The sequence below is a fragment of the Sapajus apella genome, unplaced genomic scaffold (assembly GCF_009761245.1).
Source record: "Sapajus apella isolate SASKATOON/1434 unplaced genomic scaffold, GSC_monkey_1.0 scaffold1, whole genome shotgun sequence".
NCBI lineage: Eukaryota > Metazoa > Chordata > Mammalia > Primates > Cebidae > Sapajus > Sapajus apella.
The window spans coordinates 28932142-29076320 of NW_022436941.1; the positions used below are offsets into that span (position 1 = coordinate 28932142).

General features: G+C 39.5%; 1 protein-coding gene and 1 long non-coding RNA gene across 14 annotated transcripts; one reads left to right on the forward strand and one right to left on the reverse strand.

Moving 5' to 3' along the window:
* The first annotated feature begins 6854 nt into the window (after positions 1-6854).
* On the forward strand, positions 6855-35045 carry NREP (neuronal regeneration related protein). Of its 13 annotated transcripts, none has more exons than XM_032274578.1 (5): positions 6855-7114; positions 7888-7931; positions 9224-9284; positions 29004-29081; positions 33310-35045. In XM_032274578.1, the coding sequence occupies exons 3-5, from the start codon at positions 9282-9284 to the stop codon at positions 33433-33435; spliced, it is 207 nt and encodes a 68-aa protein (XP_032130469.1). In that variant the 5' UTR covers positions 6855-7114; positions 7888-7931; positions 9224-9281; the 3' UTR covers positions 33436-35045. The 13 variants fall into 13 exon arrangements, 10 of the variants coding, with proteins under 10 accessions (XP_032130469.1, XP_032130461.1, XP_032130406.1 ...); XM_032274570.1 differs by having other exon boundaries at positions 6962-7127; XR_004267741.1 differs by lacking the exon at positions 6855-7114 and adding an exon at positions 7285-7303.
* A 1182-nt stretch (positions 35046-36227) lies between these two features.
* On the reverse strand, positions 36228-96508 carry LOC116549194. The gene is made up of 3 exons (XR_004267744.1): positions 96375-96508; positions 93939-94144; positions 36228-37627 (listed from the first exon to the last, which is right to left on the reverse strand). It is a non-coding gene; the product is annotated as an uncharacterized LOC116549194 (long non-coding RNA).
* Positions 96509-144179: the final 47671 nt, after the last annotated feature.

The window sequence follows — 144179 nt, forward strand, 5'->3', positions numbered from 1 at the left end:
GCAGCGACGCCGGCGGGCACAGCCACGCTGGCCGAAACAGCCGCACTGGTGACCTGTAGAGTTCCTCCGCCTGGGAATTTCCTAGTCTGTGGGCAATAAAAATGCGCCATCCACTCACCTTCTGCGCTTTCACTGGGAGCTGCAATCCCGAGCTGTTCCTAAACGGCCATCTTGAATCTCTCAAGAGTTCCTTCTTATTTATTTTTTAAGAACTGCATTCTAAAGGCAAAGATCTTTTGCCTTTGATATGATTAAGTTGTGTCCCCACCCAAATCTCATTTTGAATTTTCATGTGTTGTGGGAGGGACCCAGTGGGAGGTAATTGAATCATAGGGGCAGGTCTTTCTCATGCTGTTCTCATGATATTGACTAAGTCTCACAAGATCTGATGGTTTTATAAAGGGGGTTTCCTTGCACAAGCTCTCTCTTTGCCTTCTGCTATCAATGTAAGATGTGACTTGCTCCCCTTTGTCTTTTGCCATGATTGTGAGGCCTCCTCAGCTACGTGGAACTATAAATCCATTAAACTTCTCTTTCTTTTGTGAATTGCCCAGTCTCAGGTATGTCTTTATCAGCAGCATGAAAACACACTAATATGACCTTCAATCAGCTCTTTCTTCTAGGGCCAAACTTCTTCTTCCCATCTGTGCCTCTGAACTGAAGCAACTTCACAACTAATGGTCAGGTGAAGAAGGTGCCTAAATGGAGCACCTGAAACCATAACCCTGCATACTGTAGGCCCTATTGAATCCTAAGATCTGAGGCTAAGGTCAATGTAATAGGATTGTATTTTGCTCAGCTGTCAAGCTTCTTGAGTTAACTTCAAAATTATATTTAGTATATATGGAATTTGTTTTAACCATGGCATCATATCAGGGGATATGTAAATCTAGAGGGTTTTTTTGTTGTTGTTAATCCACCTCTTGGTTGATAAGACAAGCACTACTTTGTCTATAATCAAATAGTATATATGTTATCAGCTTCTTAGAGCATGTTTCTGCATTTCTCCAGTGTTACAGAAAATACCCATTTACAATTGTAATCAATTGTAAAATTCAAAATTCTTCCAGGGGGAACAAACATTCTATGTTGTTAAAGCAAATTCATTAACACAGATAAGCATGCACGTGCGTGCGTGCACACACACACACGCATAAACACACAGACATACTGGGATTCTAAAATAGTTTCTTGTTTTGGAACAGGATTAACTACCAGTATTATTTTTAAAGTTTTGTACCACGATGCAGATCAGTTTTAAGACAAGCAGAAGGATAATTTTAAAATGTGTTTCATATGGTCTGTTTTGCGTGGTAGGGTAATCTGGATAAATCTTCCTTTGAGACATTCTTTCCATTTATCTCTTTGTTTCTGCAACAACCTTCTTGTTCTTCACCTCCAGGAGGACAAACTTGACTTTTCCAGGGATTTACAATTATTTCCAGATGTTGGGTAAAATACAGGATTAAGAACACCATAATTTGCAAAAGTTCCACACCTCTTACATTTGTCCTTTATCTTTTAAATGCCCTTTTCATCATCATATTGCTTTTGCATTCATATTTCACAGTTTGCTAAATTTACATCTATTTTTCCTTCTCTTATTGTCAACTACCCCAATGTCAGTGGCTCAGTACTTGATATTTTGTGTTCCTCCCTGAGACTTACTGAATTCTCTAATACGAAGACACTGATCATACTCTCAGTGTGGGTTTCTCAGTGATGAAGTGGAGAATCTCTCATCTGTGCTGCCTTTAGCAGCTGTGTAAATACAGCTGGAAACTTGAAAGTGGACAGGGTCAATTGTAAATCGGTTTCCTTTCCCTTATGTGTTTTGGAATGCTGTTCTGAGAACAAGGAGCCGTGAATTTTAGTTAAGCTCCTAACTTCATCTTTTATACACATATGTAAGCAACTTTCTGAGTTTAGATAAAGCCTTGGACATATAACTTCTTTAGCTTCATGCTCTTCCTCAGACTTTGCATTGTATAATACCCGAAACCTCATAAGTGCATATATTACAAATCCTTCTGTCTTTTGCACGTTTGCTGCAAGGGTGGTCTATTAGTTTCCCAGGATTGACACAATAAAGTACCACAGACTAGGGGGCTTAAACAACAGGCATTTATTCCTTTACAGTTCTGAAGAATAGAAGTCTGAGATCTAAGGTGTCACCAGGGTTGGTTTCCTTGGTGTTAGATGTCTTTCTTCCTGTGTTTTCACGTGGTCTTTCCTCTGTGTGTGTCTGAGTCCTAATCTCTTCTTAGAAGGACACAAGTCACTTCCGATTAGAGCCCAACCATATGATCTCATTTTACCGTAATTATCTATTTAAAGACCCTATCTCCAAATACGGTCACAATCTGAGGTACTGAGAGTTCAGATTGTAGCATGTAAATTTGGGGGTGGTGTGTGAGAGGAAGGGACACTCTTCAGCATAAAGGAGGGAAGTATGAAGAAAAGGGAGCTGGTGATAAGAAAATTACTAAAGGATAGCTACTGGAACATTATTGAATATGCGGTTTCTACACTCAACAGGTATAAAATTGAAGTCAGTGTCACCCACTTATCCTCCCATAGGCACTTTTCTTCCTGCATTTTCTGTTTTAGGAAAACCCACCATCATCCAAGCAGTCACAAAGCCAGAACCTAGAATCATCTGGACTGTTTTCTCCAGTAAATCTCCCATGCTCTGTGAGCCCATAATGAGTCCTGCAATTCTGCCTCCATAATGCAAATTGATTCCTTCCCTCTTTTTTTTTTTTCCCCAAGGCCTCTTTCTTATTTTGGGCCATTCATAATTATGTGAATTACTCGAACGTTCTCCTAAACTGAACTCATTTCCTCAGTTCTGCCCCTTCTTCATATTCAAATCCATTCTTCAAATTACTCTCAGAATACTTTTCCCAGGAAAAAAAAAAATCTTGTGATGTCACTTTCAGATTACATTTTCCCAACAGTTTTGTTAATTTAAAGAATAGCATTCACATTTCTTAATTATAAAATATAATTCTTTCCCTTCAGTCTGATTGGTTGAACTTAAGTCACCCATTTGTTAACCCATTATCAGATCCAAGTAACTCAATACACTGATTGGCTAAGATAATTAAAATCTACTCCTTGGGTCACCTTCCCTGGAACTAGCAGGCTGTATGCGCAGGGACGGAGACCAGGACAAAATTTAAGATTTTGTTAAGGAGGAGAAAAGGAATAATGAATGTTACATATGCGATCAACAATGTATACTGCAGTTTGTTCCTTCACAGAATTTATAGTCTAGTGGTGAAGACAGAAAAATACAGTCTAAGTTCAGGTGTAGAGTGATAAGGACAAGTGTAGAGTTCTGTACACGGCCCACTGTGACCCAAAGGCTCCTTTCTAAATGAGATCATCAGTTCAAAGAAAGCTTCTTAAAAAGGAGGTGACGCCTAAACTGAATTTGAGAAGAAGGAGCAGGAGTTTGCAAATTGAAGAAGTGGGAAAGAGGCCTTCGAGCAGGAGGAACAGCATGTGAAAAGGCTCAAGGGTTGTGTAACAGTGTAACTTATTTCAGAGGTGCCCATCTTACAATCTGACCAGAGAGGACAAGAGATGAGGCCAGAAGGAGAGGCAGGGTCCATCAGGAAACATTATGTAAGTTTTGTTCTATAAAGCAATCTATAATACCTATTGCTACTCTATATGTAATGTTAACTTATATGCCAGACACTGTACACAGGCTCACATAATATAGCAATTTGACACTATGGTATAAACTACAATTGAAAGATGAAGAAACTGAGACTAAAAGGTTAAATGACTTACTCAAGGGCACATAGAGCTGAGCCTAACCATTCTTCTACAGGACCTTTCACCTAGAACTCAAACTCATGGAACTGGTCACCCCAAGCAATGACAATGACCAAAAATTAACGAGCTTGCAGGAATATATAGATCTGAGATACATTTAGCTATAATGAGGAAACATTTGAGAATGAAATATCTAAGGGAGAAGAAAAATCCTGTGTCTAATGTATATCCTCTTCTACTGAGAAAATTCTCAGAGGGACTGTTCTTTGGTATACTTGCCAGGGAAAGAACCCAAGAATCAGGTTCTGACCCAGGGTTTTTATTTTCTTATACCATCTGGATGTCATCAGTCATCGGTCAAATATCTTACCTCATGATCTGCTTGCTTCTGCTTAGAATGTCCCTTTCTCCTCCTTCAACTTGCTGACTCTTGTTCATTCTTCACAAATTCAGTTTAGGTGTCACCTCCCTTAGGAAACAGTCTTCAAACCCCTGGTCTGATTTAGAAAATAGCCCTGTGTCCACAGTGAAGCCTGTGCTGAACTCTATAGTCATCCTTACCACACTGCACCTTAACTGTGGCTTTAGGCTGTCTCTCTACCCCTTCACTCCAGACTACCAATTCCATGAAGATAAGGACATTGCCTACTTCCTTTTCCTCCTCCCTAAGAAAATCCTGATTTGGTTCGGGTCTCTGTCCCTCTTCCATGCAGTGCATATGACTCAAGGGAGGCTACCTCCTTCCACCTCAGGAAATGGATGTGATTGTTTGAGCCAGTGGTTCTCACCCAAGGATGAGTCTCCCTTACCCCTTGGAACATTTGGCAGTGTCTGGAAACGCATCTGGTTGTGACAACTGGTGTCTCCTACAGGCATCTGGTGGATAGAGGCCAGAGATATTGTTAAACGTTATACTATGCACAGGACAGCTTCCCCCTCTGCCCTCACCCCATCAAAGAATTATCTGGCCCCAAATGTCAATATAACTGAAGGGGTGAGACATCTTAGCTGAAGTCAATCTTTGTGTGACTTTGCTTCCTGACTGGTAATGGCATAAGGATAATTATGTGCCCAAAATGATCAATCAGGATGAAGTCAAGGACTGATATTTTATGATTGAGAGATAGATGATAAGGTTCGGAAGTCATACTATTATCACATTGCGGCAAAACAGTGTGATTATATTTATCCCATAATGGAGCAGGGAATGCCATGATTAAAAAGAGATTTTAGAAGAGCAGGTTTACTGTACAGCCTACAAGATAGATGGAAGGAGGCAGAACATGGAAGCTAGGAGGATTATGAGATAGCTCTAGCTACAGTCTGAGTGAGGTTACTTGGCAAGAGTTTCTTGTATATACTTAAATGATTAGCACAGCCCCCTAGACCTAAAAGAGACACAAGAATGTTTCTTGGATAGTTGGATGATAACTATTTTCTGGAACACAACAGATAAAAAAGCTATGATTCTGACCCAGTGTTCTTAATACTTAAAAATCTCTCACCATTTTGTCTATGGTTTCAGTGAAGAAAAATTGGCCAAGAGAGATGGCTTGTGCCTGTTATCCCAGCTCTTTGGGAGGTCATAGTGAAGACTGCCCGAACCCAGGAGTTTGAGACCAGGCAACATGAGCAGACTCCATTTCTACAGAAAAAAAAGGGGGAGAAAGAGAGAAAGGAAGAAGAGAGAAAGAAAAAGAGAGATTAACATATACTAAATTTCATATTTCTCTGTGTTTTAAATGGTGAAACTCCATTAGTACAGGAAAGAAAGAAAGAAAGATTCACATATATTAAATTCCATATTTCTCTGTTTCACATGTTGAGACTCCATTTCTAAAGAAAACGAAAGAGAAAGAAAGTTTAACATATACTAAATCCCATATTTCTCTGTATTTTGAAAGGACATCTTAGGGGAAGCTTTACATAAACATTAAAGTCCCTGTGTGTGTATGTGTGTATGTTTCCTTGTAGAATGACCTTTTGAACAAATGTTACTGGGATAGATTTTTGATAGTCTTTGATTTGAGGATGCACTCTTGGGTGGGTTTCTCTTCCAGCCTGACCCTAAGGTGAATGTCAAAGATCTCAATGTTGAGGTGCTCTTGACGAGCGTGTTGCGGTTCCAGAGCTGCAGAGAAGCCCCCAGGCCTCTCCCCTCTCCCACCACCCAGCCTACTCCTTACACCTTCCTTCCAGCACTTCCCTGGCTGGTGAGCTGACTTGAAGAGGTCAAGGGAATTTGTTGAACTTTATGTTTCTTTCCTTCGTTCCTAGCCGTGGCTGCCAAATAATCGTCTTATTTTTGCAGGAAAGTGACTGCAGTGTTTTACATTAATTCAGAGAAGCTTTCGGTGGGCTCCTTAAACATCACACCCTGTGCAGTCTAATAGGCATTTGTTGTGGCAGAGGTGCTGTTTTAAAGGCGACCTATGGTCCCAGCAACAAGCTTACAGAGAATTCAATGCATTCTTTTAGAATTGTGAGTGTAAAGTATTGCTTTTTAAGGTTTGTTATTTCTGTACCCAGTATGTTAAATCCAAAACATAAGATATTCTGTAAACATATGTTTAAAAATTGAGTTTTGTAAATTTACCTTATTTTCTTTGTTGCAATGGAAAACATTGCGTTCACTGATTAGGGGAAAAGTGGATAGCAAATTTAGTAGCCCCCATGATCCTTTATATATTTTTTTCTTGGCAAAGCAATTAAATTAGGAAATAATCTTCTCCGCTAACATCTGACAGTTACCATAAAATGATATCCTGCTTTATTGGCAACAAAACCAGTTTGTTTGAGTTTGTTGCAACATTTTGAGCTATTACATTACTATGAAAAGATAGATTTTAAATAAGAAAGACGAGTTTACAAAAATCAGAAATGGCAAAGCGCTTTATTTTTTAAAGCAATCCTCGATTTGAAAAAGTCCAATTTCAGAGGGGCAGCGTGTTAAATCCTTCAGGGAAGGAGAAGGAAGCACCAGGGGTGTCTGTCTTGGCCCCATCACGCCAGGCCGCAGCTCTTGCTGGCTGTGCGCGTGTGACTGTGTGCACGTGTGTGTGTGCACGCGCAGCCACAGGACCTCTGGGGCCGGCCTTCGGGGACGCTCCCCGCCCCGGGCTTCCCCACCAAAGGGAGCGGGGAGACTGCGGGGTCCGACCTGGGGCAGTGTGCAAAGGCAGGCAGTGCGGGCTCTTTGTGTGTCCTTGAGTGCGGCTCCGCGCCGCCGCGGGCACCATTTTCTGCTTCGCCCAGGACAGGCACATAAAAGGAAGGCGGCTGCCGCCCGTCGCCGTCCTCTTTCCCTCAGATGCCCTCTCTGCAGGTTTATTATTACAGTACGGGCCGCGCCGCCTCTCCCCACCGCCCTGGCAGGCCGCCGGGCTGTGCAGCACCCTGGCCGCCTTCACGCCTGGCGCACCCCCAAACCGCCTCCTCCGCCTCCTTATTTGTCTGAAAAGCAACTGCACGTCGAGGCGAAGAGGCTGGCCGGGGGCGGGGAGGCAGGCCCTGGGTTTGCGCGCGCCGAGCTCCCGGGGCGGGGCCGGGGCCGAGGCCGGAGAGCTGCGGGTCGCTTTGTCTTCCCGGGTCTCCACGCAGCGCAGTGGGGGTGGCGCAGCGAGCGGGGCGCCCCGGGGCGCGGGTGCGGGGTGTCGGGGCGTGCGCGCCTCTTGGCCGCTAGCCGACGGTGCCCTGAGCCGCCGATTCCTGCCGAGTAAGCAGTCTGGCTCCTAGGCGGCTGCACAGTGGCAGCAAGGCTGGGGCGCTGGCTCCGCGCCAGCTCCATCAGAATTAGCTCATTGTTCACTAGCACACTAGCGGAAGAGAGAGGGAGAGGGAGAGAGAGAGACTCTTAGAGAAAGAGAGAGAGACACACACACACTCTAGGAGAGAGAGCGTGAGGCAGGGAGATCATCTCCTCCTTTTTCCAAGGCTGCACTTCTTGGAAGTGAAGCCGGTTTGGGTTTTGTTTCCCTTCCCCCTCCTCCCTCCTCTTCCTCCACCCCTTTCCCCTCCCCCTCCCTTCCCACAACCCCCCCTCCCCCACAAGCTGTCTTTCTAGCATGATGCCCTTTTTCATCCACATTTGTGTTTCAGGTGTAGAGAGGAGAGAGAGTGAACAGGGAGCGGGGCTTTTGTCTGTAAGTATATACCATTCCTATCCCCGGCTGGGAGCGCTGCTTTCTCTTTTGTGTCGATTCCTTGCCGTTGCTCTTAGCTGGACCCTTCAACCCTGCAGAGTTCATGCTTCTTCCCTCTAAATTTTAAAGAGCTGAAGCGTGTACCTTGGAGAAATTCTGGCATTTTGGTCGTGCCGCATTCAGGCTGGAATTTAACTTGAGCTTTTTCTAAAATGCACAAGTTTAGAGGGAGAAATGAATTCTTTTGGGAAGGGGTGGGGTTTTGTGCTTGGTGGTGTGGTTTATTTTGTTCTTCTTGCTCCTAAAGCATTGTTGGAAACTGTGGTGTTTCTTTGCATTAAATGCACTTTCGTGCATGCAAGCTTTTCCTCCCCTTTTATAAAATTTGTTTGTGTCCCTCCGTCCTTACACTTGATCACTCTTTGAATGCTGCTGCTGCCGAGGGTCGTCTTAGGCGTTCGATCTTGCAGCACTTTTTTCTGCATTTTCTTATAAAGCAGTTGAACTTTGACGGGGAGGGCCTTAAAAATAAATGACTGTTTTCTTCTTGGTGATGATAATAATCTGATTTGCATTTATGTGTATCTATAACATTATAGGAAAACATTTAGAGCTTATGATACCCTTTTTGAGAACTTTTAGTTTCTCCATTCATCTTAATTTTTGTCCTAACTGTTAACAAAAGAGCTGTCTTCTGATAACAGAAAGGTTGAGGGTAAATCACTGCAGTATGTACATTAATGTTTATTTGGTTTAGGGAGAAGGACATAATGGTATATATTCCTGACTGCCCCCTCCCCCCCCCCCGGTAGGTTTTTTTTTTTTTTTTTTTTGAACACGGAAGGTTATGTAATGCAGTGCCATTTCCAAAAATATCCACTCTGAGGCATTACACTACACGGTGGAAGGCTGATTCCTATTCTGTCGTTTTGATTGCAAATATACTGCCAGTAGTATGTCTGGGAACAAAGAGCAGCCAGAAAACAATCTATTTTTATCACTTGGTTCTACTTTTAAGTTGCTAAACCTTTTGAACTCATGCAATTTAAAGATGAACCAAACACTAAGAATAGCCCAGGACTCTGCAAAGCCAAGTACTAGGGATTCCTTTGTCCCCTATTTAAGCCTATAGGCCACTTGGAAAGCTCTTTCAGAAATCCCAGTAGTTAACAATAATTTGCATGTAACAACCACAGAAAATGGTTTTTCATATGTAACCTCCAAAGAGGCATTTTTCATTTGCTGACCTGTGGTAAGGCGCTGTGTCTACTGTATTTAAACATATTTTGCAGGTTGGTCTCCCTGGACTGAAGAGAGGGAGAATAGAAGCCCAAGACTAAGAATCTCAAAATGGTAAGATTTGGTCATCAGAGGAGATTCTCAGTACTTCTTATCAGTCTATTACATGTAAATTTCAACCATCCACCATCATCCTCCTCAACCCTTCATTATTCCTACACCCCATCTGACCGTAAAAGGTTCTGTCTCCAGCACCTGGGAGCATTGCAGTACAGCAATTTACGTGAATTGGATCTGACAAATTAGTTCTTTTGATTTGCTATTATTTTGAATAGAAAACTAAAATTCGTCTTTTGGAAGTGGAGATTTATTTAATTTGAACAACAGAAACTACTCGGTTTTTTTAGGAAGAGTGATGTGTTGTGACACGCATGGAAGTGGTGACAGCAGTAGGACTCAAACAAAGCCTTGGGTCTTAGAGCCAGCCCCAACTTATCCAAAACTGAGGAGTCTGTCCAGCCGATCAAACAGCTACTGCATGTACTAGCCTTTAGCGCAATACAGATGAAAAGCATGAATTTTTCTATTAATATACCCCATCTATTTAACATAATTACTGTCATTTTTTCTTGATTTATAGCTTCATTTATGAGAGACATCTTACTCAATTTTAGATGTCTCTAAAATTTTAGTCAAGCATGTTAACCTGTAAATAAAAGTATAACTATTTCTGACAAAGCTTATGATCCACAGAGAATGCAGTTTAATGTTTGACTGCTGACAGAAGGCATACACATTAAAAGCAGCTGAATAAGTATATTAATCATCTATGAAAAATGTCCTCTTTGGAAATAAGATTAAAAAAATAATAGAAATATAATAAAACTTTTTAGTGAAGTACAGCGTGTCCTACTGCAGATGTTTATACTCTTTAAAACACCCCTTTGTCACTTAGAATGTGTGATATCCAAATTTAGATTTAGTTTTTTTCTTTTAAACGAGGGTGGAATTTAATGAATCAAAATTTAGTCTGATATCCTTGATGTTTTCTTTGAGATCAACCCAAGTATAAGCTTCCAAAGAGAAAAATGAATCAGGCAGTTAAATGAGTTCAGTTTGACTGTTATTAACAAGTGTTTTATTTTTTATGTGTGCCTCACTTGTTATTTCAACAAGTGGTATCAAAGCAGGTCATGAAGTAGGTCTTGCTTGGATCATGTTGGAAAATGATCAAATTAAGGAACTTCAGGTAGAAAAAAAGAAGTGAACATAAAATTAAGCTAGTCAATGGATTTCATGCAAATGGTTCCTAACTTCACATTAAATTCTTAATTAGTTGTCATAGAATAATAGGATGGTAATAAAATCAGCTGCTCGAAAGTATTTGTATTTTCTTAATTATTTTTTACTGTGATTGGCCACATCAACCTTGCCTCCAAGCTCGTTATCTCAGAACCTTACCTACTTTCTGTGATCATAAATAGATCACAGAGGTTCATGTATGTTGCAATATGTGAGGTGACCAGTTTAAACATAAATATGACTACTCACCCAGCCAAAGCTAACTCTATAGATCAAGGTTAAGGAGTAAGATATCATGGTTCTGTAGTAGTAAGAGGAATGAGCTTTGTAGAAGTCAAGCATGCCTGCCAAAGCAGAGAGTGGAAGTTGGAGCCATTTGAATGCAGAAAAGCAAATGCAAATTATTATTACATGTTAATTTTTTGCAGTTGTCATTTATGTATGGTGGCAGAATGGGAAATCACAATTTGTTGCTCCTGGAAGCATTTTTACTCATGAAAATATTCTCACAACTTTTTGGTGATCCTTTCATCAAGATGTCAGTCCCTTTTGGCACAAGCCCATTGCCTGAAATGAAACCACTGACAGTTATTGTCTGTGGGTGATTCCAAGTAACTTTCTAGCAATTCTCTTTTTCCAGAACGTCTGAGATCTTAAAAGTCTTTGCACAAATTAATGTAAAAAAAAGTTTCACTTTTTTTTTTTTTTTTAAGAAGTTATATTAGAGGTGTCTTGTATCTCCTCTTTCTCCCTTTTGGCAAAATCAAGTTAATTTTCTTTCCTTGATTAAAACTGGAATTACTTTGTGGACCTCTGTAACTGGCTTACTTAAAGACTTGGCCCACATTCAATAGAAACTGCAGCTAGTGAAGCAGTAGATTGAACTCCTGGACACCTCTAGAAAATATGTAAGCCTGGTTTTCCTGTTTGCATTTCCATTTACATAATTTAAAACACTAAAGAGGATCTAATTTCAGTGTATTTAACCTATTTAGTAAAGGGCTTATTTCAAATACAAATTTATAATCAGCTCATTTTAGTGTAAGAAATTATCCAGTACATTCCAGAACTCATAACATAGTGATTCAATATCTAGACTTTTTACATACCTAAAATGATAGCGTTTTACAATAATAATGTGGAGACACATAAGGATTCTTGAATGCCTTCCATATCATCAAAAAAATATAATCAACTTGTGCAGCTCTAGGAGGTGTGTCCTGTGTATGGGGCTCCTTGAGCACAACTGCAGGAAGTGCTATTTACATAGATTACAGTTGTGCATGGTGGCATCTGGGGTTTTGCAACTCAAGAGTACTGTTCTAAGTGTCAATTTTGAGTATAGTTTGCTGGATCTTACTTGAACAGAATTTTTTTAAATAACTCATTCCCCAGCTTTTTGTTTTCTAGTAAATGTGCCTCTCCCACCCCTACTTTTTTTTTTTTTTTTTTTCAATTAGCAGGATATTGAGTCTTCAACATTTCTTTAATTTATATTTGGCTTTTTGCTAAATTTTAATTGCTATGATTGTATTTTCCGTGATTTCTTACTATTTAGGTATTCTATTTTAAAGGTACCTGCTTCAGATAGGTTGAGAAGAAAACATTTCAAAATCAGTAGATGATCCTATTAAATAGTTTGAAAAACTAAATTATTTAATTAATTGTCAAGGTTAAGTCCTGGTTTTCAACATGATTGCCTTCTACACAGTAAACTTGCCTCTAAGTGTGTGTGTGCCATGGACTGACAGTGGCATAAGCATGGGCTTATTACATTTTAACAGGGACCTAGAAATTCGAACAATATAAGTTCTCTTTAAGACTGATGCTGAGCTTTTAAAACAGATGAGTTGACTCCATTGTATCATTCACAGAGCTCTGCTTTTTGTACAGTCTGAAGTGGCATTCATGGGTTTACAAGAAGACCCTTTCAATAATCTCTCCATTAACATAAGGTTTCCTTGTTTAAAGAAAAAGACAAAGATTGGGGAGGGATGAAGTCCTATTCATAGCTTGTGCCATTGGGTTGAGAATGTAAATGTGCCAGTTGCTCAGTGACTTTTGATGGTGAAGATGCTGAAGTGTACCTAGGAGGGTAATTTTATATGGTACTGTCTTTTTCACCAGTTTCCAGTGAATGGTGAGGGGGAGAATTGGGAGTTGTTTGGGGAATTAGGACAGTAGGGATAGTCTATTTGGGTTAAGCCAGTCCAGCTTCCTCTTGAGCTATAGAGATAATTCAGGTAGGAAAAGGTATTTGAGCAGCAATCTTGGAGTAAACAGCTGTTCCGAGTATCATTCCATTTTAACCCGATACAGTTCTTTAAAATATGTAAAGCAGATCATAATCATAAATACACTGAAGAAATTCACTTTATTATAAATCCTAAGATGAATATTTCTAAAATAGGAAAATACACTTCTAAAATGTGAATACTCTGCCGAACCAAATGAGTAATACCCAAATTTATACATGGCTATTAATGAATTTTATGCTTTGAAGTATTCATTTACCTGGTCAGTTAAAGACCTGACGTAGCATTCAGATGCACTGGGCTGACTGGCGATCCTTGGTGTGAAATGCCATAGCTCCCTGGGTCCTACATATTTTTATTAGTGTTGTTCCTGGATGGAAAGCCTTTTAAGGCTATATCCTCACAGCCAAAGTGAAATGGAAGATTGAAATAATTATCTGAATAATTATGCTCAAAAAATTGATTTTGTCTGATTCATCTTGGTAATTCAAAATGTTGCTGGAGTGATGTAGGAGTGGGAAGGATTTGCCTGAATTATCCATATAATTCCTGTATTATAGAAGAAAAAACTGGGGATAAGGAAATCTTACCAGCAAATCCAATCTGAATATACCAGAGGAAAATGTATTGAATGTACTTGGACAGTGTCATCTTGGTTGATGAAGATATATTACAATCTATCAATTTTAAAGGGTTCCTCTACTTCAAACTAGATATCAGGTTAATCATAAATTCTTAGTCCACATCTGTAGAAATTATGATTGCTAAAAATATCATTTATTGGGTGTAAATTTATTTGAAATGGACATTTCTGGAATATATTTTACACCTAGGAAGAGCTTCAAGAATAGTTCATCTTAGTGATTTAAAAAATAGCAGTGATCCTGAAATTGATCTGTTAGTGCATAAGTATCAACTGCCCTAATGGTCTGGGACGTAAGCATTAACATGGCTCTCAGCTAAATTCTAAATATCAATTCAGTTATTAGTAGTAATACCATGGTATTAACCAGGGTGGCATTATTTGTTAGTTGGATCATATGCATTTCTTTTTTTGCTCAACTAAATTATAGGCTTCCAGAGGATTTATAAACTTCATATACAGTGCTTGGTAAAGTATTAAATATATGGTAGAAATTGAATAAATATTTGGCCTATGCATCCTAACATCTATTAAGTTGAATTTTTAAAATCCATTCTTAGTGACTTAATCATATTTAGTTTTGTGAACTGGAAGTAATTTGTATTTTCAACCTCTTTTTTGAAAGGTATAGGAAGCCAAAATGAATGCAATTTTAGTTTACACAACAAATTATTTTCCATTATTAAAGGGATAAAACAAAATGCAGTGAAACCATAAAGTGTGGCACTTGCCAGAAAAGCGTGACTTGTGATGGCTCACCTTTCCCAGCTTCCAGTGCTACACTCTGACAGTATGGTGTGATGCCACCTCTCTGGGTTGGATCCCGCTGTTGTATTTAAAGCTCACAGCAGCTTTTCCTGCAGTGTGGATCCAGGAGGATCTTTACTCCCAGTATTGGAACTTTATAGCCTCGGTTTATTTCCAGTAGAATCTCTTTCTGTGATTCTGTGATGTGCAGCAAACTTAACGATGTAAAACTATAGAGTGCTAAATGGTACGGGTGATGTTATTGAGGACTGGGGATTGGGGATAGTCGTGGAAAAGTTTTATTAAGAAGGTCGAAACTACGCTAGAGCCAGAAATAGCAAATATATGGCTATCTCCATCATTAACTTTTATACGTGTAGGAGACATTGCTAATCAACCTTGAAACTCATTATTATTCAGCTTGAGTATGATTTCAAAATCCTCAATATGGTGTTCCAGGATGCCATTAACAATTGATTGGAGTTGACACAAAATTTGAAACCTAGAAGTGGACTCTATGCTCCCTGAGAGTAAGTACTATGCCTTATTAAGCTTTGATTTCTAGTACTTAGTACCAGTCCTTATATTGAGTAAATGAAAAATTAAGAATATTTGGGTAGATTTAGATGAGAGAGAGGAGTATTCCAGATAAAATGAGTGCATTAGAAAGTTAGGCTTGCAAGCGTGAGCATAACACCTTTTCACTGTCATAGGGGAAATCTTCCTTCCTGTTTAGGACCTCTGTGCTGTCAAGGACAGACTTCAAAACTAGACCTAGAAGTCAAGGACTTGATGTGCTAAGCAATAGGAAGCCACTGAGCAGGCATCTTAGAGATGGCCCAGGGCTCTCACTCAGGTTACCAACCTGTCTCAGGTTCTTTGCCTTTTGATTGTGCTTAACAGGAAGGAACATACACACTCACTCACTTACACTTTCTAGTTAAAGGTACAGCTTGCTTTGCTCCCTCTCACTCCCCTTAGGCTGGGGTGGAGTGGTAGAGAGAAGAAAGGTCTCTAGCTAGAAGGAACTGGGAAGGGAAAAGGGCGCATGCTTATCTTCTTTTTCTTGAGAAAGTGGCAGCACTTTCATTGGCAAATCCCAGCAGGTTCAGCAGTGTCTGCTTGGCCAGAGAGGAGGATGCTGCTGTGCAAGCTGCCCAGTAGAAGGATCATCTTCCCTCCTGTGTGGCTGTCTGGGTGCAGGCATGCGCTCATCACTTGCACCCACATGTACCCAGCTGCTTTTCTCTTTCCATTTCTTCCCGATTAACCATATTTATTCAAAAATATAAGCCAACACTTATGTCATCATAATAAAATTGTTTACAATTTGAGGACTACAGGCTGTTATTAATTTAGTCGGTAATCTAGTGGCCAACCAAAGGGAATCTCATCACATGATACATGAAAATCAGGGAAAGCCAAGTCCAAGAGGGATTTTTTTTTCCTGCAATCTCTTATAAACAGCACAGAATCTTACCTTGGAATGCATCAGCTGCAAGATTTTCCACATGAAATGATGTGACTCGCTCTTTTAACCCCTTCAGATGAGGTGGGACTTGTCTGTAAATCTCTCAGTAAAAGTGACCTAGGTAAGCATTGCTCCTTGAATTCTTTATGCCGTCTCCACCTCATATCTTGAAGTATTTTTTTTTTAACCTGCTGTATTGAGAACTTCCTAAGTTTATTTTCTGTGGCTTGACAGGTAGGTCAGGAACTATATGAATTAATCTTCTATTTCTAGCCACAGTGGATATTTTCTTAGAGGGACCAGGCCACTTGTTATTCTAAACCTTCCCTGGGATTCCCTCCTTCTGTGCCTTTCTTACTTGGTTCAGAAGGAATGCACCTCCAACAAAATGAAGCCGTTCTTCAAGACTGAATTTGAATGACAGTTCTTCTCTGAAACTTACCATAGTATATCCAGCAGGAATCATCTTCTCTTCCTCTCTACTCTTACCACACATTTAACTTTATACTTGAAGCTGGCTTATTTATGCATGTTTTTCTACCCTCCAAGGTTGTAAACTTGAAACAAGAATATTGACCATTTAGTAAGTGAGGAACACCTTTGCCTTTTTGGTAGCAATTGAGGGAGAGAACTCTCAGGAATGAAATTGTAGAGAAATTGTTTGGTGGTCTCTTTTTACAAAGTGAAAGGAAACTCTAACCTTCATTGACATTTCCTAATGAGACTTTGGAATAGATCCCACACCATGAACCAGTCTGATCTGTGCTCCCGTACCTAACTAGGATCTGGCACATCCTCAGTGATCAACAACTGTCTGTGGAATAAAGGAATGAGTCAGTGGTCATGGATGCACGATGATCTGTTATTTCTGGGCATGACCAGGTAGCCCACTTTGGTATCTACAGTGAGTTATGGCCGGACACTGCCCTGCTGTGATAGCTCAGTTGTAAGTCAGGCAGTCCAGAAAATGAATATACACTAATAAACAAGTTACTACTGAAAAGAGCCTCTCACTGAATATTTTAGAAGGCTCAATGTTTGGGAAGTAAGGGGGAAGAGTTAAGTGAGATATACGCACACTACAAAAATAACTCCTAAATTGTGTGTTCCTTTGTTTTGCATTCCTTTAGGCAGAAGAGGTCCTGAGGGTCCAGAAAGCTAAGTTGATATGGTCTGCTGAAAGAGGATTGTCATTTTAGGGTAGTGCCACACATCTAATCCAGAACACTGGGGCGTCATTATACTTGAGAGTATTAATGGTGCTTTTCCAGTGGGCAGCACCATTTGTCTCAGTAGTCTGAGTCAATCATGACAGTAGAGCAAATCTGCCCTGGTTTCACAGGGTAATAAAAATTCTTAAAATAAAATTATGGCCCATCCTTACCTTATAATTGTTTCTAATCTAAGCTTTTTGCCTTGAAAGTGTTACAATAATCTAGCTAGATATATTTTTAAATCCCTGATTTTAGACTGGTTCAGTGTGCATCCTTACTTTCATGGAGCAAAATATCAATATAACATATTCAAGGAGGAGAAGGATAAGAGAATGTGGCATGAAAGGAAGGTCTGTTTGCCCCTTTTTGCTGAAATTTGGGAACCAGAGCCATTGATTGGAAAGGAAGGGGGAATAGCTAAGTAGTTTTTGCCAATAAAAATGTGGAGCCAAAGACTCACCAATAGGTAATTAAAACAACAGGGAGACTCATAATGTGCACAGAAGTTTTGGTGTGGCTCCCAGCTCCAACTCTTCTCTCCTCCATCCCAGCTCTTACTCAGATCACCATCACACACCATGTCCTTTGATTACTGGGGCAGGTAACAGCCTTCCTGCTGAACTGAGTTTGATACAATTCCAGCAGGGAAAAGTACTACAGTCTAGTGGCTGGACAAGGAGAAATCTACAAAAGTTGTTTTGTTTAAAATGGGTCCAGGCATTTTGAGGACACTTTTACTGGATAAAGTTGGTGTCTGATATAGAACTTATTCTTGGACAGGAAAGAGTAGAAATTAGGAGAAGATCCTGCCTCTTTGCCAGCCAACTTGCAGACTATCAAGGGAAAGCTAGTCAGTACTGATATGGATAAAACTTATGCTTATAAATATGACCCAAGTAAGGGTTTGATATTAACCATTTCCTCAATGAAGTATTGTTTCATTCCTCCCACTAAGTCATCCTAGTGAAAGCCACCCAAAGGCTCATTGGAACCATGATGTGAAAGTCTGTTCTTGTGCTCATTTGCCAGGCATTGCTGAGTCTCCATGGATCAATGTGCCATGTGGGTTAGGTAACACGTGGGTGAGCACTTAACCTAGTGCCTTCTGCATGGTAGGAATTCATTAATACTAGCTGAAAGAATGAATACTGTGCAGGGATGTACCCACTGTTTAAATGCATGCAATAGCGCAATTTCAGTTGTGTGATTAACAATTAGAATTTGAATAAATTATATTAACTAGCACACCCCTTTCCGGAATAGACTTCCCAGAATTTGGTGCCTTAGTTTGGAAAAATCCTTTAAAAAAAAAAAAAGTATTTTCTTTGCTACTTTGATATTTCCAGCCCAAACTTATCGGACTTACTCTTTGATAAGATGCTAATTGTATAGGATTAAAACTGCCTACCAAATATTCAATACCTGCAGAAAGTACTTAGTAAATATTTCTTTATTAATTGACTGGGTAATTGAGATTATATACCTAGCCAATTTAGTTAATGTAGGATCAAAAATTCTGTCCATATCTCTGAGCCCTTATTTTCAGTTTTAGTCCTTTATTATTTCGATTTAACTTTTCCAAAGCCTGGATGCTGTGGACTAGAACTGAGTCTCCATTCCTTATTGCCCTGTGGAGTCCTGGGTCTAATTATACATCATGAAATGCCCTGGTCTTGCACATTTTTCTCACTTTTGATTAATAGAATCATAAATTGTTCTGATCTTGTTATCAAGTTCTGGGAGACAAGTCTCCACATCTTTTCATTTAATCTTTATTAAATCTAATCTTTTTCCTTTTTTAAAAAAATATGAGAACCACTTCTTAAACTTTAATTTTGTTATACAAGGCTTGACTGTCTACACTGGCACAATCAATTCAATCAGAATTCAATTAAATTTGTTATTTGGCATCTTTGAAACAATTCATCTCATGATCAATGTGAATTTTTACTAAATTGATCAGCTGTTAGTTTGTTTATATGAAGTCAGCAGGTCATCACATCTTTGACTGTGATTGAATACAGTACTCTACCTGCAATTTGAGGATCAAATACAGCACACCTTATTATTTGCTGTTGGATACTTTTAGGATGTTAACAACTAACCATTAGTTTGTTGCCCCATCTCTGTCTTGCTATTTGTCCATCTTTGGAACTGTCTAGATTTCTAATACATTAATTAAAAGTTTCCAAATGGAGTTAGGTTAAATTTATTTTTCTTTCTGAATTTATCATTCTTAGTAGTTTATATACTGCCTCTCATCTAATAAGTGTTTATTCTCTTCTTCAATTGAGAGGAAGAAAAATACTTTATATTTTTATGCAATATATGGTTTGTGTGTCTGCCGATCATTGATAAAACATATTTATTTTTTAACTAAGCAGTTTTTGACAAGCAAAGTTATAGTGAACAGGATTTCAAATGCATTTGATGAAAGAGAAAGCTGAACTGAATTAGATTGTTCATTGGTAGCCATCTGAGAAGGAACTGTTTGAGAGACCATTTGGGGGTCATATTAAAACAGTTTGGTTTTTCAGCAAATGCATTTTGTTATTAGCTGCAATGATTGCTACATATTTATGTTGTGCTGGACATTTCCTTCCAGGGAACATTGAAAAAAGAAAAAAAAACTATTACCAGTATTGCTTTGGTTTAATTAGATCCAAAGTCTTAATGTAGCCAAGCCACAGCTGTTGCTCTAAGACTAGTTTTTCCTCAACTGTAGCAACATACGAACACTGGAGACCTTGGGCAGGTTCCCTGACTATTCTCCCTTAGTGTTCTCATCTGTAAAATGGTGAGGATGATGATAATGGTAGCTAACACAGATATGCTTACTTATGTGCCAGACCCTGTTGCCAGTGCTTTATATATATGGGTTTATTTCCTCCTTGCAGTAACATTGTGAAGATTAAATGAGTGCACCTGGAAAACATGCCTGAAATTAACAAAACAAAACATAATGGACTGTATTATGCATTTCTAGAGAAAACTGTGGGTTACCAAATTTACATTTTCTGTCTCTGTGGGTTCCAACTACACCTGTTTATTGCTCATAGTTCCCTTCTTTTGGAGAAGGATGGTTGTGACATTTGGTTTACAATGGAAGAAAGACTTAGGGGAAAAACATGTAGTTGAGGTCTTTTCTTGTTGGAGAATACAGTCAGAATTTGGAATGAAGGCCTGAGCTTCCACTGCTACCTTTTTCATATTAATTAAACTATCTGTGATTCTTTTTCTAGGGAACTTATGCCTCTAGACTGGCATTCTTTTTGTAGATATTTTCACAGCTCTAGAAGCATATGTTTCTTAGGTGACTACTAGGCCTGAAACACTTTATCTGTTTGGGTTGGGAGCTCCTCCCATCAGTCTTCTCGGCCTCGAATGGTACTGCCTGACTGAATCCTTCATCAGAGAGAAGCCTTCGGCTTAATCAGTCTTGGCTCCACCCAGAGGGGTTGAAAACCTAGGTGGTGTGCAGGGGCACATCCATTGTAACCCTATTCTATTCTTCTTGTACTTTTAGTTTTCTAAGTTTTCATAGAAGCCTGTTAGTGGCCTCTTTTTGTCCTGAGCATTTAAATAGCATGTAGATACAAATCTGGATATATTTCTTCTTTTTTAAAAAAGTTAGAATTCTTACCAGATAAGAAATCTGCAGCCTGTGATTTACACCAATTTTAATTATGTCCTTCTGCAATAGAAACCACTTTCCTTCTAAAGTTAGTGGTTCGTTATGATGCTGTTTGCTATTGAAGAGACATCAGTTTTTAAATGACCAGGACAGTATAAGACAAGCATTGAACTGTGAAATGACTTGAGCTAAATGCTGAAGGGCTCGCTGCTACCAGTAGAAGAGGGTCCATTGATGGAAAGAGTAATTAGTTTCTTTTGGAATGAGCACTTCAGGAGAACATGCAGACTTTCAGGAAAGGTCTGTCTTACACATGTCAACAAGAGGAATGCTTTGAAGTATCTTCAGACTCCTAAAAGCAACTGGCTATCTCATCCACCCAGACCAAGAAAAATCCAAAATCCTACGTCTAAATAAGTAATTATTATCTCACTAGCCCTTAAGTGAAGGCTTTAACAAAAGAAGTCGTATTTTTGAGTAATTATTCTTTCATGTTGTTGGGGGAAATTTTTCATAAGACTTTAATGGATAGCACAGTAATTTTTTGACAGAAGGAAAGAAAAAATAGCATTCTTGGTGACTAGACATTAAACTTCGTATAGTTACTTGAAGGTGAAACCTGGCATAGCATACTTAAAATTATTCAAACAAGCTAATAAAAGCAAGTCTAGATGTTTCCTATTAACCTTGGAATGTGCTTGGAAAAAGCCCTGCTACTCCAGATGTCTAGTATTAGAAAGCATATCAACAGCTTTTACTCTGAATTGTGGTGAATAATACCATTCTAAAATTCACAAGTGCAGTTTGGTGTGCTGGGGCATAATATAGAGTTAGTATTCACATGTTTTCTTTCTTTCCTTTTTGATTCTTAATGTACCTTAAAAGTAGAAATGTCACCAGATGTCATGTTCCTAATTTCTTGGTTACAAATGAAAACCAATTTATATAATGGAATAAGGTGGTCCAGACTTAGAACTCAGATGGTGTTAAGTAAATATTTATTCTGGTTCCACTGCAGGGAGGTAAAAAAGATTTTCTTAACATATTTCTTGAGGTCACAGGGGCAAAGAAAATCTTATACTGTGCTTAAATGCCTGTGGTGCCTTTTTGCTGCAAGCTAACAAAGGCTGATTTTTTTTTTCTTCGCCAAAGAGAGGAACTATCTTGTATTGTAGCCTTTCTTTTCTTATTGTTGACTCAAAACTGCATAATCTCAAACCAAATTTTAAAAAGGCTGCTTTTTTTCCCTTCGTTTGGAAAGACTCTTCTTACATACTGCTTGTAAGATTCATATCCGAGCTTTATTATTGCACTTTTTTTCCTTGTTTACTTTGGGCTGTTACCAGCTATTTGTACTTTCTCTTCATTGCTGAAAAGGAAAATTGCCCATTAAAAGTCAAGATTTGAAGTGCTGAACTTAATTCCTTGAGTCCAGTCCACAGTTTGGCTCTGATTACTGTACCAGGCTGACCTCCAGTCCAGGGGAGGGTGCCTTGGCAGAAATCTGAGAATTCCTCGATCAGTGACTCCCTTTTTTGGATTTATGGAGTCTTTAGGTGGATTGCTTTGTGCTAAACGTGCTCTTATTGGAAAGGAATGGGGCCGGGATAAGAGGAACGCTATGTTGCACAACATAAATGTTTGCAGCTGACCTCTGTGTTCAATTAGCTGGCTGCTGCTGCGCCTGGCCTTGAACCATGTACCATCAAAGCCTAGAAAACTCATGTAATGAATGGTTTTTAGGAGTGGTGAAAAAGAAAAGTCGGGTAATTCTGTAACCTTTTGTGGCTGGCTCCTGACTTGATTTGTTGCCCTCCTTGAAAGTATTTGCTATTATTCTTAGAAATAAAAATTTAAAAGACTCAGCAGCCAAACAGAATATTATATTGTGGAACAGAGAGACTGTGAAAGCTCTTTGTGCTGACAATTAATTTCACATGTAAACACTTTCATTTTGCTGCCAGTGAGGAGATTTCCTTTTCCTTTCTCTGCTTAGTTGAAGTCTAGAAATAAAATTCCACAGCTGTCAGGTTCCCACATATTCATCAGTGGCCTCCCAAGATGGCTTCACAGTGAGCAGAGTGAATTTACAGGATTTCACTATTAAAGTCTGAAAAGCTTGTTTCAGATACCCAACTCACAAAGTCAAGAATTGTAAATCTTTCGCCTGCCTGACATGTAATGTTGGACAGTAACGTAATCTGTGGCATAATAAACATTTCTGTGCCCGTAGTGGGACTTTGCACCCTAAGCGAAGCTAATGCCAATGGGTTTAACCAATTAGTGAGCTATCATTGTCTTCCTTATTGAGACACAGTTGCCTCCCCCAACCTCTATTTGCACATGTGAAGGACTTATCAGGCAGTGATACTCAGGGAGGGTAAGCAGGAGTCACAAAGGCCCTTTCCTTTCTAGCAGGAAGGCATTTATGACTATAGAGTGCAGTAGTTGGGTGTTCATAATGCATACTCTGTAATTACCCTTTGTTACCACAGCCAGCACCAGTGTATGTGTGTTTAAATTAGGTCGGGGCATGTTTCATTTAGCTCCCAAGCCAGAATGCCTGCCAACCTAAGCCCCAACACTTTTATTCTGCTTTCCAGAATGTGCAGAGGTTACTTACACATATTATCTGAATGGCCCAGCATCCTCAGGCTTACCTTTTGTCTTCCAGTGGCAACGTGTGTTCCCCGCAGTATGCCGCTTCTCCAAGCAGCATTCACAAGGTTAGGCAGATCTCTAAGACTACGTCTCTAGAGAGACAGCACAGTGCATCATCTTTTGGCACCATCTAATCTTTGATGTAATGTTGTTCAGAGAAAATGATCCTTGTAGCTCATTTATGGTTTCAGTTTACATTTAGCCCTCTCAAATGACCAGTAAACACCTGGGAGCAGAGTAGCTTTTGAGGGAGATTCTTTATAGCACCACTTCAAAGGGGTTTTTCAGAAAGGAAGTGTATGTATATGCACATGAATTCTCCTTGAATTACAGTTCTAGGTTTCACAGCCTCCTGGCCAATTAGGCAGAATAAAATGTGTACACATATGGACACATGCTATTTAATTAGCAGAGGGATTATGAAGAATACCCCTTTGCTGAAGAAAGAATTGATTATGTAGGCTGGACACCTGCTGCCCTAGTCCGCTTTCCTAATTGCAGGGGATAGATACCCATCAACTAATGAAGTAAGCAGCATTTATCTGTGTGGTGTATTTAGCTTCTGAACAAAAGATGCATAAAGACAGTAAATTAACAAGAAAATACAAATTTAGAAATAGGTAATAAGTAGATATGATTCGAATTCTACATGCAGTGTAGAAGTGATGGAAACATGTCAGAGAAGCTTTCGGTTGATTCTGTATGTGGACCATGCCATTGAAAAATAGCACATTTTGAAATCAAAAGCTTGAAAGCTGTCTGAAAAAGAATTTAAGCAATTATCTAGTTTGCATATTTTTTAGGAACTTGGAGGACTGGTCTCTGAATTTTCCTACATTTTTCTAATTTGGAGCACTAGTCATCGGCTATTAATAATAGTTTATATTAAGCAATAATTACTGGTAAGCTAATTACTTTATAGACTTTAAAAAAATGCAGTTGTTTTATTCTTTGGACAGTGTGTCATGAAAAATAAGCCTCGAAAGAAAGGAAGGAAAGAAGGGAGGAAGAAAGGAAAGGAAGGACAAAACCCTGAGTATTTTATTTCCAATTTGTATGCTGTGATAGAATATTGAAACTTAAGTACCCAACTATCAATATGTTTAAGAGAATCAGTAAGAAATAGCACATTTTCACTATAAGTCATATTTAAATATATAGTTGGTTTAAATATATTAATTATACTCAAAAGCATAAAATTGGTTTTTCCTAAGAATTGCTCAAGAATATCTAAATACATATGTCATGATTAGTGTATTTGAAACCAGCGTGGTTCTTGATGATGATCTGTTGTTTTTCAACCTAACTGTCAGTGAGATAAATATAACATTATAGAAAAAGATGCATCAACCAGTATATTAAATGACAAGTATAAACCCTTAAAATTTCCCAGAATTCAAACAAAACCATTGCATATTCTCCAAATTAAAGTAACAAAATTTTCCTTTCCCCTACTTTTTTTTTTAAACTGTCATTTTTGTTTTCTCAGTTATTGAAGGTATGACTTGCTTTTCGGATTTTCTAATTGATTTCTGGAAGAATAGCATTCTAGAGGGTTTCGAGGATTTTATTTGGGCAAAAAAACCCAGTTGTTTATTGTATACATGGAAAAAACAGTTTTAAAAGAAGACATACTTTTTTGTTAAGATTAATGCAAACTTTGGTTTACTTGTTTAATACAACAACAGTTTTGAGGTATTCCCATACCCAGAACACTTAAATTTTTGAGATGCAAACCACCAAAACAACAATAGAGAAAAAATTCAGTGAAAAAAGTTAATGAAAAACACAAACTTGAATTCAGACAGGGAATGAATGGAAAGCAGTATTAGCCACATGTCCGTGTTTGGAGTGTCTGTTGATGAGTACCAAGAATGGGCAGCTTTACAGGTCAGCAAGCACAGATGGACTCTAGAAAGACAGGTCAACTTATCAGTTTTCTGTTCCTCATATTATCAGCACTCAAAAGCTTCAGTTATAGCGTCATTGTCAGTTCCTAATACTCTGAACTAGTTAGAAAACTGAGGGCACAGAAACTCATGGGTTCACATTGGTCTTGTAACTGTTGCGGCCCCTGGGAGCTGCAGGAAGACCTCCTGGCTACAGGGCCACTTGCCAGCATGGGGCTTATCATGCACTTATGCCTCACCTATCTTCCTTGGCTGCATCTGACAGCCGTCAAATGCCCTCCCAGATGTGCTCACTCCCACCCCCATTTCCTTTGTTGACAGCACTACTGCAGATTATGCTAAATGTTGGTTTTGTTTGTTGTTTAGTCTGTTGATACCTGTTCCAGCAGCTGTTAAATTTGACATAACCTGTGTATTTCTTTTTTTGTTGTTGCACTCAAAAAGCACACTGTATTTAGTTTGCAAGGGCTGCCATAAGAAAGTTCCACAGACAGGGCAGCTTGAACAACAGAAATTCGAGTTTCTACAATCTGGAGTCTCGAAGTCTGAGATCAAGACGTTGGCAGAGTTGGGTTCTTCTGCGGCCTTCCTCCTTGGCTTGTAGATGGCTGTCTTATCCCTGTGTCTTCATATGGTCTTTCCTCTATGTGTCTGTGTCCTAATCTCTTCTTAGAAGGACATGGGTCACTTCAGATTGGGGCCACCCTGATGTCTTCATTTTAACTTAATTGCCTCTGTAAAGATCCTGTATCCAAATACAATCACATTCTGAGGTACTGGTGGTTAGGACTTCCCAATATGAATTTTGAGGTGATACAGATCAGCCTATGACCCACATTTTTAAAAGTGTATTTTTGTGGCTTGATCACCCCTGCTGTACCTGCCCCACCCCCAGACTTGAGCGTCTAGAAGGTGGGAACTCTATCTCTCTTGCAATCCCCAGAACCTAACAGTGTCCAGCGCATTGTAACTATTTCATGAACTCTTCCTGCATGAATGCAGAGGCTGGTAAGAAACTTGAACAGTGGCTCTGACTGCCACTTTTTGATTTGACTTCTAACTGCCAGAAGTAGAACCTGGCTAGTAGACTAGAACATGTTCTGATGAGAAGAGGCAGAGAAAATATAGTACATTTCAACTGAGACTGCTTTTGACAGAAAGGCAGCTGATTGTTACTTAGGACCACCCATTCTCCACCTCCAGCACTGGGAATGGAATGGAAGTCGAGGCCCTTGTGGAATACCAAAAGTCAGGTCTGAATCATTTGAGAGCAAAGGTAATTAATAATAATTGTCAATAGATCTTTTCTTTAAGCCCTTCACTTTAGGGTCTCAAAATACTGCAGGTGTAAGAAAGAACAATGCTGCAATGCAGATAGATACAACAATGTAATGCTTTTATTTCCAGTAATTTACAACTGTTTCTTAAAACTGTGCTTAAAAAAATAAGTTTAAATATCTCCTTTAGATACTATGTCTAGGGACATGCTGAGTTCTTAGACACCAGCCAAGCAGGTTTTAACAATGTAACTGAAACTCCTCTGTCCCTGCCATTTTTTGGCTTAAGGCTCTGATTTTGAAGGCGATTGGAAGAATACCACAAGGCCAAAGCAATGTTCATTTTTCTAAAAGTATACAATGATTACTTTATGATTCATATACTTAAATAATGTGCTATAAATGCCTAATACTAAAAAAAGAAAAATGCCTTGGTCAATGTAACATACATGAAGTGAGGGAGAAAGTTTCCTGGGTCATGTCTGTTTTGCTGTCAGATATTCATGTGCCTTTTTTTTTTTTTTTTTTTTTTTGTCAAATGGAGAGTTCTTGGAACAACAGATTGTTAGAATAGGTGTAATAATTTCTGAGAGGCAAGCTATTTTCCCCTACAAATTAGATTTGGGTGATTTTAGTATTGATGCTTAGAAGTTAAATGTTAAAGCAGTCTCATTTCGTTAAAATGGAATATCCCAGAAGAGCACAAGAACACAAGATGGCAATACTTACTTGACCTTGCTTTTCATTGCTTTCTGTGTCTACAAAGTGTTTAATGTACTTTTATCAACATTTTTGGTTTCTAACAGAGCTTAATTTCTCACTAATATTTTAAGACTGTACTTAAAATATGATTTTTAAAATGGTAATATAGAAATGTAATCACTTTATATCCATTTATATTAAGTGAATTTAACAGTAGATTCAAATTTGGGGTCCCCTAAAGTCAAGTCCAAACTGGGATTTTGTGTGCTGTGACTTTGTTATAAGTCTTGAAAAAAGCCTGTGTATTTGAGATTGTTACTGTGTTTTCTTCACTCTTTCCTGGATAAAGGAAATTTCAGAAATGGCTGCTTGTCCCAAACAAGGCAGATGGTGGAATACTTTCTGAAGGAGCTAGGCAGAGGAGAGGAAATATGTGGAAAAGTAAGGTGGTTAGGTTGTGGGGATCCACGTGGCTCAGAAAGCAGACCCAGTCCTAGGAGAATATAGTTCCAGCTCTTGCAGGATGAGCTCTCTTTAAGAACCAAAAGTGGGTGGCGGCTGTGGACTGGTGTAATTCTGAGGGAGTGGAGTGGTGGTGGGCGATTTACATTCTGGGATAATGAGAGGGCAGCAGGATAGTGGAAGTAAATGAAGTTTAGAATCTGGAAACCTACTTTGAGTTTCAGTCCTACCCTACACTGCCTGTATGACTTTGGGCAAGTCATTAACGTTTTTGAGTTTCAATTTCTTCATTTGTTTAATGATAAGATCAATATATAGGCTTATCAGGACCAATTAAATAATGTATGCAAAATTGCTTTGTAAGCTAGGATGTGCTATAAATGTCACTGGTGTAGAGCAAAGAGAGTTACTGTTCGATCATTCCAAAGAGTGAACGCAGTTAGCCATCCCCATTTCCTACCCTAGATCCCCTGACCAAATGGATTGATCGGGTTATACCAAGCATTACAGTCAACTCAATGATTAGGTTACCTCAATTAGAGCTTCCAAAAACAAACTCTAAACAGACATCTCTTAAAGAGGTGTGACCCTTAATTATTGTTTATTAAATGTGACACTTATTTACGGAATTTGGAGAACCAGATCTGGAGGGAATCTTACTTAATTTCACTCTGCTTTCAATCAGAACTATATTAAATGTGAATTCGCCCTGACAGATGGCTATTGGATTCTCTTTCTACATTTTTTAAAGAATATTTTTACAGTTTTTCTCTAATTTCTTTTAGTAATTTAACAATTCTTATGCTAAGTTCTTCCTTCTTAGAGCTGACCCAAATCTTAGTTGTAATTTTAAGGCCTTTCCCGGCTCATGCCCGTCAGTACTGAAGATAGAGAACAGCTGGTCAGCAACCTTGTGCTAATCATCCTTTGTATATTTAAAGCAGAGTTACTCAGTTCCACTCCCTCGCTCCACCCCCTCCCACCACTGAATTCATCAGCTAGTATTCTCTGAATCATTCATGGTGATGACACCTGTCTCCCACCCCTCCCTCAGACACTTGGCTGTTTCGGGCAGCTGGGCAGAATGTGTTGTCACTGGCCACATGGACTTGGAGAGAATCCGGGCTGCTTTCTTTCCTCTTTTACTCTGTTCATAATCTTTAGCCTTCTAATAAAAACCCTTAACAGTGTTTGATGGAGTTTTGCAAGGATACTTATCACAGGTTGCTTTGAAAGTTAGACCTCCCTGGTGACTTAGTGACTCAGCCAGACGTATCATTAAGCTGCTACTTGGCCTGCTAAAAATAACATTGATTGATATCTCTGGTTTATTGGACTTCATCCTGGAAGACATGGAGTTGAAAATCTCCTAAGTGGAGTGTGTGTTCAGAAGCACACTAACAGTTTGAAAGAGTTAATGGTTTCCCCAGTGCTCTAAGTTGCAGTTGGGAGTAAGTGACCACTGAGGAGAATTGAGCCCATTCAGCTTATCCCATGTGGTTTCAGAGTGGATCCTGTTTTTAATCTGAATGTGTATGCTTTTGTGTCTCTATAGGTTCATTACCCAGAGCTGTTGGTCTGGGTCAATCAAGAACCATTTCCAAACAAGGAGATGGAGGGAAGGCTTCCTAAGGTAAGATCCCTAGATGCCATTTTGTTAACACTGTTTTCAGTACAGAAACAATTGTTTAAAAGTATCAGAGCTTTTCCGTTTTCATTTTAACATCCATTATAGGCTGCTATAACAACCTATTAATCTGACACTATGATGACCTTGGAAATAACATACTTTTTAAAAATATCCTAAAGTTTTATGACTTAAAGTTCACATTATCTTGCTTTCTTGATAAATCAAAAGTAAATTTGCATTTAAAACATGGAATCAGTTTATCAAATATACACTTCACAGGTTTCAAATGTTTCATTCCTAGTTAGACAAACTCAAATACAATGATCAAACTAAAAGATATCTTAAGAGTATAAGATGGTGACATAATTGTCTGCTAATAATGTCTGAAGGTCTGATACAAGATTATCCATTAAGCAAAATGGGAGGAACAAAAAGCTGTTACATTCCTTTCTTCTAATTTTGAAGCCTAAAAAACATTTTTTTAGTAAACATGGCTTCATTGTTCTGACATCATAGGTGTGGCAGTTCTCTGCCTCAAGAACATCTGTAAAATTTATATTTTTGATTTTAGCATAATTTCTGAAACAGTAACAACTACTTACCAGTTTTTACTAGATATTGGACTTTGCCTGTTAGGGTAAATACTTGTTTGACCTCAGGCAGGAAGAGTGTACTTTTTATCAATCACTTGCTGATTTTGCAATTAATAAAGAAAAATAGAATCCACTGAAAAAATTTCTATTTGAAAGTGTAATTGACTAATGGTGAGGCCTCCCCCAGCTATTACTAGTATTTCAACATTTAAGCAATTATTTTATTTATACTAAATAGTCTCAACAATTGCCTATCTTACACAGGCAGGCAGAAACTGAAGAGGTTTATCAACTGGCAGTTTGCACTGAAAGAAAACAATCTTAAATCACTTTTAATCTTGCAGAGTATTTTTGAAGGTCAAGGTTGAAATCACTGGCAGGAAAGTAGGTGAACAAAATGGTTTGGCCCTGCCTGAACTAAACTTGCACTGATTTGTAGAGCTGGAGTGGAAGAGAGCTAAAATAGTAGCACTTTCCTTAAAACACACCCACACCTCACCAACAGCACACCAACGGCAACAGCAGTATAACTGTAGACATTCATCACTGTGCCAGATCAGGGCATAATTCTCCTAAGGCAGCTGAGGGCAAGATGTGAAAAACAAGGCAAGGTCTAGCCTTCGCATTAGTTCTTGCCTCATTCAAGCATCCAAAGGTCCTCTCTTTGATACTGATGACATAGGGGCAAGACTAGGCATAATTCCTCGATATGATCAATGGTGCCTCCGCCTACTCTTAGAAAACCAGCCCTGGGGTGCTAGGTCTTGCCCCACGCAAAGACAGACATGCTCCCCCGGGTGGGCACAGTGGATCATAGTATTCTGGTCTTCTGCTATTTTAATTTCTTCCTTCTCTAAATACATGAATAGCATTTTAAGCATAGTGTATTTGGTTTTTTTCCAGAAGTTCCCTTCTAGAAAAGCATATCTTTGCATAATTATAAGAAAAATAATCTTGACTAACTTGGTCCAAAGCACATTATTGAGTAACTGGGAATTAATTTCCTAGTAGTCATCGTCAGAAGGGCTGATCTAGCCTGAGGCACATTAACTGGCGTGACTTCCAGGACAGCAGGGCTGTGGGAGCCACTGGACACATCTGCCCCCCAACCCCTAGCCTCTTGAATTACTCAAGTCTCTCAGTTCTGCAGGCACAATTATGTGCTGGATGAGAGAGGAACTATTTTCTCCATGGATGGACTTTTTTTTGGCTTGAATTCTTATAAGGCCTGACTTCTGGAGAAAGACTTCTTTGTGTCCCATCTTCAAAATGCCTCCTCCACTTATCGCAGGAGCCTAAAATTCCTTACTGGGGGCAGAAAGCCTTTTAAAAAAAAAAAAACATAGTGGGAGGGGGAATGCATTGAAATCAATCAGGGGAAGAGGACTGAAATCTAGTAAATCCAGGACTCCACAGGGAGGATGCACAGAACTCTGTCTCCCCAGGAGCACCTGACCCCGACGGCATGTTGAGTTCTGTCCCTCGGGGTGCTTTAGTAGCGCACTTCCCTGTGGGCCTTACTACCATTGCCTCATTAGGGTCCAGTCTGTATGATTTTCTTCCACACAGCAAGTTAATGAAGGGTGAGATGGGCAGGGACTGTTTTTCTGTTTCAATCTCTAAGCTTAAAATCGAATAGAGTACTCCAGCCATAGTAGGCACTCAGAACATGAATAATGAATGAAGAAATGTGTATCTCGGACCTTGAAACAGAAAAAATAATAAGAACGGTAAATTCAAATCTGAAATAATCTTCACTTTCTTTTTTCCTGGAAGTGCCTCTTCCCAAATCCTTAGCTCTTCATTTTGTTTTATTGTGTATGTTTCATGGAGGTAGAGGATTATTAGTACTACGACTGAGATTTAAATAGAGAGATACACTAATGTTCTGTGTATTCACTTTCAAACAGAGTAAGTCTGAACTGGAGCAGTTTTAAGGCAAGGTGTGTAAAGAGTATAATTGTTGAGTTAACATTTACCAACTTTTGGTTTTCTTTCTTTTCTTGCCTGTGACAATCAACAGTCATTGAACTCTTCATTTGTCCAAAACCTAAGTTTGTCCTATCCTGAACCATGGTAACTGGTTAACTGGGAGGTGAGGTGGGGTCAGGCTGGTAGCATTACTTTAAAGACACTGGGATTATAGTAGATGTCTTTTTTTTTTTTTTAATTTTGGCATTGGGTACCAAAATTCCAACATTGAAATTATTTTCACAACTGCAAATAACTATCCAATATTATGCTTAATCTAGATCCTTAAGGGTGTATGAGTAGTGAATTATATTTGTATTTAATTTTCTGGTTTGGTCCCATTGGTATTTAATGATACGAAAACAACCTCTAAAATCACAACCTAAGATTGGAGTATTAAAGTACATCATGGTTAGATTTAATATATGTCCAAAAAATGTTGTATGCTCTCAAAGTCTGAGACAAAATCGAAGCATATCAGATGTTTAATACAGAAAATCTATACATTAACTAAGACTTTTTAAAGTTGAATTATCTGTTGCATTTAGTTCACCCCTGGCTTGCTGAAAATATTCAGTTTCAAGTTGTTTGGAAGTTACTGGCTTCTGAATTCTTAAAAAGAAATTCAGATGTGATAATTTATAGGTCACAAAGTAAGATTATCACTTTAATCCAAGTACTTACATCTAGTCAAATTGCCTTATTAAAACTGTTGTGTTAGAACATGTGACTTGAACAAAAAAAAAACATCTTTTAAACCACAAAGGATAATTTTTTCCAAAACAATATCAGTAATTAAAACTAAAAGACTATTGTCAAATCTTCACTATGTTCATACCTGAACAGGGCATACAATCCATCTGTGGCAAACTAAGACCTTCACTGTGCATCACCTGGGCAGGTGGGCTTCACCGTGCCTCTGCTTCCTAGTTGTCCTGGAGAGCTCCTCTCCACTGTTGCCGCAGCACTGTGTCCAGGGAGCCGCATGGTGGTGGATCAGCAGTCACACTGAAACTGAGTTATTCTAGTCAGAAGCAAAAAACCTTACTCATCAGGATTGTGAGGAAAGACCTAGAATAGACCCAGTCAGTCTAGATGAGCTGACTCTGTCTTCTGGCTTTGGTTTCCCACTAGTCCCCTTTCCTACAACTGCTGTCTGGGCACCCTCACATGATTTCCCTCCCAGACGCTTACCATCTTTGGTACCCATTTCTGGCATGTGCCAATGGCACGTAGAATAAGCCATACATAGATAAGATTTATGCAAGTTGATATATGTTTTTAAATATTTTTATTACTTATTAGAAAATAGATCATTACTCTTCATCACACCCACTGGACTTTATTTTTTAATTATATCAACTGACACACCTGTGAGTATCTATTGCCAGTCTAAGATTGGGCCCTATCTGATACTAGAAACTGTCCCCAGAAACCTGACTCTGGGGAATGCTGCCTCCCACATGGCTGGCACCACCATGACAGAAGCACTTCCTTCTACTGAAGCAAAGGGGGCCAGTGTTTAATTACTATTTCCTCACTGACCTAATATTTACATTCAGGTGAACCTTGTTTAATATGTAAACTCTGTTTTGCAAAATTTTTAAAAATGGTTTCAGAAGCATGACTAATTTTGTCTTTTGTGTGTGGCTCTGCCTGCTTTGCAGGGAAGACTTCCTGTCCCCAAGGAAGTGAATTGGAAGAAGGATGATGAGACAAACGCTGCCTCCCTGCCTCCACTGGGCAGCAATGAACTCCGCTCCCCAAGAATCAGTTACCTCCACTTTTTTTAATCGTAACACCTCCATTTGTATTACATATGGTGTATGGGTATTGATGAGGTCATGGTATCATATATGGGATTTTTTTCTGTGTAAATCATCAAGTATAAGAAGAAACAACTATGGGACTCTGAGCCTTGCTTTAGAGAATTTACAGTGGACAAATAGGTATCATCAAACCAGTTTTTAATCATTCTGACTCAAGTGAAAACGCTCAGAATTTCACACTGTGAATCCACGTTTACAACCCTTACAGGTGGGCCTTCAGGCCTGGTTCGCTACAACAATGTCTTCCACAACTCAAACTCCCACCGCGCTCACACAACTGGTCCACTCCTGCCTTTTCACTCACACAGCTCCCGACTGCTTCTTGCAGAGGCTGAGAGTCCCCCCCCCCTTTTTTTTTCATTTAGATGTAACAAACCTAGTAGTTTATGTTCATCAATTGTCTGTATATCTCTATATTTTATCCATGTACTCTTTTGATGTATAGAAGTAGTTTGAAACTCATTGTTTCCTTGTGGTAAGTGACCGAGATGCTGCCACAGGACCTGAGACACTGATGAATGGTGCTATTTTGGACTTTCAACATGCTCCTTGGCGAGGTAGCTCTGATGGAGTTATTTTTTATTTCCATGTTCTAAGAAGGTGTTGGTACTCTGTTTCCCTGAATGTTGTTCTCTAGACTGGATTGACTTGTTTTCCTTGTGTCTTCAGTGTGGCTTTCTCCCTCAGTGTTGTAGGTTGAGCAAATGCTACCAGAGTGTGAGAGACGATGTCTCGTTGGCTGGCACTTACAGACATGCAGTCACGGTAGCGGGAGCAATCACAAAACTGTAATTTACTTACCAAATCTCTTCCTTTCCGTAGCCTCGCCTGCCTGACTTAAAGAAAAGCAATAATTTTACAGGCATTTTGAGGTGTCTCTTTGGGTTCTTTCTGTTTGAAAGGATATTTGGGGAAACAAAGAACAAAACCTTTTTAAGTAAATTCCCCTGAAAAATCCAAAACACTGGCCTCTGAGTAGGAATATGAAAATGACATCCTCTCCAAATACTAAATTGGAAAACAATGTCTTTCCAAAATAATTGCACTTTTTTAAAAGGCAGAGCACTCCTTTTTTGGTGATTTTGATAAGCAAGGTGTAGATTTACATTTTTGTCCTTGCTCCCAATGAAATGGATAAACAAAAATAAAATACCATCTACTCATGGAATGTTGTTGTGTTAGCCAGTCTGAAAGCCCACCTTAATTTTTATATAACTGTCTTTTAGCTCTTCTTTTGACAGGGCAGGCCTTGTTCTGAACTGTTCCGCTTCTGACTGTTAAACACCGATGACGCATGCGCTGCACTTCGTTTTCTTCTCGCTCCCCCATTGGCCTGAGTTTCTTGTGCATTCCTCCTCTCCCTCCTTCATTAGAATAGGTATATCAGCTGTGTAAATAGAGCAAGAAAACGGTATTCTGCATCTGTGGCATTTATGTAGAGTTGCAGTTGTGTACTGCTGAAAATGCAGGCTTTTGTAACAATGTGATCTTTACTGATGCACTCATGACAAGTACCCAATGTATTTAGCTATTTTAGTAGTATTTGTTCAATAAATATGCAAGCTGTAAGGTAACTGTCTGATTTGGCTTATCATTGAAGAGGCCTAGTTTTGAATGCCGTCTCTGGTTCTTGCTAATTCATGTGTTCCCAGAGTCCCAGAAGTCAGGCCAGCAAACCCAAGGGCAAATATCAAAAGAGAGAGAATCAGCTCTGCCTTTCATGCGTTTTCCCTTTTGAGGATTTTATGAGATTAGGGGCTAGGCAGTGGCTCATTAAGATGGTATTTGCAGAGCTGCCTCTGGACACAAAGGAGAATTAGACCAAGATCCTTTTATTTCTACACTTTTTCTCCCTTCCAAGGCATTCCCATACACTTCAAAACTTATTCTCACTCCTTGCCATTAAGACCCACTCTGTGGTGGTATTCTTTATCCCTGCCAAAAGAGATCTGACCTCACTTCTTCATGGAATATTTGCACTTTTACTCAGACAAAAAGCTTATTAAACTTGTAAGAGGATAAAAATTTGAGACAGAATTTAAAGTCATTAAGGCTTCGTTCATGTGTGCCCAGATAACTGGAACTTACAAGATGATAAAGTGATGATTATCAGAGCCTTCTAGAGGTCTCATGTGACCCTGAAACCTGGCAATTCAGGGGATTTATGCACTCCCTGTGCATGAGAAATGTCTTCTGGTCTCTCCTTGTCCATTATGGGAGTGAAACTTTAACTTGGCTTGTAAGCACGTTGCTTACTTGACTGGCTGGGTTCAGGTATTGCAGTTTCACCTCAACAGAGACTAAGGAACAGACCTCTGAGATAGAAGCCAGAGAGAGAAAACAGGAGCTAAAGGTAACATTGCCCCTGCAACGGGAGCTCAGCCTCTGGAGAGTGGGCATCAGATGCTCTCTGAGAAATCTTGGGTCGTGTTATGTCAGGAAGAACTTTTAAATTGGGGTTTACTGAGCTGAATTTGAAATTAATGCACCTCTCAGATTTTGGTTAAGTTTTCTATTTACCCTAAAACTTTAAATCTCATTAAGAGAAAGGAACCTTGGGGCAGAACTAAATTCTAACTGCTTATCAGATCATTAAAATTTGTTCAATCTGAAGGAAAATTCTTAAAAATGACATACCACCACCTTTTTGGCTATTAACCTCTGGGTATAATAAGTCCTCCTTAAATTTAATTACCTTTTTTGAAAAAAAATTATTGAAAAAAAAAAAAAACTATCATCTAAAGACTTACCTGGGGCTAGACAATCTGCTCCCAATATAGGTTTGTCCATGGCTGTTTGCAGGATGCCTCAGTTGTTCTACTCATGAGCATCTCCCCAGTGCTGCTTCAGTGTCCCCATAACTTGTGGCTTCCTCAAGAGCAAGTAACTAAAGAGAGCTGGGAACAAGCCAAAAGCTATGACTTATTCTCAGAATAAGTTATTCTCACCATCATCTATCATATTCTATTCATTAGAAGCAAGTCACTAAGTATAGCCCATACTCAAGGATAAAGGAAATTAGTTTCTACCTCCTGAAAGGAGGAATACCACAGAATTTATGGACATATTTTAAAATTAGCACATGATCTGAAGTTAAAGAGCTCAGGGTAATTATAGGTCAGGGTTTGGAAGAAAGGCTGAAACTAGCATCACAGCTACTTCTTTCTATGGAAATGTTTTTACAGTCCTTGGAAGCGGCATATGAGGAGAGCATCCAGGAACTGGGATTTCACAGCCTCCATTTATTAATCCAAGTTCTGTTAGCCCCAATACTAATATTTAGAGAATGTTATGAGAAGCTGTAAAAACAGGGGAGCTGGAATAAATGATGTTTAAAGTTCCATCCAACTCTATGGATTGTGGAGTGCACTGATGACAATTCCTCAGCCTCCATAAAGCTTGAAGTAGTAACTGACTCTGCACTTTAAATTTGAAAGACTCGTGTCAGGATCCAGCAATGTCTTATGAAGCATTAATAACTACTGAGACAGAGCTAAGAATTGGAGAAATAGCTGGGCTCACCTCAGAAGACACAAACTTTGATTTAAGACTGCTCTGTTCTCTCACCAGAGGCAAATATAACACCATGTTGCCTTTGGGAGGAGACTGCTAACAACCATTGAGCAGACTTAACCTGGAGACTTGTTTTTCAATGTGTTGTATAAAAATGTTTACTTAATTGCCGACATTTACAAATCAAGAGATTTCACATGAATATCTAGATAGAAAAGTGGGAAATATAGCAACAGTGGGGTTGGGGCTGAACAGCTGCCTCCACCTGTGGATGAGGCATGTCCTCTTTTATCAAACCCTCATCACCTCTTTTCTTACATACTGTCTGCTTCATTCATTTATATCATCTGCTTGCCTCCGTTGGTATGGCAGTTAGCAACACTAATCATCTGGTTTGGGAAGGACGGTGCTGCCCTTACTTTCACTAACAAAGAGCCAGGAGATCTTTTGCACTCACTGTTTGATAGCAGGAACACTTGCAGGATGAACACCAGACTGGAATTGGAGGTCCCTCAATGCCACTCAGAACTTCTCTGCAGCAATTACAACTCGACCTCTCTGAGCCCTCTTTCGAATCCTTTGGTTATCCTCCTCCAGGGATTGAGATCCCATGATAAACAGTCTTGGACTGGGTCAGGTCAAGCTGTATACAGATATGATAGATTCATCATTTTCAAACTGAGGTATGCATACCTAAAGGTATGTGATGACTTTTCACAGATTTCATGCTCAAGGACAGTATTCAGGAAATTAATTTTCAGATCCTCTATATATACTATACTCTTTCCTTAAATTGATCTGCTGAGAATGAGTCTTTGTTCATACTGTTTCTTTTCCCACATGATATAGGGCTGGGTTGGTGGCTCACTCCTGTAATCTCAGCACTTTGGGATGCCAAGTGGGGTGGTGTTTGGGGGGCAGGTGGATCAACTGAGGTCAGGAGTTCAAGACCAGTCTGACCAACATGGTGAACCCCATGTCTACTAAAAATACAAAAATTAGCCAGGTGTGGTAGCACATGTCTTTAATCCCAGCTACTCGGGACGCTAAAGCAGGAGAATCACCTGACCCTGGGAGGCGGAGGTTACAGTGAGCCAAGATCGCATCATTGTACTCCTCCCTGGGCAACAAGAGCAAAGCTCCATCTCAAAAAAAAAAAGGAAATAAAAAAAGATACAGGGCTACTCCTCCCAAATCTTAATATGGAACATTGCTCTTAATATGACACCAAAAACCTCAGATACAGCCAACAGGGAAAAGGTTTGATGATTAGTCATAAATCCAAAGAGCCTTGGGCTTTCGCCTTTTATACACATGTTAAAGCTGATTATGTTAGATAACACAGAAATTGGGTGTTTGTACTCACAGATTTTTAGAATTCAGATATATAATAAAGTGGAGTGATAATAATGACGATATTGATTTAATGCCTTTTTTTCTTTTCCTGACTCTTGTCAAAGAACTTCTTGCTGTTAAGGGAGAGCCACGAGAAAGTGAAACAAAATCAGTAGAAGGCACTGAATGCCGAAAATGTCTTCTGCATATAATTGTTAGCAATTATTTCCCATTATTGTCAATATCCTTCCCTAGGATGTGTCTTGACTGAGAAGAAAAGTAACTTGGAAGAGCTAAAGCAGTATAGATTTGCCATGCTCATTATTTTAAATGTAACCAGAATGCCTTTTGGGAATGCCAGATTTTTACCAGATGCAATAACCCAAGGATAAAAAACTTTCACATGGCTTCTTTCAGATTTGATGTGCATTCATTGATAAAGTTGTCAGAACCCACTGTATTAAACCATAACATGAAACATTTATTCGATTATATTCAATTCTTGTCTTAGTCTGTTTTCTGTTGCTGTAACAAAACATCAGACTAGATAATCTACTTAAGAAAAGCAGCATTCAGCTCATGGTTCTGGAGACTGGGAAATCCAAGAGCCTGGTGTTGGAATTTGCTCAGCACCTGGTGAGGGCTTTCTTGCTGTCTCAAAATTGTGATAGAAAGGAGGAGGGGCAAAACGTGGATTTCAACTCAGGTCTCTTCTCTTGTTAGAAAGCCATGGACCATCATGGGTCTATCCCATCAACTTTATGAATTTATGGATTAAGTTTTCAACATATGAAATTTGGGGAACACATTCAGACCATAGTTGTTTCTACCATTTTATATTTCTTGTTTAATCATTCTCCAAAGCCAGTCAGCAGTATTCAATACCTGCACATAATTTTACTAGAGATATACCACGCCTTTTATCATTTTCCTGCCTTATATGAGAAATAGTGTATTGATCGTCTTGTTTTTATAACTTAAACATGGAACAATTAATTATATTAGATCTTTATTATTTTAATTGATTGTTTTTAGTGATCAGTTTCACAAAAGTGTACTTTTAGTTCTCATTGATTTTTATAATATTCCTCAAAATAGCTATTTGAATTCAAAAAGGAAAAACTTTTTCTAACAGAAAGTACGTCTGATCTGGCTGACTGGTTTGACAGTAAAGACTGCCCCTGCCAATGAGTTTTTATGACAAATATTTTTCATAAATGAGTTAAATCTGCAGCTCCAAATTAGTGGCAGTACATTTAAAATAATAAATGAGATCAATGCATTTTAGCAAAAAGCAATGTTTTGGCAAATGTGTAATAAAACTAAAAATTTGTTTATTTTTCCTGCCATTTCTGGTGATACGGGTTTTAAAAGGTGGGCCTAAGTATAGGTGTTACAGCATAATTAAAAATAATTTGATAAATCTTAGTAAAGCTCTCTTGGTGTACTTCCCAGAAATTAAGAAAGTAAATGTATTCACATTGCTGGAGAAGAAATCTTTCTGCTAGTCAGGTGCTTTCTAATTCACTGTTTAAAAATGAAGAAGGACTTTATCAAATAGTCATGTGACTGAAGATTAAAAATGCTTTTGCTAATAGACCATTAGGTAAATGTTGGCATATAACATAGAATGAATTCAAAGAACTGAATTACATTGTTATAATAAAACACTTTCAATTCCTTCGACTTACATCTATAAAAACAAAAAATAGAAATAGGATTGATACTAACCCCTTATTTCAGCAATAAGTAATGTTCATCTACAGATAAATGAACTAATTGAAAAAAAGTTTATCATCTCATTAAAGGATGCATTTGAAATATAATTTTACTTTGTGTTTACTAATATGTTTACATTGTATTATCAGTAGTGTATTGGTAATAATTCAATTGCATAGATTTTTTAATGTTTAGAGCTTTATGGTCACAGGAAATAAAAGTAAAAAATTGAATTTAGGTATGTTTCAATTGCAGATAAATGTGACATGGTAAGCAGTATTTTCAAACAAAATTCTGTTACCTTAAGGTAAAGTTTTTTGAAGGAAGTTGAATAAAAACTTAAGTTTGAGTAGAAAAAGAAAGTCAAATTTCTAAAAGTTACAGAAGTATTTGATTTTAAAATGGAATGATGGTTATCCATTATCATGGTGTTTAGATTCAACTGTATACATTTAGGAGAAATTCAGCTTTCATTTTAACATGAAAACATTTATAATATGCCCCAAATTACATCCTTTAAAGTGTCTAAATTTATGATGAAAAACATCACTATTCATAAAAATTCCATGACAGTACACACTTTATTACAATGCTTTTAGGGGACACAGAAGCAAAAGAATTTGAAAACTTCTGAGCTAGACAAGAAACCCAGGTGCTATGTTTTGAGGCAGTCACTCTTGGTCAGAAATACTTCCCATCTGGTCTCAATGCCTGAAAATTTCTCACGTTAATTCCTCCGGGTCTTGGAAACAGCACCAGTGAATTTTGATGGGAAAGGAAAAGAAAGGTCCAGACTGTCATTGGTCAAGCAGGACAGGCTGGATGGCTTGGAGGCACTGACCACACGCAGGGGAGTGATGAAAGAGGGTCCCAGGGAAGATGTCTTCCTGGGCTGCAAGTTCAGTGAGTCTATAAAAGACCGGCAACTCCTCTTAGAGCCTTTATGTCATTCCTCCTTGACAAAGTCAAATCTTTTCAGTGCTATTTTTTTATTTCCCTAGATTCTTCATCATATCTTTATCCAGCATATTCAAAAGGGCTGAGTCAATGATTCCTCCCACAGAAAAAGGGGGCCCAAGTTAGTGAAAGAAGTGGGATTATACCTCAGGTCGCAACCCCACAGTACTTGAGATCCCAGTACTCCTAAGAAAACCCTATACAGCAGCAAGCAGCTCATGAAGCAGAGCAGAAAAAGAGGGTCATCTTTTCTTTCATTACATGTCTCCATTAGGCTTACTTTTGAACATAACTCATAGAAGGAATATGAAATTAATCTATTTCCTTGCACAGTAAACTGTGCCATTAATGGATGGCTTAGCTATAACCAAGATATCCACGTGGCTATGTGAAAGCCTCATAGAAAGAGAATTCTAATTGCTTCTCGGCCTTTTGGCTAAGATCAAGTGTAATGGAGAATTCTAAGAATGCATTAATTTGCCAATTTCAAGTTGAGCAGCTTTAATTGTTAGTTGCAAACTTTCTGAGACCAATGCTCCTATTAATTTCCACCTACACATTGGTCGTAGCTGAGCTCAGAGGCTGCACAGAATAAGCTGGCTCTCTCTCCAGTGCAACAACCCTTCACATCCCGCTCCCCATGTCCTTCTAACAATCTCAGTTCCTGTAGGCAGTTTTTCTGTGACTGTTTTCTGGGACTTTCACCACCACTACTGCCCTTTCACAGACTCTTGTTTGCAACTGACCCAGCTTCCTTTTAAAAATGACAGCTGCGGCCTGGAAGGAATCAATGACACAGGTGTCCACAGGAGGAACACTGTATAGTGCTGTGATTGTTAGGGGTTTCTAAGACATAACTAAGTAGAAGGGAGTTATGAGTCCTATTAATGTCTCAACAGCTGCTGTAGAGCCCCATGTGCTCTGCTGCACCTAACACTTTGGGTAGTCCCAATCCTAAGCCAGGTCTCCACTAGGATCCTATATTAGTTTGTTTTCACACTGCTATAAAGAACTACCTGAGATTAGGTAATTTATGAAGAAAAGAGGTTTGAGTCCATTCTGCAGGCTTAATAGGAAACATGACTGAGAAGCCTCAGGAAATTTACAATTATGGTAGAAGGCAAAGGGGAAGCAAGGACCTTCTTCACATGGTGACGAGAGAGAAAGAGAGTGAAGTGGGGTGGGAAGTGCTGCACACTTTTAAACCATCAGATCTTCTGAGAACTCTATCAAGAGACAGCACTAGGGGGATGGGGATGGTGCTAAGCCATTAAAAACTACCCTCATGATCCAATCATCTCCCACCAGGCCCCACCTTTAACACAAGGGGATTACAATTCCACATGAGATTTGGGCAGGGACAAAGAGCCGAACCATATCAGCTCCTTACTGTAGTGCTGGTCTCATGGCACCCTGAAACAAGGGGAGACAGTCACTTCTTTTCTTGGGAGCCACAGACCATTTCCTGTTTTCTCTTTTCTCTGGGCTCTGCGACAATGCTACTGGATATCTGGGAGAAGGGAGGGACTCCTTGCAGCCAAGGAACCTGTCTCACTGGCTCATTCCTTAAAATCCCCAGGCCAGTCTTTGAAAAGCAAATGTTCCCCACAGAGCTGAGGGGTGTTGCTTTCTAGGACAGAAAGGTAACTGGAACATTCTCATTTGTCATTAATAGCTAGGATTTGCTTCGGTGGATGTGATAATGAGGTATCTGATGTGAGTTCTTGAAGAGGACAATTAGCTCAGAGTGACATTTAAAGAAAGTGTGACAGCAGCACCCAGGAAGGCTGTGAAAAATAGCTGCTTTCTTTTTTTGCACGTGTAAGACACTTGAGGGGTTGTCATATATATCATTTCACACATGGGCCTTCCACAATACTGTGAGGTCACCATGGTTATCTCAGTTGAAGGATAATTAATTGCTCAGAGTGAAATTTCTTACCCAGGATGGTACAGCTAACCTTTTCCATGGTACCACTTAGGAAATCTAACCTTGACATTCCAACTTTTTTTTTTCATGATCTTTCTTATGGTATTAGAAGAAACATTAGAAACTAAGAAAAGTAGTCTCCAGAGCAACAGAACCAATAAGATTTATTATAAAGTACTGGTTCACACAATTATGGAGGCTGAGAAGTCCCATGACCTGCTATCTTCAAGCTCCAGACCCAGAAAAGCTAGTGGGATTGTTTGAAAGCCTGAGAACCAATAGTGTAGACTGCAGTCCAGGTCTGAAGCCCTGAGACCCATAAGTACCAAGGACAGAAGACTAATGTCCTAGCTCACGCAGTCAGGTAGAAGGAAGGTGATTCCAAATTCCTCTGCTTTTTTGTTTTATTCAGCCCTCAATGGATAGAATAATGCCACTCACACTGGGGAGGGCCATCTGCTTTACTCAGTTTACCAATTCAAATGCTAATCTCTTCCAGAAACACCCTCACAGATACACCTGAAAAGAATGTTTAATCAATCAAGACATCTGGGTCCAGTCAATTTTACACATAAAATTAACCACCATACTTCCCTCACGTGTAAACTTAGTCTCAAAAAGTATCTGCAGTACTTTCAACAGAAGAACTAAAAACACTTGTCTTGGTTTTTATAAATATATTTGTATAACAGAAACCATTAAACCAAAGAATAGGGTGCTAATGGTGAGATTTCAGGCATCAAAGATGGGAACTGAGAAACATGGGGCAGGATTTTCACCCCTACATGGCAGAGAAGCTGTGGTCTTCTCTGAGCCTGGCTTTCAGTAGACTGGTGTCAGCCAATTGTTCCTGGGCAGGAGCCCTCATGGCAGAAAAGCTTCTTCCCCTAGACTCTAGACTTCTATGGTGTATTTATGAAGTGGATGTGTGTACCATCTGGTTGGGACATCTGTCACTGTGCTGATCTGCAGGGCTGATTCAACTAATCTGGCTGGTTAGGTGGCTGTCCCCATTCTCCCTCACTACTCCACACAGCTTTCTCCCAAAGTGGTGTAGCAATCTGACCTAATAGTAGACAAAAACAAACTGACCTTTTACTTTTTGAAGGAAGGAACTGAAGTGACAGCTTTTTCTTCTTCCATGTCCCATACTATGCCTTTGTCCCAAAACTCTAGGCATGGCAGAAGAAGCTGTTCAAAGCTCACAACTGACTCCATCTCTTATATGGTGTTACCTGGGCTCCATCCTCTCTAGTCAGCCTGCATCTTCCTTGTTCTTATGGTGAAGTGGGGAGAGGGACTTTGTCCTGCTGCTTGGCAGAAGACCTTTTTCTGATACAGGCATCAATGCTACAACTCCCACCTCAGTCATCTTCATAATCTCAGGCCAATGAGTATTTCTGTCCTTTCTCTATTAGTGACATGTCAAGAACAAAAAGCATTGTATATGGTGATTCTGAGAATTACCAGTCTTTCCTCGATCCATGATAATTTATGTTAAGGAAGTTAATGATGATAACTCTGAACCAGCCAATGATGTTTATGCAGAAGGTATCTGAGTAGATTAGGCATACGTCACTACCAGAGCAGAAAAATGGAGAGTAGTGTGGGAGGGATTTTCCCCTTTCTGCAGGCCCACATGATTTAGCTAGAAGTCAGAAACAGCATTGGCCCTGCTCTTAACCAGCTGTTCTTTTATCTTGACCAGGTTTTTTCTCATTTGTTGAATAGGAAGAATAATACCTGCCTGTCTACTGGAAAGGCATGCTATGAGAATGCAAGGCGTGTTCCCAGAGGAGTGGGTGTGTGGGTTGTACATTTTTCGTGACCACTAAATGAGAGGTGAAGGAATGAAGGAAGGGCATGGGAAGGGGTGGCAGGCCTGTGGCAATCATCCACGTAGACAGCCTAGGAGATAAGAGTATGGGAAAGGTCAAGATGGTGGAACTTGCAGGGGCAGGAACAGGAAGGAAGGCAAAACAACAACAACAAAAAAAAAAAAAAAAAAAAAAAAAACTTCAAGCAGGTGACATTGTGTGTTAACTGCAGCAAGCCCTTTGGGAGATGAGGAGAGGAGAAAATAAAGACAAAACTCTGCACCTGCATCCAATTTTGTTCTTGAAAGTACACGGAGAAATAGAGATAGAAGGCCAAGAGCAGAGGCAGCTTCCATGGGCTGGGGGTGTGTGGAGTCAGGAAGTAAATGGCAGGAAGACCTTCCATATTCCAGCGTAGGTGCATGCCAGTATGATGGCTCATGGAAGTGTGATGTGGAAAGCCTGGCTATTGCTCAATTTGATGAGCCCTGGGGGCTATGTTTTACCATCTTATTCTTATAAACAGAAAATTTAAGGAAGGTCTCACGCAAGTAGAAGTGCCAAGTTCACTCTAAGCATTAGTGGAAACAGAATTTTGGGGGAAACTACTTATTTAAATCAAAGGAACCACGAAACCTATTGAAACCAAAGCTTCAGGAGTTGGATGAGCAATACAAAATACTTTAATCATCACAGATAAACCATCTTCTTCGGAGAGAGTAGTATTTGGTCAAAAAAAATTCATCTAATTCCAGTAATAAGGAGTCTATTCCAAGTGCTTGAGATCATAGCACAATAACAGGGCAGCTAGGATGGCTGGCATTTTCAAGAACTTGGCATAAAATGAGGACTGGAGCTGAGCAGGGTACGTGTACCCAGAATACAAAGAAACTACCTGGAATGATAAAAGAAGCAGAAGCACTAAAAGGACTTATGGGGGAAGGAGATAGATAAGGAGTAAAGGTGATGTGTGCAGAAAAATAAACATCAATAAAGCCAGACTATTCACAAAAAGATCAACAATAAATCTGTAATTAGAAGGTGCAATTTTCTTCTTCCCACTGAAGAAAAATACTGGGAAATATCAGTCATATCAGGAAGTAAACCAAGCTCATTCTGGGAAGAAACCAACTTGGAATGAGTAGAAAAGGATGGAAGTGCCTAGCAAAAGTTGCAGCAGGTAGATTATCAGGCAGAGGATGTCAGGAAGAGAAAAGAAAAAGGAGAATCTGAACTCAGCTCTGGAAAGGGCAGAGTAAAAGTTACACGATCATATCAGTCAGTGCAGAAAAACCCTCTGCTGGAATTCAAAACCCCTTCATGAAAAAAGATTCTAAGAGAAATAGAAATAGAGGGAATTTTCTCAACTGGATGAAAAAGCATCTACAAAAAACTACAACTAAATTATACTTAATAGTAAAAGATTAAATGCCGTACCCCTAAGATTAGGAACAGAGTAAGGATATCTGCCCTTACTTCTCCGATTCAATAGAGTGCTAGCCAGTGCAATAGGGTAAGAAGATACAATAAAAGGCAGATTGAAAAGGAAGCAATAAAACTGTTCTGATTTTCATATATCACAATGATCTATAAAGAAAATTCCAAGGAATCTACACAAAAGATTTCTACAGCTAATAAGCGAGTTCAGCAACGTTGACAGATAAGAGATAAACAAAAACAATTTTATTTCTATATACCATCAGTGAGTCCATGGACCCAAAATTAAAAATAAAATACCATTTATAATCACCCAACATAAAAGAAAATATTTTGATGTAAATCTAACAAAACATGCACAGGACTTATAGAATGAAAACTACAAAATGCTGATAAAACAATCAAAGATTATAAATGTAGAGACAGACCATGTTCACAGGTTGGATGATTCAATATAGTAAAGATGTCAATTCTTTTCAAATTGATATAGAGCTTTAACACAACTTCTATCAAAAAATTAGGCAAATAGTATCAGCAAGACTATTTGTACACAAAGACAAGAGTATCACAAAATTATATGTTAAGGCAAAGGAATTGGAATAGCTAAAAGAATTTTGATAATAAAGAAGGAATGAGGCTATGAAATTTCACTTATATAACTACAAGACTATGTAGTATTTGCAGGGGGATACATCTGTAGATCAATGGAACAAAACAGAGAACCCAAAAGAGACTTACATATATTCGCCTGGCTGACGTTTAATAAAGACAGAAAGGCATTTCAATAGACTAGGAAAGACAGCCTTTTTAAGAAAAGGTGCTAAAGCAATTGGACATCCATAAGAAAAAAGAATGAAACTACCTGTTGGACAACTTATATGAATATTAATTCAAAATGGATCACAAACTTAAATGTAAAATATAAACTAAAATTTTTGAAAAACACAGAGCAAATATTCTAAATCTAAGTCTAGGCAAGAAGTTCTAAAACTTGACCATAAAAGCATGGCCCATGAAAGTATAAACTGGATTTCATAAAAATTAAGGTCTTATGTGAAAGACTCTATTAAGAGGTTGCAAAAATAAGATTCGAATTCAGTAAAAATATTTGCCAACAAGATTTGAAAAGAAGTGGTATGTAGAATACATAAGGGACTCTAAAAGTTCACCTATACTCACACATTGCTAGTAGGGACATAAAATGGTGAAATAGCCTTGGTGAGCAGTTTGGTATTTCTCCAAAAATTAAACATAGGCTTATCATATGACACAGCATTCAACTCCTGAATATATGCCCAATAGAAATGAAAATATGTGCATACAAAACTTATATATGAATGTTCATAGCAGTATTATTCACAATACTCCAAAAGTGGAAACTATTTAAATTATCAATAAACAGATAAACAAAATGTGTTACATCTGTACAATGCAATATTATTCAGGCATAAAAAGGAATGAAATGCCAATACCTGCTACATCATGGACAAATCTTGAAAATATAAGTCAGGTAAGAAAAGGTAGTCATAAAAGGTCACATATTGTATGATCTCATATATATTTAATGCCCAGGATAGGCAAATCTATAGAGATAGAACATAGCTTTGAGGTTCTTAGGGTATAAGGGAGGAAGAAGTGGGAAGTGACTGCTCATGGGTTACTTTTGGGGCTATTAACTTGTTCTGAAATTATAGAATATGTGAGGGTTACACAACCTTTAGAGTATGCTAAAACTACTAACTTGTACATTTTTAAAGGCAGAATTTTATAATATGCTAATTATTTATCAATTTTTAAAAGTTAAACAGTAAACAAGGCAAACAATTCAATCCTAAATTGGCAAGAGACAAATGAGATTTCACCAAAGATAATATGCAGATGGCAAATACCTACATGAAGATGTTCAATGTTATTAGCTATTAGGGAAAAGCAAATAAAAACCACAGTGAAATATCACTACACACCTATCAGAATAACTAAAATAAGAAATATTGATAACACCAACTGCTGATGAGGATGAGGCAAAACTGGATCACGCATTCATTGCTAGTGGGAATGTAAAATGGGACAGCCCTTCTGGAAAACAGATTGGTAATTTCTTTAAAAGCTAAATGTACGACCAGCCTATGACCCAGCAATTGTACTCCTAGTGTTTCATTCATGTAAAAGCCTATACATGAATACTTATAGCAGTTTGATTCATAATAATCTTCAACTGGAAACAACCCAGATGTCTTTTAATGGGCTAAACAAACTGGGTACACTTATATCATAGAATACTACTCGACAATAAAAAGGAATGAACTGTCAATACATACAACAACTTGAATGAATCTCCAGAGAATTCTGCTGAGAGAAAACAAGCCAATTGACTTCTGCCGAAACTGATGAATAGAAACAGCTCTGGTCTGCAGGTCCCAGCAAGAGTGAACCAGAAGGTGAGTGATCTCCGCATTTCCAACTGAGGTACCAGGTTCATCTCACTGGGACTGGTTAGACAGTGGGTGCAGCCCAAGGAGGGCAAGCCAAAGCAGGGTGGGGCATCACCTCACCTGGGAAGCACAAGGGGGCCGGAGAAGTCCCTCTCCTAGCCAAGGGAAGCCACTAGGGACTTTTCCTGACACTCAGCACTCTGGCTCAGATACTTTGCTTTTCCCTTGGTCTTCACAACCCACAGACCAGGAAATTCCCTCCAGTGTCTACAACGCCAGTGTCCTGGGTTTCCAGCACAAAACTGGGTGGCCATTTTAGCTACAGAAGTTTTTTTTTTCTCATATCCCAGAGGCACCTGGAATGCCAGCCAGCCAGAACCACTCAGAAAAATAGGGGGCTGAAGCAAGGGAGCCAAGTGATTTGGCTCAGTGGGTCCCACCCCCAGGAAGACCAGCAAGCTAGGATCCACTGGTTTGAAATTCTTGAAGCCAGGGCACAGCAGTCTAAGCTCAACCTGGGACTTTTGAGCTCTGTGGGAGAAGGGTGTCCACCATTGCTGAGGGTCAGGTAGGCGGTTTTAACCTTGCCTGTGTAAACAAAGTGGCCAAGAAGTTTACACAGCAACTAGGCAGAGCCCACGGCAGCTCAGCAAGGCCTCTGCAGGCAGACTGTGACTAGAATCCCTTCTTGCTGGGCAGAGTATCTCTGAAGAAAGGCAGCAGACCGTCAGGGACGTATAAATAAAGCCCCCAACTTCCTGGGACAGAGCACCTGGGAAAAGGGGTGGTTGTGGGTTCTGCTTCAGCAGACTTAAACATCCCTGCCTGGAAGCTTTGAAGGGAGCAATGGATCTTCCAGCACAGCACGTGAGCTCTGATAAGGGACAGACTGCCCCCTCAAGTGGCTCCGTTACCCCTATGTATCCTCACTGGGAAACACCTCATACAGGAGAGCTCTGGTTGACATCTGGCAGGTACCCTTCTGGGACGAAGCTATCAGAGGAAGGAACAGGCAGTAACCTTTGCTGTTCTGCAGCCCCCGCTGGTGATTCCCAGGCAAGTAGGGTCTGGAGTGGACCTCCAGCAAACTCCAGCAGATCTGCAGCAGAGGGGCCTGACTGTTAGAAGGAAAACTTAAAAAACAGAAAGGAATACCTTCAATATCAACAGAAAGGATGCCACTCAGACCCCAACCAAAAGTCACCAACTTCAAAGACCAAAGGTAGATAAATCCATAAAGATGGAAAGAAACCAGCACAAAAAGGCTGCAATCGCCAAAAGCCAGAATGCCTCTTCTCCTCCAAGGGATCACAGCTCCTCATCAGCAAGGGAACAAAACTGGATGAAGAATGAATTTGACAAACTGACAGAAGCAGGCTTCAGAAAGTGGGTAATAACAAACTTCTCCAAGCTAAAGGAGCAAGCTCTAACCCAATGCAAGGAAACTAAGACCCTTGTAAAAAGGTTAAAGGAAATGCTAACGAGAATAACTAGCACAGAGGAGAACATAAAAGACAAGAGCTCCTGAAGGAAGCACTAAACATGAAAAGGAAAAACCAGTACCAGTCACTGCAAAAAACATACCAAATTGTAAAGACCATTGATACTATGAAGAAGCAGCATCAACTAATGAGAAAAATAACCAGCTGGCATCAAAATGGCAGGATCAAATTCACACATATTATTAACCTTAAATGTAAATGGGCTAAATGCCCCAATCAAAAGAAACAGATTGACAAATTGGATAAAGAGTCAAGACCCATTGGTATGCTGTATTCAGGAAACCCATCTCACAAGCAAGGACTCAAAAAAGGACATAGGCTCAAAATAAAGGGATAGAGGAAGATTTGCCAAGCAAATGGAGAGGAAAAAAAAAAAAGCAGGAGTTGCAATCCTAGTCTCTGATAAAACAGACTCTAAACCAACAAAGATCAAAAAAGACAAAGAAGGGCATTACATAATGGTAAATGGATCAATGCAACAAGAAAAGCTAATGATCCTAAATATATACTCACCCAAAACAGGAGCACCCAGATACATAAAGCAAGTTCTTAACGACCTACAAAGAGACTTAGACTCCCACACAATAGTGGGAGACTTTAACACTCCACTGTCAATATTAGACAGATCAACTAGATAGAAAATTAACAAGGAAATCCAAGACTTGAACTCAGATCTGGACCAAGTGGACCTAATAGACAACTACAGAACTCTCCACCCCAAAGCCACAGGATATACATGCTTCTCAGCACCACGTCGCACCTACTCTAAAATCAACAACATAACTGGAAGTAAATCACTCCTCAGCAAATGCAAAAGAACGGAAATCATAACAGTCTCTCAGACCACAGTGCAATCAAATTAGAACTCTGGATTAAAAAACTCACTGAAAACCACACAATCACATGGAAACTGAATAACTTGCTTCTGAATGATTACTGGATAAATAATGAAATGAAGGCAGAAATAAAGATGTTCTTCAAAACCAATGAGAATGAAGACACAAAATACCAGAATCTCTGGGACACATTTAAAGCAGTATCTAGAGGGAAATTTATAGCACTAAATGCCCACAAGAGAAGCAAGGAAAGATCTAAAATCAACACCTTAACATCACGATTAAAAGAACTAGAGAAGCAAGATCAAACAAATTCAAAAGCTAGCAGAAGACAAGAAATAACTAAGATCAGAGCAGATCTGAAGGAGATAGAGAACAAAAAAACTCTTCAAAAAATCAGTAAATCCAGAGCTGGTTTTTTGAAAATATCAACAAAATAGACTGCTAGCCAGACTAATAAAAAAGAAAAGACAGAAGAATCAAACAGATGCAATAAAAAATGATAAAGGGGATATCACCACTGATCCCACAGAAATGCAAACTACCATCAGAAATTACTACTAATACCTCTATGCAAATAAACCAGTAAATCTAGAAGAAATTGATAAATTCCTGGACACTTACACCCTCCCAAGACTAAACTAGGAAGAAGCTGAATCCCTCAATAGACCAATAACAAGGTCTGAAATTGAGGCAGCAATTAATACCCTACCAACCAAAAAAAGTCCAGGCCAGATGGGTTCACAGCTGAATTCTACCAGAGGTACAAAGAGAAGCTGGTACCATTCCTTCTGAAACTATTCCAAACAATAGAAAAAAAGGGAATCCTGTCTAACTCATTTTATGAGGCAAGCTTCATCCTGATACCAAAACCTGGCAGAGGCAAAACTGAAAATGAAAATTTCAGGCCAATATCCATGATGAACATTGATGTGAAAGTCCTCAATAAATACTGGCAAACTGAATCCAGCAGCACATCAAAAAGCATATCCATCATGATCAAGTCAGCTTCACCTCTGGGATGCAAGGCTGGTTCAACATACACAAACCTATAAATGTAATCTATCACATAAACTGAACCGAAGACAAAAACCACATGATTATCCCAATAGATGCAGAAAAGGTCTTCGACAAAATTCCACAGCGCTTTATCCTAAATACTCTCAATAAACTAGGTATCAATTGAATGTATCTCAAAATAATAAGAGCTATTTGTGACAAACCCACAGTTTTCCCTTTGAAAACTGGCACAAGAGAAGGATGCCCTCTTTCACCACTCCTATTCAACATACTATTGGAAGTTCTGGCCAGGGCAATCAGACAAGCAAAAGAAATAAAGGGTATTCGATTAGGAAAATAGGAAGTCAAATTGTCTCTATTTGCATGCATGATTGCATATTTAGAAGACCCCATCATCTCAGCCCAAAATATCCTTACGCTGATAAGCAACTTCAGGGAAGTCTCAGTATATAAAATCAATGTGCAAAAAGCACAAGCATTCCTATACACCAATAACAGACAAATAAAGAGCCAAATCATAAGTAAACTTCCGTTCACAATTTCTATAAAGAGAATAAAATACGTAGGAATACAACTTACAAGGGATGTGAAGGACTTCTTCAAGGAGAACTACAAATCACTACTCAAGGAAATAAGAGAGGACACATGGAAAAACACTCCATGCTCATGGATAGGAAGAATCAATATCGTGAAAATGGCCATACTGCCCAAAGTAATTTATAGATTCAATGCTATCCTCATCAAGCTACCAATGACTTTCTTCACAGAATTGGAAAACGCCACCTTAAACTTCATATGGAACCAAAAAAAAGAGCCCACATAGCCAAGACAATCCTAAGCAAAAAAAAAAAAGCTATACTATATGGGTACAGTAATCAAACCAGCATAGTACTGGTATCAAAACAGGCATACAGACCAATGGAACAGAACAGAGGCCTTAGAAATAATGCCACACATCTACAACCATCTGATCTTTGACAAACCTGACAAAAATAAGCAATGGGGAAAGGATTCCCTGTTTAACAAATGGTGTTGGGAAAACTGGCTAGCCATATGCAGAAAGCTGAAACTAGATCCCTTCCTTAAACCTTATATAAAATTAACCCCAGATGGGTTAAAGATTTAAACATAAGACCTAGGCAATACCATTCAGGACATAGGCATGGGCGAGGACTTCATGACTAAAACACCAAAAGCAATGGCAACAAAAGCCAAAATAGACAAACGGGATCTAATTAAACTCCAGAGCTTCTGCACAGCAAAAGAAACTATCATTAGAGTGAACCAGCAACCAACAGAATGGGAAAAGCAATTTGCAATCTACCCATCTGACAAAGAGCTAATATCCAGAATCCACAAAGAACTTAAATTTACAAGAAAAAAAAAAAAAAAACAACCCCATCAAAAAGTGGGCAAAGGATATGAACAGACACTTTTCAAAAGAGACATTCATGCATCCAACAAACAAGTGAAAAAAAGCTCATTATCATTGGTCATTAGAGAAATTCAAATCAGAAGCACAATGAGATACCAACTCACACCAGTTAGAATGGCAATCATTAAAAAATCAGCAGACAGCAGATGCTGGAGAGAATGGGGAGAAAGAGAAACACTCTTACACTGTTGGTGGGAATATAAATTAGTTCAACTACTGTGGAAGACAGTGTGGTGATTCCTCAAGGATCTAGAATCAGATAAACCATTTGACCCAGCAATCCCATTACTAGGTATATACCCAAAGGATTATAAATCATTCTATTATAAAGACATATGCATACATAAGTTTAATGCAGCAATGTTTACAATAGCAAAGACTTGGAACCAACCCAAATGCCCATCAATGATAGACTGGATAAAGAAAATGTGACACATATACATCATGGAATACTATGCAGCCATAAAAAAGATGCATGGACATGGATGAAGCTGGAAACTATTATTCTCAGCAAACTGATGCAAGAACAGAAAACCAAACACTGCATGTTCTCACTCATAAGTCAGTATTGAACAATGAGAACACATGGACACAGGGAGGGAAACATCGCACACCAGGGCCTGTCAAGGAGTGGGAGGCTAGGGCAGGGACAGCAGAGGATGAGGGAATTGGGCAGGAATAACATTAGCAGAAATACCTAATGTAGATGACGGTTGATGGATGCAGCAAACCACCATGGCACATGTATACCTATGTGACAAACCTGCACATTCTGCACATGTACCCCAGAGCTTAAAGTATATTAAAAAAAGAAGACAAGCCAATCTCCAAGGTTATATTCTGTATGATTTCTTATATGCATCTGCCATGTTTTATAGTTTTGCAAACTGCTTTTCCAAAAGTATATACCAAGTTAAACTCTTTATAAACAGAGTAGGCATGGATGCCTGTCCCAGGACACCTTCATCAGGTGTGGAATGCACAACTGGTTTTTAATTTCTGCTAAATTTGTAGGTGAAAAATAGTACTCTATTGCTTCTGTGCTTAGTTATCGAGGCTGAAAATCTGAATGTTTTTAGATCATGTATATGATTTTGTGATTAGTCTATTCATCAAGGACCAAGGGATTCCTCTGGCTCGTCATGCATGAAGCAGTGGGTACACGAAACATTATAAGGTGGTTAAAATTGGTTATAATTTGTTAAAAGTTACCATAAAGCTAACAAACAGGTTTGGGTGTCAGGGGAATCCTGAGGTGAAATATAACCAAGAAGTTGGAAAGATGAGCAGTACACCAAAGCAAAGTCAGAGGTGGGGTCCAGACGAGAGTTAGGGCTGTCAGGGATGGTCAGGAAGTGATTTCTTTACAGATAGCAGCATTACAGCAGTGATCTTGTAAGCAAAGAGTGTAGCCTTTCTTGGTGGAAAAAAGGAGCAAGGATCCAGGTAAATATACAAAAATTGTGCAGGAATCAAATAACATAAAAATAAAAATGGCAGAAAGCTAGTGAGGCAGCCCAGGGCAGTTTTAAGTTCAGACACAAAGTTCTATTGTCTCAGTAGAGACGTAGCATTTAAAACAAATATGGCAAGGAGGTGGTTGTTTGAAGACATTTGTGACTTGGATGTAGATTGGGAATTGCAAAATGTGAGATTGGTGAATGTGTGTGCACTTTCATTGGTGAATAAAAGCAGAGAATTATTGACACTGCTTAGGAATGAAGAAATGCTGACTCTGCTTAAGAAAAAGGGCATATAGTTAGAAATGAAGAAAAAGTGATTTCTATATACTAAGTTCTGAATCTATAAAACTGCAAGACTAGAGAACCTTTCCATGAATACCCATGGATAAACAGGATCTAAATTATATCTACAAGGAATGAAAATAGGCCAGTATTCCAGAGTCTCTATGTTGGAGAGCAGTGGAGAGATCTCTCTGTCTAATCCTTTGCCATCAGCATTAGTCTCTTCTGAAACATTTGTTCCTGTTAAGACCTTGAATAGCTTCTCCTTGGGTACTGCCCTTGATAGAAATTTATTTCAGCAAAAGATAACTTAATCTGTTTTATAATACTGTAATTTCCAGAAAATTCTCCCTTTGAATTGACTCATTTGTGCTCTCATTCGTACATGCCATCAATAGCTCTCCTTCTGGAACCACGTGAAACAATGGCAATAATACCTTTATATTTAACAAGTTCTTTGTGTTTTTATGTACATTATATCTTTTAGTTCCCACAACATTCAAAATAGGTAGTTTTTACTATCCTTGCCTTCATAAAGAAATGGAAAGCAAAAGAGATTGTGTAACATTCCCCAGTCAGTACATGGTGACAGTCAATATTTGAACCAAGACTTGTGTCTCTGTGTCTCGGCCTCTTTTCTCTTGAGAATTTGTTAGGTTCTGCCAAAGTGCCTTACAAGTCTAATCCTGCATCCTTGTGAGAGTTTAGTTTTGGAACCCAGCTATTCCGTAAGGCTTACAGATTTCTACCGCTGTCATATTGTCACATCTGTTTCTACTGATTTATTTAGGAAAAAGTATGGTCAGATTACATAAAAGAACAGAGAGCTGGGATTTCAGATTGTGTGAACTGTTTGGGGTCTGCTTATCGACAGATGTTTAATAAACATCTGGGAGATGTGTGGCAGAATTTGGTTGGAGACCTGCTTTTGTTGTAACCTGGTAGGGACTTTGTGAGAGGGTAAATAATATCAATAACCCACCCATCACAAACTACTATCTACCAAAGTACCTACCATTAGCCACCAAAATAAACAAAAAACCTCAGAGTCAATGAATGATCATGGTGCCTCAGGACAATTAGCAACAGCTGGTCTTAAAGACAGGTTTCCATGAGTGATCATAACAGACTAAGCAATCAGATTAGTGTAGAATGGAGGGAAGCAATCAGCTTCCTCTCTGTACACTCTCCTCTCCTCATAGCCTAAGATTGCAGGATCTCTTAGCAGGTTCAGCATTCTGTAACCTCCAATGGAGCCTGAGGACTTGACCTGCAGCCAGGCCATTTTCATACTTAAAGTTCCATCTCCACCCTGGACAAGCTGCTGGGAGTTTTTTGTTTCATCCAAAGATAGCTTGTCTATCTAGAAAAGACTGATCAGTCATTTACTTTGTTTTGAAAAACTGGTATTCACTTTACTAAAGTCACCAATTTTTAATAACCTCATTTTTCTTTAAGCTTTAAGTTCAACTTACAAATCCTCTTATTCTAGTTATGCTCAGCACTTTTTGCAATCACTCTAACTGCCTTTGAACAATACTCGATCTCATTTAAAAACTAATTAAGCACTTTCACATATTTTATACTCTAAGTTTAATGCATGTTATTTCTCTTTAGAGTAATTCAATTGCCCAATTGGCAAACTTTCCCAAGGACTAAGTAATCTATATAAATCTAATAAATTAAACTTACAAATATCGTGAACTCTGAGTTCTCTTAAGTGCTACAGTATTATATTATATAGTTAGTAAGAATTTCACTGCAAACCAGAAGTCTGAATTACTTAATTAGACATTTTAAATTGAAGTTACAATGCTATCACTCAAATGCAATTTCTAAACACTGGAATAAAAAATTGAATATTATTTTAATTCAAAAGTATTGATAGCACTGGGTTTTAATTTTCTAAAATATTTCTCTACTTAATTTGCAATTCTGAGATTGAAAGATGCCTATCTCTTAAAGAGGGACAGTGCTATCCTAAAGTAGGTACTAATGACCAGAATTTTTGGCTTGGGCCCTAATGGAATGCAACAAACCTCATTTATATTTGATTCCATAAATTCAAGGAAGGTATGAACATGGCTTACATCTTTGGATTTAAGCTATATGCATTACCTATTTCTTCCTTAGTTTATTCACAGAAATCTGCAATTCTCTTGTTCCTGCCAAAATGATTACATGATTGACTCTTTGTCTATGAATTACATGAAATCATCTTCCTGCCCAGGCCTAAAGATCTTAGACCATGGCTACATCCCTGCATTCTTTTTCACTGATTTTCTAATATTACAAATATTAAAATGAATTTTGGATGTGTCCTATGTGACTAGAAATCATAGTTGATATGCAAATTTTACTGACAGACTTGTTTATAACAAAATCTTGGTTTTTATCTGACTTAATATGATGAAATCATTTTGGATCCTAACTCTGCTCTCCTCCAGTTTCATATCATCCCTGAATTTGACAAAGTTGTCACTGTTATCAAAGGTATTGATAAGAAGTTTGACTGAAATAGAACCCTATGTGGCACTTTGTGGACTCTCTTCAGTTTGTCTTTGGTTCATAAATCAGCTCCCTTCAGGGTTGTCATAGCTGCCTGCACATGCAAATTATTTGGACAGTTTACTAAAACTTGACTTTTAGACTTCGCTCTTTAGCTTAAGCGGTTGTGGCACAGGCATCTTGAACGATTTAACAAGTTCTCAAGGTGACTCTTAAGCCGCTGTTTTGGCAGTAGTCCAAAGACCAGCTTTCAAAGCTGCTGCCTCTGTTTCTCTGTCTTGATCAAGAACAGAACTTAGATATTGTCCAGTGCCGTTAAGTCTGGACTCTCTAGGTCTATAGTATCACCATCCACCTGTTGATTAACCATAGCCTTAGAGGAAATAACAGTCTGGCATCACTTCTCCTTGTGTTACAGACAGGTCCTTAAAGATCATCTCCTATCACCACATGCTCAGGAGAATCCCCAGAGATCGATGTTAAATTCATTCACTAGTGTTCGCTCTTCAGTATCTGCCTTATTTTCCTTTATAAAGTTAGGCCATTTCCTCCCTTCGTGCTATCCTCCTCCTCTACCACATTCTCTAGTACTGTTTCTGGGCTTGGGGGTTGATTTCTCAACAATTACCTGTGATGGATTAGTGATCTTATTGTCAGCTTTCTCTAACCCATGAATTTAAGTTTTCCAGGCCTGGGGAAAACAAACATCAAACATTTATATATTTTAAAAATAATAAAGCCATATCAAAGAGAACTCCAGCATAAAGATGCATAAATCAGGCTCCCGATCAACGATACTAGTTGTCTCTGGTACATAAAAAATAACTTGTCTGGTTTTTATCTGAATACTTCATTGACAAAATGATCTTTCTATACTTATGGTTGACAATGACTCTACTGCACTCTTTGTGTTCTTATTTTGTTTGGTATTCCCACAAACCTGGCCTTTTCTCCCCCACTTCTTTTTCCAATCATTCTAATCTAAACATTTATAATAGAAATGCATTTTATATTATGAAAAATACTCATAAGAACATCACCTCTTATGAGACTATCTTTCCCCAATCCCCACTTAACTAACTATTCATATATATAACTGGCCAGTCGAAGACGTCTGAGCAGACACTTCCTGGATTTGGAGGAAGAGGAGTGACCCAGGAGACCCAAGAGCTGGAAGGTCGCATCAAAATCTGTGGGGGATCATGGAAGTTTCAGTCCTAGATAGTATGTGTCCAACGGCCAGCAGAGGACTCAAGAGAGTTCCTGAGGCTCTCCCCAAGACGAGGTGCAGGAGCTACTGTGTACCATGCCTCACATTTGTCCAATGCATGCTGGCAATGTGAAATGAGGTTCCCTTTCACATACAGCCTGGTAGTTGACAGACAAGGACTTTACTTTTACTTCAATGCTGGGTTCCTCAGCAGTTTCCTCTCTTGAGATTTCAGATAAGCCAAGCAGATGTTTTCCAGGCATCAGGTTTTTCTGGTGAATGTTCCAGCCTTCTACTACTAGAGTAGGTGAGAGCTATATGTCCTCTTTGAGGCATTCTCTACCTTATTATAATAAGCAAAATTGTATGTATTAAAGTGACTAATAATCTCAGACTCAGTGCTCCCTCACTTACAAATCTTTGTAAGCAAAGGGGTACCAAAACAGTAAGACAATTCATTCTGTAAACTTGCCAGAGTCCTCACTCTTCATCCTTTCTGGTATCTTAACACACACTTTACAAGAAAGGTCTGTGCTGAGTCAAAAGCAACAATGTTGACTGGGCTCAGCCAGGCTTCAGGTAGAATCAGGCAAGGGAATCATTTTCTAAGTGTCCAGGAAACACAGGACCAAACAGGATTCTAGATCAAAGGCACCATCCCCAAAGATACTAGGCTACTAGGTTTTCTATAACTCATTCATGCAGGCGGAAAAAAAAATCTGCCTAAATCTTCCTGACCAAACATCTATCTTGGAAATCTCTAATTCCAACAGAGAAAAAGTATTTGCTAATATGCTTTGTCCTAATTAAAAACTCTCTGGTCCATATATAGATAGCAATATTTGGAGCTATTGCTCACATGTGGATTTCTGATTAGGGTGTTTCATATGCTAATTAACACCCCTAGATTATATATTAAGGTTCAATTGCAAACATACACATGGAGCTGTATAGACTGACATATTTTACAAAAACAACAGAAATGATTATGTCTTCACAGAGGTCCTTCGCTAGGACTCTTGCCTGGTAATCCTTTGATGATTGGGCTGCTCCTGGTAGATCCTCGGCCTGGTTCAGGGCTCCATTCTCCCCTCCCTTCCTTTACATTAGAGTCTCCCTACTTTTACTCCAATTTCTGCTTTATCTAAAAGCTCAATATTCTTTATTTTCTCTCACAAAAGACATTTATGGCCCATCATTAAGAGAACTGACTATATTTAAACAGGAGCCCAATTCTTCACCATCAAAAAACTAGCCTTACTTCCCCAATGTAAGGAGGTCTTAGTCCTCAGAAACATAATGACTCAGTCCATTCGATGCCTGGGATAAACACGGGATGTTTGCATTCTAGCCTGAGGAAGGTCCCTTTATATCTTAGAATGTGCCAAGAGGTAGTGAGTTGAGATGTTATCCCCAGAACAGCTTAATTCATATCCTAAACCATCTGCAACCAGCTCACCTTTATAGGTGAGTAGACAGGTGATAAGAGGGTGAGTAGTGTAGGAGGCAGGAACGTTCATGAGAAAAGAGGGTGCATGAGTGGAACGTGAGAGGGCATGGATGTACGAGGTGGGGCTGTGGGTAGTACCCTGGAAGGTTGGGCCTGCCTAGAGCTGGGGCGATATTTGTAGCACTCCAAACATATTAGAATTTTCTGGTCCATTATATCTTATAATCCAACCACTTAAATTCCTTCTTTCTTTTCTCCCTTAAGCTTGGAATCTTTGCTTAGCATGCTGATAAGACTTCTATGATTCTGGAGAAAAGGAGGCTATTTTAAGTAGAAGCAAATGGAACAAAGTGTTTGTAAATTCTTATTATGACACTAAACAGAATCTTTTGCAAGGTCTTGAAATTCTTGCCTCATTATAGCGGAAGACACTGTATGCAGAGAAAATGGCCAATGACAGAAATGACACTCAGAGAAAAAAAACAGCAATGTTTCTGAATGTTAAATTAAATTGAAATTCTGAATAAACAGGTAATAGGATTTATCACATTGTAATAGAAGTATCATATTGCCAGGCAAGCTGTAATGGTATAATTTTGTAGTTCTCACTTTAGTGGGAGTATTATTGATTCAAGTAAAGGAAACTATGTTCACTAAAAAAGTATTTATAAAAACTGACAATTAGAAAATTATTGTTGGGAGTCCACTGGCTGCATCTTCTTGGTTTCCTGGAGTATTTGATTTTTAGCTACCTTCAGGAAGAGAGTGAGGTTGGTGTCTGCCAACCATCACCCACACATGTACATGAGCCACCAAACTTCCTAGTACCTGGAACCACCCATAAAGTCTGAATTCAAATTCAGGGAGATGTTTTCCTGATTTAAAAAATTTGAGAGTTTTTGCATATATTTGCATGTTGACTTTTAAACATATGAAATCATATGTACAAAAACAAGTTTGATTGCATCTTACTATTTTGCAGGCCAAACTCAACTGAAAGAATTGGCATATGTGAAGAATTCTAAATTTATTTGGTTCTGAAGTATAGAAGAACAAAAATTGGAATACAGGGACTTAAAGAGAAAAGGGAAGTCATTTTAAAACCTTCCTAAATTCAGAAAAGGAATCATTTACAAAGAAATTTAAACCATGAGCAAGCTAATTAAATCCAAACTTTCAAAATATCCTTTTGTTTAATATTACTATATACCTGTATTCATTTCAATAACAGAAAGACATTTTTTTTCTCATTCCTTGCCCTGTGAATTCTAGGAGATGTTCCTAAATTTATTGTCAAACTGCAGAAGCATCTGAAAAGAGTAGACAAAGACAGCAGTGGGGTCTTGACATTCTAACGTCATTGAGAAACATTTCTATGTGACTGCTGTCGCTTTGTGGAAATGAAAGTAAATATAAAGCAGTTGACTATAATAAGGTTAACACAAAGATGCTTGCTCCTTGCTTTTAAATTCCCTCTGAAAGAATGCCTTGTGCTTTGGTTTCTTACCAAATGCCCATGATTGACCTCTCTTATTTTCAGAATTTACATAGCATCTGTTACTATATTTTTCAGAAATAAATTTGTTTTTCCCTTTTTTTCCAACTATAAAGGCAAAATATAAGTGGGAAAATAAGTTCAAGTGTTTCAAGAAGGTGAAACCATCCCCAAATCGCATAGCCAAGAGATAACCTCTTTATTTTCCAGAGAGCTGCTTACATATACAATTTATTATACATATATCATGATTTTAATTTCAAAAGTCAAATTCTTTTAGAAATACTGCATTCAACTTGCTTTTTTTTTTAACTGAACAACATATTGGGAACATTTTTCATGCCAGTTTATGCATCTCTCTCATTTTGAATGTCTGCTTAGTATTGGTTTTTTTTGACTATACCATAATTAATTAACTAGTACACATTGAGAGACTTAAGTAATTTCAACTCACTCATTATAATAGACAATTCTGCAATGAAAATAATTGCATAAATTATCTTTGTGACCATGTGTGGGAATTGCAGTAGGGAGGCAAAGAAATGGATTCCCCTTTAGAGCCTCCAGAAGTAAAATTATAAGGAAAAAGGACGGGCAAAATTAAAGTTTTCAAACCTTTTATTGAACTATCCCCATAAAGATTGTACTGTTATACGACCACTAAAAGCAAATATGGGGGCTCCAGTATATTTTATCATTTCCTGTGTATAGATGCATTGTGCTAAGCCATTGCAGATGGCATGATGCCATATCATGAGTACCTACGCCATATGGAGCTACACCCTGGCCCTGCAGAGTTCACAGGGCCACATGGGCAGCCCAACTGCTCTGGAGCACAATTCAATCAGCTATTGCAAGGAAAGCAAACATTTCTATGGCTTGGCTTTCAAATCAGTGAAGCCCTTCTTTGCAGTGGAGCCAAAGTTCGGGGCTTTGACTCAGAGCCACTGGACTCATTTACAAGTTACTGGTGAAATACCAAGCCCAAAATCTCAGAAAGCTGGTGTTTCTAAGAAGGAAGGAAGCCAGGATGAAGAGGGATGTGGTTTACTTAAGCCAACCAGAAACTTAAGTTCTACTTCTAGGTAAGTTCATTGCTGAACCTTATTGAGGAAGAACAAAAAAGAAGTGTAGCTTTATTGGCTTTCAAACTTCAAATACTTTGAGATACACACATATACCCACATACAAACATACACACACACATACTCACCTATATACAAACATACACATATACACACAGAGCTTATAAAGCACATTTATTCATTCATTCCCATTCACCCTACACTCACTCACTGAGCTGCCAGGCATTGTACTAGATAGAGAGAAGGAGGAACTGGTGAACAAGCCTTGTGGCCAAACGGAGGCTGTGAGCCCATCTCTAGTGGCCACTAAGTGTGTTACTTATTCCAAACCATTTTTCTCTACAGAGTAGAAATTTCTTTTGAGGTGGCAAAGGGCATGACTCTTGAGCAAGGCCTGGGAAAAAGAATGTGGGTGTTAGAGTTTCAAGCATAATTGGGTGAAGAAGTAGGAGGGGCACTGTATGTGCAAGGAGATAAGTATACAGCGGCAAGAAAGAACAAGTTAAGGAACAATTGTGGAGGAAGCAAGCAGGGAGGTTTAGGGCAGGCTAAAGAGCATCTCTAATATGGGGCCGTGAAGTTTGAAGTTTGTAGGGAAACACTGAAGTAATTTGAGGACAGTAACATCCTGTGTCATCTGTATTTCTTTGTTCTCTGTAGAACGAATGTGCAAAGCTACCAACTGCCATTTAGCTGCTCCAGGGGCTGGCTGGTAAAGGACATGGACAATTCCTGACCTAGAAGGAGAGGATACCCTCAGGCTTTTTGGCTGCATAGCTCGTGTTTGGACCTGTTATTTTGGTATGCAGAGAGTGGACTGGCATGGTTTTGAAACTAGGGTGGCATAATGGGATGGACAGAACAGTGAAGAAGTACTTGAGGACCATATAGTATCATGTAATGAACACTGGGCTAGAAGTCAGGGGACTTGAATTCTATACACAACTTCCCAGCAATGAGCTATACCATGTAAACTTGAGCAAATTAATACCATGTATCTCTGTGACTCAGTTTTCCCACCTGTAAAATAAGGGTCTGAGGTGGGCCGTGTTTGGCAGGGGTGGGGTATGCAGTTCAACTGTGTCGATGACGCCTGAAGCATTTTCACTGTGACTCTAGGCCTGGAAACCCTAGGTTTCTGGGCTGATAGCTACGCTTATAATAGGCAACATTGTACAGCTCAAGTTTCTCTTCAGCCATTCATCACTAAGTGATCACATGCCTTTGTTTGTTTGCAAACAACAGGTCACTGAGCAAACTTTACTGGCAATTTGGTCCAACAGCATAAGCCAGTTCAGAGACAGGACTGACGGATACCACTGCTGAGCTGCCAGATGGGAGGCAAGGGGCATTGTCAGGTGGATGATGTTCTTGAAAACAGGGATCTTTGCTGAGACTGAGTGGAAGAAAGCAGAAAGGGACACCACAAAAAGAGGGGAATACGGCAAAGTATGTTTGATCACCTATGCAGAGACACAGTAAAGTGAGAAGCAAACAGCTTAAAATAAATAAAGAAGCCAAATTTTTCAGATTATAAGAAAAACAATTGGACTTCAAAAAATTACAGAGCGTATTCCCCAGAAATTCACGTTTATGATCGACACTAATCTTCAGATTTCAAGGACTGACTGTATGAGTCATCCATTAAGCAATGATTTCTGAAGCAGCCATAGGCTAAGGGCTCTTCTAGCTGTGGAAATTGGAAATCAAGATTTCATAGGTAATCCAGGGTCAATGTTGAGAGTTTGGTTTGTGTATTTTGTTGGAAAATATTGGAATACCAGGCTTTCTTCCTGAGACTGGATGGGGGGCAGGGAATTTGGCAAGATTTAGAGGTAATTCAAGTTCAGACACTAGCAGGAGAGCGACTTTGACACAGGAAAACCTTTCTGAGGGCTAAATATACAGACAACACTGCCTTTCTTCCCTGGAAAACTTTGATGGTTGTGCCTTATTGAAGCCTTCCAGGGAGATTTAACAGGACAATTTCTTATGGTTCTGTCTAGCTTTTATGATTTTATGAGTTAAATAGATCTCCCTAGATGTCATCCTCAACCAAGGAGAGTAAAGGAGAACCCGGGGTAATGCCAGGTCATATTACAGTATAAGAATAAAAGTCATGGGAGACAAGTCAGTAGAAAAATCATCATTTTTTTAAACTTTGTTTTTTGCTGTTTTGATGCAAGACAATCAGTGAATTAGAGCAATAAGCCTGGCCCAACTAAGCCTATTACCACAGGGCCTTGGCTATTACTTGCTGACAGATTGCTTCTGACTCAAAAATTCAGAACTTGTTCACCATTAAGACTAACTGCATACTTGACGCTTATGCCAATAACATTTTTTGTTCCAGAAAGTAAAATTCAGAAAACTCTGAGGGGACTTTGAAGTAAACTGTGAAGCAAGTGGCATATCAACATCCTGGATGCTTTGTGTCATTTTCTCTGTCACCACTAACAGGAAGAATGAAGTACTGGAAACCTGCCAGAGAAATGTTGAGCGACTGGGTTAGAGTGCTTCGCCTTGAGTGCATTTGAATGAGGTACCGGATTCCTCCAGGGGTATTTGGGAAGTCGGGTGTAGGAAGCAGATTCACCTGCAGCACAGCGTGTCATCTCTTAAGCATGCTCTTACATGCTGGGCCTAGAGGCATTTCCTTCGTTTCCTAATTTTGCCCCTGCAGTCCTTTCCATCCCCCCACTCCTGTGACCTTTAATGGAGGTCTCTCTATTAAAATCTTCTAGAGAGTTAGCATCTAGAAGACAGCCTAGGGTTTCCAGAAAGGCAGTCAGTTAAAGATGATGCCATGCTTTGCAGAGGGCGAGGGAAAGTGTCAGAGTAAGGAGGAAAGAGGCTGTTACCCTGACGTCGATGGCTATCATGTCATATTTTTCGAGACTTTAGGGCTGAAACATGAATGCATTTTAACATCTGTATGAACGCATGTTATGGGCTGAATTGTACCCCCCAACCCCGCGAAATTCATATGTTGAAGCCCTAGTCCCCAGTACTATGGCTATATCTGAAGATCAGGTTTTTAAAGAGGTGGTTATAAGGCCATCAGAAGGGGCCCTAATCTCATATGTCTGGAAGAGGCCCTAATCTCATATTCTTATGAAGAGAAAGGGATACCAGGGATGCACATGCACAGAGGAAAGGCCCTGTGTGAGGACACAGAGGGAAGATGGCCCTCCGCAGGCCAAAGGGAGAGGCCTTAGGGGAAGCCAAACCTGCCGGCACCTTGATCTTGAACTCCTCAGCCTCCAGAACTGCGAGAAAATAAGTGTCTATTGTTTAAGCCATCCAGACTGTGGTATTTGTTATGGTAGCCCTAGCAAGTTAATTCAGCTTTAATGCCGGCAACCTCTCCCACTTTCTGGGTAATTTTTCCTTTTAAGTCAAACAATGAAGACAACAAACACAGCAACAGTCCCATTCTATGCAATGTAGAGATGTGGTCATACAAGATTCTTCTCTACCCGTCTACCACCTTTAAGTAAGTTTTTAAGAATTCTCTTAGGAATGCTTTTATGTTCCATTAAACTACTTGGTCATCCCCGGAACCTCCAGCCAGCTTTCTTGTTCTGGACTGCTATTTCTTTTCTTCTAGCCATTCATCCTTTACCATTTCATAACTTCCTTCCTCCCTAGGTATGGACATTAGATTCTCCCATATGGGCAATGGTAATTCTTTAAAGTGCCTGCTAAGACCATACAGCAGTGTTTACCAAAGGAATGTGGTAGTACTGGGCATAAGATGAGGCAATTAAAATACAAGTAGAGAATATTAAAAACTAGCTTCTAGAGGGGATATCTCCTAGAAGCTCCTCCTAGGGTTTTTCACAGTCTCTCTCATTCCTTAGGCTCCCTGCATTTCGCCATGAAGGGCCCACCTAACCTCTATGCATTGAAGACTGACGTTGATTTTTAGCTATTATTGAGGCCACCAAATCATGTCAGTCCCAAGAAAAAAGAAGTGTTCTCTTGTATAAAGATAGGATCAAGCTATGACTTATTTTCTGCCCTGGATAGAAAGTTGGCAGAAGAGAATTCTCCTCCCTTCAGAAGACACCCTCACATCCACTCACGGCATGCAAACTTGCCCACGGCAAGGGAATCCCACGAATCTGTGTTTCATTTTCCAAGTCCTGCACACAACTGTGTAGCTAACAGAAACAGTAACATGCGACAAGTCACTCAAAATAATCTGTTCTATCACATTGGCTAATTAAAAATTAACTTTAACAAAATTGCAAAATGTCTTTGGTACATGAGAGATTACATTTCTTGAGTTGGTAGAGAGCAAAAGAATCATATCTCAGCTTATTGCTTTCCCAAAGATTTTCTTAATGGTGGTTGAAAGTCATAAACTGGTAAGAAAAAATCCCCATGAAAGAAGAACATTTGGGGATAAGACGCGCCACTCAAGAATACATGCTTTTCTCACATCCTTTTCCAACGTTACTCTCCTAACAGCCTCACTATGGTGATGACAACCACAACACGGATTTCCTGACCTATACTGATAACTGCACTCTGATGTAAAAATAACAGCAGCAGCAACAATAACGGCAATAATCATTTAGATACCATGTATTCAGGTCATCAAATGTGAGAGGCCCCGTGCTATTGCTTTACAAACATTATCTTGAGTAACCTTCATCATAACCTGCTCTGAAGTAGGTAATATTACTCCTATTTTAGAGATTAAGAAATTAGATGCAAAAAGTGATTTGTCCCTTAATTCCACTTCTCAGAAGGTTTTTGTTTTTACTTTCACCCTCTTTTCTTTTCCTAAATTGATTCTAGGAATATTCTTTTGTCTAAGAGAACATGATGCTGACAATATTTTATTTAGTTTAGTACTAGCATTCCTCTTAGCCAGAGTCATAAATAATGTCAGATCTCCCTTCCCACCCCACTTCCAGGAAAACCTAATATCCTGAATTGATCTTGGAAACATAAAATGGTCTTAAAGCTTCTTTTAGATTGGTAACTGAATTCAACTGGGCCAGGATTCAATGAGGGGCTACAAAGGCCACGATGTACACTGTGCTATGAGGATACAAGGTTGAGCAAGAGACCGTCCCTGCTTCACAGAGCTTGCATTAGTATTGTCACCAAAGCCTCCTCAATGGGGAGAGGTTACATGGTACATGCTTTCTATAGATGCCTCAGGTACAATTCTATAAGGTGCTAAGCTTACCTTTGTTCTCTGAGAATAGGAATCAAATTAAACCACATGATCCATTTGAAACATCATCTGGAAACAGTAAAGGACCACTAGCTCTTCCAAATGGCATATAAGTGATACTCCTGGCATTTGGTAGCCAAATGTTTGCAGAGAAGAAAAACCTCTTCTTTTCTCATTGCAAATGGAAATATAGTAATTGTTAGCCGGATTCCTGCTTAAATGACCTTTAGGGGAAGGGCCAAGGTGAAAGGCTGCAGATTAGTCAGCTAATGAGAAAAGAACAACCCTGGGGCAGTCACTGGTCGTCGTAATACTCAACTTACTGGCAAACATTGAATAAAGGAATTAGCAGATTGGGCAATGATAAACCATGGGCAGGCAAAGGTTGTGAAGCTACTAAGATTTCTTGTGTTGGAAAACAATGTCAACAAATTTAGCATTGCAAAATAGTTATTTCAATGGAAAAAATATTCTGATATTGCATTCAGAGAAACTAATAAATACTAGTGGCTACTTCTAGGGAGTGATATCCGTCCAGTAAGCAAAAGGCTGGGATTTTTTTTTTTTTTTAACTGATTCTAGCCTGAAGAGGGACAGTATTGGTCCTGTTTCAAGGGGAAGAAACAGAGACAATAGAGGGCCAGGGATGGGTCATTCCAGCGCAGGATAGCCAACTGTTACATTTTAAAGAATTCTGAAAGCTGATTATTAAGGCGTTGGTAGTTTGAAATCAACCATGGTTGGAGCCTTTATACCAAGAAAATAAGCAAACACTACAAATTAAGCCTATTTTTTTTCTTTTGGAGAGCTGGTTTTCCAGCCCACTGCTATTCAGAGAGCTAGTTATTTGTTCCAAGTCACTCTATTCTATATTCTATTGTATATTCATTCCAAAACCTGAGTTTTAATTTGCTATGCTACATTGATTTATCTCCATTGTAAGAGGAGAGATATTGCTTTAGCTATCCAAATGCCTGGTAATAGAAATTGAAACCCTATCATTAGGTATCCTTCCATGCACCAGGAATTTGTAACATTTTACATTTTCCAACTTTGCCATAGTTTTCATACACTTTCTCAATTTCAGTTTTCTAGTCTTCATCCAGCTCTTCTGCATGAGCCGTGTCCTTCGCAAGACATTATAGTAAGGAACTTAAGTATTTCTGCAAATTAACTGGAAACAGATATTTTGGAGGCAACTCAACTATGTGGTGTTGCTAACATTGACCGTTCCTCCTGGCTTGTTAGTCTTACCTATGACGACATAGAACTCCATCCTTGTTCTTGTGTCGCAGGCTTGGCCCTCCCAAACACCATAGTTCTGTGTGTTTTTATGCATTACCATTTCACCCTTGTCATCAAAGAAGGTATTTCCAGACCACCAGAATCTTTCCAATAGGGGAGGAAGTGCAGCTTTAGAAGATTATGAATGAGGTTTGAATGTTCTTTATATGAAAACTCCTGTGTAATTCTTTCCTTTCTTTGGGGTAGAAGTCGGTGGGGCAAGGGCAGTACTGACCCTCCTTCTCTCCTTCTTTCTTGTTCCTAAATTTTCAATTTCATCAGTACTTTTATCCAGTCATCTTGAAAATCTGTAACTGCCTCTTTTATCTTTCTTCTATTTCATTATGTATTTCTAGACCTTGATGTCTTTTTATTTCCTCCCCTTGGCATTTCTCTTCTTTCTCAAAATCATTCAGAAAATATGGGATTATGTATAGTCTTAACTGGTATGATCAAAACTTCTTCTGAAATCTCACTGTGTTCAGGGTTATTGAGCCTGAGTGCCGTGGTGGGTGTATCTATAAGCACCAGTCATCTGATGCCCTTTTAGGCTGGTTATTGGGGTAAAGATTATACTTTGTTTTGTCCTCTGGCTTTTTGATTATGTGAGAGAACTGCTTTCTTCACATGTTAATAAGAAGTATAGTCAAATGTATATAAATAGAATAGAAATATCACAAAATTGGAATTCTCTAAGAAAATAAATTCTTATGCTGTAAGGTATATTTGGCTTAAAATATTTTAAAAGAAATGGAACCACAGTTCAGAATGGAAGTCTCCTTCCAATCATTCTTCTCTCACCTGCAGAGCCAGAGATGACCCAACCAAGTCAGCAGACACTGAGTCAGGAGCTCTCCACCATTCCTGCAGGAAAAACCAGCAAGAACCATGGTGGAAACAAAAAGCCAGAAACTGCAAACATTGCAGGATGAGAAAAGGAAACTTCATCTCTGTAGTAAGAAGTAGTATGTTCTTGGGAATGCAAGTGGTAAAGAATCAAGGATGGAGAGGTTAGTAGTAGAGAAAGAAAGTAAAAATAAACATAAATAAAGAGACGTAGGGAATCAGGATACTACAAAGGTCACGCCCAAAGGCCTGCCTCACAGTGAGAACTCTCTCCCTGACGATGTCAGGCGATGATACCAGATGACATGAGCAGGTGAAACATTCAGGACACAGCTGCTCCCACAGCAACTTCATTATAGAGTATGAAGCCACTAGGAGCACAGTGGAGACCTGGAGTCAGTGGCCCAAAGAGAGACAATGATGTCAGTATCTTAACAATGTACACCAAAAAAGAGAAGAGGCAGGGCCCCAGTCACAGATCTAATGGGTAATTTTCATGTAATGTGTACCCCTTGGCTCAACTTCCAAAGAATGCCCATTATACATCCAGTTTCAGAGTGTTAAAGGCATGTACGAGGCACTAAATAAAGACATTGAAAACCTGGCACCTCATCTGTACCCAATTTCTGAGTAAGGGGCCCATAGACTATACTTGCTTTATATGTACCAATATCCAAATTAAAGGGATGAAATAACATGACACCACTTTGAGGTAGAAAATGTTAATTACCAATCCAGTACCTATAACTCCTCTACTTTTTAAAACAGTTTCACTGAAGTATAAATAACATAAAATAAATTGCACACATTTAAAGTATATCACTTGATAAGTCTGGATATTGAATTATACCCATGAAACCATGACCACAATCAGGAGAGTGAACCATATCCATCACTCCCCAATTTATCTCCCTCCCCTTTGTAATTCCTCCCTCCCATCCAGCTCCTTCACTGACTTACTTTCAGTCATTAGAGACTAGTTTGCATTTTCTAGAGGTCTATATAAATGGAATCACAGGGCATGTAGTTTGTTTGAACTATTTCTTTCAACATAACTGTTTCAAGATTTGTCTAGTTTTCCTGTATATCAATGATTCACTCCTTTTCATTACACAGTAGTATTTCATTGTAAGGATGAACTACCTTTATTTATCAGTTCCCCAAAAGATGGACATTTGGGTTGTTTCCAGCTTTGATCTATTACCAGTATAGCGTCTATGAACATTCACTTTATTTTTACCAAAAATAATGCAAGCAATCACATCCCTGATTTTGTTCTAAACATCGACATTACCAGTTGGGGGTGCATGATAACTCCATAGTTCTTAAATGCTTTTGCCGTCATGGATCTCCTTCCTCCATTTAGATAAAATTAAAATTATATTTTACAATTGCACTGATGGACAAAAACACAACCCTGACAATTTATTATTGTATACTCATATTTATTGTATTCATTTTTCTTATGATTTTAAAAGAAATTAAATCAAAAACATTTTTGTAGGTCCCTAAAAGTATGATGAGGTCTAGGTACTGTGCCTGCTATGCCTAATGGATAAGCTGGCCCTGTGCCCAGCTAAAAAGTCTTTACCAGACTCTCTTGCACTAAGGGTAGTCTGCAACATCAGATTGGAGTTTCCTAAAAATTCCGGAAGGGATGATTCTTCACTCTTTTTTATTCCTTCTGCCTAGATTTAAGGATGTGAAACCATAGATTCTGCAGCTGTCTTGCAACCATGAAGTGATACTGTCTTCTTATTAAGGATGGTAGAGCAGAACATAAAAAAAAGTATTTTTCCTAATGGTATTTTGAGCTGTAACAGTACACAAGTGTCTTGTTAGATGAGAAAAAAATCCTACTTGCTGAAGCTAATGGGGGTTTGGTTTTCTGCAGGTAGCTCCTCTGCTAAGTCATACACTGCTTCAGGGCCTCAGCACTGTTTTGTGGGTGCGACACAATGTCAGCACATCATACAAATCTGTTTGAAACATTAGGGAGCAGCCTAAGGACCTGGAAACTTATGTAGTAACCACAGCACAGAGGGTGACTGTAAGACTTAATAATTCTCCAAGAATAAATGCAATGTGAACCTTTGCTCAACCTCCCAGGTGTGACTGTAAAGCAGTAGGACTGGAAGCAGCCATGCTGGCTGTCACAAGGCCATGGAAGTACTCACTCTGTCATGAGAAAGGATCTTGAGATCCAGGTTTTTGCTGCATACACTTGGCCAGTTCTGTCCTGTTTAGCTGCTGGGAAATTCCAAGGGGAGGAGTATAATAGGAAAGATAATTGATTCAATCTTTTCAGGGATATTTAGCTCCTGGATAGACCCTTCAAAGATGGGGTAATAGGCCACCTTCTATTGCTCCAGGTTCATGCAGGATGAGCCCCCTGTGGAAGAGGGCCAGGGCACACGCTTGAGGTGGTCCCAAATCTTGCTCTTTTGGAATAGGGCATGGCAGGCAGGTGTCCCTGGATCACTGGGCTGTGCTGGATTTTTTAGTAATCCTAGAGTAGCAAGAGGAAGCTCAACCATGCAAAATAAAAACTGTAACCAAAAAGTTTCTTGACAGCACTTGTAGGGCAAAGATGAATGTCTAAAGAACAGCAGTTTTTAAAGTCTAATATGAAAAAATCTGACAAGTTATTTTAGGTAAAGGGCTTTATGGGAGACCCCACTCTACTGGGGCTGATAATAAGGGTAGTATCTTTTATATACTCATTTGCATTTTTATTTTTAATTTGTCTACTTACTCAGCAAACTTCTATTAAGCACTAGGTTTGTAAAATACCATGAGAAGGTCAGTGACCTGGCAGGGCAGATTAGACAAAAGCAAAGACAAAATAGGCCCACAAACTAACAATAGCCATAATGAAAGCATAATGAGGCATGGGAGGCACTGTGAGTATTTAGATTCTAAACTTGTCTGCATATTGAAATCTCCTGAAACTCTTTTAAAAATTCAACCACTGGCAGGGCACAGTGGCTCAGACCTGTAATCCCAGCACTTTGGGAAGCCTAGGCGGGTGGATCACCTGAGGTCAGGAGCTTGAGACCAGCCTGAGCAACATAGAGAAACCCCATGTCTACTAAAAATACAAAATTAGCCAGGTGTGATGGCACACCTATAATCCCAGCTACTAGGGAGGCTGAGGCAGGAGAATCACTTGAACCCTGGAGGCAGAGGTTGCGGTAAGCTGAGATCATGCCACTGTACTCCAGCCCGGGCAACGAGAGCAAAACTCCATCTCAAAAGAGAAAAAAAAAAAAAAAAATCAGCCACAATCTCTGGGACGGCACACAGGCATTAGTAGGTTTTGAAGCTCCCCAGGGGATTCCAGTGTGCATACAGGTTTGGGAACCACTGATAGAGAGAGAAAGGGAGCTCTTCTTCATCCAAAAACAATTCAGGAGTATTTTGAGCCGAGCCCTGAAATCACGCTGCTTGAAGTGGGGTCCATTGAAGCTTGTTAGAAAAGTAAAAACTTGGGACACACCCCTGAGCTACTAAATCAGGCCCTGCATTTATCAAGATCCCGTGCTGACTGTGGATGCAATAAAGTTTGAGAAGCACTGCAAAGGAAAACTCAGACAGGATGTGCTACAAAACCAGGCATGACATGAGTATACAGTATATGCATAAGAAAAGAGGAGGAGGAAAGATTGGGGAAGTGCTTTGGGGACAGGCAATTGAAGGCCTTGGATCCTCTTTCAAAATGTACCTCTAAGACAATACGTATATTCTAGCAATGCTGCCAGACAGGAAACACTTTAGACCTTTCTCTATATGCTTGACTTCAAAAAAATTAAGAAAAGCCAATTCACTGCCCTTTCTCAAAATGTTTTGGAGCCCCAAATGGGTTATTCACATTATCCAACTTAGCCATTCCCTTTATTCTTTGAATATACAACTGTTTCCAGACATTCAAGTAACTCCTAAAGAATAAATATTTACTATAACTAGAGATATTCAGAGAAAGGTACTAAGGGATCTACAGACAATCTGAAAAAAATGTTTTCAGCATTATTGGCATGTACAGCTTTGCCAGGTAACTATTTTAAAGACCACGGCATTTATGTGTATGTAAAGGCTCTGGTGTGTATAGTCATGCCTCCATATCCATGGGGAATTTCTTCCAGGACCCCCATAAATACCAAATTTGAAGACACTCAAGTCCTTGATATAAAATGGATTCGTATTTGCATATAACATATGCACATCCTCCCATATACTTTAAATCATCTCTAGACTATTTATAAAATATAATGCAATGTAAATGCTAGGTATATAGTCGTTATATTGTTTTTTATTTGTACAATTTTTATTGTAGTGGTTTTTTTTCGAATGTTTCCAATTTGCAGTTGCTTGAATCCACAGATATGGAACTTGTGGATATGGTGGATATGGAGGGTTTACTGTACACAAAAGTTGGATTCCTTAGTTAAATTTACTCTAGTACCTCCTGATTAAAGGATGTAATCCAATTCTATATGGTTAATTGTTCTGAAAGAAATTACTTTTAGAAGGGCTTTGGTCTATGTATAGTATGAAAATACATATGCAAACATAAATGTTTTGTGTGTGTATGTTTCAGTAATATGAAAATGTCAGTAGTTTTCTCTGGTAGAATATTAGATTATGGGTAATTTTTTACTAGAGTACATCTATATTTTCTACAGTAGGTATGTGTAAGTTGTATAATAAAATGTTATTTTCTTTCAAGAAGAAAATGGTGTTAAAAGTGAATACAATAAACAAAACCAACAGAGGTTTTGAGCAAGGAGCTCCCAGCACTGAAGAGGGCCTCCATGCCACCCTATCCTGCCCCAGAGCTGCCCATTTTATCAAAATGATCCCCTTCCATATACTTTATAAATGAGATTTTTTTTTTGTAAGACTTAAAAAAATTGACTTGGTAAAATGATGTTTGAAAACCTCTTACCTGAGCCATGGTTAGGTGGCTCCCTACTATCCTGAAATGCCCTACCAGGTCATTGATCTTCTCATGGTGTTTCATAAACCTAGCATTTAATAAGTGTTCACAGAATAAGTAACATGCAGTAATGACAATACATGGTGAGTTGCTGTGGAGAAAAGCCATTCTGGGTTTTTGAGAGAGGTAAGTTCAATTAGCTTTCCTTGTCAGATGTAGCGGTGCCATTAACCTACTATATGAGTCAGGGTTCTCAGGAATTAGAATGAATGGGATATAGATACAGATATACACATACATACAAATTGAGAGAGGACTGGCTCACAGAGTAAGGCAGTTGAGAAATCCCAAGAGCCATAGCTGATAAGCTGGAGACCCAGGAGAGCTGACAGTGTAGTTTTAGTCTGAAGGCCAGAAGGCTGGAGACCCAGGAAGAGCCAATGAGTCACTTCAAGTCCAAAGGTGGGAAGAAAACAGGATAAAGACAGGCAGGAAAAACATTCCCTCATCTGGGAAAGGGTCAGCCCTTCCTTCTATTCAGGCCTTCAGTAGATTGGATGAAGACACTCACATTACGGAGGATAATCTACTTTACTCAGTCTATCAACTTAATGTTAGACAAATTCAAAAACAACCTCATAGAAACACCCAGACTAATGACTGACCAAATATCTGGGTACCCTGTGGCTCAGTCAAGATGACGCATAAAATTAACAACCACAGCCACTTAGAAAAATCTCACCTAGACGGGAAGCAGACCACTGCTAGAAGAACTGCGTTTTTCATGGCGAACTTTTTTGCTCCTAACAAACTTCCAGGTTGTTTATCAGATAGAGTCAACCCTGGCTGCTCCATTAAGAGTCAGAGGAGCTTGAGGCCAACCTGTAGACACTTCCCTGGAGAATCACTGCCCTCTACAGTAATCTGGGATGTAGTACAGTCATACAGGTGTCTGCAAAGGCAAGATATTCATTCTATCTGGCAGCCTTCCTTATGCTCCACATCTATGACTGGCCTGTTGCTCTGAGATGCTTTATGCCACTGCAGAGTACAGAGATGAGTGAGTCTGGAATCAAGAGGCTTACACCCCTGTTCTCCCCGTTCATAGCTTTGTTTCCTTAGACAAGACGCTATTTTGTCTCTTTGTCTTCATCTGCAAAATGGTAATATCCACAGCTCTCATAAGATTTTGTGAATCTTAAACCAGTGCCAGTCATCAAACATTATTCAAATGGGAATACCTATTAATTTTTTGTAGCAAAAACTAGAAGGAATAAATTATCAACTTATCACAATTTTTACATTCAAATGACTGGGACTGTAAACTCCTGGAAGGTAGAAACCATACCACATATTTGTATAGCAGCTAGACAGACATCATATGCAGATATGTGTTTAATTCAAGTTTAGATGATGATAAAGGAATAGTTACCTAATTTTTAAAATTAGCTCAGGGCCAGTCACTATGGTTTATGCTTAGGGATTAATTACTTCACTTTGGGAGGACAAAGTGGCAGGATCACCAGAAGCTAGGAGTTCAAGACCAGCCTGGGCAACAAAGGGAGAGCCATCTCTATGAAAAAATTTAAAAATTAGCTGGGCATGGTGGTGCATGCCTGTAGTTCTAGCTACTCAGGAGACTGAGGGAGGAGGATTGCTTGAGCCTGGGAGGTTGAGGCTCCAGTGAGTTATGATAGGGCCACTGCACTTCAACCTGGGCAACAGAGTGAGGCCCTGTCTCAAAGAAAAAAAAAAAAAGAGCTTAAAATGTTCTCATTTGTTGCATATTAAATATATCTTCCAGAAACCCAGAAATAGGGTAGCCAGATAAAATACAGGATGCCTGGTTAAATTTGAATTTCAGATCAACAATGAATACTTTTTTGGTATAAGTATGTCCCATGCAAATCATGTGTTGTTTATCTGTAATTTTATTTGTTAAAACTGGCAACCTTATGTAAAAAAGGAGTTTATAAAATTTTATTTTAGAATCGAACATTAACATTTTCTTGGATGATGAATACTTAACATACACCATGTGGAAATATCATATTTAGGAATTTCTAATGGTTCACAAATTGGCATTAAAGAATGATTTACTTAAAAAGCTGATGGGCCTAAATATGTGTGTTAACCTTACTAGTTTAATGTGTAAAATAAGGATAATGGTATTTCATATATGGGGCTTTTCTGAGATTTACCTGAGATTACATGTGGAATGTTCTTAGTAAACAGATCCAAAAAAGAATTTCAGTGGAGCATGGGCTTTACCGTCTGACACACCTGCATTTGCATTTCAGTGTCGCCATTTACTAGTTGTATGACTTTGGAAAGACTACTTAACCACTCTATACCTAATTATCTCATCCATAATGAGAAAATAATAAAACTGACCACATACAATTTTTATGAGGAGCAGAAGAAAAAATGCACATATGGTACATAGTGCATAATAAAGCACTTCCTACGTGTTAGATTGTATTAAAAATCTAGAAAAAAAATCCCTTTCTAGAAAGTCACTAATATATGGTAACAGGAAATTATGGCCTTAACTGCAAGTATAAAAAACTCCTCCTTTGTCTGAGTGTTTCTTACAATAGGAGATGTTTTGCACCTGTGCTGAATAGATGCTCACAAGATGCTGAAGAAATGAATTAATGCAAGAGTGAATCTCTTACTCCATACCAAAAATGGTGACTCTCTTTGTATCCTGAACACATTGTTACAGACATTCATGTAAAAGCAGAAGGTCTCTGAATGTTTAAATCAGTTCATATCATTCTTGTTTTAATTTCATAGAGAACATTAATATTATCATTAGAAAACTTATAGATGCTTTCATTTTAGAAATCAGCCCGATAGGGCAATAGTGGTAAACATGTAGCTACAATCCCTACTAATACAGAGCCCTCTGTGTGTTCCTTCTACAGAAAGAAACCTAACTAAATTATTAAGGATGAGCAGTTCAACTATTAGGTCAGGATTTCAGACCCATGGCCTGAGCTCATTGACATGTTAGGAACTGTAACGGGCTTGTTCACCTCTGAAGAGGGTTCAGGGGTCAGGTTTAAAAGCAAAGATTATCTAGTGAAAGGCCACACACCTTTATTTTGTTTGTTTCCAGTAAATCAGAACTGCCTATTGTCATTGCTCTTACTATATTGGAAGGTTCTAGGTTCATCAGTGGCTGATGAGTATTTATGTTAAAGGCAACATAAGGAGACTCAAACAGCCTGGGCAAGGTAAAGAAACCCTGTCTCTATCAAAAATAAATGTTAAAATTAGCTATGTGTAGTGCTACAGGCCTGTAGTCCCAGGTACATGGGAGACTGAGGCAGGAGGATCACTTGAGCCCAGGAGTTGGAGGTCACAGTGAGCTATTATTGTACCACCACACTCCACCCAGCCTGGGTGACAGAGCAAGACCTGATCTCAGAAAAAAACAAACAAAAACAAATAAAGGCAACACCCATGAATATATGCCAGGTTTTCCTGTTGCTTTATGCAGTCAAGGAGTGTCTTAGATCACAGGCCACCTATTTTTCTCCCAAGGTTCACATGTATTTGATTAAGAAGGCATCAGTGGCCATTTGTTCCAGTAATTGTATTGCCACTTCTTAACCCTATAATTTTAAATCTCATTTTTTACAAAGTAAATCTATTGGTTAGGCATAGGGTCATGCTTTACTAAAATTGCCAAGGCTTGTGGGTTTTTTTTTTTGGGGGGGGGGGGCTTTTTAGATAAGACGAAAAGGAGAGTTGTGGTCTCTAACTCCCTGTCTATGCTCATTCTGCCATGAGCTTACCATATATACAGGCTTTTATATATTTCAAATTACCATTCTCTCCATCCACTCACATGTTACCGAACAGCTTTGCCAGGATTTCATACAGGGAAGCCTTTATGCCATACGTACAGCCTTTTCAGATGTCACCTCGAAATCATCTTCATCAGCCTTGAATACTTGGATCCGTACATAGGCGGGTTCCTGGCACTCCAAACAGCAGAGGCCCTGTGTGTAAGCTTGAGGCATGAAGCCACAGAGGCAACGGGACCCTCTGGTTGGAATGGGTTTTCAACGACGCGTGTGTCACTGAGCTGCTGCTTCTCCACTCCTTTCAGTGAAGGGAAACTTCAAAATATTTGGGGCATACAGGATTCACAACGCATGCTGAGCAGAGGGACTCATGCATCTTTTAGAGTTTTCCTGTGCTTAGGAGACATATGGTGGTTGTGTTTTCTAATGTAAATATCAGAACCCTTGGCTACATTTGTTGAAGCACAGGGACAGAATATTTGAAATCAAAATGATCTTAGAAAAGCCTGTATATATGGTAAGCACAACTCTCAGGAGTTTCCAGACCAGCGATCTTTCTTTGCTTTGGGATCCCCTTGGAAGTCAGTTTTCTCTGTCCTTGTTCTCAAAACCCTCTCAGTTTTTCTAGTTTCTCTTCAGTGTTTGATGTTGATAGAGGTTCTTTCCTGAATTACTTGCCTACCATCCAGGCCACAGGCAAAAACATCAAAGAATTAGCATCCTTCATGACCCCAGCAATCTCCCTAGTTGAAAACCTTGTGTGGTTCCTAAATATAAATGTGGCTAAAGTGCCATCTAACTCTAGAATCAGCTGCCTGCCCCTCACTCAATGCTGACTCTCTACTTCCACCCCAAGCTTATTTCAGCTCCAGAATAGTAACAGCAATGACAATAACGATAACATAACTGACATCTAGCCAGGGTTTCCTAACTCTCAGGGCCTTATTACACATTTATGTACTCACATAGCTTCCTTTAACCCCGGCCTGGGAATTTTGAGAGCTTCCCTAAGGATAACATTGAAAAGTTAAAATGAAACTCTGTTTTAATATTAAAAGCAATACATAGGATTATATCAGACTACTAAAATCAGAAAATATGGATAACCAAGACAAAATAAAGTGATAAAAGCACCCATGGTGCAGTCCCAAAGATCACAAGACAGTCCGGGTGTTCTTGGAAATTCTGCCATTTAACGTGATTTAAACAACAACAAGAGAAGCATTATGAGGTGGGATCTTACACCCCAGCAAAAGTCCAAGAGAAGTGGCACCTTTGTTCCTCCAGGAAAGAGTTGTGAGGTGGTGCCTTCTCATGCAGAGTGAGTTCGAGGTACCAGTCAGCCTTCTACTGCCCAGCCTTGCTCACTAAAACCTAACATCCTAACACTTTGCCTCAGCCCTCCACCTCCTGCACTCTTCCCTGCCCCCAACAAATACCTGGGAGGTTGGGGAGAGGGGATGGCTCCCAAATAGCTACTTAAGAGGGATCCAGGTTTGGCAGACAATGTGGCTGTGGTTGCTGGCAGACACATCTGAAAGCCACATTCACATAGCAAGCATACTGCTTTTACTTAGTATGTTTAAATAAATGTGCACAGCAGAGGTTGGATGCTGATGGAGACTGTGGTGGGGCAAAAATCCTCCTAAGATAACCCTTGGCATTGGACTATGGTTGACTTCCCCAAGAAGAGAAACTTTATATCGGATTGTGCCCCAGTAGAGTGCCCCTGCCTAGAAGGAAACAGCAGCCTTGGGTGGGTAGGGGGTTGGGGGCAGAAGAGGCAGAAAAAGGGGCCTATGACAATGGCTCTAGATTATCCATTTGCCCGGGCCTGGTTCCCTCAGGACCCAGGCTGTAGCAAATAGCTTGCTTTCTTTGTCCTTATTGAATTAGAAGGAAGTCAAGGAAGCCTGCGTGATTGTAAGTCAGGGAAATGTGAGCGACTTTTAAAAGCTTGCAACATCAAACTTTCCCATTGGAATAGAGCCAAGCCAGGGCAGATGTGTCAAAGTCTGCTTTTGGCTCCATTGCTTGCTCACTCCAGGAAGGGGGAGGATGAAAGGAGAGAAAGGAGAGCAGAAAGGTGTATATATAGTCAGTAACGCTGCATTTGGTCCCAGGAATGGAGAGGTACAGGTCAAAGGGGTCCCACTTATTGCCCATCACAGTCTGTGAAAACAAAAAGCAAAAACTGAAAAGCAAACAGCTCTCTGCACAGGAAAAAAAGAGGAGGGAGGAGGACTTAGTGGAAAGTCAGGGCTGCCTAGAGGCATAACAAATAATCACAGGCTGGAAAAGTACAGTGGAGGGGAAAAGGAGGGCTAGGCAGATTCCTCAGCAAGGCTTCAGGCTATTTTCTTTGGCATTCTATCAATTATGTTACTGTGGCCTCTTTGAATTTGGTCATCTAATGCTCTAAATAAATACACTGTCCACATTTTTACAGCCTTGGAATGGGGAGAACCTTCTAAGTCTAACAGGAGGCACAGAGACCATAAAGGAAAGGTTGACAGATTGGAATGATTAAAAACTCAAAACTTCTCTTTGGCAAAAAACAGCTTACAAGAACAAATTTGAAAGCCAAATGAGGACTGTGGGAAAATATTTGCAACACAGATAAAAGACAAAGAGTTAACATCCACTATAGCTAAAATACTCCTATAAAACAATATTGAAAGACCAAAATAAGAAAGAGGGAGATTAAAATGAACAGATAAGAAGAGGTATTTTGGAGAAAAAATTACAAATGGTCAATAAATATTTGTAAAATGCTCAAACTCACTAACAATTACAGTAATCCATAACACAGAAGTTATTAAATTGGCAAAATTTACTAAAATTTTGATGACAGTGTTTTTAAGTGGATTAGGAGACAAACCCCTTCATATTCTGTTAATGTGTAATTTCTGTAATGTGTAAATTGGTATGACATTTTTGAAAGACAGTTTGGCAGAATTTTTCAAATTTAAAATAAAGACATTCTACAACTCAGAAGTCCCACTTACAAAATTGTATCTTAGAAAAGTGCCAGGTCTACTGGGAAAGGGACATGTGTGAGTGTGTGTGTGTGTGTGTGTGTGTGTGTGTACATTTTAACACTGTTGTAACAGTAAAATATGGAAGACAATGCAAACACCATCAATAGGGAAATGGATCAATAAGTCATGTAACATTCATACTAGGAATTGAACAAAATGACCAAAAAACTGAGATGTATCTACATGCACTGATGTGGTACTATGTTAATTGAAAAAATGACTCAGAAATATATGTGTATGTGTGTATATATGTATGTGTATACATATATGTGCTTGTATATGTGTATATATAGAGAGAGATGGGGGGGATGCAGCTCACATACATATGATACAGGCAGGAGACAGACAAAATTTCTAGGCAGACAGGGATGGGTCCCCAGTGAAACCTGACCTTCAAGCCAAAGACAGCCTGAAGCCTGAAAACCAAGCTGCCAATTCCAGGTAGTATCCATGACTATAGTAAGAATTTCCTTGATGCCTTTTAGCCAATCAAATAGTGCTTTTCCCAGGCTTTCCCATGGACCAATCAACATGTGTTCCCCCATTCTGAGCCCATAAACAACCCAGAATCAGTCTCACAGACAGCTACCCACTTTTGGGCCCTTCTCACACAGAGGACTATCCTCTTCAGGTCTCCTCTCATTGTCAAGAGCTTTTTTGTTGCTCTCCAGAATCCATGTACCTCATTCCTCTTGGTCATGGGACAATAGCCCAGGACCCACAAAATGGTGGGTATGAAAAGAGATGTAACATGCATTCCTGCTCACTGAGCTATGGGAGTGAATAAAACCACCAAGTGCCATAACTAAGCTACAATCAACAGGACTGAAAAAGCTGTGACGCTCCCCTGTTAACCAAAGCTGCAGGCGGCGAAAATGAATGAGAGTTGTAACATTTTCTGGGGCCTCAGACCTCAAGACTCCCCAGTCAAAAGCCTTAACACCTATGTGGGTGCTGGTGGCTCAGGCCTGAAATCCCAGCACTTTGGGAGGCTGAAGCAGGTGGATCACCTGAGATCAGGAGTTCAAGACCAGCCTGGGCCATGTAGTGAAACCTCATCTCTACTAAAAATACAAAAATTAGCTGGGGGTGGTGGCAGGTACCTGTAATCCCAGCTACTGAGGAGGCTGAGGCAGAATTGCTTGAACCCAGGAGGCAGAGGTTGCAGTGAGCCAGGATCACACCACTGCACTCCAGCCTGGGTGACAAAAGCAAAACTCTGTTTCAAAAAAATAAAATAAAAAAGCTGTAACATCCTTGGGGCTCTGTGGTTGCTGGCATCTCTGAGTTACTGGGCATTGCTGCACGCCCCCTTGTCCAGAGGCCAGTGCCAAAGGAGGAAGCCGGTCATGGAATACCCGGTCAGTCACAGGTTGAGCATAAAGCATGATGGGTGCAGGATCTGGGTCGGTAGTGTGAGCTGAGAGCAGCCTGCTAGGCTGAGTGAGCAGAGTGAGCCCAGCAGACCTGACTGAAGTCTGGTCAGAGGTGCTGCTGGCTACGGAGATTTCAGGCTGGCTAAGTGACACCAAAAGGATCCTGTGTCACATATATATACACGTAGGTACATATAACATATATATATATATATACACACACACACACACACACACACACACACACACACACACACACACACATACACATACACATGCCCATATATATATATATATATATAGGCATGTACAGAATATTCTATTTTTACAAAAATTAAAACAAATATCTATTTATGTACACTTGTATCTACACTGAAAAAAGTATATACAAAGAAAACATACGCACACATACCCAAACTGTTTAAAGTAGTTAAATGTAAGGAGATGAGGTAATTAACTAACTGAAAATCATTTGTTATATTTCTTTCTTGTTCGAATTTATTGTTATAGCACGTATCACGCTTACAGTTAAAAAACACAATAAAAAGATGTAAACAGATATGCATACATTCATATTACTCTCCTACTGTAAGCAGCAAAGTAATTGTAGCGTTTAAAAGTGTGATGCACAGACCACCACCCTTTCCTACTCCTTTAAGATTACTGGCCAGTGACCATGTAATTTTGGAGACAGCTCTAAACTGCGAGCAAAAGGATTCAGATACCCTCCTTCTGGGAGCTGTAATACTGAGTATTTCAGAAGAACTTATGAAGCAGTTTTCACCATACTCCTACCTTAGTACTTATAAAACAAACAAAAGAGTCACTTTCTTTAGAATTCCTACTCATTAGAGAGTCATTATGAGGATTAAATGGGTTATCATGTAGAGTGTTTGTAAAGTGGTTGGCACACAGCAAGTCATATGTTGGTTTTATTATTATTGAATTAGTAAGTGTCCCCTTCTCTCTCACCTCTATTGTGGGAGGAGGTAAACTTTAACTGATTTCCTGACTTTCCAAAGGCAGTGGTCTTTAAGGACTTCTCTAGTGAAATGTGGGCAGATGTAGATGGTACAAAGGGAAGACTACCATCTCCTTCCTCCTGGAGGGTTGCAGGGGCCTGTGGCACCACCATGGGGTTCCTGGAGCACAGAGAAGGGTCTTAGAGAAAGTCAAGGAAGGGTAATGAATGTCTAAAAGGCAAGGATCACTCTCCTGGTTTCCCATGGAATCAAGTCAAGGGTGGCAGAGACTTCAGGTTCCCATGAATTTCACACCTGACTGTGAAGGAAAAAACACAGGAGCCTGCTGGCCATTCCATGGGATTGCCAATTGATGCAACAAATAGTTGGGCAGAAAGGTACAAGAGAAGAAGGGAGAAAATGACACTAACCACTTGGCTTCCCAACATGGTGAGCACAAGCTGGACATCTGTCCACCATGGAGCTACCAATGGCTACCCTGTGTGAGAGCCTGGCAGATGATGACAGGCACTGAGGGAGACCCTGGTCCAACCAAGGGATCATCATTCCAATAAGCCTCTTTCCAAGCTCTGCAGCAAAGGGTTAAAACTAGGGGGTGGAGAATAGGGAGAGATCCTTGAGATAAGGATACTCTGGGGTTAAGATTATAAAAACTCAACTGGACTAAAAATATCACTGTCCTAGACTAAGTTTAAACTGGAGCGAGAAAGAAGATATCTGTTCCAGAAAGATTTTGTAGGGTGTGTATGTGTTTGATAGGAAAAGGGGTTGACGAAGAAGAGGGGAAAGACCACGAAAGTTTATGTAGTATGAGAATAATGCAGGCTCTATGCTTGCACAGATTTACCATCTGCTATACATTTTCTTTCTTCTCTTTGTTCCTGCGGACACCTTCCTATCCCCTTTAATGGAGTCATAATGATGGAAGAGGTCCAGGAGAAAGGAATCAGCTCCTTGCAAGGTAAAAAGAATCAAGAGAGCTGTTGTTGTCATTGTTTGCTTTTAAATACTATAATTTTAAAACAATATGCTGGGAAGAACACTGAAAATGGAAATCAAGAGATCAAAGAAACCTGGGATAAATATCTCAAACTCTCTCAGGCTCAATTTCCTGCTCTATAAAGTCTGGTATTTGGTAGCATTAGATGGCCTCTAAGATTTCCTCCATTATACTTACATTATAATTTATGTTCTACTTCATGAACTGGAAGGGACCCTAGAGTCCATCAAAACCCTGAACCAATATAAGATCATTCTTTGGGACAATCCACAAAGTGTGTTACATTTTACGAATAAATGTTTTTAATGCTCCACCAAAAAAGCTCAAAACTGTGGCCACAGGCAGAGTTTCTCAAAAGTTCCTAGTAGAGAAGTATAAGGGCTAAGCCATTGCTACACCTTTCCCAGGTGATGTTCAAGGATAAACCAGAAATGTTCAAGGATAAATGCTATTAAGGTTGGGGTGGTATGCTAGTGACAACAATAGAGACACCCCTAAACTGCAGGTGTTCAATAACTGCAGAAGTTTGTTTCTTGCTCATGTGAAGTCATGTGGGTCAGCAGAGCTCTCTACTATCCAGTGACTTAGGAGTCAAGGCTCTCTCCATCTTGTCTGCCAGCACCTCAACATGTGACCTCAAGTTCACCTGATCAGGAAGAAGGAAGATAAGGGACACACAGAAACAGGAACCTAGGACTGGAAGTGCGTATCACTTCTGCTCTCATTCCTATCTGCCAGAACTCTGTCACATGGTCCCAATCCAGCTGAAAGGACCTGGAAAATGCAGGAAAGCACATATCTATTCAGTGGGCACGAGTTGTCTCTGGATGAATTGATGCAATCAGGGACATAAAGCCACCAAGTGAGAGCAATTCCCTGCCTTGTGTGTTTGGAATAAATGACCAAAAGCCTTGGATTTTAATCTGTGGCTTATTTATTTTTATTCTAAAAAACATTGAATTTTGAAAAACTGAGGAAACTTTGCTAGGAAATGGGTCTTCTAAACTCTTCTTCATCACATCTGGAGAGGGGGTTGCCTTTAACTGGCTATATCACACTGTTGATTCATCATAAACTTTAAGCCAACAAAAATCCTGATTTAATTGTTGGGAGAAATTGCTACCAAGCCAGGCCTTCAGATCCTGTAACTGCGCCATTCATTTTGCTTTAAACCTAAATGCAAGACCTTATATTTATTCTAAGTGTCATCCTGTCATTTTCAGACAATTGCCTCAGCCTTCTGAATTTTTAATTCTGTCATCTATTATAATATCTATTTCTTCAAGATTTACATCATACACCAATTTGATGAGCATTCTCTTCTGTGTCTACATCCAAGTTCTTGGAAAAATAGGCCAAGGGCAGAGCCCTCCTGTAGAACACCAGAGACCTCCCGTGAGAGGCATCACGATTCATTAATAAACACAGTGGGTTTATTTGTTCCACTAGCTTCAAATCCTCCTTACCTTATTATCAATCAGTTCACATTTCTCCAATTTCTCAAGGACTTTTAAGATTTCATAGCACATCTAGATGAAAACTGAACTCATTATCTCCCTTCCTAAACCCCCTCCTTCTCCTGAATTGTCTACCTGTTAATGGCACCACCATCCAGCCCACTGTGCCAGCCATCTGGGAGCAGTCCCACAATCTCTCTCCTTTCTCTCCCTGAGAAGTGAACATGAGTCAGTCCTGACACTTCTCGACTGGGACTGCCATCCTCTCAAGCCTGGACCACTGCTTCTAAGTTTTTCTACGGGTCTCTGGGCATTCCTCCTCCAGTCTATCCTTTTCATCTTCACTCAGCGATCTTTCAAAATACAAGTCACATCATGCTACCCCCCGATGAAAACCCACTGAAACTCCCCAGTGTAAGGAAAATGTTAAAAATACTTAACATGTAGTTTGGCAGAGGCAATGACCAAACAGAAGGCCAGCAGGGCTACTCCAGATGGAAAATGGGGCACCTTCTCTCAGACCTGAATGTTTCTAGGTGACACCCTTCTATCTCCTCTGCCCCCAGGCAGAGGTTTCAGACCCTCCATTAATATGTCAACACTCTAGCTCTGCTTTCTCAACCTTCTCAAAGCTCAACCTCTCCCTCAACTCAGAAAGGGTCTTGTCTCCTCAGAGGCAGGAAAGCATTTTATACATTCAACCCAATGCCCTGGTTTTTGGTAAAAACTGGTCAGTCTTTCAGGATTTACTCTATTGAGGCAGAGCCAAGGTTTCAGAATTTGAAAATAAATGAAATAAAATAAATAAAACAAAAGATAAACTCCACTCCCTTTCCCCCAAAGGCCAGACTCTTAGAAATAAAAGCTTTCCAGGCTTTCTTTTTATATTCTTAGCCAGTAATTTGACTCTGTTCTGGCTGGATTCTTTCGTGTATTTTCTTCTCTGAGGCAATCAACCTAAGTTTCTCTGCCTGGTTAAATGGTGAAAAGACCACAAAGTAGAAAAGATTTTCTGAGAAAGAAGGCGACTTCTCATAGTATTTCAAAATATCTTCCTAATTCTTTGTTGTTCCATGCACCTACACTACAAAACTCAGCTTCATGTAGGCAGGGACCAACATTTGATTGAACTCTGTTTCTTCAGTGGCTGGGACATATTGGATGCCCATTAAATATTTTTTGACTGAATGACTAAACCAATAAACAAAGATCAACTTTAGCTACCAGTATGCTAATATAAAAAACATAATGGAATGATTGGGCTTTAGTTTCTCTGTTGATGGTTCGATTACATTGCAGGAGTAGAAAAATATATTCCTTCTTTTGAACACTGCAGGTATCTTAAGACCACACCTGCGACAGTTTTCATAAGGAAAAAAAAAGAAGGATGGATGCATAAAGAGAAAATTTAATAACATATTTGCAGATAATGGATAATCCCTGTGTACTAAGGATACCTAATTCTTCAAATAGAAAAGATTCACTTTGCTGCCTTCTAACCTTCATGCATGTTTTCTCTCATTATAATGGTAATTAATGTAGTTTTATAAAACTAAATCAGTGGTTTTGTCTAGATTCATCTTTTCAAAGCCTGTTCATGAATTGGACTTCCCAGTGCAGAACTGGGCTTTAATAATGAGTATATTAACATAACAAAAATAAATTCATATTTTCCAGGTGCTAAGTATTAGACATTCTTAATTATTTCAAAAAGGACCTTTTGTAAACAGTGCTGCAATGAACATTCGTGTGCATGTGTCCTTACAGTAGAACGATTTATAATCCTTTGGATATATACCCAGTAATGGGATTGCTGGGTCAAATGGAATTTCTATTTCTAGGTCCTTGAGGAATCGCCACACTGTCTTCCACAATGGTTGAACTAATTTACACTCCCACCAACAGTGTAAACGTGTTCCTATTTCTCCACATCCTCTCCAGCATCTGTTGTCTTCAGATTTTTTAATGATTGCCATTCTAACTGGCATGAGATGGTATCTCAATATAGTTTTGATTTGCATTTCTCAGGGGAGCACTACACACTGGGGTCTGTTGGGGGGAAATAGGGGAGGGACGGTGGGGGGTGGGGAATTGGGGAGAGACAGCAAGGGGAGAGATGCCAGATGTAGGTGATGGGGAAGAAGGCAGCAAATCACACTGCCACGTGTGTACCTATGCAACAATCTTGCATGTTCTTCACACGTACACCAAAACCTAAAATGCAATAAAATAAATTTAAAAAAATTTAAAAATCAGAAAAAAAAAGGACCTTTTTATTTTCCTTCACATGACCTTGTATGAGTGGCATCCTGACCTTGATCTTTTCCCACAACTGGTGCCACCTCTTTGGAATGCAGGTGAAAGAAATATTGCTGTGCTCTTAGAAGCAGCATTACAAAGAAGTGTGTGAGTTCAGCATCCAGAGAACCTGGTTTGAATTACTCTACTAGTCACTCTGGGGAATTGCGTATGCTCAACATACGTACAATGAGCCTAACATCATGTGCGATTCTCATAGTTAAATAAGGTACATTATGTAAAGAAACTGGTATAATTTATAACGATGAAGACTACACCAAATCTACGGATTAAGCAAGTGACTTGCTACCTAGATCCCTTCGATCTCACTGGAAATGAAAGCTGGGTCAGAAAGCGGGTGTGAAAATGGTTTACCACATTAGCTGTCCAGATTGCCAAGGCTCTCAGCTAACCTGGCCTGCTGGGACAGTGTCTTTCTCCCTTCCTCTGCTCTGAGTGCTTTCCTCAAGAAATCACAGCGTTTGCAGACAGAGGAGGCCACACAGTCTACTTCCACCCCGAGTAGTTTTGCTTTCCAGTAAAATGGGTCTACACGTTCTTAAGGTCTATTAGCCGGTCACGAAGACTTTTGCTTCCCCGGTCTCCAAGCACTGGATCATCGCACAACTGGATAACTTGTTAAAAGTACAGGAAAAGAAGATTTTCTTAATGTATTACATGGCTACTGTATTAACATGTGCTGTGTGTGTGTGTGTGTGTGTGTGTGTGTGTGTGAACAACTAAATATAGTGAGTTTTCTTTATCTCTTTGTTTCATTTTTATATCCAGTTCTTGAAAAGACATTTTACTCATTTTTAGTTAAAAAATAAATTAGGCTCACTTTTCCAAGCTGTTTTCAATTATGTTACTCCACCCACTCTCCATATTTTTCTGGGCCCTCATTTACCCCCTGAAGGATTTATAGGGCAGCCCTCTGCTCTTTCTCAGCCACTGTGGTCACACCGCCTCCACACACCTAATCTGATCTTCAGAGAGCCTGCTGGTTCAGATTCGAGATTGTACCAATTAGAATAGGAAAGTTCCTCTTCCTCCGCAGCCCGCATTCCTAAATATTTGTTGATATATGAGTATCAGCCAGTAGATGTTATTTTGCAAGAGTCACTATGTTTCTTAATATATTTAAATCAACTGAAACAGGCACTGGCTCCTCCTCCATCAAGGCTGGCAGAAAACATAATTTTAGTCCTCACTGGGACTCCTTACCTCCAAGGACTGTGTAAAAACTTAAGTACTGTCATTCAGAACATCAGACTGGTTTCTCTGGTCAAGGGCTATGGTTCTACTGATACACCTGTTGCTACAGTCCAGTCAGGGCCATCAGCCCTAGCAGTCAACTTGAGGGCACTGGATTCTAGGACCATAGGTGCCCTCTGCAACCATCTTTGGGGTCTCTTCCCTTTGTCAGGGTTGACCACAGAGCAGGATGTGGATCCCTAACATTAGAGAAACTCTCACATTCATCTCCTTCCACTGCCTCTGGAAATCTCTGCCTTCTTTTTCTGCTAGATTTGAAAGTCACTATCTTTTCTCTCTGGCACAATTTCTTCAAAGGGTTTAAGCCTTGGCACAAGATAGGAAAGGTCTTTGATATCGAGTTTTCTGTCATGTATTAGGATGTTTGAAATAAGAAGAAGGAAAAAGACAAAGAATAAATTATTTGCTCAAATATTATCCTGTTTGCTCTTTCTAGAATGAATAAACTCTAGTTAAGAGAAACACCCCGGGGGATCCCTGGCAGCAGAGAGAAATGAAGTGTGGCACAAAGACATCTGTAGAGCAGCTGGGGGTGGCGGGCGGGCTGCAACGGGCCTTGGGATGGTGAGGATCTTTGCTCTAGCATGTGTGTGATTTTCCAGATCTCCCAGGGTGATGCCCCAATGAGGCATTGGACTCTAATTTTACACTGCTGCACTAGCATTTCTTTATTTGTACCTTTCTTGTTTCCTGCCTCTTTTTCACTCATTGCATTTTTCTTCCTTGTCTTTTCCCAACATAATTTCAGTTGGTGCTCATGAAAAGTACAGCTGCCATAAAGTTAAATATTGTTTATCAAGATGCCAGATGCCATGAAGGTCTGATTGCTGGGTAACTAGTCACTGGGATAACTTAATAAGGAGAGTAGCCCACAGTTCAGTCATGTGATATTCAGATGACCGTATCAGATCAAAAGTGATTTGAAGTTTGAGTAATCACTCTGCCAATGACTGAGCTGGGGTAATGCATGTCTCCTTAATTATGGAGTCAAAAGGAATATTAGCTCCTTGCTGCACCCTTAGCTTCTCATGCTTTTTGCATGATTTTCACCTTCCTGTCTTCTTTCAACTTGTAGCAAATATGAATTTCTGGGCCATTTTCCATATCACTTATTTTATCTATTTATGCCTGTGTTTATAAACATTTCTGCTTATGAATGCTGCTTCTTGTATTTCTGTTATCCGCCTTTGTTGTGGGGCATCTGCTTTCTTTCATATGCTCAATATAAGAAAAGTTTTTGGGCTAAACAAATATGTTCTAAGCTTATACAATTCTACAGTACATGATTTGCTGTGTCCCTTTTTCACCACAAATTGCATTTCACTTCTTTTCTCCACATATTTTTATTCTCTACAACAAAGGTCAGCACGTAACTGCCCATGTGTTGACTCTCAGCCACGGCCCAGTTTTGTAAATAATGTTTTGTTGCAACACAGCCATGCCATTCTTTCAAGTACTGTCTGTGGTTGCTTTCACACTACAATATCAGAATTGAGTAGTAATGCCAGAGATTCTAGATCTTCACAGCAAAATGTGCTGACTCCTACCATGAAACAATAATAAAAAATTATTTTCATCAAAGAATTCTAGTGCTCCAGAGCTAAAAAAGGATAGCAGTCCAAGAACTTCATTTTAGAGAAAACAGGCCCATACAAGCATCAGACTTTACCACTAAGTGGTAAGCACCGTACCTTAGCAAATATTAACTCATTTAATACCCATAACCGGTATTATTTCTATTGTATAGATAAGTAAATGAGGATACAAGAGCTTGAATAACACTTCCCAGTCATATAGCTGCTATCATCAATGGAGGTGGTGGGACTGAACCCACAGCATGGGGCTTCCGAGTCCAAAAACAAAACCGTTGCACCATTCAGCCCCTAGATGAAAGAATTTCCTCTATGTTCCACAGAAAGTATCAGAACAAGGACCAGTGCCCGGTTTCCTGTTCTCCCATGCCATTTATTTTAAGTAAAGATTTTTATTCACCTCAGTATTCTGCGACCAAGAAAAGAGGACTTTTTTTATGAGTATTCCCTGAGCCTTGACTAAAAGTACGCTCTGGGGTAGGACATCTGTCCCAGCATGCTTTCCTGAGTGAGTCGCATAGCGATAGCCGTGTTTCGTGGGCTGACTTAATCCCTTAAGATCTGTCTAAAGGGGCAGTGAACCATCTATTAGAAGCCCTTCAGTTCCCAGGAGGAAATGGGACTCTTCCTCCTCAAGTCAACCTGTTATGCTTAGACTTCCCGGTGCTCAAATAGAAATCACTATTTGGATCATAAAATTTATGACTAATATTTGCAATTGGAACAAACTTAGGGCTACATGTTGCAAAAATTATGGACTCGGCATACAATTAAACAGTCTTTTTATGCTGTACAGCTTTTGTCAGTTACGCTAATGACTGCAGCTTCATGACTGTTGCAGTTCCACATGGTCAGCACTCCAGGGGCCTTGACACCTATGCCCCACTGCCTTAGAGACACTTACCTCTGTCTGACTCTCTAATCAACCTACTGCTAGGGTTTGGGTGTTTGTGTCCCTTCAAAATTCATGTTGAAACTTAATCCCCACTGTGGTGGTGTTACCAGGTGGGCTTTTTAGGAAGTGATCAAGTCATGAGGGCTAAGAACTCATGAATGAGATGAATGCCCTCATACAAGAGGCTTCAGGGTTGAGTACAGTGGCTCATGCCTGTAATCCCAGCACTTTGGGAGGCCAAGGTGGGCAAATCACGAGGTCAGGAGTTCAAGACCAGCCCGGCCAACATGGTGAAATCCCATCTCTACCAAAAATACAAAAAATTAGCTTGGTATAGTGGCGAGTGCCTATAATCCCAGCTACTTGGGAGGCTGAGGCAGGAGAATTGCTTGAACCTGGGAGGTGGAGGTTGCAGTGAGCTGAGATCCTGCCGCTGCACTCCTGCCCAGGCAACAGTGTGACACTCCATCTCAAAAAAGAAAAAGGAGGATTCAGAAGACGAACTGGCCCTTTGGCCCTTTTGCCATGTGAGGATGCAGTAAGAAGGTGCCGTCTTGGAAGCAGAGAACAAACCCACACCAGACACGGAATCTGCTGGCACCTTGATCTTGGACTTCCCAGGCTTCAGAACAGTGAGAAATAAAATTTCTACTATTTATAAGTTACCAGTCTAAGGTACTTTGTTATAACAGCAGGAATAATCTAAGACATTTACCTTGATGTCTTAACTACTTAGTCTTTTGTAATTCGGTTCTCTCCTCGGGTTTCTGATAGCTTCCTTCCTAAATACTTTTTTTCTGAAATGAAAATCTCTTCTGTACCTTAACTCAGGCTGCTAACGCTGTTACAGCAAGATCGACAACTGGTCAGAGTGCTGTCCTCATAAAAGCATGATAATCACCTTCAGCTGGGCTCTCAGATCAAACAGCCTGGCAATCTTCTTTGTTTCCCTTGTGTCTTCCCATTTCCATGCCAAAATTCCTGTCAAACTTCTGACTCTCTCACCTGTCTCAGCAAATGGGAACTCTCCACATCTCTGCACCTACCTGTTTTCATGCTTCTGTCTGACTTCACTCCTCACATTTGACAAAGAGCTTCTCCGCCTATGAAACGCCATTTTCCTCCATCCCATCGTATCTCAGCATCTCAGGGATCTTGCACTGATCATTTTCACATCTTCAGAGCTGGTTCAAGAGACGTATCACCTGAGCAGCAGCCTGGCATGCCCATTTGTAAGACGTGAAAAGCATCTCTGAAATAAATTATTAGAGAAATACAGTACCAGTTAATTTCGGCTTTCCTATATAAGCAAAGCATAAATTGACCTTTTTCTTAATAGAAATTTAAACCAAACAAAATAAAACAAAGCAGCATATTCCTCTGACTCTGGTCCCTCACGAATGAGTTTTTGTGATGTTTCCCACTGCAGGATGCAAGGATGTATAAGTAGAACCATAGTGTTGTCACTAGCCCTGAAGTTGGCCAGCTGACAACTGTTTGGAGGCAAATGAAATCCTCGAGCCCAACACAGCGGAGAAACATCAAACGTGTATTTGATTATATAAAATTAATTACATGTGCGCCACTAAAGAGAGAATACAAGTGAGAGCTGAGCAAATAACAATTTAAATATTATGGGCAATTCTGCCTGCTGGTCCCCTCACTGCTCATATGACCCAAAATAGTGATGTCAGGAAGGAGAAAAACTAATCCCTAGAGTGTGTACAAGGCCCATCTTCGTTAATTAATTCTTCATCACACAGACACTGGAGTGATCATTACTGTTAGCATCAGTCATTGTGAATCACATTATCCTCAGAGTCACACAAAGATATTCTGAATGTATAGGGTGTATTTAGCATTATTGTTTTTCCTTTTTTTAAAAAATACTTTCATTCTCCTCATCTTGTTATCTCATAACTAAAAATATTCTAGAGTTATATTTTGCTTATGTACAGGTAATTATATCCTTGCCATTACTGTCTAGTTTACACACATATACATGCATATTACCATAGAGCAGTGTATATACCAAACCACAGACACTCCACTTTATATTTAATATAAGGTATTACCCAAGGACGAATTTGAGAAAACATCACTTAGCACTTTGACTTTACAACCTACCTGCAACATGAGTTGCCATCCTTGTAATGTAGAGTATATTGTAACATAAAGAGTAATACTGTTTTCCAGGAGAGAGTGACTTATCTGATAAATGCACCCAAAATATGACCTGATTTTGAAAATTACAACAGAAACTAAGAACTCCAGAAAAACTGGAAAACTTGCCAACATGAATCTAGGAATAAAGAACTTAAAAATATTTTGAACAAAACCTGTAGATAACATGCTTAAGTTACTTCTATCCATAGAGATTTGGAATGAGTAAATATCCAGTTTTGAGTAAAAAAAAAAAAAAAAAACCTTAACTATAAGACAATTCCAAATAAGTTAAATGCTGTATAATGTTCAGTGCTTGAACTCCTTTAAATCGGAATTTTAATAAAAAATAAGGTATGCCATTTTCCTTACATTAAAATTCAGTTTTCCCGTCCCCCTTAATATTAGCCAAATATTTTTTAAAAATCACTGTGTTGAGGGTTCAAATTATTAGCCTATAACAATTTTGGTTTGCTATATTTTATGTATCTTAAGACATTTATTCAGAACTAGCTCTTTCCTGTGTTAACAAAATTAAAAATCCAACAAAAAAAAACTTTTTTGACCCGATGTCCTCTCCACTCACTGTTATATTATCTTACCTTCCTAGTCAAACTTTGAGACAAGATCTCACCCTGTTGCCCAGGCTGGAGTGGCAGTGGCACCTCCCGGCTCAGGTGACCCTCCCACTTCAGCCTCCTAGGTAGATGGGACTACAGGCATTTGCCACCGTGCCTGGCTAATTTTTTGTATTTTTGTTGTAGAGACAGGGTTTCACCATATTGCCCAGGCTTGTCTTGAATTGCTGGGCTCAAGAGATCCTCACACCTCAGCCTCCCAAAGTGTTGGGATTACAGGCATGAACCACCGCACCTGGCCCTAGCCTACCTTTTTAAATTAGCTAAGGTTCTTTGCAATTCTGAAACCTGACTTAGTCAGTCTTTTAAGTGGTCTCCTCAATTTAATTTTTGCTCTAATCCATTCACCAAACTGTAAGTTGAGTAACTTCTAAAATACAGATTTCTTCATGACACTCTCAATCTTGAAATCCTTCTATTGCTCTTTTCCTATAAAGATACAGTGTTAATTCTACTACATCGTTTATGATGTTCTCCACCACCTGGTGCCTACTACCTCAACAGCTCAGCTCTTGCTGCTCACATATACTTAGAGCTCTAGACCATTAATCTTTCCCTGTTCGGTTTCTCAATTGTTCCCTGTTCATTTTCTCAATTGTGTCATGCTCACGCTCACCAGAAAGTTACCCAGAATGTTTCCTCTGTCTGGGACTTCTCTTGTTGGATTTTCAAGGCTCTTACCCTTCATGTCTCTCAGGTTAAAAGTGTCCTCTCCATCACGGTTTTCATTAGGGTTCCCTGCCACCGTTGTCCTTGCGAGACAGCCAGGTAGGAGGGTGAACCCCGGAGAAACTCCAACCTGCCTGCCCAGAGTTGGAGACTCAGAAGCTCCCAGGGAGGAACCTGGCCCCTCCTCTTCCTGTGTGGAATCTAGGATTCAAACTGCCAGGCCGGAAGTGCTCTAGCCCAGGGTGTTTCACCCTTTTTTCCTTTTTAATTCAATAAAACCCTGCTTTATACACCCTTTAAGCTATCTGTCAGCCTAAATTTTCATGGCCATGGGAGGGACAAGAACCGCATCTTTAGCTGAACTAAGGAAAAGAAAGACCCGCAACATTTTGGCATGCAATGTGGGGATTTAAGAAGTGGTGAGTGAAATGGGAACTCAAAACTTCTCACTGTTCCTCCTAAGCATTTTCATCCTCCAACTTCTGAGGGTGGGGGAAATATGCCCCCAATCCCGGTGGGGTCCGGGAAAAGCCCTTTCCTTCCTTTTCTGGGAAGGACAGGCTAGCGGGGGCTTCTCTCTCCCTCTCCCCTCCGTGTAGGTGCTGAGACTCATGGCCCAGGGATCCTGCACTGCTGGCTGGTTCAGCTTTGAAAGGGGTTCAGCTTTGAACTTCAGTTTTGAGTTAGATAGAAAAAGCTGAAGGTTCAAAGACGTGGTGGAAGAATTGTGAAAATTAATATTGCAGAAGAGGTTGTCTGTGTGAACATATTAACTAAATTTAAAGGGGTTATAAAATGCTTTTGCTTCTTGAGATTTCCAAGTCATCATTTTGGCAAAATAAATCACTTATGATAATCTGGAACTCTCTTTTATAATATCAAGTGTTTTAAACCTTGAACATTTAACAGTCCTTCCCAAATCAAACTTCAGTTTCAAAATTGTCTTCCCTGGCATGTAGCTTTTTGAACTTAAAGAGGGCCCCTGAGTATCCAGAAAAGAGGGACAAACAGGATTATCTGGCATGATTAGGTACATGGAATTGCCAAAATGATGCTCAATCATCTTTAGGTTATATATTGCTAAATACTAATATATGTTCCACAATTGTATGGGATTTTAAAAATTCTAATGTCTGAGTATATGCTATCAATCATAATTAAGTTTTTTATGTTGTTATTGTAAACCATAACTTCTTTGTCAATTGTGTTTCTTTCACTACCCTGGACATTTTGCTATTCACAGACAATTGTCTTATTTTAACCCTTTTCAAAAGATGGTTTATCATAGGCTATACGACTCTGACAGGTGCTCTCAATACAATTTCTGATTGTATTTGAGACAATCAGGTTTCTAGTAACTTTGGAGATTGTGACGTTGGAATAAAGGAAAATGTACAAGACTCATGAAGAGCTGAAATGTTCACAAATATCAAGCAAAACCAGAGTTAACTAAATGGACTGAATTCAGAAAGCTGAAGCAAACTTTTTTACTTTTTCTTGGAATATCGGTGATCCTTGTTTTGTTTTTCAGAGTCAAGGAAACTTACTTTGAGCTCTTTATGGCCTTTAATAATTGAATAAGATATGCACTCCTGGGATCAAGATTTGGAGCATGTTTGTTTCTCTCTGCCCGGTTCCTCTAGAATTTGGAAACTATCTGTGTCTATTCCTATGGCAATATAGTTGTTTGTATCAGTACAATAAAAATTCATTTTTATTTTGCAATAGGACACAATTGGAAAAAATTGGTAATTTTACCAAGGTTTTGATCGGAAGGGTATGCTTACCTTTCAGGAGTTAATCTAGACTTGGAGAGTCAATAAAAGCCCTGTGGGGAAACTAGCCTCATACTGTCGTCTACTGTCCCTGTACAGGTTTCCTGACGTGCGGTCAGTAAAGAATGTCACTTCCTAACAGGTCTAGGAACTCCAAGTTTATCTTGGGACCTTAAGAGGAGAGGATCATCCAACTCACAGGTATTTGAGGATACAAACCCATGGCTGGGCTGGGCTTTAAAAAGTCTTAATCTGAGATTCCTTGTGGAACAGAATTTCATCAAAGCCAATCCAAAAGGCCTATGTATAAATAATTATTCTTGCTGTATTTTATGCAAATAATCAGGACAAGTATAAAGCTAAAGTCTGTTTTGCAAACCGCTCGGTACTATGATGATTTGTTTTTTAAAAAATATGAGGACTGGAGAGAGAGAAATCGTGTTCCAAAACTTACCATGCATTTATCATGAAAGTCTAAACTCACTAGTTGTTTTTAAGTTTTTGCCTACATTTTACACTAGTCTTGCTTATTCCTCTGAACCAACCAGCAATCTTCATCTGCAGCTCAGAAAGAACAAAACTGATGAGTAATATAGAAATCAATATTCTAGTGCTAAGCGATTATCCTGCAAATCCTGTCGGGTGATAAGAATAAATAGGATGCCCATGATGTGAAGGTTTCCTTCTTGGGAAAATAAGACCCAAAAATGTGGAAGTTACTTTGGAACTGGATAAGAAGCAGAGGTTGGAACAGTTTGAGGGTTCGGAAGAAGACAGGAAAATATGGGAAAGTTTGGAACTTTCTAGACTTGTTGAATGGCTTTGACCAAAATGCTGATAGTGATATGGACAATAAAGTCCAGACTAGGTGGGCTCAGATGGAGATGAGGAACTTGTTGGGAACTGGAATGAAGGTTACTCTTGTTATGTTTTAGCAAAGAGTCTGGTGACCTTTTTCTCCCACATTAGAGACCTGTGGAACTCTGAACTTGAGAGAGATGATTTAGGGTATCTGGCAGAAGAAATTTCCAAGCATGAAAGCTTTGAAGAGGAAGCAGAGCATAAAAGTTTGGAACATCTGTAGCCTCACAATGTGATAGAAAAGAAAATCCCATTTTCTGAGGAGAAATTCAAGTTGGCTGCAGAAATTTGCATAAGTTAAGAGAAGCCTAATGTTAATCACCAAGACAATAGGGAAAATGTCTCCAGGACATGTCAGAGACATTCACAGCAGCCCCTCCTTTCACAGACCCAGGGACCTAGGAGGGAAAAATGGTTTTTCTGGGCCAGGTCCAGGACCCACTGCTGTATGCAGCCTAGGGACTTGGTACCCTGCATCCCAGCCCCTCCAGCCATGGCTAAAAGGGGCCAAGGTACAGCTCAGGCTGTTGCTTCAGAGAGTTCAAGCCCAAAGCCTTTGCGGCTGTCATGTGATGTTGGTCCTGCAGGTGCACAGAAGACAAGAAATGAGGTTTGGGGACCTCCACCTGGATTTCCAAGGATGTACGGAAATGCCTGAATGTAGAGGCAGAAGTTTGCTGCAGTGGTGGAGTCCTCATGGAGAACCTCTGCTAGGGCAGTATGGAAGGGAAATGTGGGGTTGAAGCCTCCCTCACACAGAGTACCCACTGGGACACTGCCTAGTGGAGCTGTGAGAAGAGGGCCACCGTCCTCCAGACCTCAGAATGGTGGATCCACCAACAGCTTGAACTGTGTGCCTGCAAAGGCCATAGATACTCAATGCCAGTCTGTGGAAGCAGCTTAAAGGGGGGATGTACCCTGCAAAGCCACAGAGGTAGAGCTGCCCAGGGCCATGGGAACCCACCTGTTGCATCAGCATGACTTGGATATGAGACGTGGAGTCAAAGGAGATCATTTTGGAGCTTTTAAGGTTGAATGACTGCCCTGTTGGATTTTGAACTGGCATGGGGCCTGTGGCCCCCTTGTTTTGGTCAATTTCTCCCATTTGGTGTATATATATTTATCAATACCTGTACCCCCATTGTATCTAGGAAGTAACTAACTTGCTTTTGATTTTACAGGCTCCTAGGCAGAAAGAACTTGCCTTGTCTCAGATGAGACTTTGGACTTGGACTTTTGAGTTAACAATGGAATAAGTTAAGACTTTGGGGGACTGTTGGGAATGCATGATTGTGTTTTGAATGTGAGGACATGATCTGGGAGGGGCCAGAAGTGGAATAATATGGTTTAGCTGTGCCCCCACCCAAACTTCATTTTTTTTTTTGAGACAGAATCTTGCTCTGTCACCCAGGCTGGAGGGCAGTGGCATGATCTCTGCTCACTGCAGCCTCCGCCTCCCAGGTTCAAGTGATTCTCCTGTTTCAGCCTCCCCAGTAGCTGGGATTACAGATGCCCACCACCATGCTTGGCTAATTTTTTTGTATTTTTAGTAGAGATTGGTTTCACCATGTTGACCAGGCCAGTTTTCTGCTTCAGAGTCTTTCATTGGGCCAGGTAGCCCTCTCCATCAGACAAGCATAAAGAACAGCCACAGAGAGAAAACTGGTGAAGTGGAAGTCATAGTCTTTTGTAACCTAATCATAGAAGTGATATCCCACCACTTTTGCTATATACTAATTTTTAGAAGCAAGCCACTACATCCAGCCCACACTCATAGGAGGGGATTATAAAACAACATGAATATCAGGACAGCATGAACATCAGGTCATTGGGAACCATTTTAGAAGGCTGTCTACCACAGTAGTATACAAATTGCTTTGATTAGAAAAAGATACACCAACATGAATGTGAGGATAAGAATACGAAATTTACACAATAAGATAGGAATGGGTAATCACAGGAGCAAATCTAAATGATCATTTTACATATGAAGAGACTTTTATCTTCTCCAGTAGTCACGGAAATGCAAATTAACAGGTCAATGAAAAGATCATATTAACTATTAGATAAGACTCAGATTAATTTATAAAGATGAGCTATCATTTTCATACATGCATTCCTAATGGAAATATGAATATTAATCATAGCCTTTTAAGAAAGCAGTTTAATATCTATTAAAAATAGAAATATACATTCCCTTTGACTTAAAAATCTAATCCAACAAATTAAATCAAGAGCATACACACACACACACACACACACACACACACATTCTTACTGTAGTATTATTTCAATGCAAAAAACTAGAAAATGCATAGCCATCAACAGGGAAATAGTAAATAAAGTGTGGTATGTGAATATGTGATATTATGTAGCCATTAAAAGGAATCTATTAGAGGAAGAGGATGTCATGCCGGACAGAGAGAGACAGAGACAGAGAGACAGAGATAGAGATGTAGACAGAGGCAAAAAGAAGACAGAAAAAAGAAAGATAAAGATGGCAAAAAAATACAACTGTGAGACAAGTATGCATTTTTATAAACTTACATTTATTTGTGGCCATATATACAAGAAATAGATTTTTTTAAATTTAATGGATTAATGCTATATTAAATTGGAGTTTCCATATTCATGAGTCTCATATTTAGTTATGAGCCTACTCTGAAAATCAATCAGTAACAGAGTACATCTGATGATAAGTGCATAAAAAAGGTATGAGGAAATAAGCAGTGACTTTTTAATATTGGTTACTTGTGGTGAGTTTGTCAAAGGGAATACTGTTTGCACAGCATGAGAAAGGAGCTATGCAATAAACAAAACAAAAACCAAAATTTTGTTTCTATATAAAACTGAATGTGATTTAAAAAGACAGGTATGATTTTACACCACTTATATAACAGGATAAATATATATCTTTATGTATTCATACATAAAGAAATACAAAAAGGAGGGTCACAAAAATGTTCATGGTGGCTATCTGAAGTTGGGAATCAAGGTAATTTTTTTTTCTTCTTTATAGTTTTATGTATTAATTTTTTAAAAGAGCCTGTATTATTTATAGAATGGAATGAAATTAAGTATACATATACATACACATACATGCATATTTGATATACACATGTACCTATATAATAAACTACTACATACTATGGATATGAAATAAACCTGGAAAGGTAGACAAGATTTCTTTAATCAAGAGGGTAAGAAGAGGGTATTTTGTATAAAAGGGACAGCATAAAAAGAGATGCTATCTGAGATGCTAACACAAAAGGCAAAAGTTACATGGAAAGAAAACAAGAGGTGTGATTTGATTGGACCATAGGGAGTGGGGAAGAGAATAGTAAGATTCTAAATGTAGTCTGAAGCCAGACTATGAAGGGGCTTCAAAGACAGTTCAGACTTTATCCAGTAAATGGTGGGGAGCACCACTGGAGTGTAAAATGACATGATAAGAATCTGATCCTGTGGCTGGGCATGGTGGTTCACACCAGTAATCCCAGTGTTTGGGAGCCTGAGGTGGGCAGATCACTTGGGTCAGGAGTTTGAGACCAGCCTGATTAACATAGTGAAACCCCATCTGTACTAAAAATACAAAAAATTAGCCGATGCAATGGTACACACCCGTAATCCCAATTACTCAGAAGTCTGATGCAGGAGAATTGCTTGAACCCAGGAGGTGGAGGTTGCAGTGAGCCAGGATCGTCCCACTGCACTCCAACCTAGGTGACAGAGCGAGACTGTCTCAAAAAAAAAAAAAAAAAAAAAAAAAAATCTGATACTGGGTATTCAGGACAGAATGGTCAAGAGGGGCCTGGGAACAGAGAGTGCATTAATGAGGTTAATTATCCAGGCCAGGCAGGAGGCAGTCAGAGTCTGAAGCGGGTTGTGTTGTGGGATGAGAGGGACACAGTGATCATTGGAAAATATGGCTTAATGATGGGGGACCTGGTCTGGAGATTTTGAGGAACAAAGCATCTACAGAAGCCAGTCACACTAACACAGTGTGTCACCCCCTATGCTTCTATGATAGATGTGCTGACATTTCTAAAATAACTAAGAACAGTACTTTGTGTATATATAAACATTTACCATTCAGAGGGAGTAAGTTTATTGTCTAACTCTTTACAGCAGTTTAGTAAAAGGTGGAAAGATGAAGTGGTGACCATTTTCTCAGATAAAGAGGGTAAAGATTAGAAAGGTTAAGCAAACCACCTGCCCTAATATGGCTTAGTGTCAGCCTAAGGATTTGTCCAAACTCTGTTCTTTGAGTTGGACTTCATCTCTAGGCTTTGGAAGGCTGGATAGCCTTCAAGGCTTTTGGCATTTCTGGACATGTATATGATCAACGGTAATATCAATCACCAGGTAAAATCAAATTTAATTAGTATAATGAAAGTAAAACAAACAGGATATACTATTTGAATTTACCACTAATTACTGAATATTCATTTTCAAATATAGGGTAGATTCCAGACATAAAGTCAAAATCTACTTATGTGCTTTACATATTGGAACTCTAGCAGTTAGTAAAATTCTGCAATAACTTATGATGAATGTGGAAATGTTAATTTTATATAGAAAAATTTTAAGTTGGCTTCTAAAAATATTCAGAAAGCATATTAAAGCAGAGAAAAAAGCTTCCATTTGTGGCATTGTTTCCATGAAATTCATTTAGTAGGTAGATAGTAGATTGTTCCTATCTAACAGTACTGATAAATTATTGTTCCTGCAGCAGGTCAAATATCTTTTGTCAATTAAAAAATCAATAATAAAATTGTTATGTAATTAAATTATTGTTGGACTACAAACATACAATGAAATGATACTTAAATTGAACTTGGATTTATTGAAATTTGATATGAAGACTTGGCCATTGAACACTTTGTCTCTGACTAAACTATCTGATGTCACTAACAAGTAAATATGAATGCCCAGATTCAAACTCAGGCAATGGCTTCATGCTTTGTTCTCTTCCCCTCCTAGCATACTTACTTCCAGCAGCCAGGAAAAAAGCCAGACATATAGATATGCTTAGCTTTTCAAATTATTTAGATAGTATTGTTCTCTTATTATCAACGAGAGTTCCCTCAAAACGTCAGTATTTGTAGTGAGGTCATGGCCAATTTGAGTCACCCAGAAATATAATTTGCATTTCCTCCTAGAACCTTCAGTTGCCTCATTCTCAGAGCAAAAAGGACGATGTGTTAAGGTCAGCATTAACTGGCTTGAGTCTGGAAGGGGAGTTGATGCTGACTTAGAGTCTTATGCAATAATAAACGCAGTATTATCCAGAATAAACTCTGAATGACCCAAACTAATTTCTTGGAAAGTGTTCTAGGTATTTTCCAAAAAAGACTAGAGAAATATAGGAAGTTAGCCAGTTTGGCATTGTTTTTTTGAAAAACCTGCCAAAAGTCTGGCCCCATTTGCCAGTGTCAACACTCTAGAGTGCAAACATGTTCTTGTGCAAGGGACATTATGTAAGCTAGAAATTTATCTTAATTAGTCACTCTTTGTCCAAGGGTGGACGTTACAGAAGAAAGCTCAAGTATTTTCAGAATCCATGTAATTCAAAGTCTCTGGTGAAGCTATTCTTAACTGCCTTTTTATACAATAAGAGAGGACAGCCCTTGGATAGCTTGCTTGAAACAGTGTTCAAGGCCGGTAGTGTTGGGGGCGGTTGGTGAAACCTAGTGGGATCCCGTTGCTTGCTTAACTCTTTGTTCAAAGGGCTAGAATGAAGGAGCTGATGAAAGCCTTTTGCATCCAGCCATGATGGGTTTTATTTCATTATCCTTGTTTCCATTTCAGCAGCGACAACCAGAATGGGAGTCTACCTGTAAAGGCTAGTCCTAGCTGAGCCTTCATGACAGGAAGAACTTCTCCATCCCTAGGACCTTCAACATTGAAGAGTTCTGAGGTTCACAGCAAATAGCAATATGGATAGACTTAGAATACAGTCACATGCCACATAATGATATTTTGGTCACTGGATAACATATAAAATCGTGGTCCCATAACATTATAATATGTAATTTTACTGTATTTACTTTACATTTATAATAAATCTACTGTGTTTACTTTCCTATGTTTAGATATGTTTGGATACATACATACTTACTGATATGGTCTGGCTGGGTCCCCATTCAAATCTCAACTTGAATTGTATCTCCCAGAATTCCCACGTGTTGTGGGAGGCACCCAGGGGAAGGTGGTTGAATCATGGGGTGGGGACTGCTTTCTCCTGCGCTATTCTCATGATAGTGAATAAGTCTCACGAGGTATGATGGGTTTATCAGGGATTTCTGATTTTGCTTCCTTTTCATTCTCTCTTGCCACCACCACATAAGAAATGCCTTTCTCCCTCCACCATGATTGTGAGAACTTCCCCAGCCACGTGGAACTGTAAGTCCAATTAAACCTTTCTTTTGTAGATTGTCCAGTCTTGGGTATGTCTTTATCAGCAGTGTGAAAATGAACTAATGCAGTAAATTGGTACCAGAAGAGTGGGGTGTTACTGAAAAGATACACAAAAATGAGGACAAGACTTTGGAACTGGGTAACAGGCAGAGGTCGGAACAGTTTGGAGGGCTCCGAAGAAGAAAGGAAAATGTGGGTAAGTTTGGAACCTCCTAGAGACCTGTTGAATGGCTTTGCTCAAAATGCTGATAGCAATATGGGCATTAAGGTCCAGGCTGAGGTGGTCTCAGATGGAGATGAAGAACTCGTTGAGAACTGGAAAAAAGGTGACTGTTGTTATGTTTTAGCAAAGAGACTGCTGGCATTTTGCCCCTGCCATAGAGATTTGTGGAACTTTGAACTTGAGAGAGATGATTTAGGGTATCTGGTGGAAGAAATTTCTAAGCAGCAAAGCATTCAAGAGGTGACTTGGATACTGTTAAAGGTATTCAGTTTGATAAAAGAATGAGAGTATAAATGTTCAGAAAATTTGCAGCCTGACAATGTGATAAAAAAGAAAAACCCATTTTCTGGGGAGGAATTCAAGCTGGCTGCAGAAATTTGCATAAGTAGCAGGTAGCCTAAGGTAATCCTCAAGACTATGGGGAAAATGTCTTCAGGCCATATCAGAGAGTTTAACAGCAGCCCCTCCCATCATGGGCCCAGAGGCCCAGGAGGAAAATGTGGTTTTGTGGACCTGGGACTTGGTGTCCTGTGTCCTGTGTCCCAGCCGTTCCAGCCATGGCTGAAAGGGGCCAAAGTACAGCTTGGGCTGCGGCTTCAGAGGGTGGAAGCCCCAAGCCTCGGCAGCTTCCACGTGGTTTGGAGCCTGCGAGTGCACAGAAGTCAGGAACTGAGGTTTGGGAACTTCTGCCTAGATTTCAGAGGACGTGTGGAAAGGCCTGGACACCGAGGAAAAAGTTTGCTGCAGGGGCAACGCCCTCATGGAGAATCTCTGCTAGGTCAGTGTGGAAGGGAGATGTGGGGTAGGAGCTCCCACATAGAGGCTACTGGGGCACTGCCTAGTGAAGCTATGAGAACAGGGCCACCATCCTCCAGACCCCAGAATGGTAGATCCACTGGCAGGTTGCACCGTGCACCTGGAAAAACCACAGACAATGCCAGCCTGTGAAAGCAGCTGGGGGAAGTCTGTACCCTGTGAAGCCACAAAGGCCGAGCTGCCCAAGACCATGAGAACCCCACTCTTGCATTAGCGTGACCTGGATGTAAGACATGGAGTCAAAGGAGATCATTTTGGAGCTTTAAAATTTGACTGCCTTGCTGGCTTTCGGACTACTGTGGGCTCTGTAACTCCTTTGCTTTTGGCCAATTTTCCCCATTTGAAATCGCTGTATTTACCGAATACCTGTATCCCTATTGTATCTAGGAAGTAACTAGCTTGTGTTTGATTTTACAGAATCCTAGGCAGAAAGGATCTGCCTTGTCTCTGATGAAACTTTGGACTGTGGACTTTTGGGTTAATGCTGAAATGAGTTAAGAATTTGAGGGACTATTGGGAAGGTATGACTGGTTTTGAAATGTGAGGACATGAGATTTGGAGGGGCCAGGGGTGGAATGATATGGTTTGGCTGTGTCCCCATTCAAATTTCAACTTGAATTGTATCTCCCAGAATTCTCACGTGTTGTGGGAGGGACCCAGAGGGAGGTAGTTGAATAATGGGGGCTGGTCTTTCTCATGCTATTCTCCTGATAGTGAATAAGTCTCACAAAGCCTGGTGGGTTTATCATGGGTTTCTGCTTTTGCTTCCTTCTCATTCTCTCTTGCCACTGCCATATAAGAAGTGTTTTTCACCCTCCACCATGATTGTAAGACTTCCCCCAGCCATGTGGAACTGTAAGTCCAATTAAACCTCTTTCTTTTATAAGTTGCCCAGTCTCTAGTATGTCTTTATCAGCAGCATGAAAACAGACTAACACACTTATTATTGTATTGCTGTTGCCTACAGTATTCAGTATAGCGACATGCTGTGTTGGTTTACAGCCTAGGAGCAATAAGCTATACTGTATAACTTAGGTGTGTACTAGGCTATACCATCTAGGTTTGTTTAAGTACACTCTATGAAGTTTGCACAATCACCCTACAACACATTTCTCAGAACATATTCCCATTGTTAAGCAAATGAACAATTGTTCTATACTATCAAGTCAAGACTTATGATGATGATAATCTTGACATATCAGGAGGTTAATGTGGTATGTTTTAGGGACAATAATTTCTCAGTAGTTCAGATTCAGTAGAACTGAATCTCCTGTTTTTGTAGAACTTTGGGAAGGTCACTCTGGGCTCAGCTGACTTACCATCAAGTTGAGAGGTTGGTGTAGGGCTGGTCACAAACCCTAAAATTTTGTGTGAACCATTGAATGAGGGTTCAGTTTAATGTGATATTGTGAAATATATATTTGGTCTTCCTCCAATTTCCTGGCATACATCTCTTAAAAATCTTTGTAATCTTTAAAGCGATATGTCTTTTTTTCTTGAGATAGGGTTTTGCTCTGTCACCCAGGCTGGAGTGCAGTTGCATGATGTCAGCTCACAGCAGCATCTACCTCCCAGATTCAAGCGACTCTCCAGGCTGATCTCAAACTCCTGGCATCAAGTGACCCACCCGCCTCAGCCTCCCAAAGTGCTGGGACAACAGGTGTGAACTACCATGCCAGCCCAAAGTGATATGTCCTTTTGTACACTAATGCATTGATTGATTGCTGGCTGCCCCAGGTAGCTTCATTATGGAGGCTGGTCCTGGAAAAACCAAGGCATGATTAGAGGGCTGGGACTTTAAGCTCCACTCCCAACCTTGGGAGAAAAAATGGTAGCTAAGGGTTGAGTTGATTATCAATGGCTGATGATTTAATTAATCATGCTTACCTACTGAAGTTTTCATAAAAACCCAAAAAGAATGGGTTCAGAGAGCTTCTGGATAGCTGGCTAAATGAGTGTTTTCCAGAGGGTGGTATGCATGGAGAGGGAATGGTGGCTCTTTAGTCCTTCCCTCGTGCCTTGCCCTATACATCTCTTCATCTGTAACCTCTGTAATATTTTTTACAATAGATTGGCAAATGTACATAAGTGTTCCTATGAGTTCTGCAAGCTGCCCTAGTAAAGTAATTGAACCCCAGGAGGGGATCATGGGACCCAGCATATAGCCAGTCAGTCAGAAACACAGGTAAAACAACCTGGGGCTTGCGATTGGGTCTGAAGTGTGGGAGGAAGGGCAGTCTTGTGGGACTGATGCCTCAGCGGATAGGAGCTGATGCTATCAGCGGATAGGAGCTGATGCTATCTTCAGGTAGTGTCAGCATTGAATTGAATCAGAGAACACTCAGCTGGTGTCTGCTACAGACTTAGTTGATTGCCTGGGGTATGAGAAAATAACCCCATACATTTAGTCACAAAAGTACTCTGTATTGATTACCGAGTAAAACAATAGGAAAGATGCTTTGGTTGTTTTTTCTGATAACCACATACCTTTTTGGAAAAAGGCCTTCCAGTACTAACCAATGCAGTATCTGCCACACCCTATCCACTGCCCTTCCTTCAGGGATTAGAGTGAAAATACGCGATCTATTTCTGCAGCTGACATGCAAAACTTAGAGAACAGAAAGGGAAATAGGAAAAAATACCTTCCTTAAGCCAATGTCTCATTTTCCTCTGGCTTGCTCCCTTCTCTTCCAGCTCCAAATAATGTGGGCAAATGTTTATACTTGTGATTGACTTAATGGGAAAAAAATGAGAAGACGAGGGTCAGGTTCCTCTGTCAATCCAGAGGTTGGTTTACAACTCTGCTTTTCTACATTCTCTACCATGGTGGACCTGCCCACGAGAGACAAGAATAAAGAAATTTGTATGGGAAACTGTGTCCTCTGTCAAGCCAAGACCACCCAGCGGATTAATGGAAAGACAGAGGCCAAGCAAAGCCACAGGGTAAATATTGAAAAGGATATCTCCTTAGATATAAGAAATAAAATTCTTAATGTCTTATTTCTCTAAATTGTCTTTTATATAATCAGAAATTCTGTTTTCCTTCTGTTTGCTCTACTCCTGTAGCTTCTTCTGACGCTGATCACTTTTTCCTTTTCAATTTTGTATGGGTCCCTTTTCTAACAGCAGAGATGTTAAAAGCTCCAAATCTTGCCAGACAGTGACTCAGAAATCTCCTTAGTATTAAAAATGTAAAACCTTATGGAATTTGGGCAAAACACAAAACTAGTATTGTCAGAATGTTTGAAATTTTATAAAAATGAACATAAAGACTTACTTTAAATGGTGTAGTGACTAAAGAAATTACTCATAGTAGCAGTTGTTATTTATTGAGTATTTTAAGGCACCATTGACCAGGTTTCACTGGAGTGCCCACCACTATTCCCGGAGTTCAAGTTCACTTTGAACTCTGTTCAAAGGTATTTTTTAAAGCAAAAGTCTGGATCTTTCCAAAGGGGCTTCTGGAAGATATTTAAAAAATTCAGAAGCATGTTTTCTTTGTGAGCCCTGAGTCTGGCACTGGAGATGGAATCATGAGGGGTTTGAGTCTTTCAAAACATAGTAGTGGCAACTGGTTAACAGTGAGCTATGGTGATCATTGCCAACAAGCGGTGAGGAGGGCCTGGAAGAGGGAAGAGCTGGCCCAATTTTGCCACTATGACCTTGTGGGTTTTCATGGTCCTTATTACAGAGTGGGAGGCCAGATTTGAAGGGTCCAAAGTCAGCTAAGTCAGTGGACCGGATGATTAAATAACAGATTTGGGCTCTACGGAGGGCTGGCAAGCCGCCTTTTTAGGAGCTTTCAACCAAGCACATTTGCCATTTTTTCTCCCCATCCACTTATGCAACAATTTTTTTTTTTTTGAGATGGAGTTTCGTTCTTGTTAGCCAGGCTGGAGTGCAATGGTACAATCTCAGCTCACCACAACCTCCGCCTCCTGGGTTCAAGCAATTCTCCTGCCTCAGCCTCCCAAGTAGCTGGGACTACAGGCACGCACCACCATGCCCAGCTAATTTTTGTATTTTTAGTAGAGACGGGGTTTCACCATGTTAACCAGGATGGTCTTGATCTCTTGACCTCGTGATCCAGCAGCAATTTTAAATAGTCATATATAGCATATATTCAGTGCTTGCTTTGTTTCAGGCTCTGTTTTTACATGTATTATCTCACTTTTCCAAATTACAATTTATGAGATAGTTAATATCATCCTCTATTTACAGATAAGAAACTTGGGCTGGGGGCAGTGGCCCATACCTGTAATCCCCGCACTTTGGGAGTTCAAGGTGGGTGGATCACCTGAGGTTAGGAGATCGAGATCAACCTAGCCAACATGACAAAACCCGTCTCTACTAAAAATAGAAAAATCAGCTGGGCATGGTGGTGGGTGTCTGTTAACCCAGCAACTCCGGAAGCTGAGGCAGAAGAATCACTTGAACCTGGGAGGTGGAGGATGCAGTGAACTGAGATCATGCCACTGCACTCCAACATGCGGAAAAACAACAACAAAACTTATGTTCAGAGAGGATTGATAGGTTGCCCAGCTGAGTGGTAAATTAAGGATGTCTCACTGCTAGCCACTATATTACACCCTCCTGTAGAACAATTCCTCTCTTGCTTTACCGCCTTCCACACTGCTCTTTTTTCTTAGATGCCTACACTATTTCTTGTGCAATTTCTCTCACTCTTGTTAATTACCAAGTAATATTAAAATTTTGGACGTTGTGTCTCACTTGAGAAGATTAGATAGATGACTTGAATATGTTGTCCTCTAAGTGAAAATCCCCTCCCTTAAGGTGGAAGGTACAAAAAGTATAAACATTTTCCCATGATCAGCCCAATCCACAATATTTTTAAGAAGCCAAAGTCATCCAACAACTAACCAGAGATTCCAACCGTAATAAGTGCAATGAAATATGATAGCTCATAGTGATGACAAGGCACTGCAAGATCCAAAACTACCTCCTAAATATTGATTTTGCTACACCATGCCCAGCTAATTATGGTTAGGGCACAAGTAATGTACATATTATTATAGTTCTGGTTCTGGAAACATGGGAAACTAGTATGTGATATCTTCCTAATGTAATTACATAGAAATTACAATAGACCATACAAGTGGAACAAAGCATAAAGCTTAAATCATAGCAGAGCTCTGAGAAAAAAGTTGTCATATGCCAGAAATGAAGCATGAACTAAAAGTCAGAGCCCTAAGCAGCAGGTGTCTGATTGGTAGGCAGCTTTTGACAAGCCTTGATCCAGGGGCCCAAGGTTTCCCTGTCTTACGGCTCTATCATCTTTATCATGTAATTTCTAAGGTCACCCTGCTTATTTACATTAAGGTGATGAAGGAAAAAGGAACACAAAGAATGGCCTTTTGGGGAAGTTTTATGGGCCAGACCTGGAAACGGCCTACATCACTTCCTTTCCTATTCCACTGGGCACACATGATAGCAATGTGAAGTGTAGTCAGGCTGCGTTCCCCAGAAGAGGAGGAATTGAATTTGGAAATTAGCTAAAAGCCTGTGTCACAGTAGGCAAAAGAGCCCTACCTTCTTATCATTCTAGATGTATGGGAGTTGAAAAAATAAATATAAGCTCTAAGTCTCAAGTGCTTACATTTTCAGGAATAGTAGATTGAGGAATGTTTAAGGGGACTAATTAAGAGTTGAAAGTCTGTGTGGGTACATTATTTTAACCATACTTTTTACCCTTTTTTAGATGGATTTGATGTCTCCATACTTTTTTTTGATCCAGGTGAAAGTATGATATCCAATTTTGCAGCAAGAGAGTACTCTGCTTTTTCATCAATAAGTTTCTGTGTTCCCAATAAAGTTATTCCTTGATCCAGGAGGATCTGTTTTTCTTTCACTACTCAAAATTAACATGCATTTGATGCTTTCTGCAGAAAACTATGAGTGGATATGAATCAGAGGGCTAACATATCTGCATATGTATTTAGAGGTAAATGAGTTCAAGTGTCAAGGCCAATTCTGCTGAATTGTAGATGTATTAAATCAGATAAAAACATTAATTTGTTACATTTCTGAACATTTGCTTGGTAATTATCTCATATAAGAAATTAGTTTTAATTGAGTACACATGGACACAAAGAAGGGCACAAACACTGTGGCCTACTTGAGGGTGATGGGTAGGAGGAGGGTACCTATCTACCTATTGGGTACTATGCTTATTACCTGGTGATAAAGTAATCTGTACACTAACCCCCCATGACACCTACATAACAAATCTGAACATGTGCCCTGAACCTAAAATAAAAGTTCAAAAAACAAGATAAAAATAAATAAATAAATATTTTCTCTCAGAAAAACAAATCGAGTTTTACACAAAGCTTAAAGATTTGTTTGATTTTCCCTAATTTGCCTTAAAATTTGAAGTTCATTGGCTGGAAATGTCAAATGAGAAGCTAGAGGGCAAAATCTAAGAGGGGGAGTTCGAAATACCCTTTTCCCTGTCTGGAAGCTTTTGCGATTATTTTTCTTTGTGGGATGTGGAAATCCTTAGATGGCCTGCCAGCCTCAGCCCAATGTAAAAAGGCTCTCTGCTCACTGTGTTCTAGATTACGTTTTTCTTTCTTGTGGTAATGCTCTATACTCTTCCTTGGGGCCTTTCTATTGCTTTTCCCTCTGACAGGAGCACTGTCCTTGCTAATAAGCTCCTGCAGATATCAATTTAAATCTCAAAATGCAACCTCAGGGAAGCCTTTCCTGAACAACCTGCTGCGTCAATGCCCTTGTAATCTACTCTGTAACACTAGTACTTCCTTGTAGCAGTTTGGCATCCCTGCAACTAAATAATTACTTATAAATTTGGTTGTTCAAAATTTGCTCTTCCATGAGAATATAAGTGCCACTCCAGGGGAGGCCGTATTTGTCTTGTTCACCATTGTATCCCTAGTTCCTAAGTGAGTGCTTGATTAAGATCGGCATCAACAGATGTTAATTTAATAAATGAATATTGTGCTTATCCATAAACAGTTTGAAGAGGCTTGCTTGTCTCCCTTTTATGCATCTCTATGACATTTTGCTAATTAGAAGGCTGGAAGAATACCCTCCACCAATTCTCACAACTAAGAACATCCCCATTCCTTAGTTTGTCTTTGCTAGGACCATGGTGGCACCCAGAACCCCTAAGTGTTCCAAATACAGCCCCATAGCACTGTCAAGGGGAAGAAAGAGGATGGACAGGTATTGTTTTTGGCCAGCCACATGGAGGAGGTTTAAGAAGTGTAATACATCAAGCCTCTGGAATTGTGCCTGCCCTTGTTATCGGAATAGGACAAAGCCCAAGAAACCAGAAGAATATCAAAGGGGCTTGAGATCCTGAGGGAGAAGTGGGGGTTGTGCCTCCTAGTATATTGCTAATAATACTGCTGGTCTAACTCCCCAGTCATTCTCTTTGTTACCCTAGGGGTACAATGCTGTTGGGTTGGGCTTCCGGAAGGCTTAACTCTGAGGAAAAGCTCTGCTCGCTGGTTCTCCTTGTCTGCTCTCCACTCAATCATATGAGGGGACTTTGCAATCTTAGAGAAAAAGGAAATTTTTATGATCTTTTCACTATTTCATTTCTGTCCCTGCCAGAGGGCTTACTGAGAATTTTCTCAAGGCCACAGCTGCACGGGGTTGTCTCAGGTCAGTGAGAAAGACTGATTCACCACTTAGAGTGAGACTAAATAAAACTGTAAAGTCAGTAGGGTTGCGTGTTTCATGAAGATCCCTTAGAAGACTCAGGTCGCTCGGGGCTACTTGACAACAGTCAGCTCCATGTGTAGACTTGACCTGGGACTCCCTTACAGCCAGGGCAAAGATCAAAATACCCCAAGATAGGTATTCTTTCTGTGATCTAAAAATGGGTGTCTGTTTCTGCCCTTAGTTTTCATTTAAAATTTCATTATTTGGCTTTTATGGAATGATGGATGTGATTCTGATTCTTGCTTTAACTATTTCTGGAGTGATAGTTGAATACCTTGCACATTTTTTCTGCTAACCCCTAAGAGGGATTAAAACTAACTTTGTGAGGAGAGAAGGAACTAGCAATATCCCCTCAGCCAGCCGGAATCCTCCACATGTCTTCTTGGCTGGGACCTTCATTCAACTAGACCCTCAATACTTTCTCTCCCCATGCTTTTCCTCACTGACTCCTACCTTTGTGTATGTTTGTCCTGTGCCCCTTCAGCACTCATGGGCTCATTTTTACCATAGTATTCTGCATAATTGCATTTCCTAGATGAGTTATTCTAAATATATGCTGTCTCTTAAGTCATCTAGGACTTAACAGTTTTTCGTCAACTGAGAAGCAGTTCTGGAGTCACCTATTTGGTTGTGACAAGATGGTCTCCCCTATACCTCAAATTACCTTCTCTTTGAATATGCGCTTGTCTTTTGTTTGTAGAGGAGTCAGGACATGGTGAAATGTGCATAATGCTCGCAATATCACGGCAGGTAACTTCCAGAGCATCCACAGGTGAGTGGTCTGAGAAGAGTAGAAAGGCTAACGTCCCCACTTAATTCTCTCATGTCCTCCACTTTCTATAATCAGTTTTTGCAACTGCTGTATTGTCAATACATGAATTTGATAATATAATCTACTAACCTGCATTTACATATAGAAATAGTAAACTTAGGGAAGACGAATACAGGTTTCTCAAAGGCTAGGCATTATTTCACATTCTTTTCGATTTCGTGCTAGCCTTAGAATCTACGGCAATATTCTGCATGTAGACTGCTAGCTAACTTCCATTATCTATGTGTTGCTTCTTTGTCATAGAAGACCACATCTTTAGCTGGGTGTGTGACTACCTAGCAAAAGTCACAATTTTCCGGCCTTTCTTGCAGCCCTCTTTAGCTGTCATTAAGTTTCAGCCAATGAGATGTAAATATAATTGTTAAATGGAGTTCTGGGGAGAAATCCCTTAAGGGAGAGTCTCTTTCATTTGTTCTCTCATCTATAAATGTGATTTGGAGGCTTTTGGGGGCTTTTAAGGAGCCACAGCTAGGGATGAGAGAACAGAGACCTGGAAGGATCTTGGGTTCCTGACAGCTCAGTGGAGCCACCTTATTAGTTCTGGACTGCCTAATTTTGTATTCCTTTTGTGTGTGAGAGAAATAAGAGAGATCAATCTTGTTTAAGTCACTGTCGTTCTGAATTTTTCTGTTATATGCAGTTGATATGAATCCTAACTTACACAATCTACCATCTGCCTGATATCACTGATATAGAGATTCATGGATGTGTATAAGTATTTTCAATCTATGGCTTTAGAGAAAAAATGGTAAGAGTCTTGACCCTGATTACAAGAGCTAAAGTAATTGCCAAAATTCAGGAGAAAAATAGAGCTTAGAACTATCAACCTTATTTTCTATCTTGCCCTTTCTGTCAAGTGTAGCATTATTAAAGTCATTACCTCAGAAAAAATGTCCACGGCTATCTAGAGTCTGAAGGCTCACATCCCTCATTTCCAGCCTTGCACCCTTCTTAGTACATACAAAATGAAATTGTTTGCAAACTGCAACCAGTTAAGATTAGAGCACTTTCGCAAACAAATTTTCGTTCCTGGACTTGAACTAAAGAAATGAACTATAGTTTATGTGAACAACTACTGGGGTGTAGAAAGGAGGTTTGTTCAAATAAGAAATGAATTTAAGAAAGAAAAAGCCCAGAGTGGTGTTTATTATAATCATATCATGAGAACCCTTCATTGTTTTCCAATTAGACACAAAAAATGTTAAACTTTGTTTTTAGCGATAGTTGTTTGAATAATGGATACTAAACTTACCAGGATGTCAGAAAGGAAAAGAAAAGAGGGCAGAGGTTGTTTTACCTATTTGAAAAGAGGTAAATAAAATAAGAGGCATATTGTTCTCTGAGTATAACCTGCTACTTAGGCATGCTGTTCTCTAAGTATGACCTGCTATCCAATCCACTTCTCGTTTTCTATTTACATAGACTTAGAATTACATAGATCAGTGTATCTACTTAAAATAAAAAAAGTGTAGAAAGAAGATATTGTATAAGGAACTTCTGACTCCCTCTCCGTAATATTGACAGGCATGGAAACATGTTAATTCTCTTGAGTCCAGTTGTCCCCAAATGGTGTTTTTCTCATTTCAAGCATATGATGGTGCCATATGATTGGCAAATACTCTCTTGCTAAAACTGAAAATCTATAAAGAACTAAGCACGCATGCAAAGAGCTTGGAATATCCTATTTCTGGAGTAAAATGCATCTGTGAATTATAATAGCTGCTAGTTTCATTATCCTTCACTCCTAATCCAATTCCCAATATTCTTGAAAGAACTGTCAGAACACATCACCTTTCTATCTCAGACCACTAAATTTTTCATATCATTATCAATTTATACTCATTCAACCCTTCTTTCCCCCTTTGGAGAGAAGAGGTACAAAACTAATTCCCAATCAGAATGAAAACCAAGCCAACTACTGGTTATATGAGAAGACTCAACCATGAGTAAGGAATAGTAAGACTTTTCCATCCAAGTTTTGATCTTTTTAGTCCAGCCAATGTCAACAGTAATCATTAGTTGATCAATGTCCAATCACGACTCCAAATTAGATACCTGCTCCTTACCTAGTCGTGGGCACAAAAGTTATTCTACAGCAACATATGCAATGGGAGCAGTAATTATCCTAGGTAACATACCGTGCTACGCAGCACTCAGTAGGCACTCCTCCAAGCTATCTATGAGTATTAGCTCACTTAGTCTTTACAAAAACTCTGAGATTCTATTAATAGTGCTATTTTAGAGACATACTAACTGAAGCAAGAGATTAAATAATTTGCTCAAGGTCACCCAGCTACTAAAATAATACATCATGGGTAGACTGTCTTCAAGTTTCTAACCACTGCACACACTGCTTCTCTAGTACAGTAAATATAATAAGAAAAACACATTGGAAAACATTCAAGTAAAACTCAATCTCATCCTGCACGGAGCCTATCTGTTTTCAATCTGGAGAGGTATTAGTAACTGACTAACTGTTGTCCCAGGTGATGATTCTGCAAAGAATACTAACAACCTCCGTGGCTACATATTATACTCAGAAACTTGCCTTAGTGAAAGTAAATGTGAGTCATGCATTTAGAATTATGTCATTCTCAGATTAGCATCTTCCTAAGTCTCCCCTCCACCCCAAGTTCAGGCTTTTGAAGGCATGTTAGTGTTTATCATTCTCTGGAAATATTCCCATCCTCTCCAAATATCACTGTGTAGACACGCCAAATGGATTCATCTGCTCTTTATATGCATTCCCCAGACACCGTACACTAATAACTCAAGGAAATGGTCTGTCATCTTTCTCAAAGCAAAAAAAAAAAAAAAAGGTATTTGCCTCTGGTTCTTTCAATTCCTTATCCTTTCTTATTTCACTATTTTTATAAATTATAAACATTTGACTTCTTTCTTAGGAAGGAGAAATAAATGAAATTGGGCTTGTTTTCATATGGAAATAGTAGTTAGTTAAACCTAATAAATCACCAACATGATGACTCAGGACCTGGGAACCAGACTGACTGGAGAGTCATGCATTAAACACAGCCTCTGGAAAGTCTATCTGTGAAGAAGGTGTATCTGATTCTCTCTTTTGCTTCATAGATTGTTAGACTCAGGGATCTTCTATAATATAGAATTTAGGTTAATATTTTCATTTCCAAATGGGGATGGTAAAGCCCAGGCAGTCTGAGTGAACTGACATAGTTACTGGCAAAGCCAGGACTGGACCTATGTCCCTGAGACTTCTTCCAATAATCTTTCCATTTCAACACATTTTCTCTCTGGGTGTGTCTTCCTCCATTCACATATTGCTATAAGGACATATCTGAGACTGGATAATTTATCAAAGAAAGTGGTTTAACCGACTCACAGTCCTGCATGGCTAGGGAAGCCTCTGGAAACTTATCATCATAGTGGGAGGGGAAGCATGCATGTATTTCTTCACATGGCACAGGAAGAAGTGCAGAGCAAATGGGGAAAGCCCTTGTAAAACGATCAGATCTCATGAGAACTCACTCACTATCATGAGAACAGCATGGGGGACCACCCGCATGATTAAATTACTTTTCACCAAGTCCCTCCCATAACATGTGAGGATTATGGGAACTGCAATTCAAGATGACATGTGGGTAGAGACACAGCCAACCATATGACTCTACTCCTGGCCCCCCCCAAATCTCATGTCCTCACTTTTCAAAACACAGTCATGACTTTCTAACAGTCCCCCCAATCTTAGCTCATTCCAGCATAAACCCAAAAATTCAAGTCCATAGTTTCATCTGAGACAAGGCAAGTCCCTTCTGCCTAGGAGCCTGTAAAATCAAAAACAAGTTAGTTACTTTATAGATACAATAGAGGCACAGACCTTGGGTAAATACCCTCATTCCAAATGGGAGAAATTGGCCAAAACAAAGGGGCTACAGGCCCCATGCAAGTACAAAATCCAATAGGGCAGTCATTAAACCTTAAAGTTCCAAAATGATCTCCTTTCACTTTATATCTCACATCTAGGTCACACTGATACAAAAGGTGGGCTCCTAGGGCCTTGGGCAGCTCCACCCCAGTGGCTTTGCAGAGTAGACCCACCTTCTGGCAGATTTCAGGGGCTGATGTTGAGTGTCAGTGGCTTTTCCAGGCACATGGTGCAAGCTGTTAGTGAATCTACCATTCTGGGGTCTGGAGGACTGTGACCCTTTTCTCACTGCTCTACTAGACAGTAGCCCAGTGGGGATACTGTGTGGAGCTGCAACCCCACATTTCTCTTCCATACTACCGTAGCAGAGACGTTCTCTATAAGGGCTCTATCCCTATAGCAAACTTCTGCCTGCTAGCCATGCATTTACATACATCCTCTGAAATCTACATGGAGGTTCCAAAATATGAATTCTTGACTTTTGTGCATCCATAGGCTCAACACCACATGGAAGCCACCAAGGCTTGAGGCTTTCATTCTCTGAAGCCATGGCTCAGGCTATACCTTTGCCCCTTTTAGCCATGGCTGGAGCTGAACAAGCTGGGATGCAGGGCATCATTTCCAGAGGCTGCACAGAGCAGGGGGACCTGGACTTGGCCCAGGAAACCTTTTTCCTCGTAGGCCTCTAAGCCTGTGACAGGGGCCTGCTGTGAAGGTGTCTGACATGCCCTGGAGACATTTTCCCCATTGTCTTGGAGATTAACATTAGACTTCTAGTTACTTATGCAAATTTTTGCAGTCAGCTTGAATTTCTCCCAAGAAAATGGTTTTTTTGTTTTCCATTGCATCATCAAGCTGCAAATTTTCCAAACTTTTATGTTCTGCTTCCTCTTAAATGTTTTGGTGCTTAGAAATTTCTTCCACCAGATACCCTAAATCATCTCTCTCTAGTTCAAAGTTCCACAGATCTCTAGAACAGGAGCAAAATGCCATCAGTCTCTTTGCACAGCAAGAGTAACCTTTACTCCAATTCCCAAGAAGTTTCTCATCTCCATCGCAGTCGAACCTCAGCCTGGACTTTATTGCCCATATCACTATCAGCATTTTGGTCAAAGCCATTCAACAAGTCTCTAGGAAGTTCCAGACATTTCCCATATCTTCCTGTCTTCTGAGCCCTCCAAACTGTTGCAAACTTTGCCTGACAGTTCAAAAGTTGCATCCACATTTTCAGTATGTTTATAGCTGCATCACACTCTCTGTGGTATCAATTTACTGTATTATTTAATTTTAACACCGCTATAAGGAAATAGCTGAGACTGGGTAATTTAGAAGGGAAAGAGGTTTAATTGATTCACACTTCTGCATGGCTGGAGAGGTCTCAGGAAACTTACAATCATGGTGGAAGGGGAAGCAAACACATCCTTCTTCACATGGTGGCAGAAAGAGAGAAGTGCCAATTAAAGGGGGAAAGCCCCTTATAAAACCATTAGATCTCATGAAAACTCATTCACTATCAAGAGAGCAGCATGAGGGACCACCCCCATGATTCAATTACCTCCTACTAGGTCCCTCCCATGACATGTGGAGATTATGGGAAACTACAATTCAAGATGAGATTTGGGTTGGGACACACCCAAACCATATCAGTGAGTGTAGAGGAGGCCTCTTTTGAAATGTACAAGAGATGAAAGGTAAGAACTTATCATGTTATATGGCTCAGGGATCTCAGGTTCAACTTTTGAGAGTTAAGCAGGCATTTAACATCATTCTCCCAGGAGCTGCTGTAGGTTCTAAACTTGTACCTTTTCTAGAATTCCGAGGAAGTGGGGTGAGTGAGGAGAAGTGGGAGAAATACACAGCATGTTACTGTAGATTATGGCTTCACTATAGAGACAGTCATTAAAGGTGTTGTCTTTTCTATGAACGTCTCAATTGTCTTACCTTTTTGTTTGAAGCATTAATTCTAGCTCAACTCTGGATCTTTTCAAAGCCCTCTAGCTTCCGATCCTTGGAATTCCCCCAAGTCTCTATGTCTGTCCTATTTCTTAACCTTGCATATTGTAACCCTCAGGGCCCACCTCCATCCCTTGCTTTGTGAGTCCTCTCATCCCACATTCTTCTTTCAGTTTTCACAGCTACTCCATTTCTTAACATCTTACTTTCCAAACCAATAGCTAGCTCTTTGACCATTCCTTAAGAAGTTTCTCTACTTGTAGCCCCTAGTGTCCTCCAACTGATCTTGTTAGAAACTTACAGAAAATTAGAAACTCATCAATTTCCCTAAAAGTATGGCTCAAATTACCTTTAGTTTCCTTCTCCTCTATTTTTCTTTCCTTGGTATGGTAGGAAGAACACTGGGTTTGGAATAAAAATGACTCAATTATGGTTCCAATGCAGTAATCTAACAAACTGAGTTCTAGGGAAAATGCATTTACCCCTAAAAAGTATTCAGATACTTCATTTTCTCATTTGCAAAATCGGGACAGATGACAACAGCTCTGCCTTAATGGCTATCAACTGAAAATGATAGATTTTTTTCATTAATCATAAATTCAACAAATATTGGCACTTATTCAATGTTAGGCTATGGCTGTGGTTGGGTATAACCAATTATGACCAGATAGTGTCTCCCATCTTAGATGTGAAAATAGTTTGTAAGCTGTAAAGCACCATGCCATTATTTTGTAAGCTGTAAAGCACCATGCCATTATTATTCTATACAAATTCTACCTCCGAGAATTTCCCTGTCCCTTTAATCTTATTAATTAAAACCTCAAGTTCCAAGGCAAGCTCGACTGAAGCACTTACTGCACACCTCAGAGCGCAGGAATACCTTTGACTAGAGGAATAAAGTTGCAGGCATTCAGGAGATGAGAACTCACACAGAGGTTACTAACCCCAAATCTATTCTGAGAAGCTAGAGAAAACTTCTCAAAAGTCCTTGAGAATGATAATGGGATGGGGTGGGCAGCCATGAAGACAGAAGCTGCCATCTGGCTTTATGCTCACCCAGCCTAGTCTTGGCTTCATATGCTGCTCTCTGGATTCCACCTTGCTTCTTGTTTCAGCTAACACAGTTTCAGGCATGGGGAAAGGCAACGCCAGCCATCCTGACTACCTCAGACATGGCCTTTGGCTTTTATTGGTTTATCCTCTAATACATCAGAAAATCTTTCCCTCCCAATTCCCGATGCTCTCAGAAAGATTATTTAGAAGTGCAAGTGTAAGAGCTGGACTCTCATCTACCATATCCCAAATCAGCAAACAAGAGAAACATCCTAGCAGCTGTCTATCTATAACTTGCATTCTCCCAGATTTTTAATCAATGCCAATTTTCTTGCTGTCAACACATTCTCTATAAATTTAGACACTATCTGTTAAAGATCACTTCAAAAATATAATGTTACAGGTTTTCACTGATTTCCTTGAGTCCCATTTACAGTAAACCAATCTGTGCCAGAACTTTTTGGGACTAACAGCAAAAATTCAGACTTTAAGAAACGTCTTTTCATGGAACTAGCTATATGTAAGTGCAGAACATGTTAAATTGACAGAATATTCTTTCCTCATTCTCTCAGCTTTCTCCAGTGCCAGGACATTCTGAAATAAACACTTAGCTTGCAGCTGATTTTGAAGAGGAGGTGTCACTGCAATTCAGGATGTTTCCATGAGGGAATCTATGTCTTTCCTTTTCATAAATAAATCCAATACTTACGTAATCATTCGAGGTCATTCTTGGAACCGAACCCAGGCTGGGAGTGGTGACAACCGAACCCATGCTGAGAGTGGTGACAATTGTTTTTAAAAGGTGAAAAGGCATGAGGTATATCAAAAGCATCTTCATGTCATAGACATGCAGTGAGGAATTTAGAATCTGGTGACATAAATGGTCAATAAATACAGGCATATGCTATCTACCCCTCAAGAAAACTAGGACCTGATTTCTATGAAAGAGAAAATAATCACTACACACCCAAGCGGTGGCCTGCCATTGTGTACCACATTTTCCAGCAGAATACACCATCTGTGTTAAGAGCTAAAGTCATCTTGCTGCTGACAGATTGTCAGTAAACCTAAAGACGTGTAGTTGGGGACCACTGAGCATCACACAGACTTGGGGACAAAACCTGAACTAATCTTCCTAAAATGCTGCTGGCCCTTAGCCACCATATCTCAAGGTATGAGCTCCAGAACAAATAAGCATAAAATATTTAAACACGAAAGTCACATGTTGCGTCATTCCCTCCTGCAACTTCATGGGGGCTATGTCAGTACCTGCCATGCCATGTAGATGGGTCATGGTGGTAATATCCATCTGCAATGTGTTGATTCAGCAGGAAAGATTATCCAAATTCTTCATATTCAGAATGAGTAAGATATTTCAGAGAAAGGCAATGAAGTCACATGTTGTTTATTGACCTTACTTGAGAATTTTATACCAGTGTGTCTGCCAGCTTTGGGAACTATTGTGTAAGTGGGGTTACCCAGAAGTGATTCCCAACATTCTGAGACTATTTCATAATTAAGGATTTGGTGAATTCAGTGTGAATGGCATTGCCCATAACCTGTTCTTTTTTATAAACCAGATTTTTCCTCTGAAACAGACCTTATATAATTATTCCATTTGAAAATTCAGTCTTGCTTGGCAATCCAAGCAGTGCAAGTCAGTCCAAGGATCCATTTCTAATCCTCCAGTCAGTTCTCCCATTTCCACAGGCTGCTGTCTCTCACTGACACCCTTGAGAAGAGTAAATCTGGGCTGATGACAGAACATTCCTTGCACACAAAGAAAAAGCTGCATAATCAACTACCTGTGTGGGCTCAGGGAGGCATCACAGGTTGGAAATTAGGCTGAAGAGTAAGTATCAAGTATCAAACTCTTTTGGGAAAACCCCAGACCCAGCCAAGAACCCTTGGCAAGAGCACATGGCTGACAGCCTGGGACTTGGCTGCCTGGCAGCTAACTGATATTTGATTCTTTAAAGAGACAAAGAATTAAAATCCAATCAGCAGACACATCTTCATAGACATAGATAGACATAGTGAGCAAGTCACATATTTAAAATGGCAGAATGATCCAGGATGATTTGCCTAAAAGCTTGTAACCAAAGTGGTTAGAGACAGAATTGCTAGCCATTGGTGTCTGGGTTTCAGAGAGAGTACAGGAGGACAGACTTTGGAATCTGGACTGTCACTAACTAGTGAGGTGACCATGGACAAGTTATTTAATCCCTGAACCACCTGTGAGATGGGGAAAATAATAGGAACACCCATGCAGGGTTCTTGTGAGGACAAAATGAAGATTGTCCACCTGTGATTGTCAAACACAGGAATGGCCTCAGAGTAAATGCTCAAGAAAGGAAAGCTAAAATAATCAGAGGCTTAAATCAACAAACTTTTAAAGTGTTTCTTTAAAGCAGGATGAATAAATTCAAGGCCTAAAGACAGATATAAACACAAATGGACATTTGATTTATGTAGAGCAGTGGGACAGTCTTTTTAATAAATGAATAAATGGTACAAGGACAACTGAGTGTGCAAATAAGAAAAAAATAATCTTTTTTTAATGGGTTGTACCTCAAATTTAGGCATAATATAGATGCTAAATGAATGAATGAACAAAAAGTAAATTTTATTCAGGATTAATTAAAAGCTCAAGTGTAAAATGCAAAATTATAATGTTTTTACAATAATGTAAGACAGCAGTCCCTAACTTTTTGGCACCAGGAACTGGTTTCATGGAAGACAATGTTTCCATGGACCAGTGGGGCAGGGTGATGGTTTCAGGATGAAATGTTCCACCTCAGATCATCAAGCATTAGATTCTTGCAAGAGGCACTCAACCTAGATCCGTCACATGTGCAATTCACAATAGGGTTTGCGCTTCTATGAGCATCTAATGCTGCTGCTGACCTGACAGGAAGCAGAACTCAGGCTACAAGGCTTGCTTGCCCACTAGTCACCTCCTGCTGTGCAGCCTGGCTCCTAATAGGCCATGGACAGTTACCCATCCACAGCCTGACAGCTGGGGAACCCTAATCTAAGATATCTTCCTGAGGGAGAGGGGTGGAGTTGAAGAAGGCATGGAGGGAACTTCTAAGTGATGGCTGGATTTGATTTCTTGACCCAGGAGACAGTTGTACGGATATACATTTTACATTATCCTCTAAGCCGCACATATGCTTTATACAGTCCTCCGTATGTACGGTCTCACTTTCCCTTCACATCTGTGGTCTCCATCCCTCTGAATGCCTTTGCAGCACATCCATGATCAGGCCATTTAGAGGGCCAATCTTATTTTTAATGGAAAAAAGAAATATAATATATTAAATATTTAAATAAAATAAATACAAATATGTTGTTTATGTGGTAGCATAGGTGGGCTAGTTATAAATATATAGTGACTGTTTGACACAGTTCTCAGTTTGACTTTAGTCAGGCACACAACCAAATGCTACTCCTTTCTCTTTCTCTTTCTCTTATTAAAATTTCATCTGCTACCTGTGCTCACACTCTTCCCAGCTCATCTGTCAAGCTGAAGACCCTAGGCCTTTCCTGTTTGCAATGACCATTTCTTGAAAATCCATTAATTCTCTCCTGCTTTTAGATCCTTTCTAGGCAAGTTGCATCTTCTGCTTGGTGGATACATTCCTACCCATTCTTTGCTTTCTGATACAGTCTCTTAAAATGCTTCCTCTTCTTTTTTCAAATTTGCCCTTACTCCAGGTCCCCAGACCCCAGATATTGATATAGATACTACATTCTCATTTTTTGGACTTACTGTATCCTCATATACCTATCAATTTTAAAGCAGCAGATCTAAAATACATATTTACCCAATTACCTTTCGAGTCTACATTAGGAAAGATTAAAATAGGATTCACAGAGATATTAATAAAAGTTCTTTGTATTATCAATGTTAAACACAAATTATATGTTTAATAAATACTTAATAAATTAAGAAATTCCACATTAGGTTAAGCATTTAAAGCAAGTTAATGTTCAAATAAAGAAAGACATAACCAACTTGGGCCTGTAAGCACTAAATTGGATCTGCCTAATATACTCATGGTAATTAGTATTGTGTCTGCCTGCTCTTATTTTAAATAGAGTTCATTTTTAAACAGAAATGCTTAAATTAATTAGCTACACGTTCTATTCTCTATTACTCTTCCTCTACCTAGAAAAAAATCCTGGTTATTTACTCTGTCCCACCACACGTACACTAACCACTATTCAGTTGGTAGGCAAAATACCTACAAGGGAATCATCCATCTCTCCGTGATGAAAGGAAATGAAGAAACAACAAGTAACCTCTGGGTCTCATGATTTCCCCTTCAAGTAATGTCCAAAGCACACCTTCCCTAACATTACTCCTCTCACATCAGTATCTGAGCTTTTATTTAATTCTTCCCCTAACCTCAATGATCTGATCCTGGCTCCACTAGGGTCAGTATTCGAATCTCCTCTACTCTTATACACTTCTTCAGAGGACATAGATACTAGATCCATCCCTACGAGGTAGGCAAGCTCTGCCTCCAATGTAGTCCAGCTTACCCTACACCCTGGGCCGGAGAGAAGTCCTGAGAGACAAGCTGAGAAACAGCTCTGTGTCCTTTTAGAAAAAAAGTACCAGGATAAGATCGGACCTCCAGAGACAAGTGTAGATAACAGTTATTTTTCTTCATTCGCTAATTCATTTATTTAGCATCTATATTGTATGTAGATTAGAGAAAGAATATAGAAGAAGCAGAAATTGTGGTCTAAAAAAACAAAATGAGAGAAAATATTAATAACTACTGTAGGCATTTAGGAGAAGAAATTCTCACCAATAAGGGTGGTCTAAAAATGCCTTGTAGAGAGGGGTGTCCAAACTGGAACTTAAATCTAAGGATCATTAAGGAAGGTAGGGAGGAGAGCATTGCAGACAGAGGGAAAAATACTTTAAAAATTTAGGATACAGGGATGTGCCCAGAATGTTTGGGTGCAATAAAGAAACCACAGAAACTAATGATTGCAGAAGGAAGCAGCAGAAAAGAAGCAGAGTTTTAGGATGGTCTGCCAGGTAGAGGTGCTGGGGACTTTTTTCTGTGGGTAATATGGAATCATGGAAGGTTTGATTCAATGGTACAGTGCATTGAGATTAAAGAGGGGAGGCAGAGAGTCCAGCAAGGATGGTGTCCAAGGTTCAGAGGAACATGGCTAAGTGAGGATGCAGAGGAAGGCAGGGGAGGCTTGGGAGAACAGGAGCAATCATTCTCTAGCGAAACATTTTTAGATGAAGAAATCAATGTCTACGTGAATGGCCTGAAGCAAGGGTGATAAAAGGGGAGGATCAGGCCCTGCCACATTGGATGACAACTTGTCTGTAGACTCCTACAGACAAAAGACTTAGAGCATGCTTAGTGTCAGTGGGCAGCCTCTGTATATCATAGTGTATACACATATATTGTGTTTTGAGATATTGACAAATGATATTATAAATCTACAAGATTAGTTAGAAAAGTAGTATTTCTTTTACGTTTATCCCATATTTTAATATAAATTTCTTGCTTTAATCAACTACAAAATATATTAGAACATTGGTGTGCGTGTGTAAAATTTATAAATAAATAAGTATACATGTATTCCAAGTGTTTGCTCATATTTTTTTTAACTGATAAGGGTGCATGATCAAAAAGTGTGGACATAAGGAGTGTGAAATAAACCTTGAGTCCAGGTTCACTTCAGCCTGAGTCGAAAGCACTATCTAAAATACAGAGAATATTGCAAGGCATGATGTTATGTGCCTGTAGTCCCAGGTATTTGGGAAACTAAGCAGGCGGATTGCTTGAGGCTAGAAGTTTGAGGCTGCAGTATGCTGTGACTGCACTTGCCAATAGCTACTGTGCTCCAGCCTAGGCAACATAGTTAGACCCTATCTCTGAAAACAAAACAACGAAACAAAAACATACAATAAAATAAAGTAAAATATATAGAATATGGTAATGTGAGTCATGTCACTAGAAAGAACAGAGCCAGGAAACATTCCTCCAAAGAGCTCCAGACATGGGCTTGATAAGTAGCCTCCAGACCAAATGGAGCACATACGCGTGCGTGCAGACACACACACACACACACATGCACACACACACACACACACACACACACACAGAGTAGAGAATTTACTCCAATGAATCTCTATTTGCCCATTACTCAGATTCAACAAATACCAACATTTTGCTACACTTGCTCCAACTAGCCCTCCTTTTTTAACTTCTTAAATTGCATCTAAAAGCAAATTCCTAAAATCTTGCCATGTTGCCTAAATACTTTTCATATAAAAATAAAAATGAAGATTATTTTCTTATACAGTTTTGTCATCTAGAACAAAATTAACAATAATTCTTTGACATCATCTAACAGTCTGTCTCAAATATGTTGTTTTATAGTCAGGTCTTATTGTTATTCTTGTTTTGTTATTTTGTATTGGGATCTATACAGGGTCTATCATTTGATGGTAATGCCTTTTCCCCTACATTCCCCTGTTAAAATTATTGTATAATTTATATATCATGAAAAGCATGAATCTAAGTGGATCATAGAGTTAATTTTTGACAAGTATATACACTTGTGTGACCCACACCCCTATCAAGATGGAGAACATGTCTATCACTGGAGAGAGTTTTCTCATAGCCTTATCCAGTCAGTTCCCCACCTCGGAGGCAATCACTTTTCATAGATTGGCTTTGAACTTGCTCTAGAACTTTATATAAACATTATTATAAAGTACACATCATTTTTGTGTCTGGCTTTTTGACTTGGCATAATGTCTTTGGATTTATTCGTATGTGGTTGCATTAGTAATTCATTCCTTTTTAATGCTAAATATTATTTTATTGTATGGATATATTATGATTTGTTGAGTTATTTGCTGTTGATTAAATTGTTTCTTGTTTGAGGCTATTATGAATAAAGGTGCCGTAAAGCTATAAACATTCTCTTTTAAATCTTTTTATAGATACAAGCTTTTGTTTTTCTGGGGTAAATATCTGGGATTGAAATTAGTGGTTTCTATGGTAAAAATGTATGTAAATATAAGATACATTATTTAAAATTATTCAAAAATTTTTCTGAAGTGTTGTTATCACTTTACACTTTCACCAAGAATGTATGAAAGTTTTTGCTGAATTATATCCTGTCAACATGTTGCATTTTTAATGTTTTTAATTTTACCCATTCTAGTAAGTATATAGAGGATTTTTTTCTTAAAGGAATTAAGTCAGGAGAAATAAAAAATATTCCATGTCCTGGATTTGGTTGATATTTTTCTTCCGGGTATAGGTTAACTTGGTCTCCTATCTCATTTATTTTCAGTAAACATTTCTGGAGCTTTTTACTCCTTTGTGTAGAGCTATGTTTTTATCTGGTATAATTTTACTTGTGCATAAAAGGCTTGTTTTTAACATCCCTTATAGTGCAAAGCTGTTGGTAATAAATTATTTCAGCCTTTGCATGTATTTAAAGTCTTTATTTTGACTTTGCCTTTGAAAGATTTTTTAGTGAGATAAAGAATTCTAGGTTGACTGTTTTTCCTTACAGTACTTTAAAGATGTTGCTTTATCGTCTTCTAGCTTGTATAGTTTCTTACAAGAAATCTGTTATCCTTACTGTTATTCCTTAGTATGTATGTAAGGTACTTATTTGCTGACTGAATTTATCTTTTTCACCAGCTTTAAGAAATTTTATTGCGCTTTTTCATGGCGTATTTTTCTTGGTTTACTTGTATTTGAGTTTCGTTGAACTTCCTGGATCTGTAGGCTGTAGTTTTTATTGAATTTGGAAACATTCAGCTACTATTACTTCAAATATTTTTCTGACCTCTTTCCCATTTCTTCCTCTAGGGATTCCAGTTTCACAAATCTTTGGCTCCTACAAGTTGTCCCTTGGTTCACTGATGCTCTACTTATTTTTTTCAACACTTTTTCTCTCTGTTTCATTTTAGATAGTTTCTATTCAGGTTCCTTACCTTTTTTCTTCAATCTCTAATCTAACCAACCAATCTAGTATGTTTTTCACCTCGGGCAGTTTTTATCACTAAAATTTTTATTTTTTTATCTACTGTCTCTTGTGGCATAATCAATATTTACTTAGGTTTGTTGAGTATATGGAATAGTGTTATAGTAATGCTTTCCACATCCTTGACTACTAATGCCATCATCGGTGGCATATCTGTGTCAGTTTCAATTGACTTATTTTTTGCCCTCATTATGGGTTATATTTCCCTGCCTCCCTGGTTACCAAAACACCTGGTAACATTGTATTGGACGTTAGACATGGTGAATGTACCTTAGGTCGGAAATATTTTTGTATTCCTAAAAACATTCACAAACTTTTGTCAAGGTTACATTACTTAGAAACAGTTTGATTCTTTAGCTCTTGCTTTTAAGCTTTCAGGTAAGACCTTCAGCACAGCATTTAGTCTAGGGCTAACTATGCCTCACTCAGCAAGACCCGTATTAGTTCTCTATTTGATGTCCCATGACTTATGAAGTTTTTCATTCTGGCTGGTGGGAATCAGCACTATTCCCAGCCCTTTGTAAGCCTCAGACACTTTTCCCTCTAATCCTTTGAGTGATCGTTTTCCTGGCTCAAGGTAATTTTCTCACATGAATGCTCTGATCAGTAATCAACTGAATATTCATGGGGACTCTCTACAGACTTTCCAGTTTCTGTCTCTGAGCATCTCTGTTCAGTAGTACTTGTATTAGTCTGTTGGTGCTACTAGCAAAGATATATCTAAGACTGAGTAATTTATAAAGGAAAAAGATTTAATTGACTCACAGTTCCACATGTCTGAGGAGGTCTCACAATCATGGTGGAAGGTGAATGAGGAATAAAGTCACGTCTTATGTGACAGCAGGCAAGAGAGTGTGTGCAGGGGAACTCCCCTTTATAAAACCATCAGATACCATGAGAACTCACTCGCTATCATGAGAACAGCATGGAAGAGCCCCCTACCCCCATGATTCAATTACCTCCCACCAGGTCCCTCCCATGACATGTGGAAATTATGAGAGTTACAATTCAAGATGAAATTTGGGTGGGGACACAGCCAAACCATATTATTCCACCCCAGCCCCTCCAAAATTTCATTTCCTCATATTTCAAAACTAAGCATGCCTTCCCAACAGTCCCCCAAAGTCTTAACTCACATCAGCATTAACTTAAAACTCTACAGTCCACAGTCTCATCTGAGACAAGGCAAGTCCCTTCTGCTTATGAGCATGTAAGATCAAAAGCAAGTTAGTTACTTTCCAGATACAGTGGGGATACAGGCATTGGGTAACATACCCATGCCAAATGGGAACAATTGGCCAAAATGAAGGGGCTACGGGCCTCATGGAAGTCCAAAATCCAACAGGGCAGTTATTAAATCTTAAAATTCCAAAATGATCTCCTATGACTCCATGTCTCACATCCAGGGCACAATGATACAAAAGGTGGGCTCTCATGGTGTTAGGCAGCTCTGCCCCTGTGGCATTGAAGGGTACAGACCACCTCTTGCTGGGTTTCACAGGGTGATGTTGAGTGTCTATGGCTTTTCCAGACACACAGTACAAGCTGTCAGTGGATCTACCATTCTGGAGCTTGAAGGATGGTAGCCCTCTTCTCAGAGATCCACTAGGCAGTGCCCCAGTGGGGACTCTGTGTTGGGACTTCAACCCCACATTTTTTCTCTTCTGCACTGCCCTATCAGAGCTTCTCCATGACAGCCTTGCCTCAGAAGCAAACTTCTGCCTGGACATCCAGGAGTTTCCATACATCCTCTGAAATCTAGGTGGATGTTCCCAAACCTCAATTCTTGACTTCTGTGCATCCACAGACTTAATACCATGTAGAAGCTGCCAAGACTTAGGGCTTGCACTCTGAAGCTATGGCCTGAACTGTACCTTGGCCCTTTTTAGCCATGGCTGGAATGAATAGCACCAAGTCCAGAGACTGCACACAGCAGAGGAGGGCTCTGAACCTGGCCCAAGATACCATTTTTCCCTCCTAGGCCTCCAGTTCTGTGATGGGAGGAGCTGCTGTGAAGCTCTCTGACATGGCCTGAAGACATTCTCCCTATTGTCTTGGTGATTAATATTAGGTTCCTTATTACTTATGCAAATTTCTGCAGCAGGCTTGAATTTCTCCTTAGAAAAATGGGTTATTTTCTATCATATTGTCAGGCTGCAAATTTTCCAAACTTTTATGTTTTGCTTCCCTCTGAAGCATATTCTGCCAGATACCCTAAATCATCTCTCTCAGGTTCAAAGTTCCATAGATCTCTGGGGTAGGGGCAAATGTCACCAGTCTCTTTGCTAAAGCATAACAAGAGTTGCCTTTGCTCCAGTTCCCAACAAGCTCCTCATCTTCATCTGAAACCATCTCAATTTTGACTTTATTGTCCATATCACTATCAGCATTTTGTTCAAAGCCATTCAACAAGTCTCTAGGAAGTTCTAAACTTTCCCACCTGTTCCTGTCTTCTTTTGAGCCCTCAAAACTGTTCTAACCTCTGCCTGTTTCCCAATTCCTAAATTGCTTTCACATTTTTGGGTATCTTTACAGTAGCACCTCACTCTGCTGGTACCAACTTACTATATTAGTCTGTTCTCGCACTGTTAATAAAGACAAACCTGAGACTGGGTAATTTATAAAGGAATGAGGTTTAATTGACACACAGTTCCACATGGCTGGGGAGGCCTCAGAACTCCCCTTTCATAAAATCATCAGATCTCATGAGACTTATTCAGTATCATGAGAGCAGCATGAGAAAGACCCACCCTCGTGATTCAAGAACCTCCCAGGAGGTCCTTCTGATGATACATGGAAATTATGGGAGCTACAGTGTAAGATGAGATTTGGGTGAGGACACAGCCCAACCATATCAGTACTCTCCCTTGTAAACTGCCACTTCATTGGCTTCTTCAAACACCCAGATTCATCTCTTTAACTCAGGGAGACCTCTCAGCTTTGCCTTGGTCTCCCTTCATGCACCACAGCCTGGAGATGTTCTGCAGTAAGCTGGTCAATTATAGCAGTCACTTAGTTTGTTTTTGTTTCTCAGGGATCACTGTCTTTATTGCTTGATGTCCAGTGTCTTGACAGCCTTTTTTTTCATGTATTTTGTCTATTTTTTTAGTTGTTCCAGTCAGGAGGATAAGTATATACCCTGTTACCTCCATCTTGGTCAGAAAGCACATGCTTCTTTACAAATCTGTCTTGTCAGATCTATGGGAGGAACTACTGAGGCACAGAGCAGCCAAATGACAGATGATAAACCACAAGGGTTAATTGAAGAGGATAACTAGAAGGCAAGACTCTCAGCCAGAAATTTAGCCTAATATGCTTTCTCTTAGACAATATGATGTTGGCAATACCTTCACACAATTTTTCAGGTCTACGAGGAGAATCTAGTGAGGCCTTGGAAACAAGAGTGCAATGGTTAGGCTGAATACAGGAGAAAGAAAAGAACAAGATTAAAGTAGTGACGGAGGTCTCAGCCTTGGACATGTAATTTACCCGGTCTATTCCATCTTCCCTGCTTCCATAGCCTCTGGCAGCTTACCTCTGCTTCTTTACTTTCTAAGAAACACAGTGCTTTGGACCTTGGATCACCTCTGTGTGATCTTTAAATAAACTTAGTGCTCATCCCAAAGCATAGAGCACACATAAAGGGGCCTGAAAAGGTGGATTCTCAGAGTAGGATGTTAAATGATTTGTAGGATGCACTAAGGGACATACAGCAGTTGCTTTCTTAATATTTCTTGCACTTCAGCCTATCTACTTTTATCACTGACTACAAAAATCTCTATTGCTAAGTCTTTGGAAGCCAGTATGGGTAGTGGTGGCATGACTTGATAGCACACTGAACACCAAAAAGGTTGACACCTATCTCCTGCCTTCTCAAGGCAGAGCTCACTGTGGTACCACCAAGATCTGGAGAATCAGTCAGGATAGTTTCTGGTCTGAAGAAAAGATGAAGACAAAGACACAGAATGAGAGAACCCTAGTGGGAAGATTGTTTAACAGGTATGGTCTCATTTCCCTTTTGTAGATATTTGTAGGGTTTGTTACTATTATTATCACCAAGTGGGTCACACCCAAATATTATCCCCTAGGAGGATGTGTTAGAACATAAAGGTTATTCTGATTGACCAAACTAGGAGCACTGGGCTTTGACTAGGCAGCTATGGGGATATCATGTGAGAATATCTTTTCAGAATATCAGTTATATTCTGGGAAAATGCAGAATGTCCATCTTAACTTTGAGAAATCCTCATGGGGTATTTGTGATGACCACATTTTATGCTCTAACTGAACTATATCCTTCAACTTACTGAGGAATAATTGGTTATACTTCAATACCTGTAGTGGTAGCTTAGAAACCTGAAAGGAAAACAATCCTGGTGAAAGGCAGTTAGAGAGAAGGCCTCCATAGGAGCTTCGCTACAGTGCTGATTATGAGAGTATCAAATAAAGCTACACAGCTATGTGCTTCCCTGGGGAATTTTCTTTCTTTTGTCCAGATTTTCAGCTAGGTCATGTCTGAAAATGAGGAACAAATAGTTCATTGAAAAAGTTTTCAATTTTACAGGGCCTCTGTTTACACCAAAAAAAGAAAAAATAGAAAGATAAGAAAAGAAATAAGAAAAGATAAACCCATGCCAATGGATTTTAGTTTTTTTTAAGAATTGCCAAACAAATCTTTGTAAAACATATTTTGGATCAAGTCACTAAGAGTTCTCTTCCCTACCTCTGCCTTACTTCTATTCCCCAAGAGAAGGAACATAAATGATTTTACTGCAAACCTACTAGGTTTAAAGACTTGACATTTACATATTTATTTTTATGTGATTACTCTCATTTTAAGAACTGATAAATTCAGACAAAGTATTCAGAGAGCTTCAGTGACTTATCTAAAGTCCTGCAGCCAGAAGGAAACAACCAGGCTTACAGAAGACAAGTTTGCTTGATTCTAAAGTTCAGGCTCCTTCAATTATATCTCAACGCCTATGCACCATATATTTTTTCTTTTAACACATAAGTAATGCATGAATACAGCTCATTGTAAAATATTCAAGAAATATATTCGTATGTAGGAAAACACGTTTTTCCCCTCTCCCACATCCAACTCTCAGTTGCCACCCAGATGCAACAATTGCTAACAGTTTGTACATCTTTCTGGTCTTGTTTTAACATTGACAAATATGTGTGTGCAAATACACATGGAAATTTTTTAATAGTTAAAAAAGTTCTCATACTTCTTTTACCTAATATTATGTCATACTGATATTTCCCATAAGTATATATAAATCCAATTAGATGTTTTAAACTGCTACACAGCATTTCACAGTTTGGATATATTTCCCTTTATTTAGCACTAGCTTACAAACGAGCATCAAGGATTTCCAAATAAGCATTTTGTAAACCTGTGTGAATGCTGTTTAGACAGATAATCAGAGGTAAAATGCTGGCTAAAGGTAAATACATGTTTTGCTCTTGCCAGGAGCATATACCAGTGCTAGTTTATCTATCGTCTGGTTTCAAATCACTAACTACTGGTGAAGTTGATTATTTTCCTCACTTTACTCATCATCTGCATTTTTTGTTCTATGAATTGCTTGTTGGTAATTTTGGTTCATTTGGGAGGAGCCCCAGTTCCTTGTCATTTTCTTATTGATATACAAATATTCCCTTCATATTATGTATATTATTTTTTGTTATATGGGTTCCAAATATATTCTCTCAAGCTGTCTTTTATTGCTTAACATTATTTAAGATGTCTTTAGTCAAGTAAACTTAAATTCGTAATTATGAATTTGTAAGAAGTTTAATTTAAATTTAGATAAGTTAAATTTGTATGTGGTCCAATTTACTAATCTATTTTTCTTTATAGCATTTGGGTTTTGTGTCTTAGAAAAAATAATCCTCCTCCCCTCATTTTAACCATCACCTTTGGTCAGGATAACAATATTAAAAAGTCTTCATTTTTTACCTAATCCTGCATTTCATTTAGAATTTACATTGATGTTAAATTGGGCACTGATTTAGTTTTTCCCAAAATGAAGATTCCAATTAATTTTGGGAAAAACTAAATCAGTGTCCAACTTAACATCCCAGAAAATTCATTTCTAGGAATGGTGGACAACATAATGTGAACCACCCTTTCTGCTGAGAAGAACTGAAAAGCCAGAGGAAAAGGTAAAAATTCATTCTTAAAAACAGCAAATGATTAACAAACTAAAGAAAGTAAAAGAATGAAAAGAGGCTATAATTTCCAAATTAATAGAGGGGGAAAAACTGAATGATCAAATGACATGAGTCGTTATTTATTTTACACATTCTCAGGATTAATTTATTAACAACTATTTAAGAGTTTTGCAGCTTCATTCATAAGTTATATGTATCTACAGTTTCCCTTTTCCATGCCATTCTTTTTTGATCTGGGTAGGTGTAAGTGTTATGCTAACCTCACAATTCAAGTTAGCAAAACATCTTTATTCTATCTTTTTAATGGTTTACAATACAGAAATTATCTGTTCTTGAAAAGTTTGGCAGTGATTGCCTATAAGAGATCGGGATCTGCTGCCTCTGTGGTGTAGATCTTTGGGTACCTTTTCTATCTTTCCATTGATAATTGATTTTTTTTCTACTCTTTAGCCAATGCAGGTGCTGCTTTCTTATAAAATGTTCATTTCTTCAGGATTTTTTCATATGGTAGTTTCCTGTAATACTAAAATTTTATTCATCATTATATCTTTTTTCTTTTATTATTTTATCATTTTGTAGGATATAATGTGTCAATGGAATATCTGATGCCAAATTGATTTGCATTTTGTTGGGTTAATGCTAACTCTGAAACCCAAAGAAAGCTTTATGGGTTTGCCTTTGAGTTTTAAGGTTTTCTATTGTTGGTGTCATACAAAATATATAGAAAGGCAAGGGTTGTTTCCCACTTTATACTCAGACTGCTCAGCATCCAGGGATCATTCAATATAAAAATTCTTGTTTTTTTTTTCCAGGTTACCCCTGGCCCTTAGCCTCTCTTTGTCCTTCAATTTTCTCTTTCAGGAGAGATGTGGGAACTTTTCATTTATCCTTCCTACCACTCATACTTTTAAAATCTTCATTATTTAACATGTTTTTCAGAATAATTTTTACTCACTACTTTTTAAAAAACTTTTTAGCTAAATGCATTCCTCTCTTTCTATGATCACATTTTAAAAAATTCCCACACTTGCAAATTGCTTCTTTAGCATAATCAACTTGTCTTGTTTTCTGGATGCAATATCTTATCTTAAACTTCTGTAGAAGTCACTTATACTTATTTTAATATATTCTCCGTTCTGATAAGTTTTTCTTTGTGGGTTATTTAACCTTCTATTTATCTGTATATTTTGCAAAATAAGCAAACTAAGGTTAGTTTACTTCAAATATTTTGTGATTATTAGTAGCATTCTTATCTTTCCATTGAAGAATTTGCTCACTTCTCTATGGAAGCTGCTTCTGTTTATTGTAGTCTGTATCTGAGGATAGAGAGAATGTGCTCATCGGTGATTGGCATATGCCATAGTTTCATTTGTGGTTCTGGAATGGGTCCCTTTTCCTACTCAGAGTAAAAAAGTATCTAGACCAGGCTTTCGCAAACTTTTGCTGGAAAAGGCCAGACAGTAAATATTTCAGCTTTATGGGCCACATGTACTCTGTTGTAACTATTCAACTCTGCTGTCGTAGTATAAAAACAACCAGAGCCACTACGTGAACTAATGCACATGGCTGAGTTCCAATACAACTTTATTTTCAAAAATGGGCAATTAGCCTATGAGTTTGCCATAGGCTGGCTTAGACCATTAGTCCAGAAATGGCACTAATGGGGCTTCTGTTATCCAGTCCTTAATGTGGTAGGTGCTGAGCAGGCAGTTACTACATTAATATCTAACATTTACAGAGCCTTTATCATGGCTTAGACACTTCAAAAACATTTAAAAGTGCAACTGTTCATTGGTGTCCATGGAGGATTTGTTCTAAGACTATCATAGACACCAAAATTTGTAGATGCTTAAGTACCTGTATAATGATGTAGTATTTGCATATAACTTACACATCTCCTCCCATATAATTTAAATCATCTCTAGATTATTTATAATACATATGATGATGTAAATGCTACATAAATAGTTGTTATAATTTATTGTTTTTATTTGTATTATTTTTATTGTGGTGTTATTTTTTATTCAGTTGTTTTTGGGAACATTTTTCTTTCTTTTTTTCTTCTAAGATGCAGTCTAGCTCTGTAGTCCAGGCTGGATTGCAGTGACACGATCTCGGCTCACTGCAACCTCTGCCTCCAGGGTCCCAGTTCAAGCAATTCTCCTACCTCAGCCTCCCAAGCAGCTGGGATTACAGGCACGAGCCACCATACCCAGATAATTTTTGTATTTTTAGGTAAAGACAGGGTTTCACCATGTTGGCCAGTCTGGTCTTGAAATCCTGACCTTGTGATCCACCTGCCTCAGCCTTCCAAAGTGCTGGGATTACAGGCGTGAGCCACTGTGCCCAGCTAGGGAACATTTTTCATCCACAGTTGGTTGAATCTGCAGATATGGAGGGCTGATTGTATTAATTCATTTAGCCTTTATAACTTCATGGAGCAGACTCTATCATTATTATCCTAGTTTTACAGGTGGGGTAACCAAAGCATGGCATAGATTAAGAAACGTTTCCATGGTCTTACAGTTAGTGAGTAGCACAATCAGGATTCAATTCTACGGTCTGGCTCTAGAGACATAGATTTATCCATTCTACTGCCTCCTCAGTGGTAGTTCTGTTTCTTCTATTAAATTGTAAATAATTCTGCATTTCTTTTGGATCATAGTAAGGGTGATAGATCAGAATGAATGTAATTTGGTCCTTGAAGATTAATTATATCACCATGTGATTGATGTGTAGCTACCATTATATAATATCAGTGAAAGTTATACTGATCCACTCCTATAATTATAAGCATGAAAAATAGTTACTATCCTCCTGGGAGCCTTCTAAAACATCTGAAGTCTTATATTCTTATTTGGCTATAACTGTTTGAAAAAATTTGTTAGAATCTGTAGCCATCCAACAGTTATCAGAGGGGTCTTAGTCCCAAGTGAAAGATACAGTTTACCTTTGACAACTTCATGTTAAAACCAGGTAGCAGTCTTTGATGGAGACCATGAACATAAGGTCACCATGCTCACTGGGTTACACTACTTCTGCTCATTTTCAAAAAGACTAGACTATGATTGACTAGAAGCCAGGAAATGTAGTACTCATTTTTAACTTGCCACTCTCCAGAGGAAAAAAATATATGTTGATGGAATTGAAAAGAATCTCACTTTAACTCAATGACCACAGAAATGTAGATGTCTTGAAAATCTAGCTAAAGGCAATGTGTGGCAAGATGACAGCTGAGAACCAGAGTTTTGATCCAAAGGATTGATGGTTGTAACAAGCATTATCTGTAAGCAAACAAATGCAGACAGAGGGATTTCTGTCAGGAAACATGATTTCTTCCATTTCAGTGTGTAAGGCCATTTGACACCTTGTGAATCAGAAATTCTAGAGGCAGAGGAGCAGATCTTCCCTTGTTTCACTTGAGAAATGATTACATCCCTTACTGCCACCTTATTGCCAGACTGCATTTGTTGGCAACTTGGAGTGTGTGTGTGTGTGTGTCTGTGTGTGTGTGTGTGTGTGTGTGTGTGTGTAGGTAGGTAGAGTGACTAGGAGATGTAGAAGAATGGAGATTTACTAAAGATTTTATCATGCTTCTTTGCAAACTTTTTAAAAAATATCTCCAAATTCGCTGCTAATTTGTAAATATTTCACTTTTGAGTCACCATAATGCTTCCTCAATTTCTTTCTTAGAGATACATTTTCTTGGTATAGACTTACTCCTGTTTCTAGTCTTTCCCATCCCCATTATCTCCTCATTGCTTCCCTGAGGTTGTAGAAGTGAAAGGATGTGCTGAGGCTCAACAGCATGGAGTCAACATTTACAGTTTCTAGCCTCAGGGTTGGAGGAAGACTCTGGTACTCAGCATTAGAGCAAAGTGTAGACAACACAAGAGTGATTTTTCCCAGGATGCAGAACTAGAAGACTTGGAAGGGTAACTCTGAGCATGGGCTTTTAATTTTTTAAAAATAGGAATTTGGAATTATCTCCCTCACCTGTGAAGAAAAGCCACCCCCTTGCCACCCAATTAAGGGAAGCCTTAAGAAAAAGCCCAAGCTACCTCATACAGGCCTGGGTGTTCTCACAACATTCATGAGCTGAGCCTCCCTGTAACCAATAAGGGTGAAATATTGGCATTGTTTTCAAGATGGAAAATTGCTGTTAACTTTAACTCTGAAGGAAAAGAGAAACAGGAAGCCATTGGGAATGCAAAATGACATTCTGAACTTTGAAATTAAAACAGGATGGCTGCATAATATTCCATGGTGTATATGTGCCACATTTTCCCTGTCCAGTCTATCATTGATGGGCATTTGGGTTGGTTCCAGGTCTTTGCTATTGTAAACTGTGCTGCAATGAACATTCGTGTGCATGTGTCCTCACAGTAGAACGATTTATAATCCTTTGGATATATACCCAGTAATGGGATTGCTGGGTCAAATGGAATTTCTATTTCTAGGTCCTTGAGGAATCACCACATTGTCTTCCACAATGGTTGAACTAATTTACACTCCTACCAACAGTGTAAAAGTGTTTCTATTTCTCCACATCCTCTCCAGCATCTGTTGTCTCCAGATTTTTTAATGATCACCATTCTAACTGGCGTGAGATGGTATCTCAATGTAGTTTTGATTTGCATTTCTCTATCCTTTGTAAGGACATGGATGAACCTGGAAACCATCATTCTCAGCAAACTGACACAAGAGCAGAAAATCAAACACCGCATGTTCTCGCTCATAGGCGAGTGTTGAACAATGAAAACACATGGACACAGGGAGGGGAGCACTACACATTGGGGTCTGTTGGGGGAGAATAGGGGAGGGACAGCAGGGGGTGGCGAGTTGGGGAGAGATAGCATGGAGAGAAATGCCAGGTACACGTGAAGAGGAGGAAGGTAGCAAATCACACTGCCACGTGTGTACCTATGCAACAATCTTGCATGTTCTTCACATGTATGCCAAAACCTAAAATGCAATTTAAAAAAAAGAAATTAAAACAGGAAAATTCACTGCCTTTCTTTCTGAAAGCAGCTTTTACGTTCACTTGAAGAAAACAAAAGGGATCTGTTTCTGAAAGATTCACTAAGTCACATATATTTGCTCACACTATTTACTGTAACTTGGAAGTCTGATTTTATAGAAGCTTACTGAAGTAAAGGGGTATGGTTCACCGAAAAGTTTCAAATACTACTTTTTGGGTTTCTTTCTCTTCCATGTTCCTTGTATGCTTTCATTTCAAGATCTACAGCAACATCTACTAACATTTCATAAATGTTCCCATAACTAAGAAGCACTACATGAACTCATGTGTCTGTCAGCTCAAGGGATTTCTCAAACCTTTTCCATTAGCACAGTGTGGTGAAAAGAACATGAGGGGAGGTGATCCAAGATGGCTGAATAGGAACAGCTCCGGAGTGCAGTTCCCAGCAAGAACAATGCAGAGGGTAAGTGCTCACCGCATTTCCCAACAAGTTTTCACTGCCCACAGACCAGGAGATTCCCAGGCTGAAAAGCACCATGAGTTTTCAGCACGGCTGGTACTGCAGGTAGGCATGCAGAAATTCACACAAATCTGGGCAGGTGTTTCAACTGGCACCTGGAACACCTGGGAGACAGAGATGCCCATTCAGCTGAAAGGGAGGGTCTGAGACAGGGAGTCAGGCAATCTGGCTCAGCTGGTACCACCCCCACAAAACAAGCAATCTGAAACGCTCTGGATTGAGAGTTTTGCAGCAAGTGCAGCTGGACCCAGGACGGTCCAGCTCAGTGGAGGGAAGGGCATCCACCACTACCGAGGCAGTCTGCCACTACTGAGGCAGTCCGCCAATACCAAGACAGTTCACACAACAGCTGGGCAGAGCCTGCAGCAGCTCAGCAATGCCTCTGCTGGCCGACTGTGACTAGACTACTCTGTGTGGGGCAAGGCATCTACGAAAAAAGGCAGCAGCACATCAGGAACTTATAAATAGAGCCAACCTTCCTAGGTCAGAGCACCTGGGAAAAGAGGCCATTATGAGTTCCACTGCAGCAAACTTAAAGGTCCCTCCCCAGCAGCTCTTCATAGAACAGTGGAGCTCCCAGCACAGCACTTGAACTCCTATGAGGGACAGAGTGTCTCCTTAAGCAGATCCCCAACCACTATCTACCCAAAGAGACATGTCATAAAGGAGAAATCAGGCCAATATCTGGTGGTACTCTTCTGGGACAAAGATAACAGAGAAGAAACCGGCAGCAACCCTTACTGTTCTGCAGCCCCCGGAGGTGATCCCCAGGCAAGCTGGGTCAGAGTGGACTTCCAGAAATCTTGCAGCAGAGGGGCCTGACTGTTTTGAGGAAAACTAAGAAACAGAAAGAAATAGCTTCAACATCAACAAAAAGGACGTCCACTCAGAGACCCCATCCAAAAGTCACCAACTACAAAGACCACAGGTAAATGAAGCAACTAAGATGGGAAGAAACCAGCACAAAAAGGATGAAAACACCCAAAACCAGAATGCCTCTCCTCCTCCAAAGGATCACAGCTCCTCACCAGCTAGGGATCAAAGATGGATGGAGAACAAATCTGATGAGTTGACAGACACAGGCTTCAGAAGGTGGGTAATAACAAACTTCTCAGAGCTAAAAGAACATGTGCTAACTCAATGCAAAGAAACTAAGAACCTAGAAAAAAGGTTAGATGAGATGCTAACTAGAATAAACAGCTTAGAGAAGAATATAAACAACTCGATGGAGCTGAAAAATACAGTATGAGAAATTCGCAAATCATACATGAAAAAAGAGTGAAAAGAAATGAACAAAGCCTCCAAGAAATACAGCATTATGTGAAAAGATCTAATCTATGTTTGATAGGTGTACCTGAATGTGACAGACAGAATGAATCCAAGCTGTAAAACACTCTTCAGGATATTATCCAGGAGAACTTCCCCAACCTAGCAAGGCAGACCAACATTCAAGTCCAGGAAATACAGAGAACACCACAAAGATATTTCTCAAGAAGAGCAACCCCAAGGCTCATAATCATCAGATTCACCAGGGTTGAAATGAAGGAAGAAATGCTAAGGGCAGCCAGAGAGAAAAGTCAGGTTACCCACAAAGGGAAGCCCATCAGACTCACAGCGTATCTCTCCAAAGAAACCCTACAAGCCAGAAGAGAGTAGGGGCCAATATTCAACATCCTTAAAGAAAAGAACTTTCAATCTAGAATTTCATATCCAGCCAAACTAAGCTTCATAAGTGAAGGAGAAATAAAATCCTTTGCAGAAGAGATTTCATCACCACCAGGCCTACCTTACAAGAGCTCCTGAAAGAAGCACTAAACAAGGAAAGGAACAACCAGTACCAGCCACTCCAAAAACATACCAAATGGTAAAGAGCATCAACACAATGAAGAAACTGCATCAACTAATGGGCAAAACAACCAGTTAGCATCGAAATGGTAGCATCAAATTCACACATAATAATATTAACCTTAAATGTAAATGGGCTAAATGCCCAAGTCAAAAGACCCAGACTGGCAAATTGGATAAAAAGTCAAGTACCATCGGTGTGCTGTATTCAGGAAACCCATGTCACATGCAAGGACACATCTAGTCTCAAAATAAAGGGATGGAGGAAGATTTATCAAGCAAATGGAGAGCAAAAAAGAAAAAAAAAAAAGCAGGAGTTGCAATCCTAGTCTCTGATAAAATGGACTTTAAACCAACAAAGATCAAAAGAGACAAAGAAGGGCATTACATAATGGTAAAAGGATCAATGCATCAAGAAGAGCTAATGATCCTAAATATATATGCACACAATACAGGAGCACCCAGGTACATAAAGCAAGTTCTTAATGACCTATAAAGAGACTTAGCCTCCCACACAATAATAGTGGGAGACTTTAACATTCCACTGTCAATATTAGACAGACCAACAAGACAGAAAATTAACAAGGATATCCAGGACTTGAACTCAGATCTGGACCATGCAGACCTAATAGACATCCACAGAAATCTCCACCCAAATCCACAGAATATACGTTCTTATCAGCACCACATCGCAC

What these genes read in the sequence shown, in the direction of transcription:
- NREP (XM_032274508.1), top strand. Translation starts at nt 7,854, where the DNA reads ATGATGCCCTTTTTCATCCACATTTGTGTTTCAGGTGTAGAGAGGAGA. An exon ending in AGGGAGCGGGGCTTTTGTCT is followed by an intron (nt 7,932 to 29,003) that starts GTAAGTATATAC and finishes GTGTCTCTATAG; the next exon opens with GTTCATTACCCAGAGCTGTT. An exon ending in TGGAGGGAAGGCTTCCTAAG is followed by an intron (nt 29,082 to 33,309) that starts GTAAGATCCCTA and finishes CCTGCTTTGCAG; the next exon opens with GGAAGACTTCCTGTCCCCAA.